This window comes from Gobio gobio, assembly GCF_949357685.1.
Source record: "Gobio gobio genome assembly, chromosome: 20".
Classification (NCBI taxonomy): Eukaryota; Metazoa; Chordata; class Actinopteri; order Cypriniformes; family Gobionidae; genus Gobio; species Gobio gobio.
In genome coordinates, this window is record NC_137113.1 from 13,401,982 (window position 1) to 13,546,160 (window position 144,179).

General features: G+C 38.4%; 4 protein-coding genes across 5 annotated transcripts; 1 reads left to right on the plus strand and 3 right to left on the minus strand.

Moving 5' to 3' along the window:
• The first annotated feature begins 5,698 nt into the window (after positions 1-5,698).
• Positions 5,699-30,181, plus strand: unc13d (unc-13 homolog D (C. elegans)). Its single transcript, XM_079801219.1, has 34 exons — positions 5,699-6,250; positions 10,931-10,975; positions 11,048-11,095; positions 11,218-11,274; positions 11,353-11,460; positions 11,556-11,615; positions 11,918-11,984; positions 12,147-12,324; positions 12,419-12,463; positions 12,548-12,619; positions 12,728-12,797; positions 13,025-13,129; positions 13,842-13,934; positions 14,134-14,234; positions 14,426-14,543; positions 15,605-15,726; positions 15,855-15,945; positions 16,132-16,188; positions 16,296-16,393; positions 16,697-16,748; positions 16,866-16,996; positions 17,579-17,699; positions 18,138-18,290; positions 18,423-18,518; positions 19,085-19,291; positions 20,676-20,750; positions 20,831-20,910; positions 21,003-21,108; positions 21,316-21,387; positions 23,440-23,523; positions 23,600-23,720; positions 24,292-24,415; positions 29,588-29,784; positions 29,928-30,181. Exons 1-34 carry the CDS (start codon positions 6,188-6,190, stop codon positions 30,029-30,031), a joined length of 3,321 nt encoding a protein of 1,106 aa, XP_079657345.1. The 5' UTR covers positions 5,699-6,187; the 3' UTR covers positions 30,032-30,181.
• unk (unk zinc finger) lies at positions 30,177-56,094 on the minus strand. The gene is made up of 15 exons (XM_079801220.1): positions 55,845-56,094; positions 54,604-54,813; positions 54,332-54,508; positions 52,525-52,655; positions 52,271-52,406; positions 48,571-48,688; positions 45,717-45,801; positions 45,331-45,554; positions 44,537-44,602; positions 44,278-44,446; positions 41,611-41,709; positions 41,295-41,480; positions 40,997-41,181; positions 33,530-33,790; positions 30,177-31,720 (listed from the first exon to the last, which is right to left on the minus strand). Exons 1-15 carry the CDS (start codon positions 55,994-55,996, stop codon positions 31,583-31,585), a joined length of 2,337 nt encoding a protein of 778 aa, XP_079657346.1. The 5' UTR covers positions 55,997-56,094; the 3' UTR covers positions 30,177-31,582.
• A 330-nt stretch (positions 56,095-56,424) lies between these two features.
• Positions 56,425-113,231, minus strand: LOC307116822 (uncharacterized protein). Of its 2 annotated transcripts, XM_079801222.1 has the most exons (17): positions 113,164-113,231; positions 112,878-112,945; positions 67,281-67,385; positions 66,735-66,810; positions 61,406-61,562; positions 61,285-61,330; positions 61,140-61,198; positions 60,999-61,034; positions 60,852-60,904; positions 60,519-60,651; positions 59,311-59,528; positions 59,172-59,217; positions 58,969-59,034; positions 57,732-57,791; positions 57,569-57,657; positions 57,183-57,277; positions 56,857-57,085 (listed from the first exon to the last, which is right to left on the minus strand). In XM_079801222.1, the coding sequence occupies exons 2-17, from the start codon at positions 112,927-112,929 to the stop codon at positions 57,051-57,053; spliced, it is 1,326 nt and encodes a 441-aa protein (XP_079657348.1). In that variant the 5' UTR covers positions 112,930-112,945; positions 113,164-113,231; the 3' UTR covers positions 56,857-57,050. The 2 variants fall into 2 exon arrangements, with proteins under 2 accessions (XP_079657349.1, XP_079657348.1); XM_079801223.1 differs by lacking the exons at positions 112,878-112,945; positions 113,164-113,231 and adding an exon at positions 68,358-68,613 and having other exon boundaries at positions 56,425-57,085.
• On the minus strand, positions 77,070-80,156 carry LOC307143738 (galanin receptor 2a; the record flags this gene model as incomplete). The annotated part of the gene is made up of 2 exons (XM_079845499.1): positions 77,070-77,811; positions 79,810-80,156. The coding sequence occupies 2 exons, from the start codon at positions 80,154-80,156 to the stop codon at positions 77,070-77,072; spliced, it is 1,089 nt and encodes a 362-aa protein (XP_079701625.1).
• Positions 113,232-144,179: the final 30,948 nt, after the last annotated feature.

Consider the following 144,179-nt stretch of genomic DNA (forward strand, 5'->3'; position numbering starts at 1 on the left):
GCTCTCTTGTCCACAGGCAATAAAGTTGTTTCCATATAGCAGCACAAGTCTAGACTAGTTCACAGGTCTGAAATAAACAGCACAGTGATGCTTACAAATGACATGAACTTAGCATGCACTCATATACTATAATAAGTGAATCAAAGGATCTGAATTCATAAGAGCCAATCAAGCTCAACTTGTAACACCTGATAAAGAAAATAAAGAAAGAGAGAGGCCATTGTTTCAGTTTTGGGGGAAAAAAAGTAGATATTTATTTTATTTTATTTTTCATTGCTGGGAACTGTGACATACATGCAGAATTCATGTCAGCATTAAAGCCAAAACTAATCTGTTTATACTTAATGCTCACATTTAATGAATAGTTCACCACAAAATTAAAATTCTGTCATTATTTTCTCACCCCCATGTTGTTCCAAACCTGTATTGGTTTCTTCTTCTGCTGAACACAAAAGAAGATTGACTTCCATAGAATTATTTTTTCCTACAATAGAAGTCAGTGGCTACCGTCAACTGTCTGGTTACCAACATTCTTCAAAATATATTTTTTGTGTTCAGTAGTGGAAAGAAATTCATACAGGTTTGGAAGAACTTGCGGGTGAGTAAACGATTTTCATTTTTGGGTGAACTATCCCTTTAAGTTTAAACAGTCAAACTCTTCATAGACAAGTGGAAAAACTAGACTTACCCAAAATTATTTTTGCAATGTTGACTGGCAGTCTTCGAACGAAATCTTTATGACGGCTGACCCCTGACAGAGATTTTGACGACCTGGGGACGACGGTGAGGGCAGGATCAGGATCGTCAGAAGTGTCGGAGTCTGAATCTCTGCCTTTTCTTTTGTTCCAAGGATCTAAATTCTGCATGTCCAGCTCAACCTCATGACAGACAGTCTTGAGAGATCTGGCATCCTTTACTGTATAATAAATGGGTGACTAGAATAGATCCAACCACTTACAAATATAAATGTATTTACTTTTTTAAATAAATATAAAATATCCAATAAAAAAAGTAATGGATCGTGTGACACTGAAGAATGGCGTAATGATGCTGAAAATTCAGCTTTGACATCACAGGAATAAATTACATTTTAAAAACCTTCAAATAGAAAACAGTTAATTTAGATATTAATAATATTTTACAATATTCCTGTTTTTACAGTATTTTTTATCAAACATATGCAGCCTTGGTGAGCATTAGGACTTCTAAAACTTATTTTTTTAAATCTCACAGACCTTAAACTTTTGAATAGTAATACTAATACTTTTTAACATAAATATAAAATATCCAATCACTTATGCAAAGAGCTCACTACTTACTCCGTTCTGAGCACTCCTGTTTTAAGACATCTGTTTGACTGCCATCAGCTGGCTCACTTAAAGTACATGCTTTGATGAGAAGATCCAGATCTGGGTGATCATCTGAATGGTAGGAGAAGTGTGACTCTGTTACTGAGAGATCTGCAAAAATACCAGGCAAGATATCATATTTTATTAATAGATGTTTAAAGGATGGTTCACTCAAAAATGAAAATTCTGTCATCATTTACTCACTGAATCTCATTCTTCTGCTGAACACAAAAGAAGATATTTTGAAGAATGTCGGTAACCAAAAAAATGTATGGGCCCCATTGACTTACATAGTATTTTTTTATACTATGGAAGTCAATGGGGCTCATCAAATGTCGGTACATTCTTCAAAATATATTTTTCTGTGTTCAGCAGAAGAAAGATTTTCATACAGGTTTTGAACAACTTAAGGGTGAGTACTTTTGGGTTTTCATTTTTAAAAACCTTGATGGTTGTATCTGATAAGAACAAAACTTTTTACAGAACAAAAGCATTTGAATATACAGTACATAAGTGCCATTTACTCAAATTCTTTTTTTTTTTTTTATGTGATGCCTTTTATTATGGTTATTGTACAGCTGGTGATGTGATGTGCATTCTTACCAGCATTGCTGAATTGTAGAAATTTGTGTTTCTCCCAAACAATCAGGATACGCACCAAATTTGCTAGCATGTGCAAAAGATTTATGTCACATAAAGACAAGAGCCTCAGAACATAATTGGACTTGGTCCAGTCTGAACTCTTCCTAAACCATTCCCAGGTTTCCAACATGTCCATTCCATGCAGTTTTGTGTCTCCGTCCATGCTCCATATAATGTCCTCAGGTTTGCTGGGAAGGGCTTTGGACCTGGCATAGGTGAAATCTTTCCCTGACGTCACTTGCAAAACACTCTGAAGATCCTCCAGGATTTGAAGATCGTGGCACCGCACTAGGATGCCAGTGAGGAACCTCCTCTGAGATGCTCCTCCAGCCTTATTCTTCCACTGGGTGAAGTGGTTCAGTTTCTCAGAGAGGACACACGACTGACAGCGTCCACAAATGTTGAACTCGGCTTCGTCTTTTTTACAAGACCATTCGAGCTCTGAATTGCCAGCTTCTCTCCTTAAACACTTGACTTCAGTCATCTTAATAGTCTAGAAATGTGCAGATCAATTCAAATGTGTGGGTTTTAAAACACTAAATACGTAAGGAACTATAAATAATATAAATTATTCGATCCACTAAACTGACTCAAACTTCAGTTACACCCTCCTAGACACTTCAAGCAAACTTACGACGCTTGTTGCCGAGCAACAACAACAGAAGCACTTCAGTTCACAAAATGACATCCCACAAGCTACCTTTGTTTACATTTATTTAGGCGACGGTTATCCACACACAATAAATGTATCCTAAGAAGACGGTAACATTAGCCAAAATGCTGCAATATAACGCTCTAAAGTTGTAGCAGTTTCAACAGTCCACTGCCCCGTAAAACTAATTGTTTACTTTAGTTTCCGTGGAGAATTTTTTTGTCGATGATGGCTGTAAGTGTTCGCGTCTGTGTCTGAATATGAAAGATCATGTTAATTATGGTTTTACATTTAGTAACAATAGATAACATAGTTACGCGAATATTTTGAATCCCTTCACTAAAATAGATTCATTCTTCATGAGAGTGACTCAGGATTTAACCATTCACTCAACTGATTCGTCCAAAACACAGATCTAACCACTGATCTAACTTATAAAAAAGACGATTTTAGCTTTTATTAAAATTCTGCTAAGAGCACATCTTTCAGCACATTTGTCACACTTTTCCAATCCTTTTCTTGAACTGAATCGACACGCACCAGTTCAATCAGTGCATCCTAAAGGGACATCCTATAATTAAAAAAAATATAGGATGGGAGGATTTTTTATTTATATATTTTTTTTCATCCCCCCTATTGGCTAGCTATAAAATCAGGCCTGACATTCTGAAGCTTACAAAGGAATCATTGCACTTTATGCAGTTAATTACATTAACGATAGCTATATATATCTATGATTTAGATTTTAGACGTTGGAGGATTAATAAATTGTGCGCCGCCCGGGAATCGAACCCGGGTCGCAAGAATGGGAATCTTGCATGATACCACTACACCAGCGGCGCGTGCTATTGATGTGAAAAGAGGATGGCCAAGAATCTGCTTTTCCAGTGAGTCCACATTTCTGTTCAATCAGGATATACTGAATTGCTCCAAACATAGAATGCAACACAGTGAACAAAACATGCAATATGAATTTAATTACGACTACAACATGCAATACAGTACAAACATACTACTATGAATCTTAAAGCAGCACTAGGTAACTTTTGCTCTCGGGCTCCCCCTACAGTTGTGAAACAGTATTGTCCTCTACTACTGTCGTAAACTGTCATTCTACATCAGCGGATGCATCGCACGTGCATTTGTTGACATGACAACTATGATAGCCCTGAACACTGCAGGAGTTCACATGCAGGTGTTCTGCTTGCGTCGCGTGTGAAATGTCTTCATCCCAGGTACAGTGGCATATGTTTCAGCATGTCATATGAATATAATTTCATGGGTTTTATTTTTTTCAAACGCCAAATGATCGCGATGCTCACGTTTACAAGCCAGCGTCATTATAGTAGCCTAGTCTATTGGTTCCAGTTTTACAGAATCTATGATACTTCAATTCAATGTTTGAGTGGTAGGTAATAACCATATATCGTCAATATTATAGTATCAAGCTACCCTAGATGAATCTGCAAATTTGAAAAATCGATTTGCATTATAGCTTGAGGAAAGACAAATAAACCAATATCACAGACATGTTAGGTATCCTAAAATATGATTTTGTATGTATTACGTATTTACTTGCAAGAATGAAGCCCCTCCTCCTTCAGCTCACGCCAACGAGCAAACGCTGGCCCAATGTTGATCCTCGTCCTGCCTTTAATCCAATCACTTTCTCGTTTCCTCTTTTTGCTTTCCTCCGACAAAACATTTGCTTTCTTATTTTTCTGTGCTGCTTCGGCCATGACTATAACATTTGTCAGACAATTATAGTTTTTCTCGCACGTCCGAATTTAAGGAAGTGGGGGTGGGGGTGGAAGTGACATATATGCTGTAAAGCAGTCGAATTTCGTAGTTCTTTTTTTTCTCGGGTTACTACCCGAAACCCGAAGTTTAAAAGTACGATTAAAACGATACAGACCCCGTCAGGCTATGGCAGACGTGTCATTCAACGTATTGTAAGTCGATGTATCATCACAAGAGTTTTGAAAATATATTATGAAGGTTGAAAAGTTACCTAGTGCTGCTTTAAATTGCTACTACTGTACCACACGTGCAGGATGGAATAAAGGGATAAACATGAGGTATAAATATACATAGTTTTGCTTAGCGTTTACGAAATATTATTTTAAAATTAAATGTATAAATCAAAATAAATAGTAAAACTTTTATTCCCGATTTGGTCTTTAACTGTGTGTTTCGTGTCGTGTTGTCCAGGGAACTAATTCGCATCTTTCTCAACACCAGAAGTTCTTCATAATGGCCACATGATGTCGCTATAACTCTTCGCAACGCAGGACAATCTACAACTGTGGAAGTGAGATGTGAGGTGAATATTATCATGAATATTATTATATTATATTACAGCTCTGGAAAAAATTATGAGACCACTTAACACAGTGGTCTCTTAATTTTTTTCAGAGCTGTATATTATATTATATTGGAGATTTACAACTGTAAATAAAGGAAGGGACAATGTGTTTTAGTGGGATTTTCCAAGTTACAAATGCCATTTGAATTTATATGTTGGTAGAATCAATACAGTGACTAATAGTTTCTAAATACTAACATCACAATTTGTCCTGCAGATAATTGAACCTAACTGAAATAGCATGCTGTCTGTATGCAAAATTATGCTTAACAAAACAAATTTATGCAATTATGCCTCTGGACATAGCAGAGCATTTGTTCCCCTTAGTGTAAAATAGATAATGGAGAATGCAGATGGTCTTTATTTTAAACTATTTGTTTTTGTTTCAAGTTATTTATTTCAGTAGAAACTGAAAGAACTCTGTCGGGGGAAATGCTTCTTTTTCCTGTTTCTTCCCTTTAATTTACAGTTGCTTTTAAGATGTAAACACATCTAGTCTAGTCATGATATGTTCAGATTAATGAGCATTGTCTTTTTTTGAGAAACAGTCTCACATTGATTTTTCCCAACAGAGAGTTTGGTACATGTTAGAATCGACGCCACTGTTGCTTTGCGGTCTGAAGGTTTTTCCTCTCCTAATGCAAATCAGTGGTATTCTCCATTACTACTGAATGTTATCTGCTGATATTCACCGGAAAAGATCACACACTGCAAGGATCATTCACGTCAAATGGTGTGAAGTTAGTCTGCTGCAGACGGGTGACACACAGCAATTCAAACCATGGAAACTATGAGGGCATAGCATCCTGTTTGAAAAGAAGCAGCTGACTGCACTCTGGTGGTTTGAATAGAGACTTAATATATAAAGATGAAGAGTGAGCGGAATAGGGGTGTGCATGGTGATAGAGGAAGGAAGATGGAGTGACAGAACAACAAGAGGAGACGACGTGGTAGCAGTTTCTGCTGTATGAAGAAACAGTTCAGTTGCAGGTCCGACCTTTAACAGGAAACGACAACTTCCGCACCCTAAATGAAACACCACGCACCTAAACATGAGACGTGTGTGAAGACTCAACACTTGTGTCCATTTAGGCAGTTTACTTTTTGATATAGTGCAAAAGAAAATCGGGTGAGGAGTATCTCATGTAAAGGAGTGTAGGCCAGAAACAGCCGTAAAATATGGTACCAGTCCAAGATGGGGCATCCACGCAGGGGGAAAATCTACTTCTTCCTCCTAAAGAGGTTAGTAAAACGCATGGCTATTTAAAAATATCTTTTTGTGTGTCAAAATGGTCTTCATAACTTATTTTCAGTGTAAAGCCTGATATGTTGCATTCTCAGCGTTTAGTTGACATGTCAAACAGTGACAGCAGTGTCTCGTAGTGCCATATTTTATACATTTTTTATAATACTTTTATAATTAGCATTCTGTTTTAGTGACCTCAGTGACAATATTTGTACTTCTGCTAAATAATTTACCACAATACAGGACTATTTTGAGCTATTATTAAATAGCTGATTAAAAATGGTAGAACAAATTTGATGGCGATAAAAACATTTGAACCTAAACTCTTGATGTTGAAACACACCCACACACGGTTTCCATGCTTTGGGACATTCCAATGATTTGTATACTGTACAAACGGTATATTTTATCACCTAAACCTACGCATCACAGAAAACTTTCCGCGTTTTTAAATTTTCAAAGAACCACAGGACCGTACACACACAAATATGTATATTTATATAAAAACACAATAGATTCACAATATCACAGTTAAAGGCCACAGCCATCGTTTTGTGTTTTGTTTTTTACCAGGGACACACATTTGTTCCTTTATTTTTCAGTAAGATTAAGGCATTTTTACTTTCTAAATGTGGAATGTGTACTGTCATAGAAACCCATGATTGTGGGTCACTATCATGAGGTTTCCTTATTGCTAATAATAAGGAAGTACAGAGCACAGCAGAGAAGACAGGCCAACATCGCATATTTGCATAGGGATGTTCCATGTAGAGCCTGGCACTTGATCATTTATCACATACGGGTTTATGTGATATTATATATGTGATTTTATATCTTGGAATAATTAGTAACAGACAATCATATGATGTAATAATTATGCCATGATAACAGAGTCTATGAATAAAGACTGTTTGTATTTCTTTGTTCATTAGCATTTCAGTCGTATCTGACTCTTGGTGATTCTAAGGCCCATTTTTCTGGGGTAGGTCACCACAGGGGCCTCATTTATAAAATGTTGCATAGAAACCGTTGTCATGAGAAATCAAGGATCTCCTTTACGACCCAGGCGGTAATGCCTGATGAAAAGTTATCGCGATGTCTTGACTAATTAAAACCAATGAATCTAGGATGTTTATTACATTAAATCCACAAACAACATGCTTGAAAGATAAAATGAATGCATATTTCATAAGAAAACAAACTGGAAACATAACCAGGCCAAACAATGTTTTTTTATTTTTTTTATTATAATAAATGTTGTTGCAACATACTATGTTCTGTAAACAATATTTAATATGAATTATTAATTAATAGTAATGTGGTACTGTATATAATATAATACATTTTTAATAAATTAATTGTAATGCTAAGCAAAAGTCATTAATTTGTAACATTTGGGAACTATATTGGAAGCAAAAAACATACCTAATAATATAAGCTAAGCTATCTGGCTAATCGGCTAGATGTATTTAGTATGTACAGTGGCAAGAAAAAGTATGTGAACCACTTGCAGAATCTGTGAAAATGTGAATTATTATAACTAAATTAAAGAGATCGTTCAAAATGCATGTTATTGTTTATTTAGTACTGTCCTGAATAAGATATTTTCCTTTTTTTTTTTTTTTTTTTTTACATATAGTCCACAAGACAAAAAAATAGCGGAATTTCTTAAAATTACCCCATTCTAAAGTTTCTGAACCATTGATTCTCAACACTGTGTGTCATTCCCTGGATGATCCACTGCTGTTTTTGTGTTTTGTGATGGTTGTTCATGAGTCCCTTGTTTGTCTTGAGCAGTTGAACTGGCTAATGTTCTTCAGAAAAATCCTCCAGGTCCTGCATATTCTTCAGGTTTTTTTGCATATTTGAACCCTTTCCAGCAGTGACTGTATGATTTTGAGATTCATATTTTCAAACTGAGGACAATTGAGGTACTCAAACACAACTACTAAAAAAGGTTGAAACATTCACTGATGCTCCAGAAGGAAACACGACGCATTAAGAGCTGGGGGTGAAAACTTTTGAGCAGGATGAAGATGCCCAAATGTTTCTTATTTTGTTTAAATATAAAAAAATTTTTAATAGTACTGGCCTTCAGAAGCAACAGAAGATACTTGCATGTTTCCCAAAAGACAATTTGAGTACAATTTACCTTGATCTTCAAATTCAATAAGTTTTCACCCCCCAGCTCTTAATGCGTCGTGTTTCCTTCTGGAGCATCAGTGAATGCTTGAACCTTTTTTAATAGTTGTGTTTGAGTCCCTCAATTGTCCTCAGTGTGAAAATATGAATCTCAAAATCATGCAGTCACTACTGGAGAGGGTTCAAATATGCTGGAAAACTGAAGAATGTGCAGGACCTGGAGGATTTTTCTGAAGAACGTTGGGCAGTTTAACTGCTCAGGAAAAACAAGGGACTCAAGAACAACCATCACAAAGCACAAAAACAGCGGTGGGTCATCCAGGGAACGACACACAGTATTGAGAAATAATGGTTCATAAACTTTTGAACAGGGTTACTTTAATAAATTCAGCTATTTTTTTGTCTTGTAGACTATATGTAAAAAAAATATTATGTAAAATATCTTATTCAGGACAGTACTAAATGAAAAATAACATGCATTTTGTATGATCTCTTTTATTTAGTTGAATTATTCACATTTTCACAGATTCTGCAAGTGGTTCACATACTTTTTCTTGCCACTGTATCTAACTAAAGAAACAGTAGGAACAAGAAATGCTTGATTTTACAACCTATAGCTTCGGCTATATACTTTAAAAGACATTAATGGTCATTATAACGCATTTTAAACTATATAAATCATAAGGTGATTTTGCAGGAATTGTAATCAAGCGCTAAAAATACCATCAATTAAAAAGTCAGTTGACCAATGGGATCACTCGGGGGGCCTAGAGGAGACCAGGTCTGCGTCTGAAAACCTTGTTGCCTCGCTGCCTTATCAGACGATGGCTTGTAAGGCAGCGTTTGTGCATGAAGGCACCTCACGAAACTAATTTCGGACAGACTTCTTAGGCAGTGTAACCGTTTAATGATCTACAGCTAAATAGAGTGAGCTTTGGTGAGAATGAAACAACTATTTAATTACTACATTAGTAATTTCTCTCTAGAAATGACATCGGAAGTAGAAAATGTTGGTAAAAAAACGTACATTTACACACAAACTGACCAGCAAACGCAACTTTCGGACGCCATCTTTTTTTCCAGCTCAACTGTCACAGAATGGAAAGCACAGGATTGTGGGCTATCAAAAGCAGCGAAGGATACATAAATGCTGCCTTCAAAAAATTATCAGAGTAAGGGATCTCAGGAGACAGGAAGTGAAGCTAAGATTAGATTCGGACGTGCCTTGGTGCCTTCCTGTTCCTATCTTGAAATGTGTCCTCCGAAGGCAGGATTTTGCAGGTTTCGGACGTAGCCCATATTCCTGGGTGGACTCGATTATTCACCACACCGCCCTACATTTGGTCTTATGATCATTTCTCAAATATGCGTACGTGTGATTAAGAGAACGAATGTACACGCACACAAAAATCCTGTGTACACCCCTCTTCCATATGTGAAATCTATGAATCTCAAACGATCTTCAAATTGTCCTCAGCTGAATGGTTTCAGATCACTGCTTTGTAAACACCGCCTTATTAATGTCAGTTCAACTCAACACAGTTAATTTAATGTAATTTAAGTTGAAATTTCTTAAAAGTTGATTGTACTTAAAAATTTAAGGCAGCAACTTTTTTTTACAGTGTTTGAGCATTGGTGTGGATTTTAGCGTAGCCTACACACACTCCTAGATCAAATGCTGCGTCCCAATTCACATACTATCCGTACTAAATAGTATTCGAAAAAAGAATTAGTATGTCCCAAATCGTAGTATGTTGAAAAGAGTATTCCAAAGATTCCCGGATGGTCTACTATTTCCGGTCGTCAGAATTCGAAGTGCAGATCGATGCGCACTCTAACGGCTGATATTGCCCACAACCCATTGCGAGATGGACGAGGATTCGATTAGAACTACAAACACGGATAAAAAGTGTTATAAAACCACAAACATGACGGTTACGCGAGTCTGACGTTTAAGTAGAGAGGATTAGATTAAAGGGGCTTAAGTGAGCAATTATCAGTATTTAACCTGACAAAAAGATATTTATTCAATGTTAGCCACATTATATTTCACCTGCAGCAGCATTGTGAACTTTTGTAATGATACGTTTTGCCATTAACTTTGCAAACACATGAGAGGAGTCTCTGCATTAAAGACCCACGAATGGCAGATCAACGTGCTACTATATTTCTCTCCGATACGGTTGGAAATTAAATTGAATGTGGAGGATTTGAACTGTGACGATGATTGACAGGGCAGTTTAAAGGCCCCAGGTCTTTCCCCGACCCTCCCCATTACATGGCTTGAGACTCCCACACGCATTCACACCTATGGCATTTCTAATTCACCTATACTGCATGTGTTTGGATTGTGGGGGAAACCCATGCAGACACTGGCAGAACATGCAAATTCCACACAGAAAGGCCTCCTAGGTGTGAGGTGACAGTAAGAAGTACACAGAAGTACTGTATTTGGATGTTGTTTCTATATTGTTGTTAACAATGCTTTTGCACATTTATTATCAATTACATTTTTTATTTGTTTCTATTTGTAGTCCCACAATGAAAGTGCAGGGTCCACTCGGATCCGACAGAGACAGGTACAGTATGAGTTCTTTCTTTCTTTCTTTCTTTCTTTCTGAATTTAATTGAAACTCTTGTTCCCCTTTCAGTCCTCTCCTGCACGGAGAATTGGCATGACCAGAAAACTAAACAGAAAGGTAAGGAATTATTCCGTCTGTTATATGTCTTTAGTTTTAAAGTGATTTTGATGCCACTTACATTTTCAAAAGTAGGACATTATATTATGTAAACCAATCATTATATTTGCTATATCTCCAAGGATTTCAAAGACTCTGAGAACCCAGAGGAGAGTGAAAAGAGATATAAAGAGAAGGAGGTAATGATTCATCAGAGTTGGATAACTTCATGTATTTTCCTGAGCGTTGTGGAATAATGACTATTATTGTCCCTGTAGCTCAAACCGCTGTACAAGGAGCTTCTGTACACAATCACTCATAGTTTAGGACGACCACACACAAAAGAGCGATACAATGCCAAGCAGTTTCAAGACTATATCAGAGAGGTAGGACAACACACACTTCTGTATTTTTAGTCTTGTAGTTATATATGTTAAAGTATTGCGTTTAGTATTTTTCTTAAATATTCATTCTCTGACAGGCATTCTCCATGACAGAGGCAGAGCATAAGACCTTGAGTGAGAAAATCCAGAGCTCGTTGGTAAGAATAATGTCAAAAATTGTACATAAAATGATTGTATAATCTCCTGTTTCACATATGGGATCTATAAGGAATAATGTACAGTCAATTACTAGTCATTCTAGTCATTACTGCAAAATAAACCCAGTCAGGGTGATCAAGACCCCCTGGAAAGGATTATGTGTTCTCACGTGTATGGAAAAGCATCTGCAAACTTGACAGGTGGCAAGATCGTAAAAAAAGATTTGATGTTATTTTAGCCTGTATATCATTACCTTTCTTATGTTGTTATTTTTCAATTATGTAAATTTCTCCATGACTAGGTCCCGATATACTGCCTCATGGTTACAGTGAAACAAGCTAAGGGAATTCTCGGGAAGGACATTAGTGGTATGATTGTATCTGCTTTTTATTGAACGAGGGTTTTTAATTTTTCAGTATAGTGTAATAAACATACAAAAACATATTGGATTTTCAGACATAGCATTTTTAAAATAACTAATATCCAGACCACATCTTACATGAATCTGACCTCTACATTTTTGATAACAGGATTCAGTGATCCGTACTGCCTGCTGTCGATCCTATATGAAGACAAGGATTCTCATATTGGTGGATTATCCAATAAACCCCAGAAAGCAGTAGTGCGGGATTCAGCTAAAGGGCAGGTGTTGCAGACAACCATAAAGAAACAGACTCTCAACCCCATCTGGGACGAGACCTTCAAACTGTGAGTATGCAAAACTTTTATAGAAACTATTTGACCAGTTGTTCTTACAACTTGTTAAAGAATCGTTGTGTCGCACTTGCTTTCTTTTTTACAGAGAGTTTGAAGACATCTCAAATGCCAATTTCCACATTGAGATGTGGTGAGTGAAGAGATTTGTTTTTGGAGAAATAAGAAATACTAATTGTATTGTACTGTATAGAGGACCTAAACGTGTGTTTTAAAGGGACAAAGATGAGGAGGTTTCACTAGTGCAGAAATTTGATGAGTTTCGCACAAACATCCATGGACTTAAAAGGTTTGAAACATTTAAGGCTTTAAAATAAGCTTTTAAAAGCTTTTACAAATTTTTTCAAATGGTGTTGGCATTTAATTTAATGCTGAGTGTTCAATTGTCTGTTCACAGGATGTTAAAAGATGCAAAAAAAGAAAAAGGCCAGGATGATTTTTTGGGGTATATTGTTCTAAAACTGAAGGTATTCTGCATCACACTGGATAATGACTGCATTATTATGATTTTCAACCTATCAAACCTGTATCAAGACCTGTCCTACCTCAGACACAAAAAAATGTTATGTACTATTTAAATAAATATAATAATATTATAGATTATTATTATAATATAAAGTACACAGAAATCTCAATCTCTCATATTTCTATTGCATGGCATGTGCTTTACTGTACTTATGTTTGTTGTGGGCAGGACCTGTATTGCACAGAGGACACATGGTACAACCTGGAGCCCCGAACAGAGACATACCCAGACAGAGGAAAGTGTCATCTTCAGCTTAAATTCATTCATAAAGAGGTGAAGACTTTGATCCTGTGCGAATCAGCAGGCCATAAAGTTGTCTAATACGTTTTTGATTAACTGGTCAAGTTCATAAAAGGATATTTCACTGTGTTTCAAGAAGTGTCATTTTAATATTTGTATTTTTAGAAAGTGAAGTGCTGTGTGGAAACTGTGTGAATGACCACAGTATGCGGCCTTATTTTCAGTTCATCTTGTTATGTTTGAGAACTGAACCTAAATATGAATGCATGATTACTGCAATGCAATAACTAAAATGAAACCAAAAGTATTCAAAATATTGTTAATCAAAATAAAACTGAAATAAAATCAAATATAAATAAGAGATGAAAAACTTAAACTAAAATTAGAATTGTTAAGTTTTGTTAAGAAGTCTAAAAGCATTAAATAACTAGCTGGAAATAAAGAAGTATTAACTAAAACTGAAGCAAAAGCACATAAAAGCACATAACAAATTACTAAACATTAAACCAAAATTAAAATGAATAATGAAACTATAAAATAAATACAAATATGATTACAAATATGAATTAAAACTAATAGTATATAAATAATATATGTGGTATTTGGTATCAGTGTGGTATCAGTGATAGTTCTTGTAAGAAAAAGACTAATTATTTGTAGACTGGTCTTGACTCCTTTGAAATAGAATTTATTTACTCAGTATTGACTTGATTGATTAATCTGATTGTCGAATTATGATTGGCAGAGAGATGAGAACCTGAGTGCTGGACGGAGTCCTTATGTGAACTACTGTGGCATCCTGCAGCAATTTGTTCAAGCCCATATGTCTAAACAACAGGTACCTCTTTAACAGAAAATTTTTGAAAGCTTCTCTAAAAATTATGACATATCTTGCTAAAATGCTCATTGGTTGTGTAAGCTTCGACAACACTTCCTGCTGCACTATACTGTAAAGTTTACACTCACTCATTCTTTTCACAACATTTTCTGCATCTCTCTCTCTCTCTCTTTCTTCCTACTCTACTCTCACCCCTCAGGACAGTAACCCATGGAAGGGAGAGTTGTGTGGGGAGGGGACGGCCCTGCTCGAGTACTATGCCAACCAGAATAACATTTCACCTTTCCTCCAAGACTTGGCGTAAGAGCATGTAATTTATCACGCTCTATCTGAAAGCAAGTGTTCATTTGTGTATTTTAGGGACAGATTTAAACTATATTACCCGGTAAGATGAACTCAACAGTGTTAGCTTGCAGTTTAAATGTAATGAATGGAGTACATGCGGATTGATTTAAATCTCTTTTGCATTTGTGTGGGTTGTGGTTATACAGGAAGTGGGTGGCATACAGCAAACTTTACCAAAGCCTGGAGGTGGACTCAACCGTGCTTTTCCAGCAGTTAACCAGTATAGAGTATCACTGGGACCAACAGGAACTCCCCCACCAGCAGGTTGGTGATTCTTGTGCAGTTTTTATGCCCGTGTGATATGAAAGTTGACACACGCACAGCTCTCAGAGTGGGTGTCGATGAACAGAATTAGAAAGTACTTTTTTACACTGCATCACAAGCAGGAATGTTGCAACAGTGTCATATGACTTTCACAGTTTATCACATAAATCATCAGTGTTTTGAACTGATATGAAAGCCCAGAGTAATGCTGTGGTTACGTTGAGCTGTCTCAAAGCAGCAAAAAAGTTACATGACAAACATTTCTGTGCTTTTGTTCTAGGTCTGTTTTTGTGTATAAATACTGTATACATGCATACATATTTATATTTAGCATTACATGCATTACATTTATCAAAAGTGAAAATAAACACATATAAAAATTATACATTTCAAATATTGTCCTTTTGAAATTTGTATTCATCAAAGAATCCTGAAAAAAATTCCACAAAAATGTTAAGCAGCACAACTGTTTGCAACATTGACAATAATAAAAATGTTTCTTGAGCAATAAATCAGCATATTAGAATGATTTCTGAAGGATCATGTGACACTGAAGCCTGGAGGGCTGATGCTGAAAATTCATTCATGTGTGATATTTTCAAATATTATTAAAGAATTATTTATTTGTTTTATTTGTTATAATGCAAGGAAAAATGCCAAACTGTGCGGACATAATTTTTGGCCATGCAAGAAATTATAAACACATGAAAAACAAGAGAGAACCAACAAAATATTAATACTGGATAGTCAATGTATGCTTTTTCCTGTGAGTTTAAAAATATATATATTTTTTTCTTGCATAAAATAAAATAAAACCTGTAGCTGTTCACAGTAAAACCTACAATTGTTACCTTACAGATCTATTTCTGCCTGATTTAACCCATAAAAAAATTGTTTTGTTGGTATAGATTAATGTATATGGGTTGGTTTATTACCATGGTTAATAACCATTTTTAGGTTACCATTTTAATTTTTTTCCAGTGTACTTTTACTTATTTGCCAGATAATTTTGTCAGATAAATACCTTTATCAAGTTAAGTGTTTTGTATGTATGCTAACAGAAACAGGAGCTAGGTGACTCTCTGCATGGGTTTCTGCAGTACGGGCTCTGCTTAGTGTCCAAATACAGGGACATCTATCCTCCAACCCCTAAAACAACACCACGGCTACATACTCTGCTCAGGTAACACACACACACACACACACACATACTTACATAACATAAGTTAGCCATGAATCATTTGTTTCTATCTATATTGTTTTTTTATGCAAAACTCCTATAAAGTATATATATGTTTTGTGTTTCTATAGAGTTCTTGTCCAGATTTGTAAGACCCGAGCATTTCAGAAGCTCAATCCTGCTCAGTTTGACTTGCACGTTGAGGTCACAGATGCGGTTGTTGTGAGTTTATTGTATATGTTCAATACATTACATCACAATAAAATACTTTTCGCACACCTGTCCAAAAAAATTAGAACAAACAGGCCAGTTTTGGGACTTTATATGTAGGATTCAAACGTATTGCTATATTTTTAAATGATGCTTATATATTTAAAACCTTTTAACTGTGTGCTCCTTTTCTCCCAGAATGGCACAGAAGAGTGGTTTAACATCAAAAAAGGTTTACATCAGCCCATGACCAAGGTGAGAAACCATGCAGATTATTGACATACATTCTATATGTATATCGAAAATGTATTATTCCAATAATTTAGTGTGAGTTTAGGTTCATAATAAGTGCTCTTTGACAGGATCTGTTAGAGAGTGTCAGCGCCCTCTCAAGGTTGATTGAAGAAGTGAAAGAAGACATTCGACTCAGTAAAGATGTTTGGAATAAAGTGTTTGTCAGGTAAGAATAATGAACTGTATATGTATTATAATTTATAAGGTCGATTTCTGTGGTAATCTAGTCAGCTCATTAACTTCTAACCATTGCGTTTCTTCAGGATGTCGGTGCCAAATATATCTGTTGCTCGTTGGATATCTTTTCAATAAGCCTAATTCTAACCATTCTTGAACATATTTTTTGGCCATTATTGTGTCACTAAAATAATGGCCAGTTAATTTGATAGCCATTCTTGTCCATCATGTGACTGACAAGAAGTCTTTATGACTCTCTTTGTAATAAAATACTCTCTCTGTGTGTTTTAAGTGCTGTGCAGTTGGATGTTTTCACTGTGGTTTACCAAAAACTGGACTCTCTGGTGAGAATCAAGAAATATACATCATAAACTATTCTGCATTTCTGACATTGAATGTCAGTAGATTATTGGTTGTCCCTTAACTGTTGTGTGTGTGTGTGTGTGTGTGTGTGTGAACAGCTGGCTGAGGAGTTACGAGCTACACTCTCTCAGTTGGAGAATCAAATGGATCAGCCGCTGGCAAACAGCCTGTTTCCTGTGTATCTCACTTTGCAAGCCATCCACAAAGACAAAGCCTTCTTACAAAAAAGGTCAGATGTTTGCTAGTGTTAATATTTAATCGAAATCCATTTATCAACTTGATAAGTCCTACAATCGGCTGTGACCTCTGAATTGTAACATGCACTTTATTTTGTGATGTACTCAAAATCCTAGCTAACAAATATGTTCCAAGAACTTTTTACTAACATTTCCATTATGTTGTTAAAGCGTTATTTCAAAACATCCAGTTTTTTAAAATGTTTTAAAAAAAAAAAATATTCTTGATTATACATAACGTTAAGGGAACATAAATGGAATATTACTTTTGAATGTTCTTTGAATATTCTGAAACTAGTAACGTTTAAAAAATGCTAGGTGAACATCCAACCAAACGTTTCAGGAAAAAAAAAAATCCATGAACGATATATAAATAGTATTTTTGTGCTAACTTTTGAGAACATTATTAAAGACCAGATAACTTTGAACAAATGTTAACGTTACTGGAATGTTTGTTCATAACCTTTAAAAAAAGAACCTTGCCACAACGTCAGCTAAAGTTCTAAAAATGGCCTGGGTTTTCTGGCTTCCTTAACATCATTATCAGAAAAATGAAGTTCTGATTTCTCTTTTAGAGGGAAGTTACTGCAGCTCACAAATTTCCATGAGGACTTCAGAGATGCTCTTCCATATTGGTTAAACAAAGCCTTTAGCACCACAATGGAGAGGGTGGAAAAGGCTGTTCAAGTGGATCAGGTAACAGATAGTAAAGTGCTTTTTTTTTGTTGGTAAAAATAGTTTTATCGTTGTTCTTATTAATTCACAGTAAAGGCACAATATGTACGAGCCGTGTGTCATGCTTCTCTCTCATTACCTATCACTCCAGCAGCCTTCAGCCCGACCCTGCTTCACACTACAGTAACGTTAATAAATATTTAATACATTAGCTCGTCCGTGAATATGATTTCTGCTGTCTGATTCTTTTCCGCCGGCTGTAGAGGTGAAGATAACAACTCCCATGAACCGAGGCGTCATCAAGCTACGCCTTTGTTTTGAATAAGCAACCGCTAGCGGCGAAAATTACATATTGTGCCATTAAGCAAAAATGAAATTGACTTGATAAGTTGATCGTGTTGACTTGAAGCTAAAGGGAAGTATACATGCTCACATTGTCTCTCTCGGTCTGTCTTGTAGTTGCAGCCGCTGCAGACTGGAGCAGTTCCTATCAAGCACAGCTCTTCTGCAGTGGACATTGCAGCATGTTTGCACCCTGTTGCTCAGCTCTGGGATCAGTTGAGCTGGCCTGATCCGGAGGAGGCATTCATGCTTATGGTCAAACTCACAGAGGTACACACATGCACACTAAAATTGCAGCATTTACTTGAACTGTGGGATGTATAAATATACGGTAGATGTCTTTTTTTAGAGTGTGACCACATAACTCTATCTTAATGTGGGGGAATTTTGTGTATCTTACAGGATGTGTGTAAGATTGCATCAACCTACTGTCAGATGCTGAAGGTTCGAGTGAAGGAGCTTTCTGTGAACTCGGATCGAGACAGTGCTATAAAAATGGTGAGACGATGATGATCATATTCACTGTATTTGCAGCTCAAAATCCTATTCTAAATGTTTCTGTCTATGGATACTGATTAGAAACCATGAGCCCTATGTTTCGAATCAAAGACATCTTTGTTTTTCTTGCTAATCCAGCACTGAATTTTGTGATGGCTATTTGCTAATAGTAATTTCCATGCAAATATTTTGATATCTGGAGTACCTTTGTTTTTGATTAAATTAATGTGTAAAATACTGGTTCTGCTCTGCTTAAAATAAAATAATGCATACATCCACAGCACATGATTATGTTTAGAAAACATATCTGAATAGTGATATGGATGTCATTATCTTTCACTTTTAGATGTGCATGGAAAATTACTTATTCGTACTATATCTTGTTGTCATCTGATATGTAGCATTTTCAGTCTGGTTTATATAGTAATTTGTATTAACATCTTGTTTTTCTGATAGAGTCTTTCATGTGGTGTGTGGTCTTTAAGCTTGATTTAAGCTTGAGTTTTAGCTTGATTTCTATGACTATTATAATTGTAACTCCTCATGGTTTATGTATTTTTATTTAGCTGTGCGTGGTTGTGAACGATCTAGAGCATCTGCACACCGTTCTGACACGTCTGCCACAGCAGCTAAACTGGGCGGGGCTCCGGGAACGTACGCGGCACGTGATTGGAGAAACTCAGTTCCAGAATACACTTCCATCACAGCTGCAACACACACAGTCCCTCCTGAACCGAGAGATCCGTTCTGCAGTTGACACGGTCGGGAAGAAGGTATCATAACTGTGATTTACATCATCAACGGCATTGGAGATTATTTCATTCGTCATTATATAGTTTTGACGGTTTTACTATTGAGAGTACAGCATGTGTCTCCAAACTGGCATCTATACTCAGTGTTGGGGGTAGCGCATTACAAGTAACGTGAGTTAAAAAGTAATCAGATTACTTTTTAAAGTAATGAGTAAAGTAACGCATTACTTTTGAATTTACAACAAAATATCGGAGTTATATATTCAAATAAGTAACACAAGTTACTTTGTTTTCCCATTTATTGGCTGAAACCTCTCCTGTCCCCATGTTGAGAGAAATCAGGAGTAAGTGCAGAGGCGTTGTGTGCGCTGTGAAAAAACGATGTGTATTCTCGATTAAAATCCGAGCAGGCATTGACTCACTTGCACAAAAAAAGATTCAGTATTCCTCAAAATAAATAAAAACAGTGAAATGCAAACTCTGAATATTACACAAACCTGCAATCATTAAATAGCACAAATACACTTTATGTATTTAATCTCACTTTATTAGCTCACTTTATATCTTTGCTGCTGACTTTTGATGATCCAATTCAAAACTAATAAGCGAAAATTACTTTTTGTTTTTATTGCTGAAGTAAGTGTTGAACTTTCTTCTGCATCCTATTCTTCTGCGATCCAGAAGAGCAGCACAGCTGAAAGGATTGTTTGAGCTGCACCCTCTACTGTACAGGCATGAATTTACATTTCCTTCAGCCTGAGGCTTTTACTTTTTTCACTTTTGGTGTGAAATGGCCTTTACATTTGCCAAAAATAAAAATTTGTAGAGAATAGAATCATTTTTGTTATTTAAAAAAAGACCCAAGTGAGAAAGAGTCATAACGCAATTAGTCACTTTTAGGGAGTAAAGCAATATTGTAACCCGTTACTTTTAAAAGTAACTTTCCCCAACACTGTCTATACTGTTGTCAAAGTATGACAGTAATAATCTGCTCTAAATCCTAAAAATCAGCCTGATCAGAAAGGTTCTCAGAACTTGCAGACATTTTTTTGTAACATGAATATTGTTGAACAGAGCAACAGAGTTATAACCTAAAAATAAATGTTAAAAACGTTCCATGAATGATTTATAAATAATGTATTTGTGCTAACGTTGTGAGAACATTATTAAAGGCCAGATAACTTGTTTTAATAATGTTTTATCAATGTTACTGGAAGAATGTTTGTTCATAATTTTGAGAGAACCATGCCACAATGTGAGCTAGAACATTCCCTGTTAGAAAAGCCACTTTCCTCCGAGTAAGTCTAACATGCCAGTTTTTCTGTAAGAATGAGAAAGCGCTCAGTGATGCTTTCACAAAACAACCAGAACACATTTTTATCATGTTTGTTGTCACTCTTTTTAGTTGAAGACAGACATTGAGATACATGTTCGCAACATGGCTTCGCGTCAAAGGCTGCCCTCCAGAGATACAGAGGAAGTAAGGCATATGTTTTTGAGTTTTATCCGCTTGAGGTTTAAAATGACATTTTTCTAAAGTATCTAAATCTTTATCTTCAGGCTGTGGTTCCTTTAATGAAATATCTGGAAAAAGAACTGCAGTATATGAATGAGAATTTGGTTCAGGAGAATTTTAACAGGTATCTTAACTTTTCTTTTTTTCAGCGTGACTATATCTGTAAATTTGAGTTTTCACTTTAGGTAATAAGACTTCTTGATATGTCTCTTTCAGTCTTCTTACTCCATTGTGGCTGAACTCAGTGAAGATTCTGCATCAGATGTCTCAGCAGGAGGACAGTAACCTGGTTTACTTTCAGAGATTACTGTACACACTGCAGGTTAGTTCAGCCTTTCAGCCTAAATATTCCACATTAGCATGTAAATCGTTCTGCACAAATGCTACTTCAAATTGTGGTTTGTTTCTATACCGTCACACTTAAAATGTTCCACCCAGAACCACACATTAATACATTAAATCACAGTGGAAAGTTTTGCATAAACTTGCATCGGCAGAAATGCAAAAATCTTTGTGCTTTTTTCGTCAGTGTTTAGAACAGTGTTTTCATGCTGAAGGGAATGGACTACCTAATGAAACACTACATACGGAGGAATATAAGGTCAGTGTTATTGTTTTATGCTCTTGTTTTTCTTTCTTTTTGTTCCTATTCAAATATGTATGCATACTACTGCTCAAAAGTGGTTTTAATACTTTCATTCAGCAAAGATGTATTCAATTGATCAAAAGTAACAGTAAAGACATTTATAATGTTACAAACAATTATTATTTCAAATAAATGCTGTTCTTTTGAACTTTCTATTCATCAAAGAAGTCAAATGTATCATTAAAATATTGAGCAAAACAACTGTTTTTTACATTGGTAATAAAAAAAAGCTCCAATTCAGCATATTAGTATGATTTCTGAAGACTCATGTGACACTGAAGACTCAAATTTGCCATAACAGGAATAAATTACATGAATTGAAAAATCAACTTATGATATATAAAAGGTCATGGTAATATAAGAATATCCTGTAAGTTTCAGAGCTGAAAACGTCCTTGTTAGTCAAAGAAAAACATTTATTGACAGCTGGCTCATCAAACGATCGATCTGCAAATGTGCTTCCTTGTGATGTCAAAGTTCAGTGAAACGCTGCCTTAACCAAAGAAGACAAACACCTAATTCTGTAGCCCCGCCCACCAATTTTCCACTACACAGTACCAGCTCGCCTCGACTTGCCTTTGTTTGATTTTCTAGTGTTTAAAAGTTGTACCTGTACCTGCTTCCAGATACTTTTTTTCGTAACACCTCCGGTGAGGTTCTGAGCGAGCTGAGGCGATACAAAAATGTGTTGTGAAAACACGGTAGACTGCTGATTGGTCAGAGAGAATCGTCACTATTCACTGCATCATCATTGCACGCACCAGACGCAGTATCCTGAATAACCCCGCCATTTTTAAATAGTTTGGCCAGAGATTGCGTGATATACCCATTACTTTTATGGCAACTCGGAAGAATACGCCGTGGTCAAACAAGGAGGTTTCCTTTGTTTGATTGCCAAAGAGAGGATCCAGAGAGAGCTTGATGGGGCAACGAGGAACGAAAAAGTTCCCTGCGGCGTCACTATGACAACCAGGTACTATTTGCAATGGAAAACAGAGCGAAAAGCGAGCCGAGTCGAGTCGAGCTGGTACTGGTAATGGAAAAGCGGCATTAGATTAATAACAGGCCTACGTGGAGCTAAACCGGATCGAACTTCCAAGCAATGAAAACATGCCTTAAGCGTTGGATTTGCAGACAGGATGAGATTAAAAAAACAATGCTGTGGCTTCTGAATCTGACAGGAATGATGCAACACAATTATGTGAGGAAAAATGTTTTTTTATGTGATTAGTGTTGCATTGTTACATTTTATATCTACTGATTATGTGCGTGTCTAACTAAACATAACTTCCATGCTGTCACAGGCTGGAGTATCCTTTCTATTTGAGGTGTTGTTGGTTCATTGTCCTGCAATTCGTGATCAGACTTGAGCACCTTAAATAGTGAAATACACACGCGCGTTTTCAAAACAATTCCTCACGTGTAATGACTGGGGAGCCGAAGCTCATTATAATATGCAAAACTGTTATCCAATCATAGCAGTGGGCGTTTACTTCCAAGTCTTCAATGCAGTACGACCATAAAAACTGAGCGTTTCAAGAGAAAATAGTTGGATGTCCTGTTTTCAAGTCCTGTCCTGCACCTAATATAACCATTTTCTATCCATACAGAGGGGGCATACTTTAAATTTATTGAAATTAATAAGGAATCTTTGAGTAAACTTCGAGTATCATTTGAGTATCTCATTGCCGAGCCGAGTGTCCTTGTTTTCGGTAATCAAAATATGGTCACCTTAGAAAATAGCCTATTACTTATTCATTGTGATGTTTTTGAATGTAAAAACGTCATAAGTCGACCTAATTTTTTTTAAAAGCTAGTTCATGACCCTTTTAAAATATATTCAAATAGAAAACATTTATTATAAATTGTAGTAACATTCAGAATTGTACTGATTTTACTGTATTTTTGCTCAAATAAATGCAGCCTTGGTGAAAATAAGAGACTTCTTTCAACAACAACAAAAAAATCTTTTTAATGATAGTGTATATATGACTTTTTTTCCCTCAGGCGCTGCGGATAAACCTGACGCAAAACTCTTTAAGCTCTAAGCAGCTGATAGAGAAGTTCTTCGACAGAAAAGTGTGGGAACAGGTGAGATCAGGGCATGAAATTTCCCATAAAAGCCAGCGAAGTGTTGCTGACATGGATTTGTTTATATTTCCTGCAGAAAGTGTTTAATGGAGAGAAATACGGAGCCGTCACTCTCATCACCTCGTACAAACGCTCAGAGGAGAAACTGCATGTAGAGGTTCTCAACGCTGTCAATCTAATTCCTCTCGACTCAAACGGTGAGAAGACAAATGCTTTCCTTTTATATTATGATGGCTAATCTAAAATAATGTGGAAATCTGATGAATCAAGAGCCAGTAGGTCTCAAACTATCATGCTCTGACAAAAACACTTAAACGGATAGTTCACCCAAAAATGAAAATTCTGTCATTCACTCACCCTCAAGTTGTTCCAAACCTGTATGAATTTCTTTCTTCTGCTGAAAACAAAAGAAGATATTTTGAGGAATGTCTGTAACCAAACAGTTGATATGCCCCATTGACTTCCATAGTATTTTTTTCCTCCATACTATGGAAGTCCTCTCAACTCTTTGGTTACTCATATTCTTCAAAAAAATCGTGTTTTGTGTTCAACAGAAGAAAGAAATTCATACAGGTTTGGGACAACTTGAGGGTGAGTAAATGATGCCAAATTATTTATTTTTGGGTGAACAATCCCTTTAAAAATATCTGAATGTCATTGCATTGGATACATTTCACACATAAATGATGCTGCAGCTTTTCTCAGCAGTAATTTTGTGGCTCTGATCTCTGTTGATTCTCTGAAACTGGATTGTTTTGTCCATTACAGGTTCCAGTGACCCTTTTGTTCAGCTGTCTCTTGAACCAAGACACGTGTTCTCTGAAATAGAGCCCCGATCCACCAAAATCAAGAACTGCGATCTCAACCCATTGTTTGAAGAGTCCTTTGAATTGTATGTAAACAAAGCACTCATACACCATAAAGGTTTCAGTTCACTTTCAGAATCCGAAGTCATACAAAACTCAATCTTTTCTCATTGCCTGGGTATTAAGATAAATAGATGTAAAAGATTAAAATACATTTTAAAATAATTATGCTGTATAGTCATATATTATGATAGACAGCCAATGTTACTTACTGAGAAATTAATTTGTGATGGAATAATTATCTCAATTTTATTGGGGCCCTACACATATTATGCAGCAAGAGACGCTGATAACTTGTGTCATTAGAAAAATTTTCTTGACCCCTAAGAAACAATATTTAATGTCATCACGTATTGCAAATTGGCGTCACTGGTAAAACTAAATTGTTAATTACAAATAATATATATATATATGCACGTACGTTATGTTCTTTTGGCGTGCCTGGCGCATAGTCTAACAGGGTTGTACCTAACGAGTAATGGGTATGTTTTGGGCGTAACGTGCAATAAACCAATCACAGTCTCATCTCCCATCACCTTTAAAAGTCAGTTGCGCTTGCACCATGGCGGATTTGCTAATTACATGGCTGAATTTGCGAGCAGAAAGACTGAACGCTTCTCCAGAGAGGAATGATTTAACTGTTCAGATTTGTTTGAAATGTTTGTGTGCTGCCCCCGGTGTGTGTGTGTAAAAAGCAGTGTACGTGCGTTGCGCACCCACCTATAGGCACATATTACTAACGCAATCAGTAAATGACACAAAAATTACTGCGCTATAATTGACTTAAGACCAGGTTTTTGTTGGTCAATGGCGCAGTCGTTTTCAGTTGCCTCAAAATATCAACGAGCCTGAACACACCTCGTTTTCAGACCAGCACGCCCATGGGCGAACAGATGAGAGCAAATGCATTTGCTATTTAAACAATATGGAGGACATGAAAATGCTAGCTGTGTCAGGCTGAAACTAGCAAAAAACACTTGCGTCACATTGCACCGGGTGTATGATAAGGCCCTTAATATTTATATAATTCATTACATTGCGGTCTCAGGCAATCACTGCATTGCTGATCATGGTTTTGTGTATTGATTTATCTGCTCTTTCCAATGAACACAAGGATGCGCAGTAATCTGACATCTTGATCCAGATATTTTAATCAAATCTGCAAATTTTAACTAAATTAGCCAGAGGACTAAATTAAGAACAACATACAAATAACTAAATAAGACACAGATCATTTTCAATGTTTAAGATCTGCCATATGTCACTTCATCTCAGATGTATTAATTGAGGTACAAAGAGCGGACCCCAGGCCAAAACAATGACCACAAAAATGACCGTGATAGAGAGAGACATAGTTCTATTTTAAGCTGCCGTCCATTAGATTCTAAGAGGATTTTTAAAAAAAAGACTGAAAGTGAAAAGTCTTTCTTCCTCTTTTTCTGCTGGTTTTCATTCAAACCACACACTCAGTTATAACACTTATTCCTTCTACATTACATGCTACACACAAACTTTCACTTTCAAGGTCTCTTTTAGTAGAACGCCCCAAACTTAGGGTGCGTTTACACGATTACAATGTACTAAAAACGTTTTTTTGCATACAAACAATGTTGTCAAAATTCACCCAGTGTCCCCATTCACACGATCCATGAAAACGGATAAAAAAACACTATAATATGCTGCCAGGTCTGTAGTTGGCATGGTCACTTAGTATAGTTAAACTATATGCCTATAGACATGCGCATGACATCAGTTTTCACAAATTTGCGTTTTTGTAGTTTACACGGAGACTAACGGTATGATTTTCAAACACTGGCACTTTAAAATGAAAAATTACCCCATAATTTACTAATCCTTATGTCATCCAAAGTGTATATGACTTTCTTCTTTCAGATGAACACAATCAGAGTTATATGAATAAATATCCTTACGCTTCCAAGCTTTATAATGGCAGTGACGGGGTCCATTGAGTTTGAAGCTCAAACAGTGCCGGCCCGTGGCATAGGCGGAATAGGCAAATGCTAGGGGCGCCACTCATCCATAGGGGCGCCAAAAATGTATTACTGATACTATTTTATTAATATTAATTTGAAATATTACCAAATAAAGCGCAAAAAACTTAACTAAGTCCCCCGCATCTTCCCGGTCCGCCTCATCAATCTCCCCCCGCCGATCTTGAAGTGCGTCAGAAATACAACGCGCGATCAGTTTATCATTAGGGGAATTTGTTGTGTTGCGTCGCCTCTCGCCGCATCCGACGCAGACAGGATTGCTTTCATTTTTTAGGGTGCTTGGCCGCTCGCTCCAGGTGTTGACACGGTGTAAGTTGCCTGATTATTTATGACGGATGGCCGAATTGTAGTGTCAAAAAAGACAGAAGCCCTCTGAAGCAGGCAAGATAAGGGATAGGCTACACTGCTCTTCTTACTTAGCCTAGTATTTGTGTTTTGTTTATCTAAAAATTCTTAAATCAAGGTGCATTTACTAGATAAGTAAAATGACAGAAGATATTTTTCTTGTTTAGGCTACTTGAAAATAAAATCAAAATTAAGTGAGTTTTTGCTTAAAACAAGCAAAATTATCTGCCAATGGAGTGAGAAAAATAATCTTGTTCCTGATTGAAATCTTGTTTCTGTCCCAAACAGAAATAAGATTATTTTTCTCACCCCATTGGCAGATCATTTTGCTTGTTTTAAGCAAAAACTCACTTCATTTTGATTTTATTTTCAAGTAAACAAGAAAAATGGCTTATGTCATTTTACTTATCTATTAAATGCACCTTGATTTAAGAATTTTTAGATATTTGGACTGGAAACAAGAAAAAGATTCTTGTTTAAATAAGAAGAGCATTTTTTGCAGTGTAAAGACAGAAGTAAAGTGATGTAGGCAAATTAATGAACAGTTTATTCAATTGCATAGTAGTAACATGCTAATGTTTGCTAATTAATTCCAGTTATTTTTACCTTAAACTTTATGCAAGCAGCTGTTCTGGGTTCTCCAGAGGCCACAGCCAGTGTGATTTTGTAAAAAATAAATAATATAAAAATATTAAACGCATGTAATAGCCTATCACTTTTTTAATAGCCTGTTTTAACTCTGCAGTTGTGCAGTTTTAAAGGTCCTGTTCTTCGTGATCCCCTTTTTCAAACTTTAGTTAGTGTGTAATGTTGCTGTTAGAGCATTTATAATACCTGTAAAATTATAAAGCTCAAAGTTCAATGCCAAGCGAGATATTTTATTTAACAGAAGTTCCCTTTCAAAGCCTACAGCGAATGGCTGGTTAGGACTACATCCTGGTATTTCCTGCTTTAATTACGTCAGTAGAGCAGTATGTCGACTAACCTCCGCCCACAAGAACACGCAAAAAAGGGGGCGTGGTCTTGTTGCTCCCGCGTGGAGAAGAGGAAGTGTTGCGTTCGGTTGCGTTCGTATAGTTTGTTTGTTGCCATGTCGTCGAGACGCTGTTACCTTTCCGGTAACGTGCGCTCTTGCGTGTGCTAAGCTGCTGTCAAATCACAACACGGGAACCGCTGGCACAATCAGAACTCGTTACGTATTTCTGAAGGAGGGACTTCATAGAACAGGGAAATCTTTCAAGCCGTTTTGAGGACAGTGAAAACAGCAGTATACAGATAAGTAAATTGTGTGAAAAATACAGTGTTTTTTTACACGCGAAACATGAACACATGTTATATTGCACACTGTAAACACAATCAAAGCTTCAAAAAAACACGAAAAACGGGACCTTTAAGGGGGTGTATATCAATTTTAAAATGTATTTGCCCAAATTAGTAATGATATTTATATATAGGTTTATTTAAAATAGCAACATTTTATGTAAAATTCACATTAAATATCTAAATTTCTGTTTAATTCCTGGTGAAAACATGAATGCTCATAGTTTAGTGGAATATTGCTGCCATACTGGAAAACAAACACTTTTGCTAGTTCTCAATGAATAGTTTGTGCATGAATGCTAGATGCACTCTTGCTCTTTGTGTTTAGGCTGTAATGTGGCATACAGTCTAAAAAAAAAGTCTCGTGATCATAAGGGAACCTTTTTTAGTGCTATATAGCACCAATTTTGGTGCTTCAGTGGTTCTTCAGAGGTGCTATATAGCACCTTAGTCAAAGAACCGGTGAAGAACCTCTGAAGAACCGCTGAAGAACCACTGAAGCACCAAAAATGGTGCTATATAGCACTAAAAAAAGGTTCCCCTATGATTACGAGCCAAGAACTATTTTTGGTGCCATATAGAACCTTTTTTTTTTAGAGTGGTGCAATTTTTGTATAGTTTGACTATCATCAGCCTTTAAAAAATAAAAAATAATAATAATAATATCATGAACATAATGACGGGGTAGAATGGACTGGACATCATATAAAACAACAAAAATAAAAATAAAACATCAATGCATTACAAAAATAAAACAGTACGAGTGTTTCCAAAGACTGATAACGTGTAGTGCTAAACCTTGACACAAGGGGCACCAAGTAAAATCTTGCCTAGGGCACCAAATTGGTTAGGGCCGGCCCTGAGCTCAAAGCACATCCATCCATAATAAACGTACTCCACACTGCTCCGGGGGGTTAATGAAGGCCTTTTGAAGAGAATCGATGGGGTTTTGTAAGAAAAATATCCATATTTAAAACTTTATAAAGTCAAATATCTAGCAACCGGCAGACCGTCTTCCATATTCAACTTGTGCAGAAAGTATAACGCCTAACAGTTCAAAACGCTTACGCTACATTCTAGTGATATGTCGCGCCAGTTAGTAGTTGTGTAAATAAATGGCCAAAACATATAAAATGTTTTCAGTTTTTAGTTGAAAATGGCCTCTTGAGGTCTTTAAAGCCTTTCAGTAACCTGTATCACCTGTGTTCACTCATGATTAGCCCAATCCACATCATTTAGCTCATTAGTTTGTTGTACATCCCAATAACATTAGTGGAGGATGACAAAGAAAGAACAAACTGGTAAATTGAATAGAGATGTGGCTGTCTTTAGAGCAGGGGTTCTCAACCCGAGTTTTGTTCCAACCATGAACAAGCTAGTCACTGCCTTCAGGATTACTAGAACTACATAGGGGTGGAGCTAAATTCTGCAGGAAATTGGAGTCGAGACCGCCTGCTTAAGAGGATCCAAATATCATTTTTATTGGTTGTTTTATGGTCGTAATGTGGTCTCTCTCCTCAGTTCCGTTACATTAGAAAAGTGCCAGTCTCCAGGAGCATGTCTGCTGGTGACAGTTCTGGACCATGACACTTTGAGGAGCGATGACTTCGAAGGAGAGGCGTTTCTGTCTCTTAAGGCAGTGCCAGGAGTCGGAGGCGGACCCAATAATCCAGAGCCCGCACAGATACGCCTACCTTTGATGCACCCCAAACCAAACAGTACGTCACTTCCTGTTATATGCACACCGTTTAAAATAAAATGAAATTGGAATGACAGAGGAGATTCAATTTCCTTCAAATTTCCTTTAAGCATGTATCATGTAGTGATTCAATATGCTCTTGTGCCATCTCTGTTTTTGTAGGTGATAATACTTTGAGGTTACTTGAAGCCAGGAAGGGTGAAAAAGAAGCTCAGGCCTTAGTTAAATTACGCAGGCAGAGAGAAAAGAAGTCTCAGGAAGCCTGAGAGGACAAAAACATCAATCAAGACCATGTTAACATTTTCACTTTTCTGTCTATTTGTTATATATAAAAAACATTATTTAATGACCAACTTTTTTAATTATTGTAATGTGTAATGAAATGATTCTATGAAATTCAAAAAATAAACATTTTCATCCAAAAATATACATTTATTGTCTTTTACAAAATCAGACTGAGACACTGTATATGAACAAAACTGAGCATGTGATTTCTGAATTCACAGTGAAGTTCTGTTTCAAAGGAAGTCATCTGTTGAGCATCCCATATAACTGTCCCTTCAAACTGAATTCAACTAAATCATCCAAATAAATCGAAAGTCGAGCCCTCTTCTGACAGCCGTAGCTTATGACTGCTCTTATGTTTGGTAATCAGTGCACATGATTTACACTCTCCACATGTTCATATAAAACGCCTCTAAATGAACAGAAAGCTTCAGTTGGGAACGTGCTGTTGGTTTAGTAAACAGGCAAATTTGTTCAATCAATGTATTAAATAAAATATGCACAATCTAGGAGTTACATAAAAAGTGTTTGCCTTCTTGCTTTTGCACTCCAGTTTACCATGACTCTTTTAAAAAAAAAAAAAAAAAAAAAAATATCCTGAGAATGAAAAGCTGTTGTGGTGTAGCAGTCTCCAGGAATTTCTCCTTTAAAAAAATCCTACAAAAGTAATTGTAAATTTCCTATATAGCTACCTACTTTGCTAATATGTATTAATTACGAAATCTTCCCGTCTGGTAAAAGTCATTTAAGCTGCACTGAAGATACACAAACTGCATTTCTTCTGTAAACATATCAGAATGTTCTGGAAGGACATTCCACATTTCGACTTAAAGATGTAAAAAACAACAAAAAACTAAATACAGGATTGTCTTACTATATGTGTTGTATGTGTTATGCTTCTACATAAAGCATTAAGGAAATATCAGAATTTGGTATCATGATCATCACTTAAATAGTTCCTCTCTAAATGTGTTTCATGTGAGCACTAACTCAATTATTAGTGCTTTATAAAACCTAGACAAGGTCTGAATACTAATACAGGTTATGTTTGTTTTGTTCTCATTTAAAATACATGGGAAATTATGATTACAATAAGACATAAGCATGTTATTATATATGTGATGTTTTGTCCCCACAATAAAAATGAAAATATCACAAACTTATCATGTATGTCAATTTCTCTAGTAATTTTCTTCCTTTTTGAGGAAGAAAATGGTCCCATTGAGGTTTAGGACTGATTGCATGCTAGTGTAAATGATCATGGCATGGCATGTATTACTGATATGGTTAATATGCATCGAACAAGATCATATTTCTCAATTAAGTCTCAGTTTTTAGCCAAGATAAGGTTGAGGTGGTTTCATTTCTTTTAGATTTGGGCTTTGAAGTATACATTTAGCCCTAGTTTTAAACTGAAAACTTATGCAATATCCAAATGAGATTCTGTGAGGGGTCAAGGTTTATGTCTAGTGTCCAGATTATAGCATTAGGATTACGTCTGAGTTTATGACTGCGGGATATTCATGCTCGCTCTACTGGTGTTCGGTACACAGCGGGCATTCTGTCGAGGACGCACATCGCTCGCAGTGTAGGCCGTGTTGGCATGGCAATGTCACTGATCCCATCTCATCGCAAGATAGACAATATAATCTCTGCTTCCTGAACACAGCCTGAAAGAAGGAACAAGGCAGAGAGAAAACCGATTAAAATACAATCCGACATGCGTTATTAATAAAGCTTATAGACCTCTACTTGTACATCAGATTATTAGGTGAACCTTAAAGAAATGTCCATTAAATAAAAATAAAAAATCATTTTCACATTATTTTCATGGCAATGGAACATTTACCCTCTTTTATTATCATACAAATATTGTATTTAAAACGTAAAGCACAATTACAAGTACATTTTATGGTAATATTTGTTGTTCAGAAAAAGTTATATATTTGCAAAATAAAATCACTTTAAAATTAAAACGAACTACAAAAAAAATGCATTTTAAATATAATAATTTATAGTTATTTATTGAAATAAATATAAATATATATATATATTAGTATTTTAAATATAATATAATTAATATAATATATAATATTATATATTAGGGGTGTAACGGTACACAAAACTGGGGGTTCGGTATGTCCCTCAGTTTTGAAGTCACGGTTCGGTACAGCAGTTTTACAAAATTGCTTTTTATTAATTTTTATTAAACAGTGTTTTACTGAAAAAATTGGGTCTGTCCTTAAATTAATCCAATTATAACTAAAAGTTTCTTAAAGATAATGCTGTAAACTATATAGGGAGCCCTTACTTGCACATTATAATATATACAGAGCCCAAACTGTTAGCCTAAATTCAGTTGCTATTTATTTTTTGATATAATAATCAACACTCAAATAATACATTGTAAATGTATTAACATGTAAACTTCACATAAGGCAGTCTAATTTTAAAATGAGTTTTTATCCAATTCGTAGTTGAAATATAATCATTTATACACAGTGGCTGTCATTTTCATGACAGATTTATTTAAACAGTCACTAACAGGTTAAGTAGAATATAATGAATATATAGGCTAATTTTTTGTGAAAGTTCATTTTTCTTGTGAACTAACAGCTGTGGACACTGAATGACTTCTGAGGTAAATGTGATGCTACGTGACATTGTTTACAAGCTGTTTTATTGACACTTGAAACACCTATTGAGCGATTACACGACATATGATAAGTTTCAGTAAGTTTTATTGTATCCTCAATATACCTTAAGATATGAATTCACGTTTATTCTTTAGGAAGAGATGATCGCGTTCAATCGCGCACCGCAGCTTCAACTGACAGAGTTGAAAAAGAGTTACGACACTCTTTTCTATGGCCCTGGATGCGCCTATACAGTCACGTCACATTAAAGAGCGAAAACGGCATTTATCGTTTGAATTTCGTGGTAAAATGGACTGAATACTTAATATGTTTGCGTGGGAACTCAGATTGAAGTGTGTTCCGCGCTTAAAACAAGCCGACTGTTAACTGTTAAAGTACACACGTGCACCGAACCGAAAGCCCTGTACCGAAACGGTTCGGAACGAATACGTGTACCGTTACACCCCTATAATATATAGGTTCAACACTTAACACTTGGTTAAACACTTTAAAATATGGTTTAATTTGATAACAGGACCTAACAATGATTTTAATGATCTTAAACTTAATGTTAATCTCAGCACTTTTAAGATCAAAAGTTGTATGTTAAAAATACTTAAATGCACTGTGAACTAACATCCATATTAAGATTTTTATTAACTAATATTAACAATGGTTAATAAATGCTAATATATCTCAACTGTTAGTTTACATTATATAATATAATAATATTTAAATAATACAAGTAAGTAGTATAAAAGCTTAAATTTCTTAATGCAAAATAGAATTATTTGATTTAATTTTTGGATTCATCAGTTGTCAGGTAGCAGGTGTGTGAATGACCTGTTCTACAGTGCGTAAGCAGGAGCAGATCTGTGCCTGCAGGCTGCAGATGGAGCTGATTGGAAGTCTGTGCAGTAACTGTAGCTGGTGAAGCTGTAGATGTGGGTTTTCTGCATGCCGTAGGCTCTCTAGCGCCTCCTCCAGGAGAGCTGCTTGCTGCTGCGCCTCCGCTTCAGCCTGCCGCGCTCGCTCCGCCTCCATACCCAACTGTCCAACCAAGTGACGAGCTTCCTCTGCATCTGATTTTAATACGGCCAATGACTGTGGTAGTAAACAGACAAGGTTGTTCAGAAATCTTGTCATTACAATCATGAGTGCCTTTACATATTACAGCCCAGGACTTCATTTGTATTCTGAAACTTATCAGATGAACATCAGATAAGATGGCCTATCGTGATGAACAACAGATTGAATATGTTGGTAATTTTACATGTGAACAGGATAGCAAATCATAACTTCCATGTTAAAGATTATTTCTCAGAATTAGAAAAAAGGCTGGAAAATGAGGACACTATAAAAGTGAAATAAAAGTGTCTCCCATTTTTTTCACATAAACACACACACTCATGTTGTGTTGTCATGTTTTATGGGGACTTTCCATAGATATGATTTTTATACTGTACAAATTGTATATTCTATTCCCTAACCCTAAATCTATCACAGAAAACTTTCTGCATTTTTACATTTTCAAAAAACATCACTTAGTATGATTTATAAGTGTCCCCAGAAGGACAAGGATTTCAGATATAGCCATCTTTGTGGGGACATTTTGTCCCCATAATGTAGGGTTTACCAGGCTGCACACACACACCTGGTTAACCATCTTTGTGGGGACTCTCCATAGATGGTTTTTATACTGTACAAACTGTATATTCTATCCCCTGTATACACTAACCCTACCCATCACACAAAACTTTCTATTACACTAAATTTTTCCATGTTAAAAAAAAAACACTCATTCTGTATGATTTATAAGTTTTTTCCCAAAGGGGACCTCAATTAAGGTCCCCACTAGAGGTCGACCGATATATCGGGCCGATATTTGTCATTTTTTAATATATCGGCATCGGCCGATATCCATGTTTAGTAACGCTGGTTTAAAGTCAGGCACGTCCGTGTTTTTGGTGCGGTGGAACCATCACTGGCATAATGCTACAGCTGGTAGAAGGTTTGCTTACTTGCAGTTAACTTTAAGGACTGTAGTTGAAAACTATCAGCAGTTTGCTTGCTAACATATTAGCCCCAATGTCATAAGTTCTGTTTTATTTTCCTGTATCGGAGTCGGAGAATTTCACTCTGTGCGTGGGGTGGAGAGGGCAGCAGCTCTCACAAACACTGTAGCAGCGTGACTGAGGGCGAGGGCTACGTTACTTCGCCCCGCTCACAGACAGCACCGTGCTCGGAGACACAGAGCTGTCCTTACTCCTGGAGCAGTCTAGAACAGTGTATAAAGCCATGTTATTTCAGCCTTGCTAAAGCCTTGTTTATAGTCGACGCATTCGCACGAGCGCGAGCAAAAATGATGTCAGCGTGGAGTGGGCGGTCTGCGTGTTGAGAGCAGTCAGCGGAGGCGCGCGCGCAGTTAGTGGAGGCTCGCGCTGCGGAGCCAGACAAAAGCAAAAAGCACCCTCAGTGGATACTGTAATAATATACTGGCGAAACAGATTGGGCAGATTTGCACATTTGTGTTCACGCTCTGGAGAGCGGCAAATGTGAGAGCACCATCTATTTACGTGTTTTTGCAGCTGTGAGTAATGTAGCCAGATCTCTTGAACGCGATCAGCGTTTTTATTCAGTGCTGAGTTAATGTAGGCTCGCAAAACTCGAGGCTATACAGTCTAGAAAATCCCTTGAATAAAACTATTGATTTTCATGCCACTGCATGCTGCAGTTTCAGAAGTGACATCTAAATATAAATGCTGGATTCACTCTGCACGAGACAGAAATATCCTCCTGAGACTAGTCAGGGGGCCAATTCTGAAAAGGGCTTCCGTTAAGACTTTTGCGGACATGTTTTGGTACAAGCTGTCACCCTATTTTTTTAGTTAGAAGACACCCATAGGGAAGATATTAGGGTGGTTGTCAAGCTGAATTTTTTTTTTTGTGACTTGTACAAGCAATTTCAGGCCAATTTGTTGGTTTCCTGCTCGACTCAACATGCCAACGATAAATGTTGAATATCTCCACAACCACAAGGACCATATACATAAAAATGGTATCAAATGAAAGCCAACACTCATGGGATGTCTGCTGAAGTGTCATAATGAACATTTATTGTACAGTGTAAGAGACAACAGAACTAGAACCTGAAAAAAACAATCTCCGCCTAAAGAGAGCCAGTTTTCAAAGTGAATATCAGCTTGGAAACATAACATAGTATCCCAAAACCTCTATCAATCAGTACCCCTATCTATGGGAATGCGTCAAGCCAAGTTTAAAGCTTGTAGGGAGAGACAGTGCAATTCTGCACAAGTTATAATACTTTAATGTCTAAGCGGAAATGTAGAACTGTAGATGGTGGTCTATGGTGCTATTTGACTTCATTAATGTACCAGGTTGTAACACAAATTATATTTAATTGACATATCACTATAGTTATTAATTCCATACTAACATAACTGCTCTCTCACTTCTTTGGGGTTAGGGGTTAGTAACTAGTTAGTAGTAATAACTATGTAATAGTCATATGGCAGAGGTATGTTTTTCTCCATCAAAGCAGTGGCACTCAGGAAGGCAGCCAACAGAAGGCACCCAGCAGCATGTCCATGTGCTCAGTCTGAGTCCTGGTCAGGGACACAAAATAAGAATTTGAACACCCTGCTATTTTGCAAGTTCTCCCACTTGGAAATCATGGAGGGGTCTGAAATTGTCATCGTAGGTGCATGTCCACTGTGAGAGACATAATCTAAATAAATAAAAAATCCAGAAATCACAATATATGATTTTTTAACTATTTATTTGTATGATACAGCTGCAAATAAGTATTTGAACACCTGTCTATCAGCTAGAATTCTGACCCTCAAAGACCTGTTAGTCTGCCTTTAAAATGTCCACCTCCACTCCATTTATTATCCTAAATTAGATGCACCTGTTTGAGGTCGTTAGCTGCATAAAGACACCTGTCCACCCCATACAATCAGTAAGAATCCAACTACTAACATGGCCAAGACCAAAGAGCTGTCCAAAGACACTAGAGACAAAATTGTACACCTCCACAAGGCTGGAATGGGCTACGGGAAAATTGCCAAGCACCTTGGTGAAAAAAGGTCCACTGTTGGAGCAATCATTAGAAAATGGAAAAAGCTAAACATGACTGTCAATCTCCCTCGGACTGGGGCTCCATGCAAGATCTCACCTCGTGGGGTCTCAATGATCCTAAGAAAGGTGAGAAATCAGCCCAGAACTACACGGGAGGAGCTGGTCAATGACCTGAAAAGAGCTGGGACCACCGTTTCCAAGGTTACTGTTGGTAATACACTAAGACGTCATGGTTTGAAATCATGCATGGCACGGAAGGTTCCCCTGCTTAAACCAGCACATGTCAAGGCCCGTCTTAAGTTTGCCAATGACCATTTGGATGATCCAGAGGAGTCATGGGAGAAAGTCATGTGGTCAGATGAGACCAAAATAGAACTTTTTTGTCATAATTCCACTAAACGTGTTTGGAGGAAGAAGAAGGATGAGAACCATCCCAAGAACACCATCCCTACTGTGAAGCATGGGGGGGGGGGGGTAGCATCATGCTTTGGGGGTGTTTTTCTGCACATGGGACAGGGCGACTGCACTGGATTAAGGAGAGGATGACCGGGGCCATGTATTGCGAGATTTTGGGCAACAACCTCCTTCCCTCAGTTAGAGCATTGAAGATGGGTCGAGGCTGGGTCTTCCAACATGACAATGACCCGAAGCACACAGCCAGGATAACCAAGGAGTGGCTCTGTAAGAAGCATATCAAGGTTCTGGCGTGGCCTAGCCAGTCTCTAAACCCAATAGAGAATCTTTGGAGGGAGTTCAAACTCCGTGTTTCTCATCGACAGGCCAGAAACCTGACTGATCTAGAGAAGATCTGTGTGGAGGAGTGGGCCAAAATCCCTCCTGCAGTGCAAACCTGGTGAAAAACAACAGGAAACGTTTGACCTCTGTAATTGCAAACAAAGGCTACTGTACCAAATATTAACATTGATTTTCTCAGGTGTTCAAATACTTATTTGCAGCTGTATCAAACAAATACATAGTTAAAAAATCATACATTGTGATTTTTGGATTTTGTTTTTAGATTATATCTCTCACAGTGGACATGCACCTACGATGACAATTTCAGACCCCTCCATGATTTCTAAGTAGGAAAACTCGCAAAATAGCAGGGTGTTCAAATACTTATTTTCCTCACTGTATATAATGCATATAATGTGGCAAAACTCAATAATAATGATGTGAGTACCTGAGTAATTTTGCACCAAACTGCACAGGCACACCCACATGCCCCACTGCAAAATATTCCATTTTTTCAACATTTACACTGCCTGGTACTGCACTGACTTCCATTTTCCTTGCATCCACATATCGTCATCTCCAAGCACCTGGCCTGTAAAGGTTCTTTGGTTAAAAGCTTGGGGACAAGCATTCCATCCTTCATGTGCCAACCACAACTGGTTGGTGAGGGCAACTGTGGATGGGTCACTAGTGACGGTTTCCAAACCTTTGTTTGATAGTGGGCCCTCATGAGGTGCAGATACAAGGCATCCTGAGTTGGTGGTAAAGTATCCACATTGGCTTTCACTTTCCGAAACAGGGCACAGCGAACATCATGGATTGAAGTGCTGCTTGTTTTTGGATCATACAGTTTGCAGACAAACTGTTCTGCTGAGGATAGAATCGCTGGACTTGGTACTTCATCCTCACCAAAGTTGTGGAGAAGACGAGGGCACTGCTGAAACACTTTCCACGCCGTCCTTTTTCCTATTCCAGTGAACTGACTGGTAGTGTCACATCCAGTGATGGCATGAAATGTTATCTCATGTTATCTCATCTAAAGTCAAAGAAATGGTTCACTACACTAGTCTGATTGGTTTCTGAGTGGATCACTACAATGTCCTCTGACATAAGCTGAGGGCTTTTAGCTAGCAGACTGTAAAACAGGCTGCTGTGCAGCAAATAAATTATAAACAATATTTCCATTACACATCTGCACAAAACATAGTTTACCTATTAGTAAGTAAGCTAGTAATTATGAAACTAAATTAGCCTAGCTATCTGTCTGGGAAGTATAGTTAGTTGGAAAACAGTTTAGCTTACCTGTTTCTGGCAACATTCGATGTTAGAATGGTTGAATATTGAGGTAAATGTTTGTGTAGACAAATAGACCAAGTTAATTTGTTGTGTGATTGTGTGATTTATTCCATTAGAAAGAATTGTTCAGACTGTTGACACCTGCTGTGATCATCTTCTCTGGATCTGCTGCCTCATGTCAAATCACAGCTGTGCTGACACAACAGTGCCCCTTGGGGTGTGATACTCTTGTGGTATTTATTGATTATTATTTTTTAATGATCATGCTTGCACATAAATTGGATTATATTTCACATTTGCCCAAAATTACAGTAGGTAACATAGAAAATGGAAGCACTTTGGGGGAAAAAATCCGTTTTTACCACTTTTGAGATTATAGTGTTAAAATGGACAAAAAAAAAAAAATTCTAAGCTGACAACCTGGCTAGAACACATGTTGAGGGGTTAAATATTAATACTGAATAGGTTGTATGCTTGTACCAAAAAGTGTCCGACAAAGTTTTAATATCAGTTTTGGCCTCCTGACTAGACCCAGAATAGAGGTTTTGCCTCTGTAGAGGACATTATATTTTAGTGAATTTCTCCGACAACATACACAGTTTTGTCTGGATATTCTTATGAAAATATTCATAATTACTTTTTATTACTCCCATTATTAGATTACATATTGTCCCAAAAACACATTACTATGCAAATTATATATAGTGTATAGATGCATTTCATAGAACGGGGAATGGCATTTATGGCCATGTTTATCATTAATACTAGATCAGTTTATTGATTTGTTTGGTTAACTTTGGATAAATATTTTATTTTAATACCATGCAGCGAAGTTTGACGCTCTCGCCGGCGGCGGTGTGAACGCACAGTTACAAGTCAGGAATTTGACCGATGCTTGGCAAGGTTTAATGGTTCTTCAGCAGTTTTATAAGCAAAGTAATTCCAAATTTCACGTCTACTCCTCTCTTTATTAATGAGTTTTGTGCGTGTTGAGTGAGATTCAACTGTTGTATTCATCTTGTTCTGTTGCCACATTTGCCGGTTTCACGTCAGTTTGGGTAGCGCGCTGCCACCTAGCGGTGAACTTCGGAACAGCAACATATACCGAAATGAGCAAAATCATGATATCGTACCGTTTGAAATAAAATATATACCGGTATTTTTCCAGTACCGGTATACCGCACATCCCTACTGCGTACCACTAGAGGCAGCCTGAGTACCACAAGTGGTACTCGTACCACACTTTGAGAACCACTGATCTATACTACAGCTCTTCCGTGACTACTTAACACTGAGCAATGTACACGGTCTCAGTATTTCAGGCACTTGTTGCGCTTACTCGACTCATGACCAATCGCTTCGTGTACCCCCAAGTTGTAAGTCGCTTTGGATAAAAGCGTCTGCTAAATGTAAATGTAATACTGGGCGATGGGCGGCGCCATGTTAGTTTGCGCCTCAGAGAATCGGATCTGTCGGATTTCCATTAGGCAAGTTCCTTCACGTCTCACAAAATACATGAAAGTAAGTGACCGCTGAACTGGGAGAAGAATAGAGTAAACTATATAGTTACTATATAATGTGTATCTGATATGAATAAAACACTTAGTCAAGTTATAACTGTCTGAAAGGATTGTTTTTGCCGCTTCCATAGACATCAGTGTTTTTTGCAAGTACTTATGGGCATTTAAATATCTGAAACCTAAAATAAACATTATGTGGTTGAAAACACTGAATTGTTGTGAAATGTGACGAGTGCTGAGTGTGTCTGTCTTTGGCTCGGTGCCAGCCAAAGCAAGAAAGCACGTTTGAATTTAAGTGGCACCGAAATGAGGCACTGAAATCTACGCTCTAATTCGGTCTGGTACATACCGGTTATATAGGTACCGGTGCCACGGTACCCAACCCTAGTGTTCAATAAATTAAGTTAATTTTAGAAATGTTGTGCATCCACTTATTAATAGTGTGACATTATAGCATGCAAATGAATGGGAAAACGTCAAGATATCATCCCAAAAAAAAAAAAAAAAAAACGGCTGCATATATCGGCCATTGGCTATAGAAAAACCCATATCGGTCGATCTCGAGTCCCCATGAGTCAGTATGCATTTAGGTTGAAATCCCAAATGGGATAGAAAAACATTCACATTCACATGCGCACGCACACACACACAGTCTGACCTGAGCCATCTGTCTCCAGCTGTGATCCCAGTGTTTCAGCACTCTGTGTGCCTCCTCCACTTCCTGTTTGAGACGTGACGTCTCGGCATACATGCTCCCCGTGGAGAGCAGGGCAGGGGGGGTACCTGGCGAGCTTTGGCCTGTCGGAAAATGTTCCCAAATACTGCTGTTCATGCCATTTAAACCTACAAAAACAAAACAACATCATGTTTGACTGGATCCACTGCATTGTCTATAATCCAGTTTATTATTATGAACCTGGACAGCAGCCATTTAAACCAATAAAAATATCACACACCTAAAGAACCATGGGAGGTCCCCAAAAAGCTGCTCTCTGATTGGCTGGGTTGTGGCAACTGCGCTGAGAGGAATGGAGAATGGTGAGCTCTGATTGGTGGAGAAGGTGAGGGTGATCTGAAAGGGGAGGGGCTACTTAGGGAACCAGGGATGTTGACAGGTGCTGAACTCTGTAACTGACTGCCTCCTGTGGGAAAAAAAATGGCAAAATCAGAATTGAAGATGCATGTCAAAGTAGATTTTCTGAAGTTATGACAGTACAGTTTATGCTTTCCTATCATCTTTTTTTTTTTTAAAACTGTAAAGTAGTCACCAACCCAACATGAGGCCCATGCTGGGTAGAGCCGAATTCTCCAGACTTTTCTCAAGAGCTGAGACTCCAAAGTCATTCAGGTCCAGATCATCCAGGGCAGATTCTGGTAAAGAGGAGAAATATATGCGGTTTTAAACATACAAAACATCCATAAGTCATTCTAATCAATAGTAAAGCTCAAGGTATATTTTTGTACTGTATATAACTACAACCAAAAACTTATCCAACAACATCTGTTCTTACAATTGTGTGTTACGCAGAAGAAAATGAAACATGGGGTTGAATAAATAATCATATTTAAAAGGTACACTATGTAACTTTTTGTTCACCTGTTAATTTTGTCACCTATTTTTAATTTAGTCTTAGTCTTGTGCCAAATGTCCTTGTTAGTTTTAGTCATATTTAGTCTTTCACATATCTTTTTTTGTTAGTCAAGAGAAAGTCTTGTCATTTTAGTCTAGTTTTAGTCAAATAAAAACTCAATATATTGTGTGTGGCAAAATAAGTTACATAAAATACATATAACCTGCATAATGTATGTGCCACAACACCATAGCTAACTGGTTGATTTACAGCGTAGATGCCTAAAATCAGCATTAGCTTATGAGACGATGGGCACAAATATTGATTTCGATCTTGATTCAGTATGAATTCATATGTATATAGCCTACTGTATAAGGAAAAATAATTTTGCCTTTTAGCACTATTTTAAACTTTTTTGGGGGTTAAATTAGATTTTCTTGCATTCATTACTATTCACTATTATTAACATTCACAAATTTCACAAATAAGTAAGCAGTTGTGATGTGCAATACTTTTTTGAGCAACCCGACAACATGTATATTTATTAAAGAGCCATACAGGCACCAGTAATGGCATTACAAATTAAAATTGTATTTTTCCAGCCACAAAATGACTTTAATTTGCCTCTTTGCATTGGAAATCTATATTTTAACCTTAATTACTACACTAATTGTAATATAAATAATACAAATATTAGAAGACAAATGTTTTAAGTGGTTATTAATGGACCATACTTATTGCACAAATAGTTTTAGTACCAAAAGATCTCAAAATATTCAATAAATATTACTGAACTAAAATATAGGCAATTTATTTTTAAAATAGTTAAGGTGTATGGTCACATTTGACCACCGATGAGTATAAGTGTGACCAATTAGTAAGGAATACCTGAGGGCTAAATACAAGAAAAACATTAACATTAATGTAAACAATTTTGCATCTCCACCACTCACCATAATATAATGATACTGTAAATATGGTTGACGCAATAATCAATGCACACTATGCTGTACTGTTTACCAAAAAAAGCTGTTATGTAGGGTGATTGGGACACTTTTTGCCATTGAAATGACTTGGATAAAGTGTCCCAATCACCCTGAATTCACCCTATCCACTTAAAGCCATTCAAATGTATTGACCATTGACACAGCGCTAGAAGTATTGAGCGCTCCGGGAACCACGTGACCGCAGCCACCGTGAGATGACAGGCTGGCAGCAACAGGAGTACGAGACCTGTACATGAGCAACAGCGCAAACTCTTTCAGAATATTTTGAACAGCTGAATATTCTCTCATGATGAAAAAGTAGAGACGATTGTAGACGAAAATGATGAGATATTTTATCTTAGTTATTATTTTATGCAAAACATTTTAGTCTTGTCTTTTTTCATCAACAATAATGCATGTTAATTTAGTCTTAGTCAGCGCTTTTGGACATTGGTGCAGTCTCGTCATCGTCTCGTCTTCGACATGGAAAAAAAGGTTGTTGACGAACATATTTAGTCTCGTCTCATCTGACGAAATTAACACTAAAATTAACAAAATTTGAATCAATCCTTTTATCTTCACTATGGTAAGCCTATTTATGTTTTAGATCTGTCGGGATGGTTTTCACAGGAAATTGCGTACACAAGTCACTCGTCTGTGCGTGTCTCGTCATTTCCGTTGCTCTGGCTACTTTGACGCATGTATGGTGTGGAGTGGCAAAGGTTAGTGGTCACAACGAGTGAGAAATGTTGACATGGAGCAGCTAAATCTCCAACCTCCGGGGAATCACCCGTTTTAAACAGATGCAGAACAGAAGAGAGTCAGCTGGCAAAAAGAGGACAACTGAGCTCGCAATAAAACAAGAATAAACATTGGATTGGCTTTTTGGCTTTTTTTTTTTTCAGCCGATGACGTTTTTATTACTCATCAGGTAAGTAAGGGATTTTATTGAACAGATAAATTGTCATATGTAGCTCTAACAGAGTTCATTGTAAAAAATCTATTGTGAAGGGTCATTTCATTATGGTTGTTGTAACACTGTGCTGGAATTTATTTTCAAGGAAGAACTGCGTCTATTAATAGGTATAGCTACTGTAACATCTTCAGCTAGGGAGCTTGAGATCCTTTCTATCAAAACTGGTTATATCTCTAAGTCTAGTAATGAAAGTTTTATGAGCAGTAGGATAATCTCTCTCTTTTTTCAGTTATGAGAAAGAACTATATTCAGCCGCACAGTCACGCAGAGCCGAATGCACGCAGTTTGTTGTTTAACTGCTAGAGGGTTAAATAGTGAAAATGTTACATTTAGTGTACCTTAAATATTCAATAACACATTTTAATAAAAATGTTTGGGTGAGCCATGTCCCTGTCCAATCACTCACCCACTACAGACTCCACTGTATCACTTGTAGGGTAGAAAGGAAGAGCGTTGGCATTCATCCCTGAAGAGGGGCCGGGGGGTGCAGGGCTGGGTGGGGTGGCTGCCAGGCTGGAAGGTACGCTGGAGGACATACTGAGAGGACTGCCGACAGGCAGAAACACCAACAAGTCCTGAAAACACACCACACGGAATAATACAAAAGGTGCTTAGCCTATTTGTAACTTTCATTAATGTCTGTTTGGAATCAATGTGTCCAATACCTGTTTACTGTGCATGGAGGAAATGTCTCTGCTGCGATGTTCCATTGAAAAACTTCTATATTTGGCCTGTATGAAAGATGTGAAAATTATTTCTGGGGGATATTTCCATTTGTATGTGAAGTACCAATCCTTGGAATTCACTCAAATGTCACCAAAATGACAAACAGACATACTTTAGATTTTACTTTACAAAGAGCTACATTACTGTGTTTTTTTTTTAACAAGGATGCATTAAATTGATCAAAAGTGACAGTAAAGACATTATGTTACCAAAGTTATCTATTTCAAATAAATGTTGTTCTTTTGAACTTTCCATCCATCAAAGCTCCCTGAAAAATATGTATTCCAGTTTCCCAATTCTTTTCAACATTGATAATATTAAGCTATGTTTCTTAAGCAGCAAATCATCATATTAGAATGACTTCTGAAGGATCATATGACGCTGAAGACTGCCATAATGATGCTGAAAATTCATAAAAGGAATAAATAATATTTTTAAATGTATTAAAATAGAAATTGTAATAATATTTCACACTGTTACCGTGTTTACTGTATATTTGATCAAATAAATGCAGCCTTGGTGAGAATATAAGATAATATTACGAACCACAGTAATCTTACAAACCTTTAACAGTAGCGCAATTCTAGCCGATTAAATATTTTAGAGCAGAGCAAAAATTTTACTTTGTACATTTTAGGATGACAAATTTTTATGATTATTTTATTATTATTTAAGTTTTTCATGACAGTGAACAAATGAAAAAAGAATGTAGAAAGTGTTATTGCAGCTTTACCTGGTCTTCCCTCTCAAACCCAGGGGCTTTCCCATAACCCCCCTCTCCTCCTAGACAGGCATCAAGACTGGAGGAGTCCTCAAAGAGAACCCTTCCCAGCAGCCCTTCCTCTGTGGTGGCACTCAGGCCACAGTGACTGAAGTCGTCTAAGGTATTGGGGCAGGAAGTTGCAAGAGGAGGGGAACTACATTGTGCGGCCAGCTGCTCATCACTGACACTTACTTCTGAGAAGCAAACAGAAATGACACAATCACAAAATACTACTAAAAATATATATTTCACACCATCATCAAACACTCACATTTACATTAGATATAAAACATCTAATAATAATGTTTAGTGCAAATAGTGTGATAACATGGTAACTTTCCAAAACGTAACCTTACTTTCTAAATGAGCAAAAGCACAGAACGGCCCTCGGGGACAGTTTCCACTCTGCTGAATGTCATTGCATTTGGTGGATTTGTAGATCTGTGGAGGAAAACGCTAATTATTAGAAAAGTAAGAAAATGCTAGTGGTTCTTGCTTATTAAAAAGCACCAAAAAAAGATCAGGGCGTTCTGGGTGGGTTCTTCTCTACAAGAGGGTGCCTCAGTAACATCCAAAGACCTCAAAAAAACAAAACAAGTTAAAACAACTGAAAACTAGGATATTTCAAAATGTAACTTAACTTAACAACTGCTTAAAACACCATAGGCACTTTTATACAGAATATCAATTTTGTATATGTATATAAAATATCTCAAAAACTCAAAAATATGTATAAAAAAAAAATCCAGTAAGTCACGAATGACTGGAACAGTAATAAAAAATTTATAAAAAATAAAAATAATAATACTTTTTTTAAAAAGATCGGGAACCCCAGAAGAATTTCTAAAAATGTCTGGAATCCTGAATTTTTACTATGTTTAAAGCTACACTGTGTGATATTTTCCCCCATCTAGTGGTGAAAAGGTATATGACCATCCAGTGAATATTAGTTTCTGTTTCTCTCAATTCTGATTTCGTTCTAACTCCTACGGTGGCCGATTTAGCCCAAGATTAACATGGCTTCCAGTTCAACCTCGTCCACATTCGACACGGTGCCATCGAGTGTTAAAACGCAAATGCAGAAGCTTGAATTTACGGGTATGTCCCTCTTTGGCTAATGTACTTTCAAGATGGAGGGGCAACATGGCGACCGGCATTCGAACCCCTCACCCGTATGTATTTTCAATGGCATATTATAAACTTACGAGAATACTTTATTACTTGAAAGAAGTAAATATACATTAATGAGCACATATATTTTTGAAAGAACTAAGAGTTTTTAGCTAAGAATAAACTAAAAAAGTTACACAGTGTAGCTTTAAGTTATTTTATTACAGAGCCCCGTACATGATATGGGGACACAAATATATATCGTGGCCACAACTTAAACATTTGTGGGAACGAATGCTTAATTCATGGCCACGATATATATTTTTCTGGCATGTCATGTGCGAGTCGCCAAAAATTATAATTATTTTAGGTACTTTTTACCGAATTTTTACAGAAACTTAGAGCTGCACGATAATCGTTAAAAGATCGCGATCTCAATTCAAACGGATGACCTACTACTTCTGCTGATATTCTGAAGTGAGCATATGATGATACTATCCCATGAGGCCACAGGAGCGGATTTATGAATGGCAGTGAAGAGACACATCTGATGCTGGTAGGTCACTTGATAATGACACCACGGCAAATGTAGCATGTCCAGATTACACTCATACTATATAGAACATACTTTTTTAGCTGTCATGAAGTAATTACTTATACAAAATAAGTACCTACTCAAAGGAGTAGGGATGTCACGGTACCAAAATTCCAGTAGTCAGTACCAATACCATCAAAATTTTACGGTACACAGTACCAATTTCGGTACCACAGCTAAATGTTTTTTTATTTAACTATTTAAAAATAATAATTAAATGTATTAAGTTTATTATTTATGATGATAATCATTATAAGTAAATAATACATAAACATTTAAAAGGCTGTATGCTGTTTAAAAGTAAATATTGTTTATGAAAAAAAAGATCAAGTGAAAAATAATCAACCATCTAGGCATAATTATTATTATTATTAGTAGAGACGTATTATTATTATTACATAGAGATGTAGCTAAATGTACTGTAGGTACAACAGTAGCCTAATATATTGCCAATTTAAATTTTTTTAAACCAAACTTTTATTTTGACGGGTTGCCGTGAAGACCTTTGAGCGTCTGTGTTCATGATATGACAGTTTTCACAAACGAAAGGGCAAATTCTCATGAAGTGACAGTTTATGCGTTCGTGTCCTCATATAATGGCACACGGCAGAGACTACAAAGACAGCGAGGGAATGTCACACACGAGCGCGTGTGTGTGCGCTCTCCCGCCCACGTATCGCCCGACCTACCGTCATTAACACAGAGAAGCAGAACATGCAGGAGTAATATTTAAATAGTATTTTGCAGTTTAATATTGACACTAGTGTGTGTGTGTGTGTGTATATTCAGCTACATTCTGGAGTCCTGCGCTTAGATAAACACGGAAGCGACTGAACGCAGCCGTGAGTACCGAATATACACGGGAGTCGGTACTACAGAAATGCTGGTATCGTCAAATTTTTATAATTTCAGTACCGACTTGGTACCGAAGTACCGGTACTTGTGACTTCCCTACAAGAGAGTATGTGATTTGGGACGCAGCCTAGAAGTCTTTATGAGCGAGTCTTTGAATCATTCAGTTCAACAGATTTTTTTTTTAAATTTAAAATATTAAAATGTATTATTTTTTTTATGTACTGTAGTTGTCTATTCAGAATCATGGGAAAATCGTGATCTCTATTTTAAACAACAACAAAACATGATTCTCAATTTTTCCAGAATCATGCAGCTCTACTTTTTTCATGTTTATAACTTTCTGATCCCTGTATATGGCTCAGGTTTTAGTTTTTTTTCTGCCCGTTTTATCGTTCGCCAGGGTCTAAAATCGAATCATTTAGAAAAGGAAGAGCACATATGAGCTGTAGTAAAACAACTAATCAATAACCTTAAAATTAGCCACTAAAGCCAAAGGGCCAAACAAAATAGCAACCTTAACGAGCATCACAAGCACAGCACAATCAAATAGGCACAGTTTTATTAGATCAGGTTCATAAGTGTACAAGAACAAATGTCCTTGTTCTTGCTGTAAATGTTGATGTTAAACAGAGTTCAGCTCCATTACATACCTCCGGGTGGAACTGCTGTTCGGTCCGCGTGTGGCAATACTGGCAGCTTTCTCCGCTTTCACATTTACTGGGGTCCCCCCACTCGTCACTGTGCTTCACTGAGGGACACGGCAGGGCTCTTCAAGAACAAACACGCACATAATACCATCAACTATTATTAGCATGGAAGATGTCTGCCACCATCCAACAGGAAATTAAGTTAGTTCAAATAGAATTGTGCGTATAGCGATCTGACTTGTCATTAATTTTTAAAGGAATAGTTCAGAGTTTGCAAACTGCAAGGGATTTATATGTTGATGAGAACCTAATAACTAATAAAAATAATAATGATATAAATAATTTTAATTTAAAATAAAAACAATCAAAATAAAATATGCTTAAATAGTTTGTTGCATGTCATGTGACAGTTAACGAACATCAGAGAACTGTGATCATGTGAACGTGTTGTTAAATTACATAAATAATAAAAGTTACTTAAGTAAATATTTTAGGTCAAGTGAGTTCTGCTGACCAAAAAGTTTGGGAATCTGAAAGAGTTCACCCAAAAAACCTAAAACGCTGTCATCATTTACTTAACATTATAGTGGTGATGCACAAAACTCAAATTGAAAATTCAGGATTGACTAGGCTGAAAATCAAACCCGCCCACCCCCCAAACTTATTTTAAAATGGCTTTTTTGTATAAATGTATTAATATTAAAGACTTAATTTCATCAAATTAAATTAATCTGAATTAAAAATATACAAACCAATAAAATAAATAAATGTATCATCAAAAATGGAGACTAAACTTTTTTTTAAATACAACTTTAACAATTTAAACATCTATTTTAAAAATGTAATCAAATATACAACAAAACTTGTATACTGTGTTAATTAAAACATGAATGAAAAAAAGCATGCAGACTTTTCAGCAACACGCATCATTGAAGAGAAAAGCGCTGTTAAAGGAATACGCCACTCTTTTAGAAAATAGGCTCATTTTCCAACTCCCCTAGAGTTAAACAGTTGAGTTCTACCGTTTTTGAATCCATTCAGCCAATCTCTGGGTCTGGCAGTAGCACTTTTAGCATAGCTTAGCATAGATCGTTGAATCTGATTAGACCGTTAGCATCTCGCTCAAAAAAATGACCAAAGAGTTTCGATATTTTCCCTATTTAAAACTTGACTCTTCAGTAGTTACATCGTATACTAAGACCGACGGGAAATGAAAAGTGCGATTTTCTATGCCGATATGTCTAGGAACTTGTCTAGCTATCACCAGACCAAGCTCAATCTTTTAAGATTGAACATTGGTCTGAGCAGTCTGTACGCAATTGGATAGTCCTTCAACCAAACGTCATCGTGTTAAACCCGCCAATAGCACGCCAGGAAGATAAGTTTGTGATTGGTCCCCGCAAATTTGTAACGGAAGCAGGATAGATAAATGTGCAGGTTTCCAGCCTGAGCTGCAGGGCGAAATCAAATCGCCAGCAGATCCGGCTGGGTTTACCCAGTCTAGCTAGGAACTATACACTCATTCCTGCTTAATAATCAAGGAACTTTCCTGTCGTACCATGGGTGCAGTGGCGCAATGATATTACTCAGCGCCTGAAAATAGTCCCAGCACGCTGTCTGTGCAAGCAGGTTGTCACGTTGGTTATGTTGATGGAAGTAAGCCTATTTTCAGGCGCTGCGTAATATCATTGCGCCGCTGCACCCATGCTACGACAGGAAAGTTCCTTAATTACTACGCAGGAATGAGAGAAAAGTTCCTAGCCATATCGGCATAGAAAATCGCAACTTTTTTCATTTTCCTTCGGTCTTAGTACACGATGTAACTACAGAAGAGTCAAGTTTTAAATAGGAAAAATATCGAAACTCTTTGGTCATTTTTTTGAGCGAGATGCTAACGGTCTAATCAGATTCAATGATCTATGCTAAGCTACGCTAAAAGTGCTACCGCCAGACCCAGAGATCGGCTGAATGGATTCGAAAATGGTAAAACTCAACTGTTTAACTCTAGGGGAGTTGGAAAATAAGCCTATTTTCAAAAATAGTGGCGTATTCCTTTAAACGTCACAGTTTGGCTCAATGTTCTCGGCCCTCCAAAACTGTATGACCACTTTTCCATGAAACACAAATGGAGAACCACAGCTGTTAAGATTAATTTCCAGTTGTTTGAAAGCAAATGACAGTTTTGGCAGAGAGCAAGATAAAGGCTTAAATTTAGGCCTTTTCTCCACAAAAAGCTATCACTTTAGAACACTTGGAATTAGGGGTGCTCCGATTGATCGGCAACCGATCTCGATCGGTCGATAATCGCTTTGGGATGATTGTTCGGCGGTCTCCAAAAAGGCCGATCTCATGAACCGATCGCATGCTGACTAACGTTACACATAAAACCCGCACCTGCCGTGAGAGCTAGGGCATGACATGCAGCGACACGGTCTCATTCTCTTTCCGGCGCGGGTAAAATAATTATAATGCTGAAGGCGAGGTACAATTCATATTTCTATATTAAATAACTTACGCAGTCATTTGAAGTTCACAAACAGCGCGCGTGAATCACCGCGTGCGCGCGCTCTATCTCTCTCTCCCTTTCAAAATGCTCAAATGGCTTCACATCATCGCATCTGCACTAAAATTGAGCTGCACAGTTGACACAGGATTTGCCACTTTGCACAATTGAGGCAGTGTCGCATCGTCACTAAAGTTTATCATTTGCATTTATTTTTAAGTCTTGCCAGTGTTCAAACCGCTCAGCCCTCACGCGCACGGTCTGGAGACACACACACACACACAGGCCATCTCACAAAAAGCTTGCGAGTACAAATTGCGCTGAAATGGTCAGATACACACAAATGTATGTACTAAATTACCGTCTTGACGAGTATGCACATAAACCCCGTCGTGACTCGCGAGTGAACGTTTGTGCAACTGTAACCGTATCCGTATTCCCTCTTAAAGTGACGGCTGTCGAATAAACTGCTGCTGTCTCTGAGTTTCTCTTTGTCTTGTGTTGTTTGATGAACCTTTATGACACTCACTGCTCTTGAATGACTAACTTTTGCAACCTTAAGTGTAAGGATTAATCTAATTTAATTTATTCAGGGAAGACCAATATTAATTTGCATTTGATTTCTTATTAAATGTCTTTAGTATTTCTTAACTCAATACTAATGTTAGACCTACCTGAAAAATTGTTTTTAAAAACAAAAATGCACTGCATGATCAAATATTTAGGTGAGATAAATAAATACATTTATTATATACATTTATTTGGGAAAGATGGCCTACGGTAGCCTTAAGTTATCTCATTTTCTAAAATAAACACTTGGTGGTTCTTCAAGATCTTGACTCAGTTAACTTAGAGTTAGTTTCATTTCTACAAATGGTGCAAACTCTGCAAGATTATAGATAAAAGATTGCCATTCCCCTGCCATTCTGTGATCGGCAGATCATAATCTTGGTGATCGGCCCCAAAAATGCAGATCGGAGCATCTCTACTTGAAAAAGCATAAAATATAGCAGTTTTGTCTTTTTCATCACCACAAACTGTTGTTGTATGATAATGATCTGTGCAAAAATTATCAGTTTGTGTCCCCTGAAAAAATAACAGCAAACTTGTTCGGAATAACATGACTGAGTAAAAACTGCCAGTTTTTGGAAGTCAACTCCCTTTAGGTTTTCTACACAATGAAGTATTTGTTGTTCGGACCTGTATTTGTGCTTATGAGGGCTCCGTCTGCGGTCTTTGCTGTTGTGATAGTAGGGACAGGCATAGCCCTGACGGCACAGCCGAGGAGGTTTTTTGCAAAGCTCAGTCTTGTAGTGGGAGAGCACAAAACTGTTGTCTGCATGAAGACAAATGAGAAAAGAACGACATGAAGAATGACACAAATTTAAAGTGACATTTTAGTTCATATTCAAGTCGAGTGTGTGTTTGTACGCATGTATAGAGGCTGATTTCACCTTGCCAGCGTGGATCTTCACTCAGGATCTTTTCTATGAGTGCAGTGCTAGCCACAACTCCTGACTGCCCTTCTCCAGATGCTCCCTCGACCAATCCAGTAGCAGTTTGGGATTCTAACACCTGAACCTCTCTGAACAAGAAATAAAAAATAAAAATGTCAAACCAAAGAAAATATCCACAATGAACACTACCACTTTAAAAAAAAGTAATACTTTTATTAGTGCTGGGCATCGATTAAAAAAAATTAACTAATTAATCACACTTTTTTCTGTAATTAATCGCGATTAATCGCAAGTTTTTAATATTTTACGTTTTTAATATTTTGATATTGTAATAATTTCAGTTACTCTCCAAATTAATGTATAAACAATTTAAAGACAGCATATTTTAAATATGTGTTGTATTGTCATATTTTTATGAATGAAGGCCAGTATCACTGATACTAATGTCTCTATGAAACATTAATGACGTTACATTACAGTATAACTGAAAGCTCCCAATTTCAACATTTATTAGGCTTTAAAAAACAACTTTTAATTGAAGTGAACATAAACCCAAAATTACCCATAAACCCTGTTATACATATACAGAAATGTAATAGTTATCTTTCTTAACTGCATAAATAATAAATTAAATATAGATGAATCATCATTAGAGCTAAAATTTTCTCTGTTCCCGTTGTTCTTTGATGAACATTAAGGACAGGCATCATCAGTGCTCCTGTCACTTTAAGAACAGCCGCGGATCTCACGCGCTGTCCCACGCATCTCATTTCCTCACAACTCTTTAAGTTCATTTAAGACGTTATTTAACTAATTTAAGACTCTAATATGAGAATACTCAAAATCCTCTGTGTTATTGTTTGTTCAAGAGCAAAAGAGAACTCGATGTGAGCAGGAAACTGACGCGAGTCTATCTATGCGTCGAGTGTGTGTGTGTGTGTGTGTGTGTGTGTCCCTTGACTAGCTGACATGAGACGCATCCACACAGACAGGACACTGACACACACACACACACACACACACACAGGACATTGGCATACAGCGCGTGCTCTCGTGTCTTGTCGCGCTTGGAAGCATTTACATGAATAAGAGCGTGATGATCATGTAACGCTAAGCAAAAATGGATATAAAAACGGACGCTGCGTTATTTGCGTTAAATATTTTAATTGCGTTAAGCTGAAAAAATGAATCGCCCGCGTTAACGTGTTAATTTGCCCAGCCCTAACTTTTATTCAACATGGATGCATTCAATTGATCAAAAGTGGCAGTAGAAAAAGTGACAGTAAAGATATTAATGATGTGATATCATGAATTAATAAATAAATAAAAACATTTTTATCACGGTTTCTAAAAAATATTAAGCAGCTATTTCAGCTATTAACTATTTTCAACATAAAAATAAATGTTTATTGAGCACCATATTCAAATGATTTCTGAAGGACCATGTGACAGAATGTGAAAATTCTGATTTGCCATCAAATGAATAAATTACATTTAAAATATACTAAATTATTAACATTATTTTAAAATTACATTCACTGGTAATGATATTTCACAACATTACAGTTTTTACTTTTATTTTGATCAAATAAATGAGACTTCTTTCAAAAATATGAATACAAATTCTTACCGATCACAAAGTAGATGGTAGTGTATCATAATAATAAATGTGGATGCAAAACAATTTATGACTTCAATTAAAAATAACTTTTTTGTGTTTCACAAAGGAAAATGGATATATAGTTTTTGAAATGATACGGTGACTATATGTTGACAGTTTTCATATTCAGAGTCAACTCCCTACCTGATGTCATAAACAGGGCTACGGAGGTCATGGGAGCCGTGAGCAAAGGCACAGTGAGGGCCGTTCTTACTACAGTGGCCCTTCCCATCAGTCTCATGGATACAGGAACCAGTCTTATAGTACCGCAAGTGATACCGCCTCTCTGTGTCTCCGGCTGTTCGGTGCAAAAACGGACACCTGGCAATAAATAAATAAATAAGTTAGTTAAAGACATATCTCAACATAAATTCAGACAATGTGGCTTAAAAACCAGAGAATCTTCCGGTCCTTACTCATCTCCATCGGGACAATTCCCTGCACCCTCGTCGTATTTAACGCAGTACACATCAGGGCTGTAATTAAAAGTTCCATCTCGTCTGCGAATCGGCCTCCGTCGTCTCTGGTTCAGGAAGTGCCAGTGGAAGCAGGTGAAGGGCCGGTGCTGAGTGCACTTGTGCTGCACAAATAGGGGACACTGCTCCGTCCTAAACTCCTTCAGATACCTTAAACACAGAAAGAGAGGAAGCACAATATAAAAACGAAGGAAGATAAAGAGCGAGGATGGATTACCATCGGTTGATTACGTCAGGGATCCCACAGTCATACAAAATGATTAATTTTGTAATTGTGATGTATATATTTATACACGCATGTATACATACATACATAACTAGACACACACACACACACACACACACGTATGCATGCATGTGTCTAGTTATGCTTAGCTGCAAACTTATCTCCAGAATTTAAAAACAACAACAAAAAAGTATTACTCAAAAAATCAATCATGAACAACTGGAAAAGTTCAAGAAATCGTCAAATATCATGGCAATGTCGCATAAACTGCTATAGTGATTTTATAATATCATTCTGGTTGGTTATGCTTCAATACTGTCCATGTCACTGGTGGTTACAGTCCTGGTGTAAATTAATAAACTCTTAAAATGTCCTTTAAAATGTCAATAGTAAGTAATGCTTTGGTTCACCAATGTCTTTAATCATTTTAGCAATAAATGACTAGACATAATGACAAAATCAGGCAAATGCATCGCTTATAAAATGTGGGAACCCGATCACATTACCAGTGAAAGTAATTTTAAAATAATGTTAATAATTTAGAATATTTTACATGTAATTTATTCATTTGATGGGAAATCAGAATTTTCACATTCTGTCACATGGTCCTTCAGAAATCATTTGAATATGGTGCTTCATAAGTGATATGAAGCTGATATCAAAAGATTGGAGGTAACTTTAACCACAATTTCACTATCAATAACAACATATTAGACTAAGCATTGTATAGCTTTATTTCTCTATTGTTTACAAATCACCAGACCTCTTGCTAGGATGCTCATTCAAAATGTAAAGCATGCATACTATCAAACAACTAGGCCTCCACAAAACACAACTCATGGTCCAGCTCATCAGATCCCACAAATACGCATCAGAGGCGTGTAAAATTAGTGATGCATGAAATATGTGATTTGCATGTGTAATCAGGTGGGTGTAAAGGTGTTTCGTTACGTACGTGTAGTGCTGGGGTTTCTCGGGCTGTGCGTGCAGCACGTTAGCGGGGGACGTCGTGCCACCTGCCGAGGGTGAGGAGCAGGAGGAGGACGATGAAGGTCCCAGGTTGGCAGCGGCACCCGAAGAACCGGGTTGAGATGGTGCTTTCGACATGATTTATCGAATTGTGGCCATCAAACAGTTTAATATTGGGAGAGCTGCGAAGTCCGCATTCTTTTTTTGATGTGCGCATGCGCCAGATCTGGCGAAGAGGAAATTCCGGGCCATTGTGATGACGTTTTAGTAGCGCGAGAATCGATTCTTTTGAACAGTTTGATTCGAGCGCCACTAGGGATATTCAGTTCGATGAGTACAGGAATGGTTCAGACCTGTTGTGTGAACCGGCTCAACTGATTCATTGAAAAGAATCAAGTCAAAAGAACGATTCGTTCGTCTTCATTGGAGAGTGAAGTACGAGATAATGAACAGAGGTAAATCCTCAAACTAAGAGCGAGATGTGCTTCAAATTTAAAGTCGCAAACAAAGGACACCAAACGTGTGATATTGATTTCTTAATAATAAATACTGCATAACAAATTAAGGACGTTGACTTGCTTTTTATTTTAATTGTATTTTAATTTTTTTAATATTCATCTTCCTCGACATCTTCCTCGATGAAAGCAAAAATATATCTTCTGTATACGAGTTTACATGTTGTGACATACATTTACTTATTTGAGTGGAGAATGTTAAATATCTTATCCATTGTATGACACATTTAATTTATTCACATTTAATTCATTTAATTAATTTAGCCTTTGTTGTAAAAAACAAAAAAACAACCTTAATCCTAAAAAAATCCTAAAAATCCTTTCTTTCCAAGTTTAAATGCATAAATAAATACATCAATTATAGTTTCAATATTTATTGACCCCTGTGTGTGCATTTAGCTTAGTGGCATTCATTTCTTTAATGTGTTAAAAATATGTGTGAAGGCCTATTATAAAAGTGACAAAATAATAAAGGCATGGAATCTGACTGAATACTTTCATGTATTTCTATCAAAACAACATAGCACAAATACAGGGTATTACAATAAGGTTTTGTCTGTCATATATACTAATACAAACAATAAACTATATTGTTATAATACATTAGAATATATGACAATACATATAGTGTTAAAAAACACATGATGCAGAAGATGTCCTCTTAAGTTCTGGGTTTTTCATACAAACCATTCTGTATGTTTGAACCCAGCGGCTGTGGGGGGAAAAGATATGTATTACTTCTAAAGTGATTGACGCTTGACATATGAATCCTCCTATTACATTAACACTGTGAGTAGTTTCACACTCACCAATACGGTTAACAATCTCTTCACACTCACTACTCGTGGCAGCCTGCAGGACCACACAACAGAAGCCTGTTGGTTTGCCTGCCTGCGGTGAATCTCTGAAACCAATTTAATGTTTAGTACTGAATGTCCAAGAAAGTCCAAGTTCAAAAACACAAAGCATGGAAGGAAATGTCACTGATAAGAAAATGGAATGCAGATAAACCAGTCTCATAATCCGCCTGCCATTTATTCAAATTCCAATACCCTCATCTGAATTAAAAGAAAACTCCTGATATTTCAAGAAAGAAAGCTTAGCATAAAACAGCATGCCATTCATCTAATTTTAATTACTTACATATGAAAAGACATCTATTATACAACATAGTATACTCTCAAAGTATACTTACAATAAACAAAAGGCAAAAATGGTTAAATCAGGCTGGCTTCCAAACCTCCCAACGCATGATATCTCAGGGAAGTGGTGTTGAAACAGCTCCTGATCAAAAGGACAGACTTTGGCTTTAAATTATACACCCAAATTATACGTATATAACATTGAATAATACAAACCTGCTTATTGGACTTCTCTATGCAGGTAAGATGAGTTTCCTTTACATCCAGCAGTACTTCCTGTATAATAAAATTAGAAAGAATGCATGAAAAATGATACAGATGTCACAACAAGCTTATATACACTGCCCGGCAAAAAATAAATAAAAAGTCACGGTTTGGATTTAAATAGGCAAATTCTTAAAGGGGTGGTTCCGTGTTTTTTTTTCTAGGCTTGGTTGTGTTTATGTGGCGCAGTATAACATGTCTTAATACTTCTTTTTTTTTAAAACGCCATATTTTTCTTATATTTTACCTTCATTCCACACCGCTGTCTCCACTGTCCTTTGAACGGCTCGTTTGCTTCCTGCTTCTATGAAGCCCATCCCTCCGAAAAACGCAATGGTCTTAGATTGGTTAGATGGCCAAATGTAGTTTATAGTTCTGCAACAGCTCTCTCTCTTTCGTAATGACTGCGACGTGGCCTCGCCCACTTTGTTGCGTGTTCACGAGGGCAGTGTTTATGTTAATAGCACGGGTTTATGATGTCACCAACCCAGGAAGAAGCTTGTTGTAGTCCAAACCGGCCGTTTTTGTAGGCAATAAACTGCCATAACTTTAAAAGACAATATCTCTGTTTGCATTGAACTTTCAGCGCTGTAACTTTGCAGATACTGTTTATGCTCAAGCAGCAACATTACACACTATCTAAAGTTAAAAAAGTGAAATCGCATGCAACCACCCCTTTAAGAGTCTATGATTGGATCCTTATTGCAGTGATTATTATGTTTCTAGCATGTTACATGTTTGTCAACAGTTCTTCTAACCATAATATATGTAGAGTATGTAGCTTTTCATTTCTTAAACAACCATGAAGAAAGACACATCATAGCCATATTCCAGGATGACAGTGTCAAGATTCATCAGGCTCAAATTGTGAAAGAATGACAAGACCCTAAATTAATTGAAAGTCTTGACTCTTGACAAAAACATTGATGCACACATATTACCATCAAGAGGCGAATACATTTTGGTCAAGATCTTGTATTGACAATGCAAGTGTCAAGCACTCTGTGCACATCCCAAAGGCTTTCAATGAATTTAGGGTCTGGACTCAGAGGTGCCAATTCATGTGTGAAAATGATTCCTACATGGTTGCTGACTGTTAAGCATTTAAATCCAAACAGTGACTTTTTGTTTTTTGCCAGGCAGTGTATATGTCTCTGTATAAAACTCACTTGATTAATTGTAGATGTACCTTTCTTGCCTGTCTGCTCTCTAAAACCACAGGGATGGCATGCTGCAGACTCTCCTTACCTCCATACTTAAGATTAAACAAAAATAACATTCAATAGTTACTCTATTTAGTATCACATATTGACTCAAAAAAAAAAAAACACATGCATGGATTAAAGCGAAGCAAGAGCACCATAAAGAGAGATGTTTACACAACTACTGTACCATTCCTATGTTTGCTTTTCCTAAGAGGTGCACAGCGTACAGGATCCTGTTAATGAAACACGATCAAACAGGCCAGACTGTTTATGGTATTTGAGACTAATACGATTGCAAACACACGTGAAGTCTTTATTGAGAGTACCTGCCATCTTTCACACACTGTGTCTGCCCTCTCTTCTGACCTGCAGTTCTGTCCTGCTGAGAGGCTGGTTTTGGGCCAAACTGAAGCGAGGGTTTTTCCTGTTTGAGTTGCCGTAAGTGTTTGACCAGCGGCTGATAGATGGACCCATCTTCTCCTCTCCAACGTATAAAGTGAATGGAAAGTGGCTGACCCTTGAGCTTAGACAGAACCACACCTGCCTTTGGAGGGGGGAAAGCGTGTGGCCTGTCAGTCAGATATTAATCTTTACAGTACCTTTGTGACTTTTTCTTTTCACATTTGCATTTTAAAATCGCAATGTAATGGATGTATTTCTTTTGTATTGTGATGTACATCCAGTGAAACAATTATTATTTATCAATTATTGACTTGGTTCTGTGCATCGTTTGTTGATTGGAAGGAGGCAAATGGCTGAATGCGAGCTTGCAGTTCACTGTAAGAAAGGGCGGGATTATGCAGACAAAATGATTGGTGAAGTTACCAGAGAGAAACATAAGTTGGAAGATCGAGAAAAATTTTTAATTTTTTTTTGCAAATGAACCATACACATCACTAACAAGTATTTGAAAAAATAAGGTGAATTTTTGTTTCATGTCAACTTTAAAATGAGAAATCTCATAGATTTCCTTCAAAATATCTTCATTTGTTTTTCAAAAGTCTTGTGGGTTTGGAACGACACGAGGGTGAGTAAATGATGGCAGAATTTTCTTTTTTTTTTGGGTGAACTATCGTATGGCCTCAGAAGTCTTGGAATATATATTGCGCATAAATAGTATGAATCATTTGAATAACTTCAAATGGTAGTTTAATGATGTGCAAGTTATATTATCATTTACATTCATCCACTTCATGGAAACCAGCAGCTTGAACATTGTACCTAACATCATCTCTTTTAGTGTTTCCCAGAGGAAAGAAAATAATATGTGGTTGGAACAGGTAAATTGTAATTTTTCAGTGAACTTCTCCTTTGAAGTGATGTGACAGGAGCCACATCTTGTGTTGAACGAGTATTATAATAAGCAAACACAATGGGAACCCAGAAGCTTATCATGATTATATAGTCAATTCCGGTAAAGCAGATAACAGTGTACACACATATATCAGGCTGTCTTTAGAAGCAATCTAATATACATTTATGTTGGTATGTTGGGTCATGCAGGACATATTTTATGGGTAAAATTGATTCTGACCTGCCCATTGCAAGCATTCCTCAGTGATATCCCATTGATTTCATCAATGATGTCACCAGGCTCGGCAAACATTTCCGCCTGAGCTTGACTACCCTGAAGAAGGTCCAGCACAAACACACGTCCATCTAGGTACCTTTAGAAAGAAATATTAATAGAATATGTTATATGAATAGGAATACTAACTAGGAATAATCTAGAAAATCAAAAACAACTTTTTCAACACAGACAGCAGGGGGATCAGAATGTGAACAAAAATGATTTCTTGAATAACTGGCTACAATTACACAAACAAATGCAGCATTCAGAATTGAAAAGAAATGCCTACATGCTAACCTGAGCACCATTCCCAGCTCCCGACAGGGAACAGCTTCATAGATTTGACACACCTAAAACACAAGCAAGGTTTGCAACATGCAGTTCAGCATTACTTCTTCATGCACATACAGGTAAATGAAGCAAGTCAGAACATTAAGATTGTACCGGAAGCAGCCAGCTTTCATCCAGGAAGCTGCAGTTCTAAGATTAAAGTCACAGAGAGGAAGTTTCCAGTAAAAATGAGAACACTTTACTGAAACAAATCCCAAATACACTGACGCATATAGCAAATACAGCGGTTCATACCTCAATACTGATCCTAAAGTTCATTTCTGACAACACCATAGACAGCGAAAGGAATGGTTCTGTTTGGAAACAGTTGAGATGCTATTCACAGCAAAAAACAATACAATGGTCAAGTTAGATGGTTTGAGAAACCAAAAAAACGTACCTACAAACTCCTCATTTCGGAGAATAGAAATGTTAGGGCAATACCACTGCAAAGAAAAGAAACAATGTTGATTATCTGTAAAAGACAAGATTCAGTCATCACTCTGTGAGTGTCCACTAACCTCGATTACTCTGTTTGTGTGCAGCAGGTGTTTTACTACATTTCCCAGAGTTCTCCTCATCAGCATGAGCCGTATGAAGAATCGTCCTCGGCCTTGAGAGGTAATGAGTTTGCTGCAGGCTGTGGTCTGTTGCACTGCCAAAGAGACTGAACTCAACCTTCACGGGCAGACAGAGCATTCTGATCATTCATATACATTTTTTCAGAAATTTTGAGGTTGTGATTAATCATAAGCTGTTATTTTTTTAAAACGGAGCAGGGTTTTAAAGTGTGAGTGTTATGATGTTATGATATATATATATATATATATATATATATATATATATATATATATATATATATATATATATATATATATATATATATATATATATATATATATATTGTTATTGCAATTATTAGAATAACAATTTAGGAATAACAAAAACAGCAATTTCAGAATTTAAAATACCTCTTTTATTTATATTATTAAATGTTTTCAAAATCCTACATTACTGTTTATGTCCTGGATTTAAAGGTAGGGTTGGCAATTTTCAGAGAGGCTAGCAATAGCGAGCTAGCTTTAAAAACATAAGATCCCACTCTCCCTTCAGAGCATCTCAAAAGCCATGCCTCCTCCAAAACATATGAATGCACACAGCGAGGAGCAAACAAAAGCTTCACGAGAGGCGGCGTTAAACCACATAACATTACAATAATAATGAACATTAACAACTTAGAGAGCACTGACCTGTACGACAGGCACGTGCAGAGGGGGGGGCTTTGGGTGCTCGAGCCCCTGCCCTTTTTCAAAATGAATCAAAAGTGCCCCTCTCAGACAAATATCAATGATAATATCGTGGTCAATAAAACTAAATAAATGTGATTATTATAACATGACAATGTATACAATAGTAACGAACGGCTCAAAAGTCGGATAATTTCTGTTGAGGCGTTGTCATAACGCGTTGCTATGGGTTGCGTGCGTTTTGATTGACTGCTGATTTTCCACTGTTCGGAAACGGCTCTCGTGCCAAATATGGTCCTTTCAGAGAGTGTGTGGCCTCACGGGAAAAAAGTACGCCAATATTTTTTTTTCATCCATAATCAGAGCTAATGTGTTGATTTAATTACAAATCTATATATTAGCTATATATTTTAAAGTATTACACAATTCACCAATACCCGTTTGTCATGTATATACACCAACCAATCTGGCAAAGCAAGTTCAAATTCCATTGGGCGATGTGAAACGGTAATTTTCTGTTCTTATTCATAAATCGGTTGAAAATTACATGGACAGACGAACTAACGTTTGTGGAACGATTTCCTGCGGTTTGTCTCATTTTATAAATTGCATCACTGACAAAATGGATTTTAACAGACAACAAACAAATCCCTGCACAAAACCACAGCAGCAAACGTCGCATTAATGGTAAGTAGTGTTGAATTCACTTGTATTTATGCATATTGATACACCGTTTACTATTTCATGAAACTATCAAAGTTAACAAAACCCAAGTGCCACCGGCACCTACGTGCCTATTAAGCGAAGTGTAGGCCGGCGAAATGGTTACATGAAAGGACTTATTACCATTTTTGAATATTATGTAGCATTATGAAAGAAGTCTCTTATGTTCATCAAGCCTGCATTTATTTGATAAAAAACAGCAATATTGCGAAATATATTAAAATAATGGTTTTCTTTTTTTAAATAATTTAAAATATAATTTATTCCTGTGATCACAGCTGGATTTTCAGCATCATTACTCCACTCTTCAGTGTCACATGATCATTCAGAAATTATTCTAATATGAGGATTTAATGTCAATGATGGAAACTGTGATACTCTTTTCAAGATTCTTTGATTAATAAAAAGTTAAAAAGTATATATAATAATATTTCACAATATTAGGCTACTGTTTTGTCTGTATTTTTGATTAAATAAATGCAGGCTTGATGAGCATAAGGATATATATATATATATATATATATATATATATATATATATATATATATATATATATATATATATATATATATATATATATATATATATATATATATATATATATATATATATATATTGCCCCTTTTTTACATTTGAGCCCCTGCCCCTGACGAACTCTCTGCACGGCCCTGCTGTATGACCTGACAGCTTGAAATTCATTTCAGCGTTGATAGTGTTGACAAATCGTTCCGAGTACAACATTCACGGGTGTCTATCTCTTCCAAATTATAGTAGTTTTGGTGTGAACTAGGGATGTGACAGTGAGTAAATTAATCGACGTGTGACAATCGGCTTTTAAATCGCTAATTCTAAACCGAAATTAAAATTAATGCATGGGCATTAGGGGTGTAACGATTCGTTTTAACAACGATTCGATTCATATCACGATTTGAGGTTGTCGATACGATTCAAGGACGATATTGGTTAATTTAGAACGATACGATCCGAAACGATTCAGTGACTTGAAATCGATTCAGTAACTTTTTAGCCAAAAATTGTGTGACTGAAATAAATATCTGGATACTGGTCAGTGCAGGTGAAGTTTCCTAGATTCCTGTTGTTTCTTGTAAGGGAATCAGGTATCAATTAATTATGGATATAAAAAAACAAGTAAACAACAATTAATGGCAAATGCATTCAAATTTTATTTGAATAAAGTGCAACCAACAGTTTAGGTTGAATTAACAGGAAGTTAACCTTTTCTGCTCTCATTTTCAATATTCAATACATTTTCAATAAAAGCACAGTGCAACCAACATTTCAACAGTAGGTTAACCTGCTACTTCTGCTTTTGTTTTCCAACATAAAAATATTACAATATTAATATCAAAAATAAAGTGCAACTAACTTCTCTTCAGGTTTAATTAATAATAGGTTTACCTGCTACTTTTGCTGTTGTTTTTCAACATTAAAATAATACAAATACAATATTAATATCAAAAATAAAGTGCAACCGACATTTCTTCAGGTTGAATAAACTGGCTGAACCTGCTACTACTCTCAGTTTAATAAACAAACAATATTTAACAAAAGATAAAATGTAACCAACTACTCTTCAATGACTACAGATTTCTTTTTCAAAAATATCAACATGATCTGACCGCAGAACACTTCTCTGTGCGTTCACTATATCGTCAGCAGTACTAAAAACTCGCTCTGCTGGCACACTGGTGCCAGGAATGCACAGGTAACAAGCAAGGGTTGAAAGTACAGGTAGCTCTTTCTCCTGGTGGCTTGATAATTACTCGCTCGTTGGCTTCTCCTCTGCCATCCGCCATGCTATGTTTTGTTTAGCGCTGCTGCTGGTGCGTTGCGATGATGTCACAGGTAGGCAGACTGAATCGAGTAATGTTTAATGCCTTTATCATTAAAAGTGCTAAGAAAAATCATCCATATAAATTCTGACGTGTTAAAATCCAATGCGTTATTTCCTATTATCGATACAATCGATTGATTACCTTTTAAAACGATGTTAGATCGATATATGTCGTACGGAAGACCAACTTGCCGAGCACAGATCGATGTAGTTAGATCATAGGAAAATAAATCGATACATCGATGTAGTAGATGAATCGTTACACCCCTAATGGGCATTCATACTAGTGCGGAGCAGCGCAAGTGTTTTCAATTAATTCCTATGGAAGTTGAGCTTCCATTGGAATGAACTAAAGACGGTCGCCCTGCTCGCTCCGCGCCAATGGACGTGCACCGTTATGAATGCCCGTGCAGTCGTGAACATTTTACTTTCACTTTAGAATTAGCGCCAATTCGGGGGGGAATTGCTCGAATGGAGACTTCAATATTATTCTTAATGGAAAACACAACAACAGAACAGTACAATGACAAGCTCGCTTAAATAGGTGCTTTTATATTTCGCATTGAAAATCTTCCGCCGTCATCTTGTCAGTCAGCTCTTCACTCTCATCATAAATGAAATCTGACTCCCACTGCTGGTCTGTGTTGCGACTCTCATTTGGCTCACGCTGTATTAAGCAGACACGTTCAGTTTTTAACTGTACTGTTTGATCTCTAACTGAACTAAATTATTTTTATTACTGTAAAAACGGTGGGAAAAGTGATGTAACCGGAGTTGAACTCCGGTAACACCAGCAACACCGATTATCGCAGCAAGCCTAGTGTGAACGCAGCATAAAGGCCTTTGCACACTGAGTCCGAAATTTTCGCATGCGTTTTTTCGTATCCGTGATCCGAAAAATTCGTCACGCACAGAGACCTTGCACACTGAGTCCGATGCGTATTTATGAATGTGTTATGAAAAAAAACGCAAAACAACACACAATGCCATCTTCCACCTTATCAAGGAGCTGCGGGAATATCCAGACCGATTCAAAGTTGAATGTCAGTGGCTCCGTTTGATGCTTTGCTAGCGATACTGGAGCCACATATTAAAAAGAAGACCACCCATTTCCAGTCCTGAACAGAGACTGGCAGTATGTCTAGGATCCGTGCGCGCGCACACACACACACACACACACACACACACACACACGGTTTACAGGGAGTTGGTGTGCTATAATTATAGCTGTGTGATATTGTAGTATTTTTGATACAATAATATTTGTATATATAATTGTAGGTATCTGAGCACTGGCGATTCATTCACCAGCATTGCCAGCAGTTTTAGGTTGGGCATCAGCTGTAGGTGGAAAAACGGATGCGAAAAACGCAGAAAATCGAACCTGTTCCGATTTTTTTTTTGACGGACGAAAGTTTCGGAGGCAGTGTACAAGCGTAATTGACATAACGTGAGGTCGAATTTATTTTTTGACGTGCGAAAATTTCGCATGCGAATTAAGTGTGCAAAGGCCTTAAGCCTGTTATTTTGGTTCAGGAGGAACTGTAAAAGGTGGCTGCTGTTTCGGTTGCGGTGCTCGGTGACTGACGTCTGTCTAAATCTGCATAGCATGAGGACGTGTGATATCTGCGTGAGCAGGTGTGCTGAGGTATGAAAATACATAAGTTGACAGGCAGGTAGGACCTTGTAACATTGCATTGGTCCTATGCATTCCACAGTCGATATATATATATATATATATATATATATATATATATATATATATATATATATATATATATATATATATATATATATATATATATATATATATATATATATATATATATAAATACATTTAGACCACCTTAACTTAATGATTGCTATCAGGATGTGAAGATACATTCAACCAGCAGCATAAACAAACAATGTTTCCGGAACAAATTGCCTCCCCTGCCTTTAATTAGACTTCGAATACCAGATTTTATTTTCACCCTATGGTAAATTACACTAAAAATGAGAAGGAATGAGTGCATAAAGACTCACCTGCCACATGTGTCGTGCTGTAGAAGCTGTTCAAAACAATGCCAGTAATCTCTATGTGCCAAGCTGAGAACAGGCTCTACAAAAAATGAATGACATGCAGCATTTATACATAGTGACCTTTACATGCACTTTTATTTGCTTGTATTTTTTTTATCTAAGAGAAAAATACTGCCACTAATAATTATTTTTATGGGTTGTTTTTGCAAACACTTGTTGGCTGCTTTTCCTTTCACCATCTTTGTTTTATGTTTTGTAAAGAAATGCTTATGTAGACAGTTTATTGTGTACAACTACTTTGAAGCATTTAAGCAAAAACATTCGGGTCAAAAGGTTATAACATCATCGGAAAAATAAATTGAGTTAAGTGTGTCCAAATTTCTACAGTATTGTCAATATACACATCCTTATTATGTAATGTGTATGTATTTTCTGGCACAATGTGTGCCAGGTGTATAATGACTCATAATTGAGTGTGTGTCCTGTGTTTGCTGACAGATGACGATGTGCAGGTGTACAGGAGAGTGTGTGTTGGTGTGCGGAGCTCACGCTGTAGTCCCTTTTGCAGTATAAGTTCCAGGAGCTCACAGCAGGATGCCAGGTGTGGATTGGAGTCAGTCACAGTGCCCTCCGATTTCAAATTCAGAATGCACACTTGGAATTAACAGGGAGGATGATGGTTAATGATTAGATGTCTGTTTTTAACCACAAAATGTAATGTAGGTGGCATCATTAAACAAGACCAAAACAGCACACACTGGCATAGGCCTACTCGGTTGCCAGGAATATGATAAAACAAGATGGGTCTGGAGCGGAGTGATTAGAGAACACTGGGAAATTTCTGTCGCTCACTACTCCAGACCGGCTTTCGGTTTGTGTTTTGGTTGTATTTTCACTGGGAGAGAGAAATATGTTAAATATTAACCAAATGCCCTATTGTGATGAGTTAAACGGCTTTTCAAACAATAAAAAATGGAGGGTGGGACTTGATTTTGTCCATCATAATTGATTGGATCGTTGTGACAGGTTGATCCCGCCCTTACGCCAGTAAACACGTCACCAGAGAAGAGATGTAGCCTAGCTGCAAGAGGGAGGGGAAGTTATTTTCATTAAAGATTACCAGGCCAAAAATAATGTGTACGGATAAATCATTAATATTACCACAATAATTCATAAAAAAAATAAGAATTGTCCATTTTGATTTCATGGTGGCTTTCTCACGTATTAGCATGATAGAAACAGGCGACACACTTTGAATACTTAATAAGCTCGGTTTTATTAAATAGGTTACAAATGTTTGTTTAGCCGCGTATTGGTTCCTGAGATGTACAAATATGAGGATATTGTAACGCAGATAGAGCAGCAATTAAACATCCCCTCCAGTGTGGCCACTTCAGTCTCATATTAAAAATTCAAAACCGGGTTTCTGAGTGCGCAAAACAAGTATGCTAGCCGTCTATTTATCTACCAACAACAGGCGCTGCTAACAGAAGCTCCCAGACACCCTGTCATCTTCAGTTACGTGACCAGAACAGCTGATCAATAACCATACAACAGCACATCGAAGATGTCAGATACAGCCTTTAGTATGCGTAACTGTTAATGATGATGGGATATGAAACCTACCTTTAAGTGTTTCGATAAGCGGGTCTTTTGCTGGCATTATTGTCAACGCGCATATTCCGCCACATCTATCATACACTGAAAAGTAAATGCAAATAACCCGTCATCGGAGGTTTGTTTTCTCAAGGTTGCTTCATGAGTGAAATGTGAATCATATTCAGTGGTGACACCCGTCCCTTCTACCGCCCCTTTATGAACCAATATGATATGATGGAGGTGATGAAGATGATGGCGCCCTCTCTATTAATTCAATAAATCTACAGGTCGTTCCCAACACCCTGTAAACATTACTCAAACCGTGGAAGAGCTTGTTTTAAAATTTCAATAAATAACAACAAAAATAATAATTTAGAGTAGCCTATTAAGCTAAAAAAAAAAATAATGTTCACACTCTCAGTTGTTTATTATTCACAAGTGTAGATTCTTTTTTTTCTGAAGTCATGAACATCCATGTCATCTCAAATTATGTATTGTGCTTGGACATTTTATATTTTAAACTTAAATATATAAAATTACCAGCTCTGCCTAAATACACAAAATTAAATATTTCGTTCTTATTTTCTGCATAATTAACAACAAAATGCAGCTTGGTTGGAATTTATTTACTTATTTAGTAGTGTAAATAGCTCTATAAATTAATGTATATTTCTTTCTTTCAAATTAGTAGCCTACAATACGCATCCACAGTTCCTTTAGTGCAATATTGGGCCTTTGTTTGACAGCAGTTAACATTTACTTTTCTTGTTGTTGATAAAGTCTTAGATCCTAATTGGATCTACTTCACTGAAGGTACAAATCTGCTGTGAGGCAACATCTCTGTTCAATTCACTGAGCATGCTTTAACTTACAGGCTCTTCCATTAGGACTGATTGGAAACATACGGCAAAGGACGGCAACTACCTGTTACGTCCCAGTGTGGTGCCTGAAATGATGGAGCTTATGAAGGCTGCAGCAGGATCTAGACGTAAGCAGTGTTTAACTTTAAGGAAACTGCATGGTGGTTAGGTACTGAATGTTGATTTGTAACCTTTTCAGCCATGATGACACTGCAATGCAATATACTGCACATGTAAGCGCATCTGTACAATATAATATCTGAAAGAAGAATGTCATATGCACCTAAAATGGCTTGAGGGTGAGTAAATCATGGGGTAATTTTCATTTTTGGGTTTTCACATTTCATGTGCCCCGCTTTACTATCCCATGAGGCCACGGGAGAGGTTTTGTGAGCGGCAGTGAAGCGACATAACTGACGCTGGGAGGTCACATGATGATGACAGCATGGTACGTCCAGATTACATTCATGCGACACACTCATACTATATAGAACATACTTTTTTAGCAGTCGTGAAGTAATTACTTGTTCAAAATAAGTACCTTCTCAAGAGAGTATGTGATTTTGGATGCAGTACAGACTGAACGTGATAATTTGTACACACTGAGGTGTGTGGTGGGCAGATGTGTCATCGTTAGAGAGACACCAAGTACATGCTATATATCAACATCAGTTAAGTCATCTCATGCCCCCGAGAAGCGAGGCAGAAGACTGGATCTTAATTGGTAAACTTTGACTTGACTGTAACACTAGGCTATCGCATTGCATTTTCAGGAGAAAGCCATTAAAAATGTGTGGGTGTTGGTAGAGTGAACATCACACACAAGAACAAACTAGAAGAGGCCAACTCACTGTCAGAAAATACCATTGAGCAGGTAAAGAACTAGTCAAGAGATTCATCCGGAATACTTCACATGCTGGTTTTATTTGAGGAATGTTTTAATGCATAATTGTTTTTACTAATAAAAATATTTTATAAATAAAACAAAGATTTTTGGAGTACCTTTTACCAGAAAATATATTTTTTCAGTCTTTCTATTTCAAATGTTCACATTTAAAGGGTTACATTTTTGATGAAATTCGAGAGCTTTCTGACCCCACATAGACTGCAACATTATTACCACTTTCAAGGTCCAGAAAGGTAGTAAAGACCCCATTAAAATAGTCCATGTGACTAAAGTGGTTCCGTAATGTTATGAAGCGACAAGAATACGAAATAATGTATAATAAAATACAAAAATAATGACTTTATTCAACAATTTCTTCTCTTCCTTGTCTCCTATGCTGTTCACGTTGCAAACAGTGCAACGCTTCCGGGTTCTATGTCAGAACACTGGCTCTGTATTGGCCGACGCTGTTCACGTGAGCACCACAACGTATGAGTGTGATGCTGATTGTGCACAAAAAGTATTCTTGTCACTTCATTACATTAAGGTTGAACCACTGGAGTCACATAGACTATTTTTACAATGTCTTTACTACCTTTCTGGGCCTGGAAAACCACTTTCAAGGCCCAGAAAGGTAGTAAAGACTTTGTTAAAATAGATTACGTTGCAGTCTATGTGGGGTTAGAAATCACTTTGATTTAATACAAAAATTCTTAAAGGGATCTCCTGGTGTTAAGACTTGTATGGCTTAATATAACATAAATGAGGTCTCTTACTGGAATATGTAGTAGAAAACCCATGAAAGATTTGCGTTATTTAAAAAATCCATTACATATTTGGACAATGGGCGGCGCCATTTTGTTTGCTTTCTAGGTCGATGACGTAGAATGGTTGCACTCGGCAATGAACTGGGGCTACCCGTAGCTATTTTTACCACAACGCAAAAAACGACAAACCACGTTAAACAAAACCAATTAATTGTGCTGTAATTGCATTTAAAGGAACACTCATCCGTTTTTAGAAATAGGGCTTATTCAACCTCTTTCCTACATTTAGATATGTGAGCAAATGCATTTTTGTCTCAGTGCATACATTGTTTTAGTTTGGCAGGGTCGCCACTAGCTTAGCTTAGCATAATTAATGGAATCCTATGTTGCCAGCTAGCATGTCCCGAGTAAAAGTGATCCCAAAAAAAAAAAAAATCCACCTAATTACTTCTTGTGGCCTGATATTCACAACGAGTACAAATAGCGATGCAGATTAAGGTGATTTCCTAGGCAGATATTGATTTGGGACTATATTATGGGGAAGTACAGGCAAAGCACTGCTATTGGGCGCAGAGATATCACGCAACACATGAAATCCCACAACTTCCGTCAACATACCGGCGTGCAAACGCGACAAAAAACTGTGTGCACCGAGTGTCTTGTCTTTTGGATTGTTTATTTTGAGAAGTTACAGCAAACACGGTAATTGCCTGCGTAGTAAAAGGTGAGAACAAGCAACGGACATACACTAATGTAATGTTTCACAGAATTCCATCGAATGTGGAACTGAGAAATAAATGGCTAGCTGCTCTGGATATCTGTACTTCAACGCCTCTCTACAAAATTAAACAGTATCGTGTTTGCGAAGAACATTTTGCACCGGAGGACTACTTTGAAAAAATGCAATATGGGCCAAGAAAGACGGTACTACGTCTGAAAGATACGGCTGTCCCATCCATTTTCAAAGCACAGGCAGAACAAAGTGCATTTGTAAATTGTCTTTTATTACTCTTCCTTATGTTATTGTTTGCCTTTATTCGGTTGTAAGATAGATGCTGAGAAGCTATATATAGACTACGGTTCAAATAAAGTTAGCTCCTCTAGTATAACCTCATGTTGAATTCAACATGTTTTGCGTGAACAACCAAAACTAAAATAAAAAACAATGTTATTGTTACCTGTGAGATGAAATGAATGAGGGCTATATTTCTCTCACCGAGTTAGCCTGGTTCTTTTGACTCAGGAGTTTTAATATAACTACTAGAGAGAAGGCTATACAAGCAGTTTGACCAAAGGAAGTAGCAGAACAGTCTTCAATGTTTATGTACATTTTATATGTTGACATATATGACATTGCATTCATGTGCTGTTCGGCTGTTGAGCGATCGCAACCTCCTCCTCCTGTTGTTCTATTTCCAAAGCACGCAGGCGTAGCTCCTCTTCTGAAAACTCTGGTTCATAGAGGTATGGTTCTGGATCTTAACTGTCTAAGAAGTAACCCTCTTCGTCTCTTACAAAATCAGCCAAGTTCATCGCCATTCATGTACTGTATGAAAAATATCCAGCTACTATTCACGCCGATATGTTGACGGAAGTTGTGGGATTTCATGTGTTGCGTAATATCTCTGCCCCCAAGTAGCAGTGCTTCGCCTGTGCTTCCCCATAATATAGTCCCAAGTCAATATCTGCCTAGGAAATCGCCTAGTCTTAATCTGCATCGCTATTTGTACTCGTTGTGAATACGCAGGCCACAAGATGTAATTAGGTGGGGGGTTTTTTTGGATCACTTTTACTCTGGACATGCTAGCTGGCAACATAGGATTCCATTCATTATGCTAAGCTAAGCTAGCGGCGACCCTGCCAAACTAAAACAATGCATGCACTGAGACAAAAATGCATTTGCCCACATATCTAAATGTAGGAAAGAGGTTGAATAAGCCCTATTTCTTAAAACGGTGGAGTGTTCCTTTAACTCACTCAAACACATGCCCACAAACTCTCTCTCACACACACACACACACCAACAGATTGGTGTGTCCGCACACACATGCTCAATCAGGTGTAATGTTATACATGAGGGTTGACTTGTCACCTGGTTCTGATTTGGCAGGCCAGCACTCTCACTGGCTGAATCCGAAATCGCCCCCTATACCCTCAAATAGGGCATTATTTAAGGGGACAGCCACTTGTAGTGGTGTCCGAAACCACAGTGGACGTTATTGAGTGCACTCATTCAATCCCACATTGCACCGCAATACCAAATGTATTCCTAATTAACTCACTCGTTTTCATTCACTCATCAAGTGAATGGTATTGGCTCAGTGGTTCATGTAGGTTGTCTACAAACTGGAAGGTTGGTGTTTCGATCCCCGGTTTCACCTGACCAAGTGCCGAGGTGTCCATGAGCAAGACACCTAACCCCAGCTGCTCCCGACGAGCTGGATGGCGCCTTGCATGGCTGACACCGCCGTCGGTGTGTGAATGAGTGTATGAATGGGTGAATGTGAGGCAAATGTAAAGCGCTTTGGATGGCCGTAGGTCTGTTAAAAGCGCTATATAAATGCAGTCCATTTACCATTTATTTGTGGACTAACGTAGGGAGTAATGATTGAGGTTTTAGGGGGCGATTTCGGATTCGGCCCTGTCGTGGAGACTGACGAGAGCAGCACATTTTTCGAGTTGTGTTGTGGTGAAAATAGATAAGGAGAACGGCAGTTGATTGCCGAGTGCAACCATTCTACGTCATCGACATAGAACGCAAACAAAATGGCGGCGCCCATTGTCCAAATATGTAATTTTTTAAATAACGTAGATCTTTCATGGGTTTTCTACTACATATTTCAGTAAGAGACCTCATTTATGTTATATTAAGCCATACAAGTCTTAACAACAGGGGATCCCGTTAATTTGTGTTCTGAAGATGAACGAAGGTCTTACAGGTTTGGAAGAACATGAGGGTGAGTAAGAAATTACAGAATTTTCATTTTTGGGTGGACTAATGCCGCGTTCCAGGCAACCCGTAACCCGTGTTTTTCCAACCTTCTACCCGTGAAAGTGCACTGGAACGGCAGCCAAACCCGTGACTTCCCACCCGTGAACTCGTACTATATCTATGTACTCCCAGTTACGAGTTTTGACGTCACAGCCCGCAAAGCAACAATGGCAGCCCCTACGGATGCAGTGTTTATGAAACAAGTATACAAATAACGTAAAAAAAAAGGTATAACAGCTTTTCTTGCCGTATGCGCTGTTTTTCTCCTCCGTTTTCCTCAAATAAGCAAGGAGTAAGCACCTTTGGCGATAGAAATTATTATAAATGAGCATAAGCCCCGTACTGTCCGCCATGCTTTGTTTACATCTAACTACCACACAATTCCTTGCGCTCAGGCACTTTGGCGTGACTTTGCCTGGAACACTATAAAGTCGTGAGTCGTGGTTTGTAATTTAAAAAGTTGTAATTTACGGGCTCAAAAACCTGCCTGGAACGCAGCATAACCCTTTCATTCAATGTGTTACTTACCATCTCTTTCTAATTATTTGTTAAATTTAGCATTTTTGACTCATTTTATGATCCAGTGTTATTTTTAATATTTGTAAATATTACAATGTTTAATGAAATGTTTAAAAAAAGAATGTTTAATGAAAACTAGAAATTAGTGATCATTTAAATTAAATTAAATTAATAAAATTATACTGAGTGCTTTGTATTTCCATTGACAAACCTGGTGCACTACATATAAATGTCATTTTTAATTGAACATAGGTGTAAATGAGATATAAGAGCTCAGGCAGATTGGAAGAGTTTGGTCTGTTCCTCAGAGAAAGCTATTAAGGATCATACAGATTTATGGTTCTTTTCTTAGCTTGGCATTATAAATCACAACCCACTGGATTATTTTGCAAAAAGAAGCTTGAAGGTGAGTAAATAGCAAAATCATTTTCATGGTCTAACTCATGGTTTCCCAACCCTGTTCTAGAGGCATACCAACAGTGCAAATTTTGGATTTTTCCCTTAATCGACCCATCTATTTCGAGTCTTGGAGTCTCTACTAAGGAGCTGATGAGTGGAGTCAGGTGTGCTTGATTAGGAAGAGTTGGAAAATGTGTTGTGTTGGTCTGCCTCCAGGGAACAGGGTTGGGAAACACTGGCCTAACTATGATCTAAAGGACGAGATTTCTTTTGGGACACGTTTCTTTACTGACTGCCTTAATTGTCCATGACTATCATGTCTGCTCTTTGCCAAAAAGTCAGATCAATGTTAGGCTCCTGGTGAAGAGCTAAATTGGTGACTGGCTGCAATAGGACACATGGGAAGGATAATCATGGAGACCAGAGGAGCATAATCATCATCAGTAGAGAGAGCCAGAATTGCTTTTGCCACTCCACAGCTGTCCTCTATGCCAATCTGTTGGACTGCAGAGTGGCTCTTCAAGAAGAACCGTAAGTATGAAAGACATTGGCACCAAAGTCTCCTGCACAATTACGTAGTGCATGAAGGTCACTCAAATTAACATTCACACTCAGTGACCCGTTTCTAGTAGTATTACTAAAAAAAAAAAACTAATTGCCAAAATGGCAGCAGCTTGTACTTTATAGAGAAGAGGTCCTCAGAAAGATTTGCCCTCTTCCCTTTTTAAGCATATAAGCAGCGTCATGGGAAATATAAAATAGCCACAAATCTGGTTAAATAAAGTTGCTAAATGAGGCTGCAACGCTGGGTTTTTTCCACTGATGGAGCAAATCAGAAAGCACATATTACCCACAAACTTACTAAGCAACAGCTGAGCTTGAAGCAGCTACACGTTAGAACCAGCCAACTGGCACATTCCCAGTAAAGCCAGATCCAGGGAGAACAAAGATGAGTGGATATTCTAGTGCAGATCTGTTTCATAACAGCTCGAGCAATGATTCAATACACTCTGTTGCTTAGGAATCATCAGACCAACACTTATTTTCATTGCAGTTACGAATCGTTTATTTATTAGCCTAAGTAGAAGACGCATTCAACACATTATCTTTAGAATTCATAACATGCTTGACAAACCCATAGACATATAAGACACAAAAGAGGTAGTGGTAGATATATACTGAGGCATTTTATATAATGTTGCAAACAATATTAATATAATTTATTTTTCTTTCAGCTGTTGTCCTTGAAAAACTGTAAATGCAAACAGTTTGCTATACGGGCCAATGACAATTTTTTTTTAACCACATATTCACACCACTGTTCAAATATTTGGGGAAGAATTATACAGCCTTGATGAGCACAAGAGACTTCTTTCAAAAACATTACACAATCCTCCAAAAATGTTAATGGTAGTGTACCTTTCCAATACAGATTGTTTTTAATTTATGAGTTTTAATATTTTGAATATCAAAATAATATCCTCAAAAATAAAAGGGTGAATTTTTTAAATAAAATCTTATTAGTTTTACTTTATTTTTAAACAAAAAAAATTATTAAACTGCTTATTTGGAAATATTTAATGTTTAAATATTTTAAATACCACTAAAACCATGTGGTGCAATATATATATATATATATATATATATATATATATATATATATATATATATATATATATATATATATATATATATATATATATATATATATATATACATATATATATATATATATATATATATATATATATATATATATATATATACATATATATATATATATATATATATATATATATATATATATATATGTTTTCCAAAACCATATTTTTTTTTTCTTTATCACAGACATTGACCCATACAACAGATCCTTGCAATAACCCAAACGGAGATGAGGATGGCAGGGGAATATTAAGGTGACAAATTCTAAAAAATATGTTCAAATATGATCAAATTGTTATGAATGTTTGAACCAAACAACTTGATCCCGGCACTGTCCTCTGATAATTGAATCTATTCGTACCTCCGGATAACCGTATATGAGTCACAGTCACAAAACACACAGTCACCACCGCACAGTGACGAAAGCTGCCAACATTGACAAAACACAGACATGAGAGATTTTACACTTTAAATATCAGTCACTGTCTTCATCAAGAACACAAAAAGCACTGCTTCCTCTCTACCTGACAAACTGTGCCTATATGACAACTTTGGTTACGTAATCACAGCTCAAATGCTGTTAAAAGCCCTGGAAAAGAAGAGTTTTATACTTTAGAGAGCACTGATTTGACAGCGGGTGAGAGTGTAAGTGGATTATGTCACATTGAATGTCATGAAGGCACTTGTCATCATCTTCTTGCTACTTTTGCTCCAGAGGCGACCCCGGGTTGACCCGTCGCTATGATTGGATCCTTCACACGTGGCAGCTTCCATCAGGCTTACCGTCTGCGCCGGCTGCACGTTGTGGATGCGGTTTACGACCCGGTTAGGGAGCGCACAGCCAAACACCTTCTTGAAGCCCTTGCGGAAGTGCTTAGACACCAGGGCGTACACGATGGGGTTCAGGCAGGAGTTGGTGTACGCCACCAGGTGAGAGAGAATACGGATGACGTAGGTTGTGTGGTTGAGCGGGAAGTGGCCGAACCACATGCACAAGATAACCAGGTGATGCGGCAACCAGCATAAACAGAAGAGCACAGCCACAATGATTATCATCTTGGTCACCTTGCGCTTGGCCTTGCGGGATTCCGACATGTCCTGCATGGGGTCCACGGAGGTCCACAGGTAGCGGATGGTGCGGGCGTACGTGATGCCGAGAATGAGGACTGGGATGAGGTAGCCGAATATGAAGGTGCAGACGTCCATGGCTCGACGATGATGGCTGTTCCACACCGGGATGCAAAGGGTGGTCCCGTTTAGATCCATCTGCTGGAAATAGCTGAGATAAGGGCTGGAGAAGAACAGCGATAGCGCCCACACCAGGCTAATGGAGGTCAGAGCGTTACGGGGTGTTCTCGTCTCTCTTGAGCGCAAGGGGTACCGAATGGCGAGATATCTGTTGAGAACATGCAATTATAATACATCAATATATATATATATTTTTTTATTATTACTAAATTAATTACTTACTAGTAAGTCAATATTGCAGCGTTTATTATAAATTATTTATCCATGCACATCCTTATTTTTTTCATGTTCCCTCGTAATCAAAATAACTCCCCTTCCCTTTTTGTCTCATCTATTCTCTGATGACGTGTTTACTGGTGCGAGGGCGGGACAACCTGTCACTCACAAATGATCATAGCAATAGCAAACCACAATGATCCTAACCAAAATCAAGTCCCACCCTACATTTTTTTTTTCTGATTTGAGCTGTTTGACTCAGATATACACTATATTGCCAAATGTTTTGGGACGCCTGCCTTTACATGCACATGAACTTTAATGACAGCCCATTCTTAATCCATAGGGTTTAATATGGAGTTGGCCCAACATTTGCAGCTATAACAGCTTAAACTCTTCTATGTACTCTCCACAATGTTTAGGAATGTGTTTATGGGAATTTTTGACCATTCTTCTAGAGGCACAAGTTGTGAGGTCAGGCACGGATGTTGGACGAGAAGTCCTGGCTCGCAGTCTCCGCTCTAATTCATCCCAAAGGTGTTCTAGCGGGTTGAGGTCAGGACTATGTTGCAGCAGGGCAGTCAAGTTCCTCCCCACCAAACTCACTCATCCATGTCTTTATGGATCTTGCTTTGTGCACTGGTGCACAGTAATGTTGGAACAGGCTGGGGCCATCCCCAAACTGTTCCCACAAAGTTGGGAGCATGAAATTGTCCAAAATGTCTTGGTATGCTGAAGCATTAAGAGTTCCTTTCACTGGAACTAAGGGGCCAAGCCCCAACCCTGAAAAACAACCCCACACCATAACCCCCCCTCCACCAAACTTTAAACTTGGCACAATGCAGTCAGGCAAGTACCGTTCTCCTGGCAACCGCCAAACCCAGACTCGTTCATCGGTTAACCAGACAGAGAAGCGTGATTCGTCACTCCAGAGAACACGTCTCCACTGCTCTAGAGTCCAGTTGCGGCGTGCTTTACACCACTGCGTCCGATGCTTTGCATTGCACTTGATGTAAGGCTTGGATGCAGCGGCTCAGCCATGGAAACCCATTCCATGAAGCTCTCTGTTCTTGAGCTAATCTGAAGGTCACACGAAGTTTGGAGGTCTGTAGCAATTGACTCTGCAGAAAGTTGGTGATTTCTACGCAATGTGCGCCTTGGCATGCACTGACCCCGCTCCGTGATTTTACGTGGCCTACCACTTCGTGGCTGAATTGCTGTTGTTCCCATTTGCTTCCACTTTGTTATAATATCACTAACGGTTGACCGTGGAATATTTAGTAGTGAGGAAATTTCATGAATGGACTTATTGCACAGGTGGCAACCTATCACAGTACCACGCTCGAATTCACTGAGCTCCTGAGAACGACCCATTCTTTCACAAATGTTTGTAGAAACGTCTGCATGCCTAGGTGCTTGATTTTATACACCTTTGGCCATGGAAGTGTTTGGAACACCTGAATTCAATTATTTGGATTGGTGTCCCAATACTTTTGGCAATTTAGTGTACGTCACAATAGTGAAGAATATGTTTTTAGCAATGTGCAATTCAGCCATTTTTCTGCACAAATACCCTTCACATTAGACTGATGATTATATTCTGATTATATTAATCATTTAATTTCAAAAGTGCTATATGTTAATGTTAATGCATAATTAAACAGTTGCATTGTTTACAAAATTATACCAAGATAATTAAAAATTAAAATGACATTTGTATCACATACCGTCAAATTCGTTCGAAATTAAAGTTTCTTTCTGCACTGTTCGGATTAAGTGCCGTGCATGCTAACACTTTCCTTCAGTAGCCTACAATTATTGCATATTACTGACTATATAACATCTCAATCAATTACGCGTTTCACGACCTGGAACTGGAACACGAGCTGGAAAGAAAAGCGCGCGCTGTTTGTGCGCTACAGGATCGTACCTGTCCAGAGACACAGCTGCCAGAGTAAAGATGCTCGCGTACATGGTCAGGTAGATGATAAAGTGCACAGCTTTGCAGACGAAGGGTCCAAACACCCACTCGTCCATGGTGTAGATTGTAGCCTGGAGAGGCACGCAGAAGACGATGAAGCAGAGGTCCGCCAGCCCGAGGTTCAGAATGAACAGGTTGGTGCTCTTTGTGTTTATCTGGCCGTTGCGGATGAGAACTGCGAGCACAAGACAATTCCCCACGGTACCAACCAAAAAAATGATAGAGAATATGACAGAAATTATTACCGACTCAACTTTCCAGTTGGAGGAGAAGTGAATCTGCTGAGAGGTGTTCATCTTGCACGCAGTGAAACGTCTAAAAAGCTTCAACGCTGATAGGCACCATTTGGACACGGGTAAAGAAAAGAATTGTCATTTTTGCGCTAAGTCCTATAAAACAGGATACCCAAACACAACGAGAAAAGAAAAGCATCTTCTATCTGGACGGTTTTCACGCAGGTACAGATGAGGTGGATGTGACTGAACATCTGAACATCACTCCCTTCACCAGCCTCCTCCCCTTATACTCAACTATTTATCAAGAACTTTTTTCTTTCTTATACACTGTAAAACATTATATAAATGAATAAAAATTAAATATAACATTTTGAAACTATATAGCAGTGTATAAAAAAGATAAAAGGGCTCGGGAGCGCGCGTCAACGTCACATCATTTTGCTGGCGAAAACAGCCTATGACGGGTCTCGTTTTTTAAGTTTCGTTACAGGTTGTTCACACATTGGTAATAAAAAGGCGATTAACTTTAATGTCTGGCTCCACTGTGACAGCATACCCCATTATAATGCTATAAATAGTGTGACAATATAACTTACCCTGTTGTCACAAAAATAAAATTCATCTTTTTTTCCTGAGCAACAAATGTTGAAATGTTCAATAGCAATTGTCTATACAGAAACTCATAAAAAAAAAAACATGTCTTGAAAAATATTAAACCGTACAAAGTGTGGCAGCCCTGCTTTCCCCTTAAATACAGCTCATTTAAAGGGATAGTTCACCCAAAGTTGAAGATTACCCTATGATTTACTCAACCTCAAGCCTTCCTAGGTGTATATGACATTCTTTTTTCAGACAAATACAATCGTGAATTATATTTAAACATGTCCTGGCTAATCCAAGCATTATAATGCAGCATAATCACATGTCAACCAAACAATGAAACCAAACACCTTAGGCTAATGACTGTTGACTTTGCTTACATGATGGAATATCTTACATCTCGCAAAAACGACATGTAACCAAATTCAAGGTTATTTTGGCTAGAAGTGAGTTACTCATAGCCGGACTATATCGGGTCTTTAGTTAACCGAGACGATGAAATGACAGCTATTGCTTGCTGGGTAAGATTGGTCTCCTATTGTTTTTATGACGAGAGTTCACACACTTAGACATCATTTATCTAGACCTGCATTTGACAACTTTGTAAACTATATAGCAATGTTATACCAAAAGAAAATCATTTTAAAAAGCCTGCACACTCTATCAATGAAGAGAAGGACACAAATTGTAAGATACAACCACTGTTTTAATGGCAATATGTGTATTCATATGTGCATTTCATATACCAAACATATGCAGTGAGGCTTTATCTTTTGGGGTCAAGGGTGTTTTTAGCATGCTTGGAGTGCTGTATTGACCAATCAGCATCAATGAACCAGAACAATTTGTTATAATTAAAACATAAGCTAAAGGACAAGCTTGTGAATATCAGTCATAAAGTGGAATCTTTACAACGCTTTTAGCCATGGCCCATGACTATAGTCACAATTAAGCTTAGAATTGAGCACCTTATTGCTTAAATACAATGGTTACTACAGTAAAAATATTAAGAACATTACAATATTATTTTATTAAGTAAATTCATTAATTGGATCTTTTTACAAGATATAGTCCCAAAATAATCACCATTAAGTTTAATACATAATATCGCTATTGTTTTGTGATATACTGTAATGCTGAATTTATCATAATAAAGTAATATAATAAGTAATATTATTTTATAACTTGATAATCTAAAGTGTCAAAGATCCATTGTTTTTACATTCAGTCCAATACAATCAGCGATATAGCCTATAATTGTAAAAATAAAGGTTTCAAAAGGGGGTTTTCACATAGAAGAACCATTTGAACATTTCCAGGAAAAGTTCTTAAAATAACATTTTTTTCTCTGTGAAGAACATTTTAACAATCTAAAGAAATGTTTTTCACTTTAAAGAACTTTTGTGGGATGGAAAGGGATGTTAAATGTTATTTCTGGAATCACAGATGCTTTTAAAGAACCCTTATTAGGGTGAAATACCTGATTCAATTCCGTTTTATTCTGTCCTCTGATCGCCCTCTAGAGGTAAATGAATAGCGTGACTTTTTTTTTACTACAAGAAAGTTCATTGAGTACAATCCCTGGGTAAATTACATCAGATAGGAATACCTTTGCATATTGAATAGATCTATGTATCTATTTGTGATATCTGCAATGCCGTACCATGACATACAAACAATAATGCGCAGTCATATCCCACATATCTGTTAACATAATCTGTATAGGAGCTCAAACCACCAATTAGTCACAAGACTCAGATTCATTGCTGTATCTGAAACCAGCTGATTCTGTAGGACTTGAGCTCTGATTGTGACAGGCAGAACTAATATCCTACGGTATCCTTTTCATCTCATCCTGGACCCAGAGACTTGACCCAGTTCCCTCAGAAGAACCCCATTCAGCCAGACCTGCCCCTGTCTGAACCCCACCATCCTTACAGTGTGAGTCACGTTTTTCCACTGCTACACATACACATACATTCGTTACTAAGTTTAACCACTGCTCTTTACAGGAGACAGAGCTGTGCCATTTGTTTCCTTCTAGATTCAGTGGCATTATAACAAGAGTTTCAAGCTGATAAAACTGATCGGGGGAAAGTTTCAGAACATTTTAAATAGATATGACTTAGGCCTATACACTATGCCGGAATATTGCATTGCGATGCACTGGATCCAAGAAAACATTTCATTACAAAATTTTATATGTATAGAGTTACTTTCTGCATATAAAGATTTTTCTTAATTGTAATATCAGTTTTTGACCTTGTGATTTCAGCAACATGTATGCATGAACATGTAAACGCAAGTGTACCACAAGAGGGCAACACTGTCACAAAAGATGATAAAACTGTGGCACTGGATCGACACAAAACTGATGCTTGTACAGTTTTAAGCCACACAGAACTACCCACCTGTTGACATGATTCAGCTCTAACATATTTTACATGTTGGCATAAGCGAATGAAGAAGGTATCAAATCATAATGAAGTTCCCAAACATCTAATGTTGCTTCAGAACTTGAAAAATTCCACGTTTATAATATATAAAGCGGCACACTTCATCAAAGAGGTTTCAGTAAAATGAACCAAAACAGAAGAAACATTCACACACAACACACATTCTTACATATGCTTATGGATTTTTATGGTATTTAAGGTATTAAGGTCATTAATATTTTTAAATATTACATTTGATAAAATAGCATTCTTACATATTCTTATGGATTTTTATGGTATTTAAGGTATTAAGGTCATTCATATTTTTAAATATTACATTTGATAAAATATATTATTATTTATTCATATTATTAGGTATGTGTGCACAATTAAATGGCAGCATTTTTGATCATTTTCACAAAACTTTCCCCGAAATATTTTGTTGTATGAAAATCAAACATGCAATATAAAACATTTTATTCTAGCTTAATGCATTTTTCATTAAAATTTTCATTAAAAAAAAGCAACATTTTGAACAAAAAGCTTAGAAAATTGCCTGATCTGATTTTAGAAAGGTAATCAAAGCATAATGTTTGATGATCACGTCATTTTACATGTGAATAAGCTCTGGCTGCGTTCCAAAATCACATACTCTGTTGAGTAGGTACTTATTTTGAATAAATAATTACTTCACGACTGCTAAAAAATCGGTTCTATATAGTATGAGTGTTTGTGTAATATGAGTGTAATCTGGACGTACTACATTTGCCATGCAGTCGTTATCATGTGACCTACCGGCGTTAGTTGCGTCGCTTCACTGCCACTTACAAATCCTCTTCCGTGGCCTCATGGGATAGTAAAGTGCATAGTTTGCACACTTCAGAATCTCGACGGAAGTAGTAGGTCATCCTACTCTTACTTTTTGCCTACTCTTTCATGAGTATTGTGGATTCGGACATACTTCTTTTTGTCACATACTGTTTTTCGCCTGCTATATAGTAGGAAAATATGCAATTTCGGATGCAGCCAATAGGCAAATTCCAATCGGAAATGAGCATCCCTATGCCCTATACTCACTCCGAAGGGCAGAGCCCTTGAAGTGGGGACTTTGGAGGGAGCAGGGCACTTGTGTGTAATAATGAAGCGGTTTGGAACGCACTTGTCGAAGGGAGCAAAGAAAGACCACGTAATTTCCTCATTAGCTTCACGTGGAATGTTAATGTGGAAGTTTTTACGATATGCTTTATGTGTGTGTGTTCCCAATCTGCACCCCTACTTTGGAACGCCCCTACAAATGGCGTTTCCCTCCTGAAGTGCCCTTCAAGGGTGGAAAAACGCTGTTTGGAATCCGCCCCTTTATCACTTGTTTTTGCTTCTTCTTCGCCTGTGTTTTGATCCAGAGATTCTGTACTTTTTCAGAAGATGTGTAATAGCGCCCCCTACTGTATAACAGGGAAAACATGTATTGTTGGAAAATTCAGTCAATGGCTAGGAAGCGGTGTGTCATAAATGACAGAAAATTCTGTCAGTGGCAGAGAAAGTGTTAATTTTCAATGTGCTTTAATACTGACGTAACATTGAAAAATGTCTTTCTAGAAGAGTGGTGACAAAAAAAAAGCCTTATTTTTTTTTAAAAGAAGAAAAAAAGAGTTCTCTCCAGACTCTTTGCTGGTTGGTTACTTCTTCTGAAAGAAATGCCTGAAATATCTGAGTGTTGAAAGTGGCCTAGGATGCCTCTGTAATGACTTAACCTTCTGTTGGTGGGTCACTGTCAAAATAATGACTACTGCTTTCGAAGTCAACTAAACAGAACTCCATTCATTCGGAGAAAGCGAAGAAAAACAGAGGAAAAGGAAATTTTTCCCTTCCTTTCCTCTGACCATTTATCACTCTCTTGTACGTTCTTTACGTCACACAGTCTTTTTCTGAATACTCGCTGTCTGTTTTTGGCTATGGTTTTGCTGTGGCCTCCAAGTCCCAGTGATCCTTGAAGAACTGAGGGTTCTATATTTTCCGTAGGTCATAAATTGGTGCCTGCTTACACAACTGTTACTGCAACGAGGCTCTCGTATCAGGTGAGTCTGGCCTGAATGACCCCATTCTGTGAATTCTCACTAGCGGAAATGACACAATAGGCTGCGAACTTGTTGCTCTGGTGAGCTCGGCGCGTTCAAAGCTGCTGGGTGATATTGGGGTAACAAGAGCTGACAGCTTCATGCTGGCCACACATGGGAATATTTTGGGGCCCAAATGTGTGCCGGCTGGGTGGCTAAGAAAAGAGACACTATGGGAAGTGTTAGCTCTGCACATCTAGGGCCAGATTTACTAACCCAGCGCCAGGGCAAACCCTCTTTTGGCATTAAAAAACTACTGTCAGGATTTACTAAAGACACGCAGTGAAAAATTAGCGCTGAAAGGCATGGACAGTTATTTTTGTGGCTGAACTTATTGCATATGCATTTTTAGGAGTTTCGCTTTCAGACGCAAAATTTATGGGAGGAGAATATTTAAATTAATTAATCACGCAACATGATTTACTAAGGTTTGCGCTAGTCAATTTACTGCGCCATTATTTACTGACCAAAAAAGCACGTCTTAAACCAGGCTCTAATTTGCGCTTCCCTTAGTAGATTGCGTTGGTCACAATGGAAATGATCCAGCTGCGTCTGTTCTTTAATCCTCATCCCTCGCTCGCACTTTGTAACAAATCCTTCCCTCACGGGTCAAAATGACCCGAAGCCCTAAAATTATACTTAATTTGTTTTGTCTTGAAAGCTTATTTCATTTTGACAATATTTTATCTATTTTTTTAATACAATTTTTCTTTTGATTTTTGATTTTATTTACCTTTACTAGATTTGATCAATAAATAATAAATAAATACAAATTTAAGCACATTCTTGCACATTTAGGCACATACATTAATGCATAACCCTTTTTATTCAGCTAAAAATATCTTACATTGGGTGTCTTTGCTGACCTCTTGTGGAAAAAATTATAATATAACATGATATTTCATGACTATTGTAGATGGCCTTATAGCCATTCGCATTCAGATACACTCGTTGACGTTGACATTATAAAATATTTTAGTTAGTATATTTAGTTATGTTAGTTTAGTTTTTGAGCATTTTTAGGTCTTTCTGTGCATATTGAAGCATTCCTCACATTCCATTCATTCCTATGGGGGTCAAATTGACCCACAAGGGAAGGATTTGTTACTTTTTTAAATTTCAACCACAAAACTCCTCAAATCCAGTAATCTTTTTTGTTTATTCGTGGTTCAAGTATGACAAAAGTCCTAGGGTCTTGGACCTTTAAAAAAAAAAAGAGTTTCGGGTCAAAATGACCCGAGGAAAAGATTAATTTGCGCGTTGGCAGTAGATCACGCACAGAACTTTCCAATCCCATTGGGATTGCGCTCTGGCGCTAATTTGCCCTGTTTAGTAAACCCGGCCCCTAATCTGCAATAAGAAATTCAAGCATATCCTTTTTGGAAAGCATAAATAAATGAATGAATAAGCGAAATATCGGCAGAATATTTTTGCTTGCTGAATCATGGGTGCTTACGTGACTAAATGTTGTCTTGCAACAACCAGCCAAAGGCATTTAAAAAAAAGTGCAAATATGTTATCATCTGACACTGGGTAAAATCGGTCTAGGTTTTTTTATGTGAATGATACTGATTCTAAAAATAAAAAAAATAACTTTTTAATCTATTTTGGTGTTTCTGTGTTTGTTCTGTTTTCAGGAGAACTGCATAAACACTACTAAATCTATGCCACTGTTGCCAAATCTAAAACCCCTGAGTTTGATGGCGATTTGTGAATGAGATGCGTATCGTGACATAATGGCAAGAAAACATACAACAATAACATACAGTGTGACCAGTGTAGTCTGATTTATGAACAAATGACTCAAATGACTACATTTTTTATGAATCCAGAGCTCTTGTGAAGCTGTTGAGCAAATCAGAGACACTTTTAAATCGAACGCACAATATTTTATTCTGTCTATGAGGTCGTGCTATCGTTCTGCATGCCTTGCATCTTAGGAAGTGCATAACAAGGGCTGCATAACAGTTACTGTCAGACTCTAAGTAATGGTTTGTGTGTGTTGAGGCTGTGCGCTCTGTGCAGGAAGTGTTATTTCATCAATGGCTTTTTCATGGAGGCCCGCCAGAGTCGAAGCGGTACGGACATGTACGGACGTGTCCATAATTGTAACCTCATTTAGATTGACTCAAAACACCTGAGAACCGGCATCAGTGCATCTGCTTTAACTGGACAAAAGTGGCAGACTTCTTTATTAACGTAATATTTAAGAAACCAAGAAAGTTATGCACGTTTTTTTCTTTCACAAACCTGGGTTTCGTAAGGCTCGAGTTCTCTTCATCCCCTGAAATGCCTCTTTCCATTCGTGATAGCCTCACATGTTATGAATAGCGTGCGTTTCTAATATGTGTGTGTGTGTGTGTGTGTGTCTAGCGGATAGCGTCACTGCTTTGGGAAGGGGGCTAAAGGAGTGTTTCATTATAAACCTGTGCCATTAAAAAGCTGCTGGCGAGATCTGGCTTTTGGCTCCAGCTCAAACTTTCTTCCTTTTATACATATTTAGTGTGTGTGTATGTGTGAGACTTCTTAAGGACCCTTAAGTGAGACCATTACACTACGACCCGATAAGAAAAGAAAAATCAGTTTGTAGTGCTCTCGTTAAGCATCGTAAATCAACGTACACCGTGAATTGACCAAAGCTTGTCAATGAAATGCATTTGTAATGGAAAAACATCTATGAATTATATCAGTAAGATTTCAGTTGAGACGCAGATGATCACGGGTCAGAGACTCAGTTTGTGCTTTTATTATTTCAATCTGGAGTTTGTCTGAAATGCGCTCAAGAGAGGGTGAAGTAAGAGCTAAAGTTAGATGTTTGTCACACTGTTCTCTCTCCGTCTTATCTTGTTCGGACAGTTCTCAGAAGTTCAAAGGTCGCGGAGGTCAGGTGGCGGTGCGTGCAGGTGCTTCTGGGAGTTTGGGAGAAGAAAGGGAGAGCGTGTGCAAGCAGCAGAGCCACAATCACGCAAGCTGCGTGTGGTTTGGCACTGGCAGCCAAGACCTCTCACTCTGCGCGTCTCAGACTTTCTCCCAGGGCTATCCAATCTTTTCTCCATCCTTCCACTCGCTCCGCCGGCTGCTGCCCGCCCCTGACTCCCAACCACACACAAATGGTTTGAATAAAAGACCGTCATGACTGGGCCATGTCTTCTGAAGAAATCCCAAAGAGTAATAGTTTACTTAGCCTAAATACCCCCGATTAGACGAATTGAAACATTGTTGTTATGCGGTGGAAACTCAAGGACCCATTGGCCGAGTCTTTTAACCCCATTCCGGAAAGAACCCACAGCAATTTCCTGTCATAGGTGAACCACAGGTTCTGGTGAACTTCAAACATACAAAAAAATAAAATTCCAAAAGGAACGGCAGCATCAACAAAGCACCTCAACGAAACTTAGCGCACAAGTTACACAAAACAACAACTGTCCGGTACGGCCTCACTGAGCTGAACATCTCATAATATTTTCCTCCCGTATTTACAATGACTTCATAATTTACTCAAAACAACAACTGTTCGGTCCTGCCTCACTGAGCTGAATATCTCGTAATATTTTCCTCCCTTATTTACAATGACTTCAGAAGGATTTTAACATCTCTAATGCTTCCTGAAATTCACAGAATAACCTCTCTGACTGTCACGAACAGCTTCAGTTCTTGGAGGAGGATTAGATAAATCAGAGATCGGCATTTGACTCTAATAACTAAGCATTATACATGTTTGTAAGGAAGTATTTTATTTACAGGATGTGTGGAGTGCAGACTGGAATATAGAGGTGGGGTCGAGACCTGACCCCAGGTCAGACTCAAACTTGTGTCTCTGACAGCCAACAGCTCTTATACATGTTTTGATACCAATGTATCACTGACATTGTTCCTTTTTATCTATTTTTACTTCTTTATATATGTATTTTTTTATAACCTGAGTGTAATTTTGTCATGATCGTGTGAATGGTGTTTTCTGGTTAATGCAGGGGAGTCATGTGATTGGTGTGCATTAGCAGCTTTTAAAAGGGCTAAACATCGAACTGCGTTTATTATTTTGAAGAAATTAATACTTTTATTCAGCAAGGATTCATTAAATTGATCTGAAGTGACAGTGAAGACTTTTATATTGCTACCAAAAAAAAAACTGTTTTAAATAAATGCTGTTCTTTTATAGCCTAGAAATCTAGACGCACCCTGGCGGCAGAAAATGTATTTTGCCGCGAGTGTAGTCTAGCAACTCTCGGTAGACTTGAGAGCTGGAAAAACCAAACTCTGGTCAGGCCAATCACAGCGTGTGTAGAGTCGGTGGGCGGGCTTAACATAATGACGGCACGTCATGGCAGAGTTGCGGAGGTTCTGCGTGCTACTCGTAAACAAAGCTGACACAGTGGTCTTTTGAATCGGCTTTGGCCGCGACTCTGGAAGACTTGGAGTTAAGCTTTTCTTTGAGAAAAGAACAAAGAACGGCACTGAAGTCATTCTTAAGAAAAGAAGATGTGTTCGAAGTTTTGCCTACCGGATACGGCGAAAGTCTATCAACTAACGTTAGCTCGGGTCACCTTCTTCTTCGCTCTGGTTGGTTGTGGCGCTCATGGCGCTGTCCAATTGCATGCAGGGGGAATTTGAAAGACAACCGTTTATCCCGCCCCTCGGATTGAGCCCTGTCAATGGTGAGTTTCCAGACCCAACATCTTGATGTTGGTCTGGCTTGTCAGGCTAGTTCTTTTAACCTTTCTAATAAGTATCCTCAAAAAAGTATCAGTCTCCAAAAAATATTTACCCATAAACTGTTTTTTTTTTTTTTAAATATATATATATTGATAGTAATAATAAATGTTTCTTAAAACATTTAAAAAGCAGTAAATCAGCATATTAGAATGAAAATTCATCTTTGCTATAACATGAATAAATGATATTTTAAAACATATTAAAATAAAATGTAATACTATTTCACAATATTGCTGTTTTTACTCGATAAATGAAGCCTTGTAGAACATAAGAATATTCTTCCAAAAACATTAAAAAGTAATAACCCCAAACTTTCAAATGGTAACTTATTAATCAAAACCCATCTTATTACACTAGATAAAAGGCAGAAGACTGACCACCAGTAGGGATTATAATCAGGGCTTGACATTAACTTTTTTGCTCACCAGCCACTGTGGCTAGTGGTTTTCCAAAGTTACTAGCCACTCAGCATTTTCACTGGCCACAATTTTGCTGTTTGGAAATTACATTTTATATTATTAAAGTTGACATTGGCATGCTTAAATTACTTGATTTTGAGTCATTTACTTGATTTAGAAGATTTAAAACCCTTTCAAATGCAGAGTAACCACCCAAATCAAGACTACATTGTATATCAGCTGGTGTGCAGGTGGGCAAGGGCTAATATGAGAAATTTTATATACAAGTTATTTTTTTTTAAGCTATATAAAAGAACAAAGAAGCAAATAACCAAAACAATAGTACATTTAAAAATGTTCTTTTTTCAGATACAGTAGGTTTATTTAATATATACAGTGGGGAGAACAAGTATTTGATACACTGGCGATTTTGCAGGTTTTCCTACTTACAAAGCATGTAGAGGTCTGTAATTTTTATCATAGGTACACTTCAACTGTGAGAGACGGAATCTAAATCAAAAATCCAGAAAATAACATTGTATGATTTTTAAATAATTAATTAGCATTTTATTGCATGACATAAGTATTTGATCACCTACCAACCAGTAAGAATTCTGGCTCTCACAGACCTGTTAGTTTTTCTTTAAGAAGCCCTCCTGTTCTCCACTCATTACCTGTATTAACTGCACCTGTTTGAACTCGTTACCTGTTTAAAAGACACCTGTCCACACACTCAATCAAACAAACTCCATCCTCTCCACAATGGCCAAGACCAGAGAGCTGTGTAAGGACATCAGGGATAAAATTGTAGACCGGCACAAGGCTGGGATGGGCTACAGGACAATAGGCAAGCAGCTTGGTGAGAAGGCAACAACTGTTGGCGCAATTATTAGAAAATGGAAGAAGTTCAAGATGATGGTCAATCTCCCTCGGTCCGGGCCACCATGCAAGATCTCACCTCGTGGGGCATCAATGATCATGAGGAAGGTGAGGGATCAGCCCAGAACTACACGGCAGGACCTGGTCAATGACCTGAAGAGAGCTGGGACCCCAGTCTCAAAGAAAACCATTAGTAACACCACGCTGTCATTGATTAAAATCCTGCAGCGCTCGAAAGGGCCCCCTACTCAAGCCAACGCATGTCCAGGCCCATCTGAAGTTTGCCAATGACCATCTGGATGATCCAGAGGAGGAATGGGAGAAGGTCATGTGGTCTGATGAGACAAAAATATAGCTTTTTGCTCTAAACTCCACTTGCCGTGTTTGGAGGAAGAAGAAGGATGAGTACAAACCCAAGAACACCATCCCAACCGTGAAGCATGGAGGTGGAAACATCATTCTTTGAGGATGCTTTTCTGCAAAGGGGACAGGACGACTGCACCGTATAGAGGGAAGGATGGATGGGGCCATGTATCGCAAGCTCTTGGCCAACAACCTCCTTCCCTCAGTAAGAGCATTGAAGATGTCGTGGCTGGGTCTTCCAGCTTGACAACGACCTGAAACACACAGCCAGGGCAACTAAGGAGTGGCTCCGTAAGAAGCATCTCAAGGTCCTGGATTGGCCTAGCCAGTCTCCAGACCTGGACCCAATAAAAAATCTTTGGAGGGAGCTGAAAGTCCGTATTGCCCAGAGACAGCCCCGAAACCTGAAAGATCTGGAGAAGGTCTGTATGGAGGAGTGGGCCAAAATCCCTGCTGCAGTGTGTGCAAACCTGGTCAAGAGCTACAGGAAACATATGATCTCTGTAATTGCAAACAAAGGTTTCCGTACCAAATATTAAGTTCTGCTTTTCTGATGTATCAAATACTTATGTCATGCAATAACATGCAAATTAATTACTTAAAAATCATACAATGTGATTTTCTTGATTTTTGTTTTAGATTCCGTCACTTGAAGAGTTTACCTATGATACAAATTACAGACTTCTACATGCTTTGTAAGTGGGCAAACCTGCAAAATCGACAGTGTATCAAATACTTGTTCTCCCCACTGTATATACATTTATTTAACATCTGTAGTTGTTTGATTAACATTAATGACAGAGAGGTATTTAATTGGGTTGCTGAATGCATGTAGCCTATGTAATATTCTGGCACATATCCCGTTATTACCCACCTATTTGCGTACACTTAAGCCATAACCGACTGTGTTCATGCGAGACGATTTTGTGATACGATGGTCTTGGCATTTCATTTGGCAGTATAGGCTGAAATTAAATTCAACTCGCCAAAGTGGCTAGTGGGAGTGGCTGCCTTACCCGCCACAGCTGAAATCTACCCGCATTTGGCGGGCTGGCGGGTGTTAATGTCAAGCCCTAATTATAATGCTCAAAATGGAGGCAATGGGAATAGAGTTAGTTTACTGTAGAATGTGTATGTGCATTAAATAGAAAGCACCTCTTCAAATGGAAATTCCATTTAGAGTGCATGTCTTCCATTGATGTCCAACAAATGAAGCACTAAGTGAAATGCAGAAAACATGACATTGTGTTGTGATTAAACAATGTGCCAACTATAAAGCATTTAAGATTATATTGTTTGATTTATCTAGCGCTATTTGTCTGCAACTGTCCACACATTACCAAGATCCATATGGAATGACCAGGTTAATACAACCAGCCATCCTGGAATTCACTTTTCTAGAATACCCATCTCCCATCAGCACAGCTGCAGATGCCGCAGACAAGAGGTCATTTTCTCCCCAATCAAGGTGATTGAGGTTCTATTTCCAGACAGCAGTGCTTTGAACTCTGGATGCAATGGCTTGAGGGCATGCTCTGCCGCTGCGCTCAGCCAGCTAAACACTCTCGTTTAGGTGCGTTTGGCTGCCAAGGCTGAAACTGGAAAAATGCTACAACGCATCTCAACATATTTAAAGGGAGAGCAGTTGGAAAGAGCACCTGGATACAGCACATGTCGTCAAGACCTGGCCAAGCTCACATGCATATTGGGCCCTTCTGTGCCATTAACCACCTTCTGCATCTCCAGAGACATGAAGGCTTTTGAATTCCTTCTTTGCATGAAGGTCCACAGGCTGTCTGTGAAAGAATTACATCACCTGGGAAATACTTGGTTCACTCCACATTGTTGTCACTATGCTGGCCATTACCAGCGAATATAAAGAATGCAGAGCCTCTTAAAGTGATGTACCAAGTCTGTTACAATGGATTATTCGGAGTTTGGGTGATTTGAAATCAACATTGGTTACCAGAAAGCACTTACCCCACCTTTAAATCTGTGTAAATGTGTGTGAGATGGATGCAACAGCTATTGCAGCACCTTACTTAAGATTATGGATACTTTTGTAAAGAATGTCTGTATAATGTCATACTCGATGAAAATTTCCATCACGGGTGGTTTTTCATTACCACTATAACTGTGTAAATAAATAGGGCTCGCACACAAGAATGTCTACAGTCAAACCGATCTGAAACAAAATTGCCACCCGTCAAGTTCTGGTGTACACACTAGAGCAAAGAGAAGTTGCTTACTGTTCCACGGAAACAATCTCATAGTCTGTCAGGGGTATCACCTATAAGGCTTTTCCCGATCCTCTTTATCAACCTTGAAGCTTGGTTCAACTCTGACCCATCAAGGTTGTCACTTCACCTGAGCCAGACTAAAATTAATTTATTAACCACATTCTAAGAGCTCTCCGGAGCCTCTAATATAGATTGAGAGAGTCCTTCGCATGCCTTATTTTCCTCGAGGGGAAGCGGGGCTTAAAGTCCCGGCAGGCACAGACTGATTTTCCACTGTTTTAATGAGAATGACAGAGAGAGGGGAGACCACGAAAGGGGTATTTATAGAAACAGCTGGAATGTGAAGGGCTAATTGTGCTTAGTCTATTGCTCCCTTCATAGTCTGTTCACCATTACAGTGTTTTTCAACAGTAAATGCAGAGAGGAGAGATACCTAGAAGAAAGGTATCTGAGTAGCATGATCTATTTTCGCCCACTCTGACAGAGAAGAAAAACATTGTCTGGTTTAGAGGTAGGCAATATTTCTTAAGTTACAGGTTCAGAACTCACTCAACCGATAAATTTAGGCCTGGGTCAATATATTGATTTTACGATTTCGTGATTTTCATTTTGAACAATGTTGATATTGAGTTCCCACCGATCTTTTACTTCTGAGAGGTGGCGCACCGAATCTACTGAATCTGTCACTGCCGCTAAATCTACAACCCAGCAGCAAAACAAGTCATTATACCAGAGTTTGCAGTCTGAAGTGAATGAGTTCACATACAGTAAAAGGTGTGAACAGCAAAGTCATGTCTGAAAAAAATTATTTCACCTCTCCCAGAAGTTCCGGCAGTCTACCGCAAATTGATAGCGGTTCCTTGACAACCGCAAATTATATATATTAGCTTTTGCCAGGTGGGATGTCTTCGTATTTCCACCGAGGGTTGCACCCAGCATAGCCTGTGAACTGTTTCTTTTTAGTGAATCAGAAACATATGAGTGCAATCATGCTGTCCGATTCATGCTGAACAGAATCTTTTGTGCCCGTCAGAGTTGCTATTGAATCAACATAAAGTTTTCAATATTCCAGTGATTAAATGTTTTATATTACGCAACATGTCCTCCAACCAATACGCCTATATTGTTTGTCACTTCCCTGAAATGTGACCCATAGAAGCGTTTACTAAAGTTGCGCCCCATCGACAACAGGACACTTTCATTTTAATTCATGACATACGACCCATAGGAGCGTTGACTAAAGTTGCACCCCTAACGACAACAGGACACTTTCATTTTAATGCTTTGTTTCCTTTTATTTGTGCCATATTTTGGGTTTTGCGTAGCTCAATTGATAGAGCATTGCAAAATACAACATCATGTAATCATGTGATCATGCAATTGTGGGTTCTATCCCAGGGAACACATGTGCTCATAAAGGGTATATGCATTATAAACAGTGGGTAGGTTTAGGGGTGGGTGTAGTTGTTAATAAAAAAATATTGTTGCTAAATGGAAATATGACAAATGGTGGTAAAAAGTCCACACATTGCATTTAAATGAACACACATTTTGATTGGTAACGAAGTCATACATCATTTCATGACGACAGACGTAACACGATACTGTCATTATTTTTGAGCCCGCTAGAGGGCGCATGACTTTAAAACGTAAATAAAGGTTGTAATAAGGTGCTTGAAAAACGACCTATAGAGTCTGATATTACAGGAAAATTCTTTCATTGTTATGGCATTAGGTAGCGACAAATCTTATTAAAACACTTATTCATAAACTTATTCATAAATAAAACATATTATTTATTCAGAAATGAAACAAGTGAGTAGCTGTTTTCTATTTGAATATATTATAGAATATATAGTTTTATTACTGTGATGGCAAAGCTGAATATTCAGCAGCGATATCTCCAGTCTTCGGCGTCACGATTAAATGATTCTTTACAAATAATTCCGATATACAGATTTGTAGCTCAAGAAACTTTTGTGTTATCAGTGTTGAAAACGTAATATTTTTAGCTTAATATTTTTGAATCATTCTTTCAACCGGTTTGTTCAAAAATCCATGCAGGAACGCACTGGTCGAGCAAAGACAGACCAAGTAACTGGCAATATTATGTCTAAAACAAGTTACTTAATGTTGTTTGTTATTGTTGTTATTAATGTTGTTTATTAAAAGGAGCATTAGAAGCAAAAATGCCATAGTATCAACTCAGGGCATGTAATTTATTGTCATTATTTGTTTTGTGAATAATGCTTTAATTGAAATAATTAATTAATTTAATTAATTAATTAAATACTTCAAATAAATACATTGAATTGGAAGGCCACAAATGGACCCACAGTGACTGCACAGTGTCATGTTTTCTGTTTGTTGTCACTAAATGCAATCTTATTTCAGTTGTTGGGGCTATTTGGTGTGTGCACACAAGGGTCATATGAGTTTAAACTAGTAGGAGAGCCTGGGTGCAGAGATGTTGCCTGCTCCCTTGGAAGGGTATCCAAAGGAAAAAAAAAACATCTCTGCATGATTGTACTTTAAACAAGGACATAATCCTTTGCAATATGAACCAGACATTACATGCAGAGCAATCAGTTAATCTCCATCATGTATACATTAGAGTAAAAAATTTGAATGGGGAAAATTTGATCCCGCGACGCATGCGCACACGCAGCCCTTTGTCACTTAGCATGCGACAGAGCGTTCGCGCGCAGCCCACATCTGTGCAGCACTCGACTCCGCTCCGCACAGGGCCAAACACCAAGCGGTCTTTTGTTTGCATTTCTCGATGTTGGCAGTACTCTGACCTGATGTGAGGGAAGGCCAGACTTTAAATAGCACATCCGCACATTAGGCTACCATGTGCAGCGAACTGGGGCAAAAGGTGCCGTTACCCTTCCTCCAAACCCTGTGAAGAAGTTTACAGTCAACAGATTATTTATTTCAAAAGCTGTTTCTATCCAAACAGATTGGGCTCCAGAAATTGAACGAACTGCTTAGTAAACATTATACAGACAAGCACCTGTTAACGTCCCACTTAAACTGTACCATTTTCTTTAGTCCCACAATAAACTCAGCTCATTAGAACTCGCTAACAGTGATTTAAGAAAACAATGACTTGAAGTAGATGCGAGAAATAAAACAACTTTTACTGATAGCTCTTCTGAAGGTTGTTCTGGATTTCTTGGATTAAGGCTCAAGTATGTTAAGGCTCAAGTATGTTTCAGGTGTACCCCAAAAATTGTCAGTCTAAAAATGAGATTTTAAATGAACTTTCATATTTTATGAATCATTACTAAATGAGTTTCATTCTTAAAGGTCCCATGGCATGGCATTTTTCTATTATTTTATAAAGTTTCCTGAGGTGTACTTATATTGTTAGTATGATTTTTACATCATAAAATGTCATAATTTAGAAATAAAAGGCATTTTTTCTATACTGCTGTTTGCCCTGTGGCTGACTGCCCTGTTTCAAGAGGCGTGTCTGCTGTGAGACTTCAGTAAAAACGCCCACTGTTGTGATTGGCTGACATCTTTGCATTTGAAATGAGCGGAGGGGGCGTGGTTTAACGAGGTCTACGACGCACGAGCTGCTGCCAGAGAGACGGATGGACCTGAGTTCACTTTTCATCAGTTCTGTCAGTACGTCTCAGCTCAGAGAACTGTTGTAGTTACTAGAATATACTTCAGGTTATTCGTTTATTTCTAGTCGGAGGGGCTGTCACTCATGTCAGAAAGTTAGTAACTTTAGTAAATTATGGATCAGCGCTGACTAGAGACGCGAACCGTTTAGAACGATTCAGTCCGATTTGGTGAACTGGTTCGGTTCACTAAAAAGAACCGATTCAAAAGAATGATTCGTTCGCGAACCGGACATCACGGAGACGGAGCGATTGCTAACGAAGTTATTTATAGTAACTACTGAGTTGTGAGAGCGCTGTCTGTCAGCGCAAGTTTATTGTGTTTGTATCTGAGAGTTCTGAATAAACACGAGTCCCAGTCACACCGAGTCCGTCTTCGTCATTATTCTACCAACTTTGTAACACATGCAATGTACCATTACAGCTGTCGAGATGAACGAGTTAGTAAGTGTTGATTATAGCATTATTTTTAGATATGTTCCAATCATATGAAAAGCGTCAGTGAAGCACATTGAGTACACAGCGCAAATAAACAACAGCGCAGTAATCGAATGTAATCCAGTTTATTGTGGGGATAGCTGGCTAGCCTAGCCGGATACCCTCACGCTTACCCCCCTTCTGCTTAATCTCATGCCGTGTTTGGTGCCTCCGCTGTGGGCCAGATGCAGTACTAGGGGTCGGGGATGTTGAAGGCCGACCGGTCAGTGCAGCCCGAGCTTCGGCGTGTGTAAGGTTTATCTCTAAAGAGATGTGAGTCTGCTGATGTTGAGCCGAAACGACTGTATGCACATTGTAGAACAGATAGACGCGACGAGGACGTACAAAAACACTGACTCACAAGATAGAAAACACGAAAACACCGTTCTGTCGGGAGAGAGAGAAGCCGCAGTGTGTGCACGAATAATAAATAATTAGCTACACATAAGAAATCACTGATCACAGATCAGAAGGAACTGAAAAAAGACTTCTGTTTTCATTTGTACATCCAAACACTGAGAAACTGCCAGCGTTCACTCGTTCACAAGCAATGATCTCTGGAGCGTTTGCATGGGCGTGACAGATTCTCTGGGCGGAGGAAAGGGAGGGAACTGTTCCTGTGTGGACGTCATAACAGGAGACTTCAGGATTGGCTCGTCTGGCCTGTCATTTTCTCAAAGGCAGAGAAAGACAGCCAGAACTCGGTTTTACACCGATCAACATTTCTATCCACTTGGGGACAATATTCAGGCTAGGGGAACTCATATTAATGTTGAAATACCTCATAAAATGAAAATTTCATGCCATGGGACCTTTAAGTCAACAAACCCCCTACGAGATAATGCCTGACATTTTTTATTAGACTAACAATATATGTTTCTAAAAATATATAAAAGAATTTCTAAAAAATCATTGAATTGATTGAATATATATACACCAATCTGGCATAAAATTATGACCACCTCCCCAATATTGTATATATATATATATATATATATATATAGATATATATATATATATATATATATATATATATATATAGACAGGAAGTGGCACTCAAGCTCTTCCTGTTCACCCCAACACGCACTTTCTGGGTTCTCATGACATCCTTAAAATAAAATGGAACGTATTGTACTTTTTTAAGGCTTCTCGTATAATTTCTAATGAGAATAATCAAAAACAAATGCAGACCATATTTTTATAGTATGAAATGATTGCATAGTAATTTTTAATGACTTCTTTCTTTTTCCTCTCTCGCTCCACTAGTGTTTCTATTGTGCATTTCAACACGGAGGGCCAAGAACAACAGGGACAGAACAGGTTAAGAGCTCATCTGGTTGTCTGGCAGACGGCGGCAGTATTCTGACTGGTAGGGGGTCAAATCCTGGTAAAATGCTTTAAAAATAACCGAAGAGTCAGAGTTATGACACATACTCTTTCACTGAGCTTTGACACCTTGCGATCAGCAAGTCATTGCTTGCAACAACTGCAAATCCAGATTGCATGCTGGATTGATTAGAATACATTTTACAGGCTAATCATATAATAAAACAACAGTGATTCTCTGGCCACTGAGCGCGAAACAGATATTGTTGCGATTATTAATATCATTTGTTTCGTTGTGCTGCTCATTTTAGATCAGTATTTATTCTCAGTATAATTGAGCGAATCAGGTCAACCGTTGCAAAGAGATGCACTGCCCAAAAATATCTCAGAGGGGTTCAGTGAGTTCTTTTTCACTTGTAAAGAAACTTCACAGACTACATTAGAATGACTGTAAACTGTGATTCAGTGAAAACTAGAAGCAAACATGACTGCTTTCTGCAGTTCATTAATTCTGTTTAATGAAGTGCAGAAGGGTAGCTGACAAATAGACATGCATGTCCATGGACATTTTTTCTCAACTTAAAGATTGTAGGTTAAATATATATTTATAAATGTAAATACAAGCGGAATTTTTCGTATAAGGGAAAGTGAATTGAACATGTCACACTGCAGGACAGTTTAACCAGTTTACCCTATTTTTGGTCTTTAAAGTTTTTTTTTTTTTAATCGCCTGTCTAAAAATCTGGCTTTGTATTTTAGTTGAGAAAAAAAAAAAGTAAACTACCTATTTTTTTTCTATGAATCATTTATTTGTTCTGCTGAACACAAAGGAAGATATTTGGAAGAATGTTTGTAACCAAGCAGATTTCGGCAGCCATTGACTACCATAATGAGAAAAAATACTTTGGTAGTCAATGGTTGATGTGGTTACAAACATACAGGTTTGGAATAACTTGAGGGTGACTAAATGATTTGGGTGAACTATCCCTTAACACTTTGTCTAGAGCAAACACAAACATTCTTATTATAAAGTGCAGGTGCATTTTTGACATAAGGCGCCACCCAGCATACCTGGGTAAAAAAGTCATCACTTTTTTCATAAATACTATATGTATATGAAATGTGCACAAGCATAGCCTATATTGTAAGAGTTAACATATACACAAATACATAGAAACTAGCACGATTCGACTTGCATATAGGTGTGTCAGAGTTTGAAATTTGAACATTTTTATTCATGGAAAGCCCCTTGAGATGCAGCATCTCGTTTTCAAGGGGGACCAAAAACATACAACAGATACAGAGCACTCAATACAATACAAAACAAACAGAACATTAAAAGACAAATCTGCTCAAAGACCCCCCCTACCCTCCCAGGACCATTTCAGAGTCTGCAGAGTATAAAAATGTTTACAAAGACAGTTGTTTCAGGAACCATAACAATTACGAAAACTGACAATCAGTTTTCAAGAACAAGATATTTCAAGGAACCATTACAATTAAAAGCATTTACAATCAGTTTTCAAATAGTTTATCAAAGAAGTTCTGATAATTATTATATTTTATTTTTCTTCTCTCCACTTGCATGGTTTCTGCTGCCAAAGAGGGACGACGGTGAGACAAGGCGACCACCAAAACTCACGGCTCACTCATCGAAATGCTGACTAAAACGGCAGTGTCATGCCCCAGGGCTCACTGACAAGCCAACAGAAACACACAGAGAATGACGTCATCAAGACAGAGGAATTGCTGCGGTGAAGCTGAGAAAGGCAGCAGGACTGGCCTGTGCTGCCCGTGTTATTCAATCCACTTCCTCCTCTATTCAGATGCGTAGGCCATTAACAGAGCTATGCATGGGAACTAGGGGCCTGCCAGACGAGTGCTCCTAGCGTCAGGCTACATTTCCTGGGGCTCTGACAGGCAGACAGCCCTACAGAATGTGAGGGTGATTTGATAGAAATAAACTCTCCATATGACTTGAGAAAAGATGCATTTGAATGCAAAGTTCTGCTGAACATTTGTGGGGAATGTTACTTTTAAAAGTAATACACAAAAGTTTGTAAGAATAAGGCCTGATGTACTGGGTTAATATGAAGTAATTTTCTGTATTGATATTTCACAGGTGTTTTATTCATAATTTGCATTATGCATTGCATTGTGTTGCATTTTAGGGTTAAAGGAAATGTCCATAACGGATAATATCCAGACAGAAAATTGCCAGTTAACTGTTATGTTTTTCTACAGCGCCAGCAGCCATATCACCCTGTAGCCCAAGACTGGTTTCCCATTGAAGCTAAGCAGGGCTGAGCCTGGTCAGTACTTGGATGGGAGACCTCCTGGGAAAACTAGGTAGCTGCTGGAAGAGGTGTTAGTGAGGCCAGCAGGGGGTGCTCACCCTGTGGTCTGTGTGGGTCCTTACGTCCCAGTATAGTGATGGGGACATGATACTGTAACAAGCAATGTCCTTCGGATGAGACGTTAAAAAACCGAGGTCCTGACTCTCTGTTGGTCATTAAAAATCCCAGGATGTCCTTCTAAAAACAATTGCCCATTGGCCTCTGTCCATCATAGCCTCCTAATCATCCCCATTTACTGATTGGCCTCTCCACCAATAAGCTGGTGTGTGGTGGGTGTTCTGGCGCAATATGGCTGCCATTGCATCATCCAGGTGGATGCTGCACATTAGTGGTGGTTGAGGAGATTCCCCCCTTCTGTATGTAAAGTGGTTTGAGTACCCAGAAAAGCGCTTTATAAATGTAACAAATTATTACAGACATTTTTCTTACAGTATATGTTACAAATGTACAATATTTAATCATTATAAAAAGTAATTGCTGCATGTCTTGTCTACATGTAATGGAATGTTCTTTTGCATTAGTTTCTCACACCTACTTTTTCTCTCTTCTCCAGAATGGCTTGACTAACAGGATTTTTTTATTAACATTGAAAGTGCTGTGGGGAAAACATAGTTTGCATGCAACGACAAAAAGGCTATATCATGCAATGTTGTAAAACAAGTCATAATAAAGACAAAGTTTGTGGGGGGAAATATCTGTGAGCTTCAAGGCAGAGCAAATCCACCACTGTCTCAAGTTTAACAGCAAACTATTAAAGGGAGAGTTCACACAAAAATTTAAATTCTGTCACCACTTACTCACCCTCATGTCATTCCAAACCTGTATGACTTTCTTTTTTCTGTGGAACGCAAATACTTGAACAGTTTTGGTAACCATTCACTTCCACTGTATGTGCATTTAAAAAAAAAAAAGAATTTTATCAGGCCCTTGTTTATATGTTTATGTAACCCCTCCGGTCCTACTCGCCCCGCCCCGAGCGGGACTCAAACTGGTGTCTCTGAAGAACGCAGTCTCCAGCATCACTAGTGCACCTCTTGAGATCAGGGGAGTGAGGTTTAACATGCACAGCTCTCGCTAGCTGGCCTTCGTTACACTCACCCCCCACAACCTCACTCCCATCCGGGTCATGGCACCAATTTAACCCACTCCGGTCCTACTTTCCGGGTCTCTGGCATGGGAGATGGGTGCGCAAACAAGGACGCCAAAGACCACAGTCTCTAGTATCAGTCGCGTGCCTCTTGAGATCAGAAGAGTGAGGTTTACATGCATAGCTTTCACTAGCTGGCCTCTGTTACATTTAGACCTTCTAGAAATAAAAGAATGTATTAAATTAAATGCATATGTGAGGGTACCAGTCACATTTTGGTTTGTGAAACACCAAGTTCTCAAATAAGAATGGCAGAAAGTCAGATCAAACTAGCAACTAAAACTCATTTCAAAGGCGGGAAACATGATATCTTTAATAGACAGCTCTCAGACATTCTCATTCCACTATTAACATGGTCTACCCAGCCAACACAATCAAACCTGGGTCCAAACAGTACAGTTTTTCTTCTCATTCAAACCATAGTCGTGGCTTCAAGGCAAGCACACTAGATGATCGAGATATTCCGTCATGAAAGAACATCTCAGCATCGAAAAATACAGCTGATAACAGCAAAAACATTGTAAAAATGCATATCCGATTTGAAGCATGTATCAGCGGTCGAAGAATTCAAGAATGCCCTACATGACGACTCGTTTTCCTCACTCTCGCTCCGCAGACCACCACCATTCCTGAGCCTGCCCCCTATGGCCTGCGGTTATTCAACGTCCGCTGTTTTTCTCTGTTTACTGAATATGCACAGCTAGCTCCTTCGCCTGGTCAGAAGGGTCTAGGTGAAAGAGACCACCACGAGCCCCACATTGTGTTGACTCAGTTGCCTTGCCTCAGGCGCGACAACATCCCCTGAGGAGAGTGACAGTTCTGGAGACTTCAGACCCTCTTGCCTGATCCCTCACTCCTGTCAGGGGTCACCGCTTTCCAAGCCCAAAGCTTAGTCTGTTCCCCTCCCTTACTTGTAAACCAGTTTAATCTACCTCATTGTTTGTCTGAAGACCTTCTCGCCTTCCTCAGAGTTCACCCATCAAAACATTGTCAGACTGCCTGTCGCTTCTTGACATATTTATTCATTGGCCGTCCTGAGATACATTCTATGAACGTGCATTTGATCGTCGAGAAATCGAAATGTCTTGATAGAAAATCCAATCTGAAATCAGAAAAAAAAAAAACAGTTAAGAATAACTTCTAAGACTGTTTTTTGAATCCAGCCCCATTCTGACAGGGATATTTCAGCAGCTCTTTTACTCTGTTAGTTTATTCAAGTCTAGATATCGTGACTCAGGCTAGGTGGAGTGTGGTGTGAAGCGTGCCACCGAACCTCAGGACCAGCATCTGCGGGTTAGGAAGCGTCAGGTTAATGCCGAGCGCCTCCTACGTCTTCCCGCTCTCACAGAGCACAATTCCAAAAGTTGAGACAGATCCCATAACACTCTCCAGACGGCAATTGAGGGAACCCAAATGGGAACAGTCAAAGGCTACTGGCTGGCCATTGTGTTGACGCACCCTCATCTGCATGGATTCCAGGCAAAACTGTTTACTGGCCTAGATGGATTGGATAAGTGCCGTTTTTTTTGTCCAGTTTAAGCCACTGGATTTGTCATTCTCAAGCCTTTTTGAGTATTTTATTGTGCTTAAAATTGGCGGTGTTTCACAAACATTATTTTATTGTTTTATCACATTAAAAATTCAGATTTTTTTTCATTTAGTATAGCATTGACTTTTAAAATATATCTTTTGTAAGGCAGAGCATTCCTGGTGTGTCAGTGTTGACGTCTATCATGTCCAAATTGTGATTACATCACATGACTTTGGTTGCTGAATGGTATGCTGGTCACGTTCCACATCAGTTGTAATGTTTTATTTACAATGTGTCTGAGTTAAGATTAAACCTTGCCAAAGATTTGATGCCATATCTGCATCTCCAGTAAAGGTAAATGGATGTGGTCGCGGGCGTGGACCAGAATTCAGTCTTTCAGTCACGGCATTTGAACATTTTCCACATCAGCTAATTTCCTCCAATCCTGTACTCCTCTTCACCACAACCATTAGTCTTTCCGCTCTCAATCTCTCCGTCCACAATCACTAACTCACCCTCTTTTCTCCCCCTTACTCATTTTCGTTCTTTCTGAAGCATGGCGTCTCTGCAGCCACTGTGAGTTGCAGGCCAGTGACGCACCATGACAGCCTGCTGGTGTTCACAACCATATCTGACTCACCATTTAGCTTCCCTCTACGTCAAAATGTGCTTATTCATTCTTTACACAAGAAGAATCGGTTCCAGAATAGGAATCCAATTAAGTAATTGCATTTGTCTTTTGCAAAACTAACTCATTGCCACTGGAGGAAATGATCATAATATCAGGCTTGTACAGTAGTCCCACAACATATTTGGACATTTATGGATAATTGTCACATTTGTATGTATGCATTTCATAGCATTAGACAAAATATCGGGGTACATATCTAACCAAGTATAATCTGCACAACAACAAAAAAAGGGGGAAAAAAAGAAAAGTACTTCTAACAACTGGTCGTTTTTAGTGTAAAGTCATGTATGAAGCCATTAACTATTTTTTTCTTAAAATAAATGCTTGGTTTGATATTTTGCTATACAAGGTAGTGACATTTTTTTAAGTGTGGCTTTTTTTGGGGAGGCACTGTACATGTGAAAAACAAAGAATTCTCTTAACACATTACAGTATTATTCAATACAGTATTTTTTTCTGCGACTCCTTTTGCAGGTTACATCATTGGACCAGTAGGTGTATAATAATAATAATAATGCATCAAAGACTTTGACCAGAAGACGGCATAGTTTCCTTGAGAGGTGATCAAATGAGTAGAGTTCCTATTCTAAATGAAATAACACTGCGCATCACAGCCAAGCCTAAATGAATGAATCATTCTCTGGATTTATTCTCTAAAAGAATTAACTCATGGATTAACAATCAGAACAATGCAACAGTTAATTCAGCTTTGTTTGGGACAGTTTTCGCTAATGGAGTAAAAATAGACAAAGGAACTGATATTAGAGCAGCATTCTACACAATTGATAGAGCTTCATTTTCATAGGCATGGACACAATAGTTGTCCACAATCACCTTAGTAATTAAAGGTGCAGTATGTAAGAATGACAGCTAGTGGTTGAAATGGGTACTGCAGTCCAAATTCAAAATATTGTTTGCCCTGGCCCCTCCTCCTCAGACCTGATGCTCATGCGGGTTGCCAATTTGAGGACACACAACAGGAACGAGGGGAATTGACAATGGAAGGTGAGGAGACTCACACACTGTAAGTTGATGAGTTGTTTTAATGTGCTTCAGTTCATAGAGATTTTTAGATGGATGCCGACCGGGGCCGGTTCTAGGCCCAAACATCTGCCTTGCCCACCCAATCAGAATTTAGGAACAGATAGTGTTAATCTGTTTTTACAATTTGTGTATAAAAACCATCTGAGGTGGGCTCTGTGTTGAAAGGTTTGATGAAGGGCTGTAGAAAGCCCCAAACAAAAACTTTATAAAGTAAACTTTATACCGACCACCTTCCCTGTTCAATTTATGGAAAAATTGTTGAAAGTTCCCCTCCCGATCGAAAGACTAACGCGACCAGGTAGGCTCGTCATGACGTCACGTACGCATCTTGAGTTTCACTTTCAACATTCAACACTTTTCCACGGAAGGCGGTCGGCCGAATGTTGACTTGGTAAAGTTTTAAATATGGATATTTTTCTAACACAAACGCATCGATTCGCTTCAGAAGGCCTTTATTAACACCCCGGAGCCGCGTGGAGCACGTTATTTGACGAACAGATGCACTTTTCATGGACTTCAAAAACAGAGCAACTATTAATGAAATTCTAATGCTTGGATTAGCCTGGACTTTTGTAATATAACTCTGATTGTATTCGTCTGAAAGAAGAATGTCATATACACCTAGGATGACTTGAGGGTGAGTAAATTATGGGCTAATTTTCATTTTTGGGTGAACTATCCCTTTAATATGCAGCTCTGATTTGATTTGATTCATGCCAAGTTGAAATTAGCTAAAAAAAACTCATAGGAATGTGCATTTATTGCATGGACAGAGCTAGAACATAATGCAAGTGTTTAAAATGCATATGCATAGCTCAGTTGAAACCTTGCCCTCTTTGGTTTGCTGTAAATGCTGTTAAACTGATTGTATGAGGCAAACTGTCTGCGCAAATAACAGCACTGAAATTAGAATGCGCTGTTTATCGTTTAATCAGTTTAGGGCCATTCACACAGGACTCGATTTTGCAGTTAAAACGCAGGTTAGCAAGTATAAAGATGCATTTTTTAAAAGTTATTTTAACTTGAGTGTCCCTTTTATAAAGCTGCTTCATGCACGATACTCTGCAAAAGTATGGAAGAGATGCGAGCGCAAAAGTCAAAGACATCTAGGGTGACGTTTACATTGAAAATGATAGAAAAGTAGCGCAATGGAATGAAAAAACACATTCTGTGTAACATTTGCATTCATTGCTATAGTAACATAAGTTTCCATTCCAAGATGTTGGGTCAGGGAACACACCATTGGCACCGCTCAATCCGAGGGGCGGGATAAACGGTTGTCTTTCAAATTCCCTCTGCACGCAATAGGATATCGCTACAGCCAACCAGAGCAACGAAGAAGGTGAGGTCGGCAAAACTCCGAACACATCTTCCTTTTTTAAGTGCCGTTCTTTGTTCTTTGCTCAAAGAAAAGCTTAACTCCAAGTCTTCCAGAGTCGTGGCCAAAGCCGGTTCGAGAGACCGCTGTTTGCCAGCTTTTTTGTTTACAAGTAGCATGCGGAACCGCCTCAACTCTGCCGTCATTATGTTAAGCACGCCCACCGACTCTAAACACGATGTGATTGGCCTGACCAGAGTTTGATTTTTCCAGCTCGCAAGCCAACGGAGAGTTGCTAGATGTTCCAGGCTCCAAATTAGATTTGCTGCAGCTAGGGTGCGTCTAGATTTATAGGCTAATATAACTCAGATCTAGAGCTGTATTTTTAGTTATTTTAAGAAGAATAAGAAGAATATCTAGTGTATATCCCCCACCTTTCTATAGGTGCCTAGAACCGGGCATGATGCAGAGGTTTTTTAGGTCGGATAGAATCCGCGATCCCTGGCCCAGTTTGATTATTCTGTGTTTTCCGCCCACTGGCAACCTGTGGTGTAGAAATACTATTGAGTAAATTGTCAACGCGTGTTATCACACAGCCCAAAACAAAAACAGTTCCTACACGTAATGCACATTTCAAAGTAAAATAACTGGCTGTAGCTTTGTTTTTCGGAGAAACGAATATGTGAACTCAGCATGTTTCCTAAATATCTGCAAACATATTATGGTATTTTTTTATGCTTTAGGACAGTCAAAAACTTACATACAGCATCTAAAATGCATCTCCTTGTGAGACTTATTTACTGGGCAGTTTATTAAAGAAATTATTCTTAAATTGAAGGGTACGTGAAAATATGTGAAATACCCAGATAATACTGTCGCCTTGATGAAGGCATATCTTATTTCTACCATAAATACCTGGTAATACAATGTGACATCAAACACCAATCCAAAAGCACAACCCTGTCTTTGTTTCTAAGCTGTTCTGAACTCATCCTCTGTTGTCTTTCTTTTTTCCCAATTCAATAACTACTTAAAGGTCATTAATTGATTTCCTGTTGTCTTAGTGGAAAAGGAGGGCAGCTTTTTCCACTGGGCTGTATGTGTGTGTGTGTATGTGGAAGGTTGTTCATTGTGCTTCTGGACACCATGAATCATGCTTTTCATAAGGCTGATTCAATGCAGTAAAATCTGTTCCTGACAAGTATATTAGAAACAGCTTCTTGAGAGAGTGAAACATTTATTTGTTATATCTTTTTTGGGGGGTGGTGTTGTTTTTACACAGGCAGTTTTTCTATTGCCAAATATTCTCATACTCTTTCTACGCAGATAGCATTGTCTGATTCATCTGTTATTTTGTCTGTCCATCTAATTGCATGTTCAAAAGGTTAGTAAGCATTGCCGCGGAAAGTTCAAGGATATAAACAATATTTCTGTCAATACGTACAGTCACTTGTGCAGATGGAGCATAAACTATTACTACATTCTCGCCCCCAAACCAGATTTAAATGATTAAAATCCAGACTGAAGTATTCAATTACAACTAGAGAGTTTTATAAGGTAGATCTGCATAACCTTTTAACCTTTGTTTTACATTCAATCTTTTTTATTTTTTTTATTTGAGGCTATAGCATTAAACCTAGCAAAGTGCATTATTTTATAGCAGACTGTTACAAATCTCCAAATTCCTGTTTTGTCCACATTTCCCTCCTATAAATAGCAGCAGTGATCAATGTGAATGATGGGCACGAGTGCACGCTTTGACAAAAGTGTGAGGAAACGGAAATACCAAACAGATCATCACAAAAGTACATCCAATCGATGGCCCAGATCCTTTGGGTCAAATGGAATAGGATCAAGAGTATAGGATCAGACAAACACACTTCAAATTTCAATTTAAAACATCTGATCATCAAAACATCAGCTGTGTTTACATCCCACACCTCGTTGGGAAATCTCTCAAAAAACTTATTCATGTTCCCTTTCCTGTTATGTGCTCACAGTTCACCGAGCTGAGAATAAATAAAGCAGGTCAATGAGGTCACAACAGTCAGCAACCTTGTTTTTTCTCTCACTTTACAGGCTGTGGCCTGTTGAAATGAAGTATACAAGAGCTGTATTGCATGATTCAGAAGATTTTACACCAGGGTTATTATTAAAACTAAAAATATAAAAAAAAAAAATGTGTTAATTGAAATAAAGCTGAAGTAAAATATAAATATTAAAGCAGCACTAGGTAACTTTTCAACCTTTATAATATATTTTCAAGACTCTTGCGATGATACATCGACTTACAATAGGTTGAATGACACGTCTGCCATAGCCTGACGGGGTCTGTATCGTTTTTAATCGTACTTTTAAACTTCGGGTTTCGGGTAGTAACCCGAGAACAAAAAGAACTACAAAATTCGACTGCTTTGCGGCATATATGTCACTTCCACCACCACCCCCACTTCCTTAAATTCGGACGTGCGAACCAAACTATCGTTTCTTTGCCGAATGTTATAGTCATGGCCGAAGCAGCACAGAAAAATAAGAAAGCAAAGGTTTTGTCGGAGGAAAGCAAAAAGAGGAAACGAGAAAGTGATCGGATTAAAGGCAGGACGAGGATTAACATTGGGCCAGCGTTTGCTCGTTGGCATGAGCTGAAGGAGGAGGGGCTACATTCTTGCAAGTAAATACATAAGAAGTACAAAAATCGTATTTCAGGATACCTAACATGTCTGTGATATTTGTTTATTTGTCTTGCCTCAAGCTATAATGCAAATCGATTTTTCTAATTTGCAGATTCATCTATGGTAGCTTGATATTATAATATCGACGATATATGGTTATTACCTACCACTCAAACATTGAATTGAAGTATCATAGATTCTGTAAAACGGTAACCAATAGACTTGGATACTATAATGACGCTGGCTTGTAAACGTGAGCATCGCGATCATTTGGCGTTTGAAAAAAATAAAACCCATGAAATTATATTCATATGACATGCTGAAACATATGCCACTGTACCTGGGATGAAGACATTTCACACGCGACGCAAGCAGAACACCTGCATGTGAACTCCTCCTGCAGTGAGTGTTCAGGGCTATCATAGTTGTCATGTCAACAAATGCACGTGCGATGCATCCCCTGATGTAGGATAACGGTTTACGACAGTAGTAGAGGACAATACTGTTTCCCAACTGTAGGGGGACCCCGAGAGCTTAACCTACCTAGTGCTGCTTTAAGTGAAAAACTTAAAATTTATTTCAGTGTGTTGACAAGGTAACACTTCTAATTTCCTAAGTTGAAGCAATAAAATTACTAACTGAAAAGAAATAAAAACTTAAAAGGAAACAAAACTTAAACTGAAAAAAGAGAATAATAATAATAATAATAATAATAATTACAAAAATAATGAACAATTAAAAATAAAAAACTCTAAAAAATAAAACCTAATTCAAAATATTAATAAAAATTATAAGTGCATATAAATAAAACTAAAGAAACCCCCGGAGTCCTAGAGGCAGCTGAACAGGGCCCTGACTGGCTGGGAAGCCTCCAGGGTGGTGCCAGCCACCCTGGAGGACATAGTTAATAAAGTCCGCTACGGACCTACACTCACCTAAAGGATTTTTAGGAACACCTGTTCAATTTCTCGTTAATGCAATTATCTAATCAACCAATCACATGGCAGTAGCTTCAATGCATTTAGGGGTGTGGTCCTGGTCAAGACAATCTCCTGAACTCCAAACTGAATGTTAGAATGGGAAAGAAAGGTGATTTAAGCAATTTTGAGCGTGGCATGGTTGTTGGTGCCAGACGGACCGGTCTGAGTATTTCACAATCGGCTCAGTTACTGGGATTTTCACACACAACCATTTCTAGGGTTTACAAAGAATGGTGTGAAAAGGAAAAAACTTCCAGTATGCGGCAGTCTTGTGGGCGAAAATGCCTTGTTGATGCTAGAGGTCAGAGGAGAATGGGCCGACTGATTCAAGCTGATAGAAGAGCAACTTTGACTGAAATAACCACTCGTTACAACCGAGGTATTCAGAAAAGCATTTGTGAAACCACAACATGCACAGCCTTGAGGTGGATGGGCTACAACAGCAGAAGACCCCACTGGGTACCACTCATCTCCACTACAAATAGGAAAAAGAGGCTACAATTTGCACAAGCTCACCAAAATTGGACAGTTGAAGACTGGAAAAATGTTGCCTGGTCTGATGAGTCTCGATTTCTATTGAGACATGCAGATGGTAGAGTCAGAATTTGGCGTAAACAGAATGAGAACATGGATCCATCATGCCTTGTTACCACTGTGCAGGCTGGTGGTGGTGGTGTAATGGTGTGGGGGATGTTTTCTTGGCACACTTTAGGCCCCTTAGTGCCAATTGGGCATCTTTTAAATGCCACGGCCTACCTGAGCATTGTTTCTGACCATGTCCATCCCTTTATGACCACCATGTACCCATCCTCTGATGGCTACTTCCAGCAGGATAATGCACCATGTCACAAAGCTCGAATCATTTCAAATTGGTTTCTTGAACATGAAAATGATTTCACTGTACTAAAATGGCCCCCACAGTCACCAGATCTCAACCCAATAGAGCATCTTTGGAATGTGGTGGAACTGGAGCTTCGTGCCCTGGATGTGCATCCCACAAATATCCATCAACTGCAAGATGCTATCCTATCAATATGGGCCAACATTTCTAAAGAATGCTTTCAGCACCTCGTTGAATCAATGCCACGTAGAATTAAGGCAGTTCTGAAGGCGAAAGTGGGTCAAACACAGTATTAGTATGGTGTTCCTAATAATCCTTTAGGTGAGTGTATAACAATCTCCAAGAGACAGGAATCGAAAAAGATTAGCATCATCCAGTCCCATCTGGAAGCAGGCATTAATCATTGTATCACCCCAGCTCACCAGATGGGAAATACGCAGGAACTACTCCACATACTCCTCCAAAGGCCTTCTACCCTGCTGAATGTTTAGGAGGTGGTCTTCAGCCCAGTCCTGAATTTCTGCAGAGGTAGAATTTGGTGGCACTGAGACCACTGTTCTTGGCAGTGCTGAAAAATTCATCCCGCTGCAGATTGTTAAGGTCTGGTCATCTGTCACGGTTGTGTGTAGGAACAGGCAGGAAACTCAGGAGATGCAATTCAAACTCGTTTTAATCAGAAGTAAATAAACTCAAGGCAGTCAGACAGGCAACAGCACAACTTAGTATAACGGTGACCAGACAAAAATGCAGAATTAAGGAACTGGATAGAATTGGAATTTGTTTGAAATCACATATAAAGACAGTATGTGACAAAATAATTATGTCCAAATTCACAGTACTCATAAAAGAGTAGACAAAAAGGAACTGGATGAACTACTATTTCCGGCAAGATTCTGAAGTGTGCATACGATGGATGCTTTACTATTCCATGTGGCCAAGGGAGAGATTTATGCAATGTAATGCATTCATACTACACATATTCAAAACATACTTTTTAGCAGTTGTAAAGTAATTACTTACTTAGAGTTTGTGATTTCGGACACAGACAAAGTTTTCCTCCACTCTGGTTCATAAATCTGTCTGTAAGCCTGTAAGGTCAATAAAACTTTTAAATATAAAGACTTTTTTGGACATTTCCATAATAGTTCCCCAGTGAGAGTAAAACAAGAGACAATTGAAATTGATACATTTCAACTCAAAATCATCTGGAATTTAAAAAGCATTCTCAATTTAATTCTGAACGGCACACAACCCTGGATTGCATGCGCACACACAATTTCAAAATACATCACAATTTTAAAATTACCTGATTTTCCATGAGCTCACTAGTTGTTGGATGAGCAGCTAATGAGTCTTGCCATCCAACTTGTAGATCTGAAACAGAACCAAGCTAAGCAGGTTAGTCCCTAAAACTCATGCAATAAACCCTACGAATAATACACATTTATTTGAAAACCAATCAATAAAAGTGGAACAATTCCACAACAAAAACCAAAGGTTTGCTGGTTCTGTGCCATTATAAACTGGACTCCTGCTGAGAGCTTGAATGAGGTCATAGTGTTCAGGAACTCAGTCATCGATAAGCACAATAGACTGTGTGCAGATCCCATCTGAGCCGAGCTGAGTCGCACCAATCACATCTCTGGGAATGAACTAGACACACATGCAGCTTCCTGATCAACCTACTGCCCGGTTTTAAGCTGAATGCTAACTTTCCTGTGTTTGACGATTGTAATTACCATAATTCTTTATTGCCAGGAATCAAGCAATGTCGGAAGGGATGTGTTTGGATGATGTGTTTCCGTTGAGAACTTGCAAATGCCTATAAGGGACATGATCTTTTCTGCCATGCAATGTTAATGGACTTTTGGTGAGACATAGTAGGAATGTTTGGGATGTTTCTCAGTGTGTGCTTTCTGTAACCTTCTTCCGTAAACAGCTCTCTCCAGCTCCTCCAGTTGGCCTCAGACCACCTACAGCTGACCTGTCAGCAAGACCACTGGATGCTCTCCATTCACTGAGGATGAGAAAATGCGAACACGTGTGTTTTGAATTCACAATCATTACCAAAGATGTCCCTTTGATTCTGAGCAGATATGCCCCCCCCCGTTTAATTATGCAGCAAATTTCACGTATAAGTACAATTGCGTTTTGATCGAGCGAGTGATTGAACCTTGGACAGTGACAACATTTCCCGCTGTCCACGCTCGTCATGCACCTGGCAGGAGGTGGTGACATCATGGAAGATCTCTGGTTTACAAAGCTGGCTTTACATTGTCAGATGCCTCATAAACCAGTTTTGTTATGGAATAACAAAAGCCATAACCATGGAAATTAATAAAATAAATTTTATTAAACAGGTACATCATGATGAGACATCTTATGCCAGAAAAGGTCTTGAGGTTCAAAAAACAAGGAGCGGATTGTGCCTAAATCATTTGTTGAGCGAAACAGAAAAGCAGAAATGTTTTCCATTGTAGAACCACATCATTGTACGGAGCATGGTGGGATACTAAGAGGTGCTAAACAATGCAAGAATCACAGGGGCACTATGTTATGATTTAAGATGGGTCGAAGGAAGGCCACTGTTTGGGAGGGATGTGGAGCCATTAGTTGTTCTCATAAGAAGGTTCATTGTGAGCACAAGCCAGTGCCAAGTGTTCAGCTAGGATTAGAAGACAAACAGCAACATAGAACAACAATTGATGTGGAGTGGTGAGATCTACTCACAGTAACATTCATTTCTCAGGAGAATCAAAACCTTATGGAGGTGGCATTCCAAGCTCAGCACCATTCATACTGTCACAGTTTCTCGAATATTCAAGACTCTGAGTGGATCAAATGCACCATGAATGAAGACCATAATGCAGGTGCTGCTTTTCACAGGAGACTAAGACAAGAATCACTTATCATTATCCAGATATTCCAACAGATGCATGCCACTTTCCCGCCAAACTCCTTGTTACCTTGTCACTATCACAACAGCATGATCGCATCAAAGGATTACAACATCCTCCCATCTGAAAATTTATTTTCATTCTTTTTGTAAGTCTGGCTGTTCCTAAAATAAAAAGGTACTTCAACAGAGCTGCTTCCAGAGATAAACTTTTTTTTTCAGGGGATCTTCAAAGCATTTGTACAGCAGAGACGATTGATACCGCCTGAAAAGGATTTATAGTGTTCATTACACAGTTTCTAGGTAATGTCTGACAAAATAAGAATGTCTAATTATTTTCTAAAGCCCTTGACCCCAGCATGCCTGTCTGTTCCTTCACACTGAATGGATATAATGCTTTTTTATACAAATCTTTTCAGGTAGAATGTTTCTCAAATCTATGCACAACCACAATGGCGCAGTCTAATTTGATTTGCTCGTCAAGTATTAATGAGGAGTCATTACAGGGTTCTAACACGTTCCACTTCCAGGCTCAAATTTCCAGACCATATTCAACAAATGGTTCATACAGCATTATTTTCAGCTATACATTTGGTATATACTACAGTCATCTGTAAACATTTTTATTTTTTTGATTTTCTCGAAGTGACAACATACAGATAGCCTGGTCTCCAGACTCTCGTACATTTCATTTGTACACAGAGTCTGGCCACTCTCCATTAGGGTTGGGTACCGAAATCCGGTTCCAATATGGCACCGGTACTTATATAACCGGTATGTACCGGACCGAATCAGAACGCAGATTTCGGTTCCTCATTTCGGTGCCAAAATTCAAACGTGCTTTCGGGTGCTTTGGCTGGCACCGAGCCAGAGACAGACGCTCAGCGCTGGTCACATCACAACTCATGACAACTATTCAGTGTTTTCAACCACATCATGTTTATTTCAGGTTTCAGACATTTAAATGCTCATAAGTAGGCTACTAGCAAAAAACACACACTGATGTCTATGAAAGCGGCAATGACAATCCTTTCAGGCGGTTATAATTTGACTAACGTTACGTGTTTTATTCACATCAGATACATGCACATTATATAGTAACTATATCGTTTACTCTATTCTTCTTCCAGTTCACTGGTCACTTACTTTCATGTATTTCGTGAGACGAGAATGAACTCAAGTGTTGTAAATCCGACAGATCCGATTCTGAGGCGCAAACTAACATGGCGCCGCCCATTGCGCTTTATAGATCAACTAACACACATTGACTCACACATTTGAACATCAGATGGTTTGTGACACAGTTAAGAAGTTTGTGAATATTTTGAATAAAAAGAAAAAACGAAATAAACCCGATACAGCTGAGCTGTCAGCGATATTGCGGCTGCTGTGTGTCATGTGAGAAACATGACGCGTCGTCATGGAAACATTAAGGCGATGCGTTCTAAAATATTTAGCCAGAGAAAATGATCATATTTCAAAATAAAGCTGAAGCTCGAAGCTGGTTAGTAGCAGACCGAGAATACAGACTAGGCCTACTGCTGTTATTACTGTAACTGTTATTTAGAGTTATATTAGGCCTGTTGTAGTTGGGTTAGGTGGCTATTAGGTTTTACTGTGAATTTGTAAATAAGTCAATTATAATTTGTAAATAAGTCAATTGTGTTTTGTATTTATTTATATTCATACATTTAAGTATACATTAAACTTTTAATAAATGGTTCAATTTAAATAAATGAATAAAAAGCCATTTAATGTTATCCACCTCGTTTTGTGGCCATTTAAAAAAAAAAAAAAGTATCGGTTCAGGCACCGTTTAGGCACCGGAACCGTTTTAAAAGTATCGGTTTGGCACCGGAATCGAAAAAAACCCAAACGATACCCAACCCTACTCTCCATTGACAAGCGTTTACTTCCTTGAAGGCGGGAACTCTGTTAAAGTTCAAAACTATTGGATCTGCCCAGAGCCACTCTGGATTGCCATAACCAATCGCTAACGTTTGGTCGTGACGTATGTCATGCGCCGTTCGCCTCTGTTTCTCATATGTAAGTCCGTTAAAATGACTGTGTAGATTGTGCACGCCACCTCAGTGATAAAACCTAAAACTTGTGACTTTTGGATTGTGATTTATTCACAGTGGAGGGGAGAGTTTTGTGATCGGGAACGCGCTGCTCACGTGGTCCGTAACATAATTGTGCTGTAAATTGGTATGATAAGAATAAATGCTGCCGTAAATAACGGCCCAATTCAAATGTTTACAAGCTTTTCTTCTTTTTATTTTTTGAGTGGTGATGAAATATATTGCTCTTGTTAATACTTGCCAGCATTTAAAGAAATACAAGTAAATGCATCCAAATTACAGTGAAGCGCAACCGCATGGTGCTCTGCAGTGGTCAAAAAATTTAATTACCACACGACCTTGGTGTTTGTCAAAAGTAGGTAATTCGGCCGGGGATTTTTACACGTGTGGTGGGAGACGGACGGCAATAAAATCACTGACTAACCCCTGTAAATGATGACAATACCTTCCGACCCCACGAGAAACAAATACCGTCTGAATAGGGCTTCAGCCAACTCCTTCACCACTAATGGAGCGAGCTGGAAAATCAAATTTTTCCCGAACCCTGTGGGTAAGAAGGCCACAACATCATGGCCACCAACAAAACTCAGTAAAGATTGTTCTTGCTCCAGCTTCTGGATATTCGGCAGCGGTGCCATTACTGAACTACAACTCAAACTAGCGCACAACATCAACGTCATCGTTCTCAGCCACTCCCTCTGTTCGCTGATTGGACCGGTAAAAATTAGTTCGGAGAAAACCTAAGAATATCCCTGATGGAGTACTGAAGGAAAATTAAAATTCAGCGGAAGTACATAGGAGGGCGGAGCCAGGCTAACAGAGCCCCTAAAATAAAAATATACAGACTTTTGCATGCACACAAGAAACTTTTTTGTGCCCTCGAGAAACTTGCCCAAGGACATTTTTTGCATGCTTACGCATTACAGGATATATTTTATATATACTATAACATATTTTCTTTTGTGCATCACTGCCCTCTTACTATGAAGAAAACGAGAGCATGGATGCACATGAATTAATAGAGAGCTATTTGCTCAAAATTTGGCTTCTTTTAGGGTAGTACTTCTAATATCAAGGCCAAATGTCCAATTTGAAGCATCTTCTGTGGCAGTGGAAAAATCATGACACGAAATGGGATGATATGGTTGTGTGCATTGTCCTATTTGCCAAGTTTAAGGGTCTTTAAAAAAAGACAATTCAAAATTTGGCTTTCGTTAGGGCAGTACGTCTTTCAAGGGTCTGCTTTAACACAAACTCTGTGGCGGCCAAGAAACCACACCGCGAAATTGGCTGATGGTGCAATAGGTGGCTCAGTGTGCATTGTCCTAGATGCTAAGTTTAATGGTTTCTCGTGCACAAAGGTCCTTTTAGAGGCTCTGTAATATGTTGCAAAGAATATCATGAGAAAAAACCCAAAACACTTATAACCTGTATTTTTCCATAGGGTGCAACAGTGCACCTTGAATTAATTTAGTCGTGTTTCAATCATTAAATAATCACTAAGCTGGCATGATAATACACTTCTTGTATGATAAATGTATTTTCATTCAATTCTTAATTTTCTATTATAGAAAACTAAATAGGGGAAATAGTCTGGAATTGCAAATACTTTTCCATACTCTGCTTTCTTTTTTCCATACTTTTCCAGACCTGGAAATTACTCATATCAAATTCCATACTTTTCCAAACTGTGTAGGAACCCTGTCGTTATACAAAATTTATGCTATTTGTATTGCTTTGAGACAATAGATTTATATGATATATACACCGATCAGGCATAACATTATGACCACCTTCCTAATATTGTGTTGGTCCCCTTTTGCTGCCAAAACAGCCCTGACCCATCGAGGCATGGACTCCACTAGACCTCTGAAGGTGTGCTGTGGTATCTTGCATCAAGATGTTAGCAGCAGATCCTTTAAGTCCTGTAGGCTGCGAGGTGGGGCCTCCATGGATCGGACTTGTTTGTTCAGCACATCCCACAGATGCTCGATTGGATTGAGATCTGGGGAATTTGTAGGCCAAGTCAACACCTTAAACTGTGCTCCTCAAACCATTCCTGAACCATTTTTTCTTTGTGGCAATGCACATTATTCTGCTGAAAGAGGTGACCTGACAGGGGTCAGCATGGGCACCCTGACTGGTCTTCAGCTATGCAGCCCCATACACAACAAACTGTGATGCACTGTGTATTCTGTACCTTTCTATAAGAATCAGCACCCCAGAAGAGCTGCAGTTTTGAAGATGCTCATCTCAGAGATGATCATTTTGGAGATTATGTTGTCTAGCCATCACAATTTGACCCTTGTCAAACTCGCTCAAATCCTTACGCTTGCCCATTTTTCCTGCTTCTAACACATAAATTTTGAGGACAAAATGGTCACTTGCTGCCTAATATATCCCACTCACTAACAGGTGCCGCGATGAATATGGCGTGACAAATTATTTATCTGCACAAAAAATGTGGTGAAAACCCTGGATCGCAAGTTCATAAATATGTTCATTATGAAACATGTTTCTACATGTTGGTGCACTCGTTCACTCCCTCTCTTTCTCCCTCTGCTTGACATAACCTTCACCGATATTCCAGCTGGGTCTAATTTCAGTGGCTTTTTTTCACCTGTTATTATTATTTTTAATCATAAATGTTTCCTCTCGTGGTGATGTTAATATCTGGAAATACACTGATGAAGCCACAGAACCTTCACAAGTGTTTGCACGCTCCATGATTAAGGGCGCCTGGAGAGACTGCGACTGGGCCCCAGTGTATAGAGCGAGAGAGGGCCGTCATGGCAAGCTTTCCAGTAATATCTTGGATAAATCAGGTGTGATGGCGGAATGGAAAAGTTTGGTCTCCGACATGTTCACCTACTTTTTAATTCTCTTTCCAAACATTTTTTTCTAGCTCTGGGGTTAATCTTTTCTGCCCTGTTACCATTCATTGCTTTTATTGGCCAAAAGAAGAAGAAAAAAAACCCTGAATTAATAACAACTTTCGCTCGGAAGGCGTGAAATAGGATATTTCAGCAGTTCATCTCTCTTTCCTTTTCCAGTAAAAGCACAGGCAAAAACAACCATTTACTCACCTTCACAGTTCTAGCACACACACTAAACCCACTCACATGCCTTTCCAAATGGCCTGTTTAGTTGTAGGGCCAGTCAGCTTATCATGCTAGCTGTCCAAACAGTGGGGGGGGGAAATAAAAAAAAAAAATATATATATATATATATATATAAAGAAGATCCACTGAGAATCAGTGTCGGAAAACAAAGTGAGAAGACACGAAAATTCAGCTCCCTTGATGTTGACATTTCACCAGTGTTGTTAAAAAAAAAACCACACAGATATATTTGGTTCTGGCAAGACACTTCTGTTTTTCTCTGGTATCATCGAGTTGGACAGGAGCTGGTGACTGCTTTCAGCTGTGAGGTATTAAGAAAGGTGAGAGACAGAGCGAGCGAGCAGACCAGGGCCATGTGCATGGTCATGTGGAGGTCTCAGCATGCAAGCAAAGGAGTTGCTGCCATCAGAGACCAATTGCTCTATTATGTGGTGTTGATGTTTGGATAGGGAAAATGCAAATGGAGTGTGATTTTTGGATGGCCGAGCTCCTTTATTTTAATTTGCAAGTGGTATCACTCTGGCAAATTAGCATATTTCTTCCTTGGCAGAATAGCGGTTTGGTAAGTAGATTAGATAATTTTTCTTTTCATAGCACACTTTCGTGTCTCCATGCAGTTGAACATGCATCTCATTACTTAAGGCTGAATGTATTAAGGCATTGGCTATTTCTACTTGGTGTAAACAAGATGTTTTTTTGGATGCTATTTACATTTGGCACAAACATTACCATGAACACTATGTGCAAGTACTGATAGATGCTATTCACACAAAATGAAAATAGAAGTGATGTGCTATTTGTAATACGGGTAAGTTGTCAGATCGACAGTGGATGGAGTTAATTAAAAGAGCATCCACCAACAAGGTTGGCTATTTGCACTTAATAAAAATAGACACTGACCTACAGTGTGTACTATGTATATTGTAAATACTCAAATTATCGACTATTTGCCAAAATTACCAGAGTACTTAATGTGTGGAATATTGTCTCTTATAATGCAATGCACTCAGGTTGACTATTTATTGGTAAGATTTGTTTTTAAATTAATTATCTTATGCTCAGTCTCAAAGGCTGCAATATTATTACATTTTAAAATTAACTGGTTTCTATTTTAATATATTTTAAAATATAACTTATTCCTGTGATGGTAAAGCTGAATTGTCAGCATCATTACTCAAGTCTTCGGTGTCACATGATGCTGTCACTTTTGATCAATTTAATGCATCCTTGCTGAATAAAAGTATTAATTATTTCCCAGAAAATAAAGAATAATTCTTACTGAACTTTTGAACTGTCACATGGTGTTTTGGTGACGGTTCATGTTCCATGTTTTTAGTTTATCATGTTCAATGTCATGTTTACTGTCACGTTTCTAAGTTTGTCATGTTCTGTCAGGTTTCCTGGTCTTGTCATGTGATTTCCCATGCCCTCATGTGATCTTGTCGTGTTCTGTCATTGGTTCATTGTTTAATCATTGTTCACAGGTGTCCCTTGTCTTGTCATTAGTCTCAGTGTATTTGTGCTGCCTTCACGTGCTATCGGAATTATCGTAAATACGAGTTTCCTAGGTAAAAATTGCTCATGAAGGCCCTCTGATGTCGTGTTTACCACTGGGAAGTTCGAAAAAAAATTTGATACCCCAAGATGGGCGTGTCATAAGCTTTAAACATGGTGGCGGGGAGAACTCTCTTTACTGTCTATGGGAGAACTAGACTGCTGTGGAATTACCTGGTGTCCACCATGATTCCTGTTGACTCCGACAACAAAGCACTTGAATGCAACAAGGTCGTAATCACGGCTTCTAAAGTGTGAATTAGGAAATTTCCGATAGCACGTGAAGGCAGCATTAGCCCTCATGTTTGCCATGTGTCCTTGTCTGTTATTGTATGTGTAACCGCTGACGGTGAGTTTTGTTATAATTAAATCTCTTTATAGTTCGTTTTGCTAAGTTCTTGTTTTATGTTTTGATTTACGTTAAGATTTATGTTGGAATAAACTGCACATGGGTTCTGAAGCTTGCCTCCAGTGGACTAACGTTACATGAACGGTGGTGTATAATGTTACAAAAGCTTTTCATTTCAGATAAATGCTGTTCTTTTGAACTTTATATTTATCAAATAATCCTAAAAAATTTACATGTAGTCTATGTAAACAAAATGTAAAACAACTGTTTTAAACATCGACAGTCATCAGAAATGTTTCTTGAGCAGCAAATTAGCATATTAGAATGATTTCTGAAGGATCATGTGACACTGAAGACTGGAGTAATGATGCAGAAATCGTGCAATTCAGCTTTCATCAGAGGAATAAATGACATTTGAAAATATATTAAAATAGAAAGATGGGTTTAGAGAAATTTATTTTAATCTCTTAACTGTCACCGTCCCACTGGCGGGACAGCTGTCACTCTTTTTTTGATCGCCTATTTTCGTATCATATATTTGAGTAATAATCATAAATTAGGTATCATTCGAAAGCTTACGAACTCAAAATTCATCATGTGAAAACCGTTTTGAAATTGGACGTTGCGTTACCATGGAAATTGTACTTTAAAATATTCTAGCGGGCTCCTCCCCTAGTGGGCGTCGTCATGTTTTTTATTACAACATTTATAATCAAAATCTTTTCTAATCTTGACAAAACACATACCGTCAGAAAGGTCTGAGTCTCATGGTTCCATATTTGGTGACCATTTTGTGATGGAAGTGATATTTAGACAGAAATTTACAGAAAAATGCATCAAAAAAACAATCAATGGAATTTGTGACACCCGGTGGCTATTTGTGGTACAGCGCCTAAACAAAATCTCATGGGAACTTCAATTTTTGTGATATCAACTTCAAATTTGGAACACAGCTTGGTTAGACATATGGCTTTGACTTTATAGTAGTTTTAGATTAAAACATTTTTGTAAAAGATATATTTTATATAAAATAAAAAAATATTTAGTACAGTATTTTTTATTTACAGTAAATTTACTTTCCATAACTTTTTCATACTTTCATATTTTGAATTGTGTTCACTTCAGCAATAATTTGCAGAGTGTCGGCTTTGAAATTCCAAATTCTGCTATATTCCAAAGCATTCTTGAATTACAGCCCTTTAAGTTAGTGTATTCTCAAAAAGGGGGGTGACAGTTAAGGGGCTAAATTGTAATATTATTTCACAATATTCCTGCTTTTACTATATTTTCGATCAAATAAAGGCAGCCTTGGTGAGCATAAGAGACTTCTTTTAAAACGCATAAAAAATATTGCCAATCCCAAACTTTTGAACAGTAGTATACATTTAAAAAAATAAATAAAATAGGCAGTATACATGTTATGCTGTGCAGTATTCAGTAAGTAGTAAGCTACAGTAATATTACTTTATGAACATATTCCCTTGCAATTCATACCACTTAGCAAGGCTCCTGAGCAGCTACATTATATGTAGGCAATAGAAATACAGCTCCTTTTTATCTGAATGGGAAAATAATAAAATCTCACTGTTTTCATGGTTACACTTCAATAACATATCATATTAACAATATCAATATCAAATCTTTGTCAGTAAAAGTCAACATAGCTGTCAGTATTTCCTGCACAATATAACCACACTATGACAAGTTGTTCGTGCAAATTTCCTATGCGCCTTATTTATTCTGTGTACACACAGAGAGAAACGGATGTGGAGCAAATAGGAAGCAGGAATCTGTGAGAGGGTTCCCTCCTGACTCACACCAAATCACAGAGGGGTCTAATTAAAGCCATGCTCCTTTGGGTGAGGCCTGAGTTCCACGGATGTATCTACAAATGCTACAAATATGAAAAACCTTCTTGGCTGCCGAAGGGCAGTACTGAGTATTGACTTGTTTGTCTGCTGTTCAGAGATGAAAAGCAGAAAAAAACAAACAAGGGAGAGTGGAAGTCTAAAGCTGTCACGACCATGAAGAATTTCTGGTGGCAGATTCATGACAGACCTACTTCTGTTTTATCAATCTATGAGGAGCCAACCAACCAACCAACCAACCAACCAACAATACATCCTCTCTGTCTTTCTAGAAGTAATCTATAAGTCTTCTCCATCTAGAAGTCTGATTGTGAAAAGACCAGCTGTAAATGCCCTCCGAAATGCATGTCACTCTTGAAGCTACATAAGAAGAGATTCTTTTAAATTAGCTTTTTTATCAGGCTCCATATGTTTAGGTTCAGTAATTTCACTTTAATTGCAATGAAAAGGTTATTAGTCAGTTATTGACATGCCTTATTTTCAAAAATGTCAATTTAGTCAATACATATTTAACAAATTTAACCATTTAGCAAAACGTTTTTTTTTTTTGTGAGCAAAAACTCTAAATCCACCTCTTTGGACAACAAACCATAGTACTAAAAAGTTGCAAAATCACTAAAGATGCAATTGGAAACATTGCAAATGATGAAAGCAGAATTCAAAATGAAAACTGATCCACACAGTAGGGGGAGCTTTGATGCAAGTGGCAGCCACGTCCGTTTCTGTCAGGGTTTCACACTCACAGCACAGCAGCACAAGGAACACTGTTGTGTTTACTTGCTACTCGCCAAATCCTGTCATTGCCACTGTAATGATGGACAAAACATGATAAAAACTTGCAGCTCGGCAATTGAGTTGGCTCATACGCACACCGTCATTCATCTTGAAATCATATGATTCGATTCGCGTCTTCTGATTGGTTTCTGTGGACTTTGCTGGCAAAGGGAAGTGGTGTTTAGACGTTTCTGCCAATGAACCAGTATCTCTGAATGGGCTGAAGCATTTGATGAACGTATGTGCTGAGAGCATTCGATCAATATCATAATCTCATTCTTGACGGAGGTGGCGTTTAGCGGCTTTTGTATCTGAACTCTTCATATGTACATTTTAATCCTCTCAAAATGGTAAAACAATTAATGTGTGAGAGCGTGTTATAGGCTATAATAACATGTTATAGCCAGATATGACAGGGCTACTACAACACGCATTGCCGCAGATGAGTATATCTTCAGCAAGCCAACATGCAACCTGCAACATTTTTTTTTTGTAATGAAATTGAAACTGAATGAAACTTAAAGTTCAGGGTCACAGACGATTAACACACACTCATCTTCATTCAAAGTAGTGAGACTAATTGTTCTTACCAGTGCTGATGCAGCTTTCTCTCCCATTTCGATCTTTGATCTTGAAATTAGCTGATGATAAATAAATTGCAGCATGGGCCAGATTTCCTAAACAGGGCAAACTCCTACAAATGCATATGCAATAAGCCGCAAAAATAACTCCACGACCTTTTCAGCGCTAATTGTTCACTGCATGTCTTTAGTAAATCCTGACAGTAGTTTTTTAACGCCAAAAGAGGGTTTTGCGCAAGCTGTTAGTAAATCTGGCCCCATATCTGTTGCTGTCGTTGATGTGAACTTCGTTAAAGGTGCAATAGGTGATTCTGCAACATGTTATGCTGGTTGAAATTCACCTTATATCCTGATAGCAATCACTATGTTAAGTTAATGCGTGTTTGCATACCACTGAGCAGCCTGTTCACGCATACATCATACACCATCAGGGTGTTCACGTACGCTGTGCAGCAAATGGCAGGCAAACAATTGTTTACGTTCACAACAATTGTAATGTTTTCTCACCGATGAATACACATGATATAATCCAATAACGTTGTCTCTGGTCATCTAGCTTCTGGTCTGTGCACGCGCGTTCATCGAGTGGCTTTGGACTGCGATTTGCAGGGAGGGTGGAATCATATGCTTTCAATGCTAGAAGGCTAAAGTTAGCATTTCCCAGATGACCCATTGCACCTTTAAATTTGCATATAGCATGGTAATTAAAGATCGAAAAAAAGGTAAATAAAATGTTTTCTGGGAAATTAAGTATTTTGCCCAAATCTGTTTTAAGACAAGCCTTCAAGGTTAGCACAAAAAAAAAGTTAAGCTGTGGTACGCAGGGAAGGAGACCAGAGGCCGTTTTTTTTCTAATGGATGTAAATGGAGGAGACGCTTCACTGAATAAACTGCTTTTAAAAAACAGCTTACCATTTAAAGAATCAACAATATATCAGCTAATCTTCAACATGTTTGTCCTTAAACATTAATTTTGGATTGATCTGTTTTTAGAGTAAAAAACAACAACAAAAGAATTGAAAAAATTGTCGCTGACAATTTTGCTACAGGTAACATTCAGTTTACGGCAATTCTCATTCATTTTTATGGTTTTCGCAAACAGTGATTGACAGTTATACAACTCTGAAAGAAATTCAATGACATCAAGGCTGCAATGTGATTGATTATCAAGACACACGGGATTCAAGTTGGCCGTTACTTTCTCGAATGGTAGAGCCATGGACCCTGGTATCTCCCATTAATAAGACCATCTCTGTTCTGCCTGTCTGCCTAGAAAGAAATTATGCAGGTAATGCATTCTGGGAAATGTGTTCTATCTTTCTGAATGTCGCATGATTATTTTCCCCGAACTAGTTCAGCCACTTTCATTGGGTAAGGTTAGGTTGTGTGTTAGGTTTTAGTAATTTGTTGTAGCATTGTGTATAGGCAATCAGCACTCTGATTGAAATGATCAATGAAATCTTTCAAATGAAATGCATGCAGGTAATGCATTCTGGGAAAGGAAGTGTTCTGACTGTCTATCTAGCTATAACTACAGTGGACCACCTAGAGAATTTGAGAATGCCATTAATGTCCAGGAGAGGTTGGCAGGGACTGACTGAGTCTGATGGCGATGGGATGTGAGGCAGAGCGCTCTGAGCAGAACAGAACAGCTGTGAAAACAGACCAGTCTCACAATACAGACCAGAGCCATGGACTGCACACTACCCGTGTGGTCCAGCCTAACCAAGGATGACATCAAGGTGATCTGCAGCAGGATCCTGACATCTACACATCTTCTGCCACTACAAACAACTGCTGATTCCCAGAATCCCCAAAATAGCATAATTGGCTTTCTATAAATGATCAGGTTAGCATGTAAATGCACTAAATAATAATTATTTTTGGTAATAGTTGTTAAGAATGAACTCCAATAATCACGCTGTATGTGCAAAGTGGACTTACATGCTATTTCTAGACCCAACGGGTGAAGGAGTCCCTTTCAAAAATAAACATCAGAGCAGAAGATAGATCTTTTGAGAATGCTGTGCCCCAACCACAAAGCGTTCACGGTATGTTCGCAAAAGGCACAGACTAATTCATCTTGGACTAATTAAACAAGCTTCCATTAGCGGCTAATTTTCTGCCATGGAAAGTCACCTCTTGATCCTGGGATCTAAAATAAGCCTGCTGACAACAAGAGGAGAAAACAGGGTTCAGGCCAATACAAATGAACTTCCAGCTGCCAAAACAGATCAAGCATGGGATCCTGGCACTCTCCCTGCCACTTAACGCCACGTGCCAATTTTTTAATCACACAAGACGTGTATTCAGACTTGTGCCATGCGATTCAGAGATGTGCCATGCACATGATAGATAAAACAACATACTGTACATAAAGTCGATACAGACTTTCCTCTCGTGAGAGTGTTTTCCCATTCTGGTCACAGACAAGCATATGCTGGGCCATCAACTGGCACACACAAACAAACATGCACTCAAAAGTTGAATGACAATTATATATACACATACATCTCATTGCATATGATCTAGCTTTATCTTGTGGCATCAGCTCTCAGCCTTCTTAATGTGGTTACAGCCACGTAATAACAGTATATAGTTAACTAATTCCCAGTTGAGTATCTTAAACACTTTCCATGGCTGCACACCTCACTGCTCTTTAGCAAAGAAACACTATCTACCCCCAAAAAATAAAAGACAGATCGATAGTTAGAACATTGCCTTTATGAACACTTTATAATCAACACTTGATTTATGAATAAATCAGCATGTCAGCTAGCCTAGAAATCGAAACGCACCCTAGAAGCAGCAAATATAATTTGCAGGCAGGGTAGTCTAGCAACTCTCCGTAGGCTTGCGAGCTGGAAAAAACAAACTCTGGTCAGGCCATTCACATCGTGTAAAGAGTCGGTGGGCGGGCTTAATATAATGGCGGCAAAGTTGCGGTGGTTCCACATGCAACAAAGAAGCTGGCGAACAGCGGTCTTTCGAAACGGCTTTGGCCGCAAGTCTGCAAGACTTGGAGTTAAGCTTTTCTTTGAGAAAAGAACAAAGAACGGCACTGAAGTCATTCTTAAGAAAGGAAGATGTGTTTTGCGGACCAGATACGGCAAAAGTTTAATCTATCAACTAGCTCCGCTTCACCTTCACTCTGGTTGGTTGTAGCGCTATCCTATTGTGTGCAGAGGGAATTTGAAAGACAACCGTTTATCCCGCCCCTCGGATTGAGCGGTGCCAATGGTGAGTTCCCAGACCCAATATCTTGATGTGGATCTGGCTTGTCAGGCTACATAATTGCCATAGTTGGGAATGTGCATATCAACTAGTTAATTTTTTTTTAATAATTCAAGTGAATCAGTTGGTTTGGATGGTGGAGTGATTCATCAGGTTAATCAGTTGGATAAAAACTGAGGCCTGAATTGACAATGCTGTCACAGACACAAAAATCATTTCAATTTTGTAGACCAATCCAGTAGTTTGATGGAAAAATTACGCCGTGATGGGTCACGTATGAGTCACCAGTGTTGGTTTGCGAGTCTGAATGAGTGCAAGACATCTGATGAACAAGATAGTCTTGTTCTTTAAATTAGCACAGTAGTATACACACCAATTATGCTACTATGGAACAACTATAAGAGAGCATTCACATCAGCGGTACTTAACCCTCAGCAAATCAAGCAGGCAATTACAGAGAAGATTAAAAAGATACACTAGCTCTGTTCCAAACATTAGTGAAAAAATTATAAGCCAGTGGAATACACAGAATATTTTCACCACCAGCGGGTGAATTGAGAATATTTCCTACTGGCTACAAAACAGTATTTTGCATCATTTTTATTGAAAAATATTTAGTCTTTATGCCAATGGAAAAGTTTAACAGTTTTTTCCTTGCATTTTTGTGGCAAACAGCGCAAATCATTGTGTCTCGTCGCAGCATTATATATTAGCCGTCTCATGTGAAACAAAACCTCTCGTAAAAACATTTATACACGTTTTGGTGGCTTATAACGCAAGTAATATATCACATATGTTTTGCAACATGGAGTTCTAGAGGGGAAAAGAAACACTGTAGGCATCAAACTTCTGATGGTAAAGACACTCTGGAAGGTTATTTTGTCTATTTGTACACTAATGAAAACAATTCAAACCAATCCCAAAACTGGATCACTGGTTACCGAGCAAAACATACAGAGTCGGGGTACTTGGACTCTGACTGCAATTATGAATGGACTCGGACGCACTTGGGTAGACTTGTACTCGAACTTGAAAAGTTGAAGGACATTTTGGACTCTGACAAAATTAAGACAACAAGACATTTGTACTCGAATCAGACTCTACAAGGTCGAACCCAACACTAAAAACACAAACTCTGTGCTTTCTCAACTACAGTGTTCTGCAGGGATGCAAGTTCGCGTTAAGGTAACATGAGGTCCGCACAAGGCCCACGTGGTGTCACCGGCAGTGTGTGAGAATCAGTTAAACATTGCTACGCCTTTGTCTGTACATCTTTACTCATTAACACGCAGCATGAAAGAGAACACATGGCAACAACACGTCTCTCTCACACACACAACCGTCTGCTCATGGGAGGAATAAAAAAATTGCACTGCCTGAGAGCCAGACACGCAAGCTGATATATCGAGTTTGTGTGTTTTCAGGAATGGCTGCTGCATTTCATTTTTCATCATTTCCCTGCCCGCTCTGTGGCCCCCGACTCTCAGGGCCGCCCACAAACTGAGGACTTCATACCAGACAAGTGCATCACCTCGCATCGGAAAGAATGAACACATTGCTCTCTAATGTGTTTCAAATGAGTGCAGGTATTTTTGAGAGAGTTGGCTTCGTCAAGTATCCCATGACACCCTGTACAAGCACCACGTGGCCCAGAGGAATTGTTTGGGCGTGCGGTGTCATTAGCATGAGACGTATGTACAACAATTTGCTAGCATATACAAATTACAAAAGCAAGATAAATGAACACAGAAAAGAAGACAAACACTTTGTAATCTTAATGAAGCTTGTGGCAAATATGAAAGCCTGTGGTCACCACAGCTGTTTCCCACTGAAGAACATTATAAACCATTGCTTAGACGAATGAGCTCTATAATGAAGTCAATACCCAAGTCATGAAACTGTTTTACAGTGAGCATATTTCAAGGTTTTGATTGATGCGTCAATGTGCTAAACATGTGTTAATTCAAAACGTTCAAAAACTTGTCTACAAATCCTTTTGGACTCAACAGTAGATGCAACCCTATCCGCACGGTGATGTTTGAAGTGAGCTGACCTGCATGGACTCTGGATGGGACCCGCTGAGATGACAGAGCAGAGAGACATCAGGGCCACTTGCTCCCCCTCACAACATCTCCTTTAATTATTTTTATAATGCAAGTGAAGAAGTGAATGGAAACTATGTGCAGCCTCCTGTGGTGGTGAAGGGGGTTGTTTCTTTCCCCTTATTTTTCCCCTTCTTTTTCTGTGGTACTACTGGAGGGGTTTGATCTATAAACACATCAGAGCTTTCTCTTTCTCTCCCTCTCTTTTTTAGGAGGGTGGTATGACTGTGAGGTTTAGGCATTGCAAATACATTTCTGTGTCCAGTTACCTGTCCACATATCTGACCTTCAGTGAAAAACAGGAAACTGTGGTTCTGTCTTGCTCTATTGTCTACATACAGTACATTCTAAGGGGTCAATTTCACAAAATGTGTAGTTGTGTTCAATCTGTGTTTTTTGGTCATCAACGTGAGTACCTAGCGGCAGCCGTTCGTTTTATTCATGTTTTTATCTTTTAGTGTTTTGTCTGCTGCTCACTTATACAGCATCACTAACCTCAAATTGTACATTATTGTTTTATTTCCCTCCACTCTTCTTTTGTTTTAGCAGTGTGCCCTGACTTTGACCTTATTTGTCTGTGCTGTCCTTAATGTTCTCATTAGCATCCATCTCTTGGTTCTATCTCTCCCTCCCTCTTCCTCCTCAAGCATCGTCCATCCTCACTTTTTCCCCGGTCAGCATGTCATTATGCTTACCCACCAGAATGTGGAATCAATCCACTTCATGCAGCAGAAAAACCACAAGTTGTTCTAGCTGGAGCGTGCCCAAACACTGCCAGTCGTGACAGTGGCTTCAGCTTGCACTTCCCCTGACTTCTATGAAATTAGAGAGGAGAGTAAAGCGGCTCGTGAGTGCTCTGTCTGCTACCTCTCACAGTATGTTGGCGCTCATCCATGGGGTTTTGTGCTTCTACTAGAGGTTTCAGGAAGCTAACGCCATGAATGAAAGGCTCAGAGAGATTGTGTGCTGTTAGAATGGTGGTCAAGGGCCAGATACTCTCAGCAATGGTGGTGGTCAGGTAAAACTCTACAACGGGTGCTGCTGTGGAGGGCCAACAGAGTGATATCATCCTTCCTCTACCTGAGAGAACTGGCAGTGATGGTTGAATGCTTTTACTGGATGTGCATGCATGAGGGTCGCAGGCAGGTTCGTGTTCCAGTACGATCTGACCACATGGGCCTGTGCTCCCTCACAGGCCATAAAAACCATGTCCAGACGCCTCTAGTATTGGCCAACAGATTAAATCGGCGAGGAGATGATTTCCAATATCAGCCCTTAGTCCGAGAGTCACAAAACGAGGGCAACTTTAACCCCTAGAAGTCACAATGACCAGTACCAAGCGTCATCTGCCAGTTCTGTGACACCTGCAGACGTGGCTTGTAAAACCTCCAGGATTGGAATGAACCATCTTCACATTGTGTGTGCTAGAAATGTGCTGCCCCAGCATCACCAGAACAGGTCAAAGCGCCAGGCCAACATTTCCCATTACGCTAACAAGAAAAATGTTCATTATTCTTTTGGTTTGTTCATTTTTTATTTGTCTGGTAACAGCACATGTCAAGTATTCACTGCTCAGCTCTTTCCAAGCCAAGAAATGCACAACAGTGAAAAGAGAAGAAAAGAGAGCGAGAATATTGGGAATATTAATTTCCCAAAGTATGTGGATATGATAAATATCAGGCATAAATGGGTCATTAAACTATTTTGCTACCAAGACAAAAAGCCATACAATAAAGAAGAAAAATCACAGACAGCAAATGAGAAAAAAATCTTACCTTCAACATGTCATTGCACACCTTTGTACTTTTTTGACTAATATGTATCCTTAAGGGGTAGACAGAGTTTAAAAGTGTTAGTTTGAGGGTACTGTCCCAGTGACAAGCTGCTTTACCACCACAAGTGCAGTTTTTGAACATTTATTTTCTGGAAAACAAAACATACCATATCCATGAATCTGAACTGAATAGACATCTGAAGGTTAGGATAAAATTTGGGTGCCAAACAGTAAGGAACCAATAACGTTGCCTTCTTTCTTAGTATTCGACAACCATTTGGTAACAAGAAACATGACCTAACAAGCTGTTTCTAATGAGAGCTATTTCTGCCCCTTACCCATAGCGCTCTCCTACTTAGTTCTAGCGGGCAAGATTTACTGTTTGGTTTGGAGTTCAAAGCCATAGCAGTAAATTTTTCATTTACAAAAGAGGACAGGAGAAGTGAACAGTACGCTTGTTATGAGCCGAGCTGTTGTGTTTTTTTTCTTCTTCTTTTTTTCCTCCTTTTTATTGCAGGGGATTAATAAGACAAGCACTGGAACACCCTCAAAGCCAAAACTTGACTGCTCAAGACCTATTTAACTCACTAAATCAAAATAAATTATCTTTAAAAAGGTAAAGCTATAGAAGAGCACTTGGACATCAGCCGCACAGTTTAGCCTTCGCTACCCAGGACCCCAGCAGGGCTTAATGGGCTCAAAGAGGCCAGCGAAGTTGGAGAACAAATGAATGACACCAGAAAAGACCAATTATGAGAGAGGGCAAAGAAGGTCATACCTCCATCCCAGCTTAAAGTGCAACCAGCCAATCATCAACCAACATTGCCAGCATCATAATCAGTGAGTGTGCAGGTGTGAGAAAGTCTACAAAGCTTCAAACTCATTCAGTTCAACCTCAAATGACCCCATTGGAGATTGAGATCTCTGCTTTACTAAGAAAAAAAAAGAAGAAAATTCTGTCATCATATACACACTGTCATGTCATTCTAAACCTGTAAGAATTGATTTCTTCTGTGGAATGCAAAATATATTTTATATATATAAATTCATAATAAATTCAGGTTTCTTTTATCTAACCTGTTTGCCTAGTATATGTATATGGACTACAGTGCCTGGGATTGGGAATTTGTCATTGGCTGAATCCGAAATTGCCCCCTAAATCCTCAATCACTATTCCCTACGTTAGTACACTAATACAGTTCACTTGAAGGAGTGAATGAAAATAAGTGAGCGAATTTGGACAGCCGTTGAGTGTACAACAAATGAAAAATTGACAGATCCTTAATTAATTATATTTCATTGTCAGGGCTGTGTTCTAAGAGAAAACAGGGACATGCAACGTCCATCATCATTTTGAAAAAAGTCACCTAAACACATAAACAAGAATCAGCCTTCAAACATTTGTCCTATCTGAACTAAATATTGCGCAAGCACCGACCACCGGATAATTAAAAAGATATTACGTGTACGAGAAAGTGAACAGTGTGGGAAAATATCATGGAAAATATTAGCAGGATGGAAAATGTTACAGGTATTTGGATTCCATGAGATACTGTAATAATATAAAGCACTTTGCCTTCGAGATGACAAAACTTCCAGAAAAACATTAGATCTCTTCAAATCCCACCTACTCACACACCACACACATAAACACACACACACACATACACACTTCCCTAATGAGTTGGTTTGGCTGCAGTTGTTTTCGGGCAAATTCGTGTATTATGACATAACCCAAAGCCCTCCGACAGACCTGAACTCTGAAGCTATCTGATTTACAAAGGCCTCAGAGGACTCGCTGAGAGAAATACACTGTTTCTTTCCTGAATTTCACTTTCTCTTTGTCTCTCATTCTCTCTAGACATCTAATTGTTTAAGGGTATCAAATTAAAGTTTAGATAGAGGAAAGACCAACCTCAGCTGCGTGACTAAGTGAGTGTAGACAGGTCAAAGAGTGACAAAGTGTAAAAAATATGTGGAAGATTTAAAGAAATTGTGTGTTTGAAAGAATGAGAAAGCAAGGGAGAAAAGCGTGTGAGTGGAGGAATAATTACCTGCAGATGTTGGTCTTTGTTGGGGGGTATAAATCTCTAACCACATCAGAAATTATCCATAAAATTTACAGCTTAGGAAAACCATGTGTGTGGCTATTTAGCACCCTAAATCTACAAAGCCTTCTCTAGCATTCTCCCACAACAGGACAGCAAGACAAGGGGGGCAGCGTAACGGAAGGAAATGAAAACAGCCCCCCCCCCCCCCCCCCTTCTTAATTGTTTTTATGTAGCCAATGCAACCTGCCCCCTTGCTGACATGTGAACGGAATAAATCATCCAAAAGAGCTAAACAATATACTAATAATGTTAAATCCTGCTGCAAGCCTAACAGATAAAAAAAGTTCCTTTATAGTGGGGTAAAATGTGAGACTATCAATCAAAATAATATGGAAGAATGCTTTAGGGATTTGTTAGGACTGGGTAAGATACATGTCGTGATTTAAACGAGAAAATATATTTGCCCATAAAGCTATTACACAAAGTTTCCAGTCGTACATCTGAGATGCATAACTCCAGACGCATCATTCCACTGGTTGTCTGTTGATTTACACAAACATGTGGTTCTGGGCTACTGTGCACTGACTGACATTTGGGAGCTTGATAGCAGTCCGAGGGCCTAGAGCGCAGCAATGAGCCCCTGATCTAAGAGGGAAAGTCAGCAGAGATGATCGAAAAGTCAATGTGAGATTTAAGGGTTGAGATGGAACAAAAGTTCAAAGTCACATTTGCTGGTGCCTGGTTTGGATATAATGATAGATGCTTGGGATTGTCACTATATTTGCAGTTCTTAATTTCAACTGAAACCAGAAGAGGGCATTTTGTGACTGAAAAAGAAAAGGAGTAAGCAATTGTATTAAAGAGGCCAAGCGACAACCCATACATTGCATATTTTATGCAATTATTTATCATTTGTGGCAGATTTTAAATTAATTTTAATATTAAACTATATATCATTAGGTGGTGCTGTCACCAAATTCTTAAGGTACTCAAGACATGGTCCCAAGGTCATACACAGAGCATTTTTAAGATATAGCCGAACTTCCTGTTTGTCGTTTTCCTTATTCAATTTAAAGTTGCAATACAGGAAAAAAATATTCTAATAACTTTTAAATGTTATTGAATCAAAATTGGGAGAAGGGATGAAAGATAGCAACTAAATTCAAAATGGAAGATTGGGGAATTGGGACTCATTACCCATCTTTCTAAATTAAAACTTTATCTGGGTAAAGCATTAGCTGTGTCTCAATTCAGATGCTGCATCCTTCGAACACAGACTTCAATGGCCATGCAGGTTGGAACGAGCGATGTTAAATGGGACGGTCCAGCCTACGGAGGATTGTTCTTGTCGCCTAGTAACTTCGACAGCTGCCGTTGCAACACAGTCTAACTCCTATTCGTCACATATTGACGCTTGGTCAGGACCCCTTGGCGTCACTTTTTAACGCAGAGGGTACCCCTTTAGCGTTGTTTTCCGACACACAGGGTTCTCCATTTGATTTCAGTTGTTTGCCCAATTCGTCAGATCAAGACTCATTTAATTATTTGCATTTTTAAAAGTAGACATAATTTTATAAATATTTATAGGCTCCTATTATATTTTGGAGCAACTAACCCCACTCCTACCCTAAACCTACCCACTTCTCAACAATATAAAACACGTAACAGTCAAATAAAAGTGCAGTCACAGGTATTTATTGCAAAAACTGACCAAAAACAGTATAAAAGTATTAACTCATGTTGCATTCCAAGTCTTCTTAAGTCATCCGATATATTTATGTGAAGAACAGAGTTGATCTTAATGTTTTAATCGCTGAAATGATGATCCAACCCGCCGTTCCGTAAACACACACTCCCCTCATTCATATATCTCATTCAAATGATACATCGACTCTTTAGCATGGCGCGATCAGTCACGAGACACACAAGAGCCAATGGCATTTTACAATCAACGCTGACGTAATAGGTTACAAGACATATGACAGCCAATGCTGTCAAAGCTGATGTAACATTTCTTTGTTTGGCCTCGGAACACTGGGAATATTTGTTCTTTTTGAATAAATTGTGCCTGCAGTCCTATTTGCCTGTCATATCCTATTTTTTATGATACACAAATAGGTAGGTTTAGGGATGGGGTTGGGTTACGTGTTCAAAACGTGTCTGAATAGCGTAAATAAAAAAAGAACATAAATGTAAATAAAATTATGCTGGCTGATTAAATTGAGAATCCAGGGCCGGCGTTTGCTATAGACGAGCTAGGCGGTTGCCTAGGGCGACAAATGTGTTGGGGGCGCAGCAAGGCGCCCTCTAGTGGCGCCCTTAAACTTACTTCCCATTAAGCATAGAATTAAAACGAAATAAAACATACAGTTTATTAAACATGATCATCCTTGGGCGCCCCCTCAGCCGCACGTTTAATTACTTAACCTGATTATTAGATTGAATTGATGGTGAGTATTGTCGAGCACAGGCGTTCAGGCGTTAGGTCAGGCAAGTGTTCATCACTGGCGCGTTCTTCAAAAATGAAGCGGTATAAACCCTCGAGTGCACAGGGACGGAAAAAGAGAAAGGCAGACGATCAAAAGAAAGCCCACTATAGAGGTAAGTCTTCTCATCTCAGCCATAAAGGTGTCAAACGAAATAAATTTACTTCGTATTATCGATATTATCAACTAATATTGGACGGCATTGGATGTTTCATTGCTGTCACTAAGCTATCACTAGCTAGCTAGTTATCTACATATTACTACACATTTCACTGACAATAAGGAAATCCAGACGAGCCAAATTTTAATGCTGCGTCAATTTTGAAGGTGAATAGAAATGCCAGAAACAACTGTTCTTCTTTTATTATTTAAGATAGGGATAGAGCTACAATAACTTATATATTTTAATTTTGTAGTGGTAAGTAGAGTGTATCCATAATAGCACTTTTGTTTGTAGAGGGTAAAGTTAATACAGTTTTTGGGTCATAATTTGCTTAAGTGTCTTTACAGGTGCTTAACAGAGTTTTTGCACAGTTTATGGAGTTAATATTTGGTAAATATCCTTGAACATTCTTTCTAGCATTTGTGTATGACCAATTTATTGCAGTTGATCCTTCAAGTCTTAATTTTCTTGATTAAGTGTTGGAGTGACTATAAAAGCATTTTTGTTTGTTCATCCATAGTTTGAGTCATAATTTGTTAAATATCCTCCAACGTTCTTTGTAGCATTTTTGTATGTGCAATTTATTAGAGTGTATCATTTAAGTCATAATTAGCTTTTTAAGTCTTGGAGTAACTATAGGAGCATTTTTGTTTGTATAGTTTTTATAAATACTTTTATAAATGCCCAATTTTTTCTGAATGGCATGTTCTGCATTTATTTTCCCCAGGTTTGTGTATTTTTTCTTGAAAATCGTATTTGAATCTGTGGCAACTATATATGTCAACAAAAAATACTTATTAGTAACATGAAAATAACCTTTCTTTGGGAGGGTTTGCCTTCGTTGTGCTCCCTGGAAGTAGGGGTAGGAAGTTGGCAGTCTCATGTGACAGGAAGGAAGTTAACACTTTTTTTTTTCTTGAAATCCTTTATTTGGTTGTTTTCTTGTGTGTCATTAAGATATATAACATGGATAATATCTAGAAAAATACTTACAGAAGGAAAATGACAACTATACACTGGCAACTAAGTAAAGGGGGGGGGGGGGGGGGGGGGGGGGGCAAAACTCAATCTTGCCTTGGGCAACCAAAGAGCTAGAGCCGGCCCTGTGAGAATCACACTCCATGTCATAATGGCAAAATCACAACCCAATATATAGTTTCATCAAGACGATAACCATGCTCAACGCGTCTGTATATGATGGCAAAGGTTTCTCATTGAAATCAATGGAGTACTGCGCTTCGAAATTACGCTAAAGAGGTACCCTGTGCGTTAAAAAGTGACCCCGAAGGGAACTGACCAAGCCGTTAATGAGTGACTCCGCTTCGCGTCGTGACCGCATCACCACCTCGGGTGTGCATTATTTTTCTAATAATTCAACGGCCCGTCGTTAATTATTCCGCTTATACTACGGTTACCACACCTCAAGACATCGATCCGATTATATATTTAAAGGGATTTGTCCAGTTTTTGTACTTAAATCGCTATTGTGAGTAGGACTATTTCTTCCGCGTCTCATCCAACGGCTCTTTTGCTGGATCCGAAGCGTCATTTTAAAGCTAGTTGTGGAGGCTTGAGCCACTTTGGTTATTTGCAATTTAGTAATTTGGTTATTTGCACTGTCCATGGAGCGGACCTGTTTACATTTCACTGCCAGTTGTATATTGTGTATATAACTGTGTATGTGACAAATAAAACTCTTGAATCTTGAATCTTGATAGAAGACTAATGCAGTTATTCATTCAGCGAGTTATTAGAGAGAGAGAGAGAGAGACAGAGAGAGAGAGAGTCTGCATCTCTTTCAACAGCGTCAACTAATACGGAACTATAAGAACAGCGTCTTTATTAACGTTACCTCGCTAATGAGAAATGTCATGTTGCTTTTACTATTTTACTGATAAAATTGTCAGAGCAGCGCTGACATCACGTTTCTGTGTGAGTCTGTCCGCACTGTATGTGTGCGTGTTTGAGTGGGAGAGCAGAGAGAGCGGGAGAACGAGAGTAATGTGCGTTTCTTACATAATTAAACGTATTTTTTTGTTGAAATAATTTGTCCTTTTTATCTTATTGTTTACTATATTTATTTGATTGGTCAGTGTCGTTGTGGGTTTTGGTTATTTGCTGTTGTAGGCTGTAAAGACATTTGAAATAACTGAAATCTTTTGGCGAAGTGATATGGAACTGTAATGCGTTCCAGAGAGCTGCCTGGAACTACGTTTGCGGTGCGTTTCCCAGAAAATAATTGCACACCTCAGAACGTTCATCAGCCAATCAGATTCCAGCATTCAATGGCGCCATAGTATAAATATATATAAATTACATCTTAGTAAGATATGTCAACATTTGACCATTTTTAAAGTTTTATTTTTACTTTTACTATTTGTATAATTGGATATTTGAGTAAGTTGAAAGCCAATACTTGCGTTTAAAAGTGTAATTTGGCAATTTCAGCTGTCATCACTGGCACGCAAAAAATTCTGATGTAGGAAAGGCCGCGAAGGATTCATCTGTTGTATCCTTCATTGCATGGGAAACGAAGGACGCATTTGGAGGAGCTTATTCGAAATTGGGACAGCCTTCATCGCTCTTCTGTGATGCAATCAGCCTTTGAAGGGTGTAGCCTCTGAATTAGGACGCAGCTATTGTGCTCAAAATCCAAGATGGGCAGGGATTCTAATCAACTCTACATGAGGCTAGAAAGCAGAGGAGAAAGATTTGTGTCTCTGGAGATCAAAGTTAAAAAATAAAAATGGCTGCAAACGACCTTGAAATGCCCTACATTGGATATTCTGTGTTTGATTTTAAAGTTGCTGGAGCACAAGTTACAGAACGGGGTGTTGTCTTTGTGAAAGACAAATGTTCTACCAATCCCTTAATAATTGGTATGAATGTAATTTCACAATGTTGGAGTGCTCTTTTTCAGAAGGAGGGGCAGCCTTCGCTGCTGTTTCAGAGTACTAGAAAACGACAAGCATGACAGCAGGTTACAGCAGTTTGTCAACGTGTTGCGGCACAGATACAACAAGATGGGTCCCTGGGCTACGTGTGGCTGTCTAACGGACGAGGTGTACGTATTCCACCAAGGAGCGAAGTCATAGTCTTGGGACGTACTCGAATGGGCCTGCGACAGCATGATTGCTGTGGGCTTGTGGAGCCTGTCTCAACAGTCTGTGACTGCTGCACGAACAATTGCCATGGTGAGAGATGGTAAAATCCCTGTGAGACTTTGTTATATACACCCTTACAGTATTTTTGTAGGGAAGTATCAGAAACTTGGACGGCTATATGAAGTCAATAGCTCGGACATTTATGGACGAAGGGACCTTGGACTTACTTTGGATACTAATGGTACTGTGGAGGTGAGTCTTATTGAAGCTAGCCCCATGGTAGAAGATACAACTTCCTCTGAGGCATGTCCACTTTCTCAAACATCGGATTTGACTACACAGCAGCGCCAAGATCTTGATGCTCTTTTTAAAAAAAAGTTTTTGCTGAGAGTGAGGATGATGTGGGGCACAAAGAGGTGATACAGCATAGGATTCACACTGGAGATGTGCCTCCCATTCGAGAGAGATTTCGACCATTACCATGATGGTGAAGAAGGATGGGGGTTGGCGATTCTGCGTGGATTATAGAAAATGTAATGCCGTTACCCACAAAGACGCTTTCCCCTTCCTAGAATTGAGGAGACTTTAACCACTTTGAAGAGGGCTGAGTGGTTCAGTATTACCACTATTGCCACAATTGGCAAGTGGGGGTGCACCCAGAGGATCGACCTAAGACTGCCTTTGCCACCCTTCTGGGGTTATATGAATTTCAGCAGATGCCCTTTGGGCTGTACAATGGCCCTGCCACTTTTCAGTGGTTAATGCAGCGTTGACTAAGTGGCTATATAGCAGACTTTTCACTGGTATACTTGGATGATATTATTGTATACTCATTCGATTGTTCTGTCCATCTTAGCCACCTTGAACAGATCTTTCAACTGCTGTCCCAATATGGGTTAAAATTAAGATCTGATAAGTGCCGGCTCTTCCAACAGCAGGTGAGGTTTCTCGGCCATGTGGTGGATAAGGCTGGCGTACGTCCTGACTCTGAAAAGACGACTGCAGTCCAAGGCTGGCCCACCCCTACAACTGTCCGGAAGTTAAGGGCCTTTCTGGGCCTTGCAGGCTACTACAGGCGCTTTATTTCAAATTTTTCCAAGATCGCCCATCCTCTAAATGCTCTCTTGGTGGGAATCTCCGTAGATAAAAAGTCAGGTGGACGTCAGATTGAGTGGACTACTGCATGTCAGGCTGTTTTTGAGACCTTGAAGTCATGCCTCACTGAAGCCCCTGTCATCAAGGATTAGGTGCTGTGCAGTCCTGTCACAAGTACAAGAGGGAAGAGAACATGTAATTGCTTATGCCAGCCGGAGCCGCCATACTGCAGAGAGAAATTATGCAAATTATAGTTAATTTAAGCTAGAGTTGTTGGCTTTAAAGTGGGCTATAACCGAGAAATTGACACTTGAATGGATCGAAGTACACAGTGGTTACGGATAACAACCCTGTGGCCCATCTGCAAACCGCTAAGCTTGGGGCCGTAGAACAACGTTGGGTTGCCCAACTTGCCAGTTATGATTTTGTAGTGAAATATCAAGCATGGCGAGAAAATGGGAATGCAGACAGTTTCTCCCGATTACCTGTGCCCCCAACAGAGCAGAGAGCGCTTGCAGAGGTCCAGCAGATTGATGCCAGTAGGGAGACTACTCCTCTTGGTGCTTTGGGGATTGACGAGTGGCGAGAGGTACAGCAAAGGGATGAGGATCTTCAACTAGTGAAGCAGTATGTGAGGTCTGCTAGTGTACTAACCAAACTTGAGAGAAGAACATTGCCTCTGTTTGTGCAACAGTTGCTTCGTCATGTGTCACGTCTCGCATCAATCATTGATGGTGTATTATATAAAAAGATGATTGATCCTAACACTCAGGAATGCCAGTTGCAGATTGTTTGTCCAGCCATCAAGCAAGAGGAGGTGTGGAGGCAGTATCATGAAGCATTGGCCTATGCAGGTGTTGAACGTACGCTGACCAGAGTGCGGTTCCACTTCTACTGGCCTAAGATGGAGGAGGTTGGACGAGGGTTCCATTCTGGTTGCGTTGCCTGCAGCCTGCAGAATGGTAGGGACAGTCATAAATCCCCCCTGAATCCCATCTCAGTCTCTTGTCAGTTGGAAGTAGTGGCCTTAGACTTTTTGTCCTTAGGACGGCCTAATGATACCTACCAAAACATATTAGTTATGATAGATATGTTTACACGCTATGCATGGGCAGTCCCCACAAAAGATCAGACGGCGCAGACCACAGTGTGGGCACTTTGGACTCATGTGGTACAGACCTTTGGTTGCCCCTTGCATTTTCATTCAGATAGAGGGCAAAACTTTGAATTCGAGTTAGTTCAGGAGTTTTGTCAGTTATACGGAACAACTTAGAGCCGAACTACACCTGATCACCCTGCAGGCAATGGTAGGGTAGAGAGAGTCAACCAGACATTGTTAAATATGCTCTGCACCTTGGAGAAAGAGAAACAGGATAGGTGGCCTGACTTCCTCCCTGAACTGATGCAAGCCTACTACAACACTGTACATAGCGCTACAGGCTTTGCTCCGTCCTATTTGATGTTTGGGCGTACAGTGAGGATCCCTGCAGATTTGGGGTTGGGTGTAGTGGTTGATCAGCAGAAGTGGGATCTGAGAGGGTGGGTCCAAGATCATTACAAAAAGTTGGAATGGGCCTATTCTGCAGCTAAAAGTAAGATGGATCATGCTGCTGAGATGATGAAACATACTTATGATCGTGGGGTTAAGGAAGTACCTCTCCTAATTGGTCAGCGGGTCTGGGTTAGGGACCGGAATAGACAAGGCCGTGGAAAGTTGTGTGGCTGGTGGGGTCCGGTGCCCCATGTGGTAGTTGGAACATTGGGGGAAACGGGCTTGGTGTATCATGTAAAACCTGAAAAGGGAGGGAAGGAAAAGGTTTTACATCGGAATGCACTTAAAGGGTTAGTTCACCCAAAAATGAAAATTCTGTCATTAATTACTTACCCTCATGTCGTTCGACACCCGTAAGACCTCCGTTCATCTTCTGAACACAAATGAAGATATTTTAGTTGAAATCTGATGGCTCTGAAAGGGCTCCATTGGCACAATGCACGGTTCACTCTCAAGACCCTTAAAAGGTACTAAAGACGTTGTTACAAAGTCCATCTCACTACAGTGGTTCTACAATAACTTTATGAATCGGCGAGAATAGTTTCTGTGCACAAAAAAACCCTAAATAATGACTTATATAGTGATGACGATTTCAAAACACGGCATCATGAAGCTTCGAAGCGTTATGAATCAGTGAGTCGAATCATGATTCGGATCGCGTGTCAACCGCCAAACTGCTGAAATTTGGCGATCCAAACTGCTGATTCGACTCGCTGATTCATAGCAGCGTGTGAGACGAGTCGATGACGAGCTGTGAGTGTCTGTACGCGAGTGCCGTAGAGACGCAAGTGAGCACTGACGTGGTCCTGCCTGTGATTACATTGGCTGGATAGCAGGGTTGCTGTCACGCTGTGAGTACCATTGATTTTTGACCAAACAGTGTGCCTAATAACTTCAGGCGGTTGCCCTTGGAGGAAGAGAATGCGGTGCCATCAGAATGCTTTTTTATTAAATGACTAGTGATTAAATGATTTTTTAATCGGCCGATCTGTTTTTTAAAAGAGATGCTAGTTTTTTTTTATTGAATGAACTTAAACTGTGTGGATTGAAGTGATTGTGAAACGGACAGTGTTTGCTGGCAGTTGTTTCTGTTTTCCAGTGCCGTCACTTCTATGAACTTTATGGGAGACTGGGAACTAATTGATGTCAACTGTGATTCGAATGCTCAACAGAAACTGAGTTGAACCTGACTGCTCATCGAGTTTGGACTGTGGATCTTAATGCACTTTTCCTCTTTCTATTTTATCCTTTCAAATCAATTTCATTGTAATAAATAATCGTTGTCTTGCATTTTTGTCAGGTGTTGTTTCTGTCCACCGTTCCTTCCCCTGATAAAGAACCTGTGCTAGTAGTGAGTTCCTGGGGTCTCGGTTGCAAAGAAATTTCTTTTACGTATATGAATAGATTGAACTGGGTGTTATTGACTTGCAAGTGTCTTGATTTCATTGGGATTTTTCTTCACTCTATCCCTAATTGGTGTGCCAAATTTCACAATAGCCTACAGCTATATGGATTGCAAGAAGATGAAAAAATTGT

Bases quoted from the DNA above. Each gene is read 5' to 3' on its own strand.
- unk (XM_079801220.1), bottom strand. From the start codon at position 55,996: ATGTCGAAAGCACCATCTCAACCCGGTTCTTCGGGTGCCGCTGCCAAC. The intron at 54,814-55,844 runs GTACGTAACGAA...TCTGTGTTTAAG, and splicing joins GAGAAACCCCAGCACTACAC to GTATCTGAAGGAGTTTAGGA. The intron at 45,555-45,716 runs GTAAGGTTACGT...TTTGCTTCTCAG, and splicing joins TGCTTTTGCTCATTTAGAAA to AAGTAAGTGTCAGTGATGAG.
- unc13d (XM_079801219.1), top strand. From the start codon at position 6,188: ATGGTACCAGTCCAAGATGGGGCATCCACGCAGGGGGAAAATCTACTT. The intron at 12,325-12,418 runs GTGAGTATGCAA...TCTTTTTTACAG, and splicing joins TGGGACGAGACCTTCAAACT to AGAGTTTGAAGACATCTCAA. The intron at 17,700-18,137 runs GTAACAGATAGT...TCTGTCTTGTAG, and splicing joins AGGCTGTTCAAGTGGATCAG to TTGCAGCCGCTGCAGACTGG.
- LOC307116822 (XM_079801222.1), bottom strand. From the start codon at position 112,929: ATGAACCAGAGTGGAGGAAAACTTTGTCTGTGTCCGAAATCACAAACT. The intron at 66,811-67,280 runs GTGAGCTCCGCA...CATTTTTTGTAG, and splicing joins ACTGCAAAAGGGACTACAGC to AGCCTGTTCTCAGCTTGGCA. The intron at 57,086-57,182 runs GTGAGTGTGAAA...TTCCCCCCACAG, and splicing joins AGAGATTGTTAACCGTATTG to CCGCTGGGTTCAAACATACA.